At 36.7% G+C, this 144,179-nt stretch overlaps 1 protein-coding gene, 1 non-coding gene and 1 pseudogene across 3 annotated transcripts; 2 read left to right on the top strand and 1 right to left on the bottom strand.

The window, feature by feature from the left end:
• The first annotated feature begins 49,076 nt into the window (after window positions 1-49,076).
• Window positions 49,077-106,192, top strand: FAM83B (family with sequence similarity 83 member B). 2 transcript variants are annotated; one of them, XM_032864507.1, is made up of 4 exons: window positions 49,077-49,572; window positions 95,367-95,531; window positions 96,285-96,409; window positions 103,610-106,192. In XM_032864507.1, exons 1-4 carry the CDS (start codon window positions 49,117-49,119, stop codon window positions 105,909-105,911), a joined length of 3,048 nt encoding a protein of 1,015 aa, XP_032720398.1. In that variant the 5' UTR covers window positions 49,077-49,116; the 3' UTR covers window positions 105,912-106,192. The 2 variants fall into 2 exon arrangements, with proteins under 2 accessions (XP_032720398.1, XP_032720399.1); XM_032864508.1 differs by lacking the exon at window positions 49,077-49,572 and adding an exon at window positions 58,777-58,856.
• Window positions 61,735-61,841, top strand: LOC116871794. The gene has a single exon (XR_004383506.1). It is a non-coding gene; the product is annotated as a U6 spliceosomal RNA (small nuclear RNA).
• A 23,914-nt stretch (window positions 106,193-130,106) lies between the features above and the next one.
• LOC116871732 lies at window positions 130,107-130,299 on the bottom strand (annotated as a pseudogene).
• Between the last annotated feature and the right edge of the window lie 13,880 nt (window positions 130,300-144,179).

Raw genomic sequence — 144,179 nt, 5'->3', positions numbered from 1 at the left:
TCCTTCTGAATGCTTGGTCACGTCAGGATTTCTGTCTGCTGTTTCTTTTTGTTGTTTTGTTTTATTTAACCAATGGACTACATGATTGACCATATATGTTAAGGAAATACTAAAATAATAATATTTCTTATTAGGAGATACTGATTAGCTAGCTTGTTCATTTAAGATCATATAACAAGGGTGCCCGGGGGCTCAGTTGGTTAAGCGACTGCCTTCAGCTCAGGTCATGATCCTGGAGTCCTGGGATCAAGTCCCGCATCAGGTTCTCTGCTCAGCGGGGAGTCTGGTTCTCCCTCTGACCCTACCCTTTCTCATGCTCTCTTTCTCTCTCATTCTCTCTCTCTCAAATAAATAAATAAAATCTTAAAAAAAAAGATTATATTACAAATCAGTAATGGTAATTTGAGTAGTGTTGATACCACTTCGATATTAATACTATTTGGAATAATAATTTTAAATTATTGATAATTTCTAATTAAGGATCCACTATTTATTTCCCATTGAATGCATCATATTAAATCCAATTACATTTAAATTAAGCATTTATGGTTTCAGGCTAGAAAAGCAATATAATATGATGTAATATGAATCATAAGTCCTAGATTCTAGCCTTAATTCCAAGATTTTATTCTAATTAGCTGTGTGATCTTTGGCAAAGTATTATACATTTATTGAGATTTTTGTTTCCTCGTGCATAAAAGATAATATCTCTTTGCTCATTTTTCAGATGTATTACCAATATGATATAAGATCATTAATGCAAAAAATGTGAACTATAGAATGTTCTATAAATGCAAGTTATTTTATTATAACAAGCAATATAAACTATATATAAATATATAGAATATTTTTCACACACATTTTAAAATAACTAGTTATTCCAAGAAAGGTTTTTTAATTTACTATTAAAAAATTAACTAGGAGTTAAACTGTCAAGAATGGCTTTATTTGTTGGGTTAACTAGTTCATTTAGGAAACATAAATGCTTTATATACTGATTAGAAAACCATCTGAAAATGAGAGTCTAATATCACTGATGTTGGAACTTAGGATTTGGTTGTCCTTCTGGACACACAAGATTAGAAATATTTTTGGAAAAACAAGCTTTATTTCCATCTATTCCCCTATGTACCTTTTATATTATCCCAGAATTATATTACCTGTTCTTAAGCAAGTCCTATTCCCCTATGTACCTTTTATATTATCCCAGAATTATATTACCTGTTCTTAAGCAAGTCCCAAGTTTTCCTACATGGACTTCATTCTCTAATATATTTTTTCTTTCTGCTTGTCAAAAGCTATAAATTTAATTACAATGTCATTTAGTAGAGTCAAAGACTAAAAACAACTTGGATGTCAGTCACAGAGAGTTTCAATTATAATCCACCATGTTTTCTCCAATTCTTACTTGATAATGGAACCTCTAGTTTTTAGCTTGGTCTTGGTTATCTGACATGTAGGATACTTTTCTTACAGTTTCTCATAGTAGGTGTGGTCATTTAACTAAGTTCTCCCCTTTGGAAATAAATAAGAGTGATATATGCCAATTGTGAAAATGTTCTTCGCCTCTGCTTAGTTTTACTACATCATCCTAAAACTTGAGAAAAAGGTGTCCTGGGATTAGACATCATGTGGCACCAAACCAGCCCAGAATTTTTGTTTTTTGTTTTGTTTTGTTTTGTTTTTGTTTTTTTGGTTTTTTTGCATGCAAGAAAGAAAATTCTGCCTTATTTAATCTACTCTTGGTCTTGGTTTTCTTTGATTTGCAACCAAACCTAAAACTAACAAATGCAGCTTTCAACTTAGGACAACTGGGTAAAAAAACCTTCAGATATTAAGATGATGTAAAAGAAGGGAAATTCAATCAGAATATATTCAGTGATGCAATCAGATTACACAATAGCATTCATAGTATGATCTGAAAGTGTAGAGAGCACCATATTAACTATTAACAAAATTATCCTACATAAGAAATGAGCCCCAAAACTCAATGGCTTACAAAAATAATGAATTACTTCAGTTGCATGTCTATTGATTGTCTAGGAATTGGCTAATTAGGAAAGGCTCTGGTAGATTTGGCTCCAACTTGTTTGTTGGGTCCAGTGGGTCATCTTTATGAGTTCTTATTCTCTGAGTCAAGCAGTCTAGCTTTTTTTTTTTTTATTTACGTACTTACTTACTTATTTATTTTACATGACAATGGAAGAAGTATAAGAGAGCAGGCACATTTCAAGCCACTGCTTGTGTAACATCTGCTAATATCCAGCAGCCAAAGGAAGTCATATGACTAAGTCCACAATCCAGACCCATAGAAGTATACACAACCTTTAGTGGGAGAAAATGCAAGTCACATAGCAAGTTCAAGGATAGATAGGATAAAAATTATGACCAATAATTAAATCCTCTACAATTACAGAATTAATTTTGACTGATAGGCTTATAGACAATTTTATTTCCTTATATTTGAAAATTATTTTTTCTAATTTAGATTGAATAGAGAGTTGTGATATAGAATAGATTCATAAAATGTAATTTTAAAACATTCTACCCATTCTTTAAGGCTCATTTCAATGCCACTTTCTCTTTAAAGTTTTCTGAGAGAACAGAATAATCTAGTACTTTCCTTCTCTGAACTATGAAATATTTATATTTATGACTTTCATATGGAATTTCTCTTTTTTTTTCTTTTAATTAGCACTATTTGTACTCCTTTCCCATTAGCCATCAGAACAGAGATTATACCTTGCTCAGACATGCATCTACTTAGGCAAGTTTTACACAAGAAGATACTCAGGAAATATTTATCAAATGAGTTTGTGAAACACAGTCAAATAAAAATATAAAGGAAAATGTCACAAAATATTCATGAAACAAATATTGACAGATCATACCCAAAATATTTGAAACCTCTACAAAAATGGTATTCATTAGGACAGCATCCCATTAGAGATGGTATTTACCTCTTCTGGTTTGCACATTCCAAGGACTTGAATCTTGACTCTTGTAAACAGAGAGAACACATCCATTTTTAATGGCCAATTATTTAACATAGAACTTTATAAACATCACAAAAAGATTCAGTGAAAACAATTGAGCAGAATATAAGTAATCCTCAGAGACTACCCTAGGAACTCCCATAAATAACTTGTAGAGACTTAAAAGGTAGAATTCAGACCTTGCTTTCATAAAGATGGAGGCACCATATTTTGAAAGTAATGTTTGTGTGGCTTTATTCATTCCTTCTCATTGGTAAGGAGAAGCTTACATATGTAAAGTAAATTCTACTGACTAAAGAATGGGTTATTTGGGTTATTTTATCAATCTGTAGTGCCTCCTTATAACAGGCCTTCAGAAAAGTCTCACCGGAAGTGATAGTCATATCCGGTTTAATTCCCTTTCCCAAATGTCTCTTATAATTCTTGCTTTATGCCACTTGGTCTTTTCAAAGTATGTCACTTTTTTCCAGACCTGTACATCTATAATTTTAAATGGATTTATTCAAAGTATCAGCGCTTATTAGCAGGTTTCTTCAGAAATCTTTCCATCTCTCCAAAGTGATCTATCATATATTGGGTGTGGCGGTGGGTGCTGCGGTTCTCTGTATCTCTGAGAAGAGGGCTCTTGAGTTGTATTCCACAAAGAAGAGGAAGGGGTAGCAATATTAAAAATAAATAAATAAATAAATAAATAAATAAATAAACAAGTAAAAAGTTTAATCCCTTTGCCTGAGAAATTCACTTCATGATAGAAGTGATATCTGAAAAAAAGTGTGCCGTTATACAATACCAGGAAGCCACACACACGTTATAGGACTATTAGGGTATAGTGATTTATGAAGAATTTTATAGTAAGTTCATGTAATAAACCACCAAAAAAAAGCTTGGTTTTGCTTTTCATTGTTATGGGCCCCTTAAGAAGAATAATAGTTATTCTGGTTTAACTTCTAAAGAAGGCAGCCGGTTTTATTTGTGTAGATACTCCTTCACATGAAAATGTCAGGGGAGAAAAAGAATAAAAAGTCTTTGTGTTTCACAATTGGAAATTGAAATCCTGATGGTAATTCTTTATGACATTTGGAACAAGTATCCAGAAGGAGAAAGTTATGGCAGCTTTGTATTTAGAAATAAGGTATGTATATAAGGACAGGCCTAAGAAGGGACACCCACCTAGGGACAGGAAAGAGTGCCAGGACTAAAAGTTCTGTGAGGGATACAGTGACCAGAGACAATTTATTTTCAGTCTCTTTCTTAGGTATCAAGCGCTCAATAAAAAAGAAAAAAAAAAAAAAAAAAAGCTTTTGGGATATCTGTGAGCCCTGCAGGGGTGGGGGGTGGAGGGAGCTGAAGAAGCAGCCATGGGCTGAAAGCCCAAGTGAGGGGCCCCATGGTAAAGTTTAGACCTGGAGGGTAAGAGTCACAGGTGGAGCTGTCCAACTGAATGGCTTCCACTAGTTTGGGCAGGAAGCTGGAAAAGAACCCACATTAGATGCAACTTCGGCATTGAACAAAGATAACAAACTCACCAAGATATTTTGCACTCACTAGGAACTGAGGTTGCTATGGAAACCATGAAACTCTTTTCTGAACCAAAAAAAAAACCACTTGAAACTGCATGGTTGTACCAACTCAGGGATAAGAAGGAGTTCCTGAAAAAATATTGATAGAGGTAGTGCCTGCTGCATTAAACTTGAATTTGGGCAAACAAAAAACATGTGACACCACTTTTATTGTTATTGTTACTATTAATGTTATTGTTATTGTTATTGTTATTTGTGGTAAGAGAACTTAACATAAGATCTACCCTTTTAACAAACTTCCAAGTGTACAATACAGTATTATTAACTATAGATGCAATTTTGTACAGAAGATCTCTAGAACTTTTTTTGCTCTTTAGTGTTTAGTAGAACTTTTTTTGCTCTTTTAGTTTTTATCCATCAGATTGGCAAGAACAATAAAGACATAATATTTAATACTGATAATTATGAGAAGAAATTAGTATTATTACACACTTATGGTGAAAGTGGTATTTTTTGAAATGTAATTTTAAGTTCTAGGCTGCGAAAGTGGAACTATCACAGTGACTCTAATTAAGGCCCCTCTCATTTTTCACAGCTGGCCTTGGACCTCTCCTATGAATATTTTTAAACCTTGGAAACAGGAATTATTCACATAGATTGTTCCTTGACAGAGACTCAGTGTTTTAGAGGGCATGGTTTCAAAAAATGTATATCACTGGCTCTTTTTCCTCCAGACTCATACTCCTCATGTGTCTGTAAGAAATGTGGTAAGAGCTGGTGGGGATATCAGCTCTATCTTATTTAATGTGGTGCTCTTATAATGTCATTTTTAAATTGTTCTTTACATTTTTCCATTTACCTAAAATTACATTCATAGAAATGAAACTGGATTGACACTGATTTTACCTTCTCTGAATTCAATAGGTTATTTTTTCTATTAATTTGTCTTTATATATTAAGCAAGAGCTAAAGCACGAGAGTCCACATTACCCATGTCCCCGCTGACCCAACAATTAAGGCTCTCTAAGAGTCAATTTCACTTTCCACATTCTTTGAATTTCTACTATTACCAATACATCCATTTACAGTATGGTTTATTAATATTAGAGGAAATATTAACAATCTGATGGTAATATTGAGTGAAATAAATATGAAAAATCAGCATATTCTTGTATGGTTTATAAAATTTAATTTTATCTAAAAATATACCAGGCACAGTGGAAAGTGTTATATAAACATCATAATAAGGTTACCTGGGTTGCTCAGTGGGTTAAAGCCTCTGCCTTCGGCTCAGGTCATGATCCCAGGGTCCTGGGATCCAGCCCTGCATCAGGCTCTCTGCTCAGCAGGGAGCCTGCTTCCTCCTCTCTCTCTGCCTGCCTCTCTGCCTACTTGTGATCTCTGTCTGTCAAATAAATAAATAAAATCTTTAAAAAACAAACAAACAACAACAAAAAACCATCATAATATTCAAACCTCTCTTTATTACTTACTATTTGCATGGAATAGTTTTTTCCTATCCTTTCACTTTCAGCCTATTTGTACCTTTTTGTCTAAGGTTAATCTCTTAGAGGCAGCATAAAAATGAATCATGAGAGTTTTTTGTTTTGTTTGTTTGCATTTTTTTGTAAACCATTCTTCCAATCTGAACCTTTTTATTGAGGTGTTTAATCCATTTATATTTAAAGTAAATATTGATAAAGAAGGATTTACATTTGCAAGAAAATACTTTAGTTGGGCTTTATTTACATATTCATTTTCAATCTTTGAAGTTTGCCTAGTTAATGTCAACATTTTCTGATGAGATGACTTACTCTTCCTTTATTAAAATGTTTTTGTTTGTTTTTGACAAATATAAAAGATTTCTAAATTACCGTATGGAATGGAAACATACTTATTGAATAGCAATTCCCCATTTTCCCCTCTCCTCCATCCTTGGTAACCACTACTTTACTCTCTGTTTCTATTTTTTTTATTATTTTGTATATCTCATAAAAGTGGTATCATGCAGTATTTGTCCTTGTGTGACTGGTTTATTTCACTTAGCATAATGTCCTCAGGGATCAGCCATTTTGTCACATATGGCAGGATTATCTTCCTTTTTAAGGATAGATGATGTTCCATTGTATGTCTTTACCACATTTTCTTTATCCATTCATCTGTTGATGGAAATCTGGATTACTTCCACATTATTGCTATTATAAATAATGCTGCAATGAATATGGAAGTATAAATATCTTTTCAAAATCCTTATTATCTTCTGGATTAATGCCCAGAAGTGGGATTGCTGGATCATATTTTTAATTTTTTTGAGGAACCTCTATGTTGTTTTCCATAGTGACTGTACCATTTTACATTTGCAAAAATAGTATACAAGAAAAAAAAGTATACAAGAGTTCCAATTTCTCCACATCCTCATCAACACTGTTACCTTTTGCTTTTTTGACAATAACTATCCTAACAAATGTGAGGTGATGTCTCATTATAATTTTAACTTGCATTTCCCTGATGATTAGTGATGTTTGGTATGTTTTCATATATGTGCTGGCCATTTGTGTGTGTGTGTATTTTTTTTTTTTTTTGGCAGAAATGTCTATTTAAGTCCTGTGCCTGTGTGTGTGTGTGTGTGTGTGTGTGTGTGTGTGCATGTGCTATTGCATTGAAGACATTTCTTTGGATATTAACCCTTCGTATGGTTAATATACTAAATAATATACCATATATACCCTATTTATGGTTTGCAAATGTTTTCTCCATTCCTTAAGTTGTCTTTTTTACTTTGTTAATTGTTTCCTTTGCTGTAGAGCAGTTTTTAGTTCTATGTAATCCCAATTAACTATCTTTGTTTTTATTTCCTGTTTTTGATGTTAGATCTAATAAATCATTGTCAAGACCAATGTCATGAAGGTTTTCCCATCTGTTTCTCTAGAAATTTTACAATTTCAAGTATTATGTTTAAGTCTTTAATCCACTTCTCAACTCATTGATTTTTTGTGTGCCAGTTAAGATAAAGACTCAATTAATTCTTTTGCATGTGAATATTCACCATTTTTTGAAGAGGTTGTTCTTTCTCCATTGTGTATTATTGGTACCTTTGTCAAAAATTAAGTCTTTCCATATGATGTTAAACAAAGGCTTGGATCTCTAAAACATTTTCCATTAGTTTTACGGCTTATGATATAATAGATTTTATTGAGAATGCCTAGTGGTATAAAATAGATATTAAAATATTGGTAAGCAGATAGAAGCACAACATCTACAGCCCTAACAATCTACTACCACCAGTGGGAATTTATGACATTTTCTGATCTAGTTAATCCTTCTGCCTCTTTTCCCCTCAGATAATTGAAATAAGACTCACTAACACTTATAGACTGTGCTTCGGGATATCCAGATAAAAGATGTTATTAGATGTATAGAATATTTAACAGATATAGTCTAATTAACCATCACTTCACTCCTTGGGTTAAGTGTCTCTACATTTTTGTAAATTTGTAATCTAGAAGTGATAAAATTAAGTGATGTGCTGAAAGGACTATGGTAAATTAGGCACAGTGTTAGAAATACAGCCTAATGGTTGTAAAACTTACTGGTATAAATCTGAATTTTATAATTTATAAAAAATTCCTTGACTGTTTTAGTTAGATTTTTCTACTGGTTTGGGTTGAAAAGAATGCCACTCTAATGTATTAAACAAGAGTATTTTAAGACATTTTTTCTTTTAAGGTTCTTATATTTGATATTTACTGCTTTTGTAGTTGTGCCAAATCTGTAAAAATTCTACAGACTGAATGAGATAGTAATCCAGGAATAGAGTTAAAATGAAAATGCTTATGGGGCACCTAGACATCTCAGTTGGAAGACTACGCAACTCTTGATCTAGGGGTCCTGAGTTCAAACCCCATGGTGGGTGTAGAGATTACATAAATGAATAAGTAAATAAAATGAAAATGCTCGAGATGCTAATTTGAATCATGAGTTTAACATCTAACTTTGATTCCTTTGGTGAAAGACATCATGGATTTTATAAATCTTGAATTTAAACATTTGTTCTTCATCCTTTTTATCTGTTGAACTATTAAACTATTCTGTACATGTTTTGGTATGTCTCTTATATGCTCTATTAGTTTTCTATTGCTTCTGTAACAAATTATCACAAATTTACTCGCTTAAAACAACACAGATTTATCATCTTACAGCTCTGGAGTTCAGGAGTCCAAAAGGGTTTCACTGGACTAAAAGCAACAGGGCTGTGCTCCCTCTGGAGTCTCTAGGGGGAATCTATTTTCTTACCTTTTCCAGCTTCTAGAGGCTGCCCACATTTCTTGGCTTATTCTCTACTTCCATCTTCAAGTCCAACAATGGCTGGTTTAATCTTTTCCATATTGCTATCTTTCTGGTTACCCCCCTTTTGTTTTCCTCTCATTACATATAGTAATCTTTATGATTACATAGCAACCCCCACCCAAATAACCTGCATAATTTCCCCATCTTAAGGCTAAGTGATTAGCAACTTTAATTCTATCTAATACCTTCATACTTCTTTGCCATGTAAAGGGAACATATTCCCACATTTGGGGACTAGAACATAGACATCTTTGGAGGGCCATTATTCTGCCCACCACAAATACAAAAACATAAAGACCCTCAAATGAGTACTAGGTATAGGAAATTGTTACCATAACAAACCTTATTAATCTCAAAAGTTCTATCTTCCTTTTAGTATGCCTAAATATCATTTTCATCACTTAGAAAATATTTCTTAAATATCAAAGCTTTTGTATCTTAAATATTTTTATCATTAAAGAAGATGAAAATATTTCTAGCTGCAAATTACCTAAAAACATGCAACAAATTAAATCATGTAATTATATGTGACTGGTAACAATATCACATAGTCAGCACATATGCATAGAATCTCCATGGTAGTAAGAATAAAATTTTAATCCAGGAGAAAAGTGTTTGGGAATTTTAAAACAGAAAACACAGCCTTATAATAATGGTGAATAGTTTCTTTATTATAAGATTGTGTTTGAAAGTGATCACACACACTTTATATACCTTGAGGACTTTGTTCTTTTTTTTCTAATCAATAAAAATCTTCACTGAAGCTAGGGAGAAATTTTGTTACAGGCAATTATAGAATTATTTTAAATTGTAAATATTACATATCATATGGTCATCAAAAAGTATTGATTGAAATAAATAAATTTCCAAAGAAGTTTGCCAAATTCTCCTTTTAAAAATGTGGGTTCAGGCATCCTGGCCTGGCTCAGTTCATTGAGCTCATGTGATTCTTGATCTGAGGGTTGTGAGTTCAAGCCCAGTACTGGGTATAGAGCTTATTTTAAAAAATAAATAAATAAAATAAAATAACACATGTTAAGCTGTAAAGCATTTGACATTAAAAAAAAAAAAATGTGGGTTCTTTCCAAACTTCGTCATTGTTTGTTGAGGACACCACTCTTCTTCTAGTTACTCAACATCATCATGCACACTTCTGTTTCCTTTATCCAGATATCAAATTGTTATTGTTTTTTTGAAATGATGATGTCACCGGTACCCTCTACAAACCCTAATCAATCTATACCAAGATTTCTGTAAGAACACATCTAATGGATTAGTCTACATTGACTTTTTTATTTGAAGGTTAAGGGGAAAAATCAACTTAAATTGACTGAACATTTTACCATGTCCTAGGCAGCATTCCAAATGCATTAAAATGTAAAACTCATTTAGTTCTCACCTTGGGCCTATGAGTTAAGTATTGTTTTAACCTCGTTTCACAGATGAGAAAACCAAGACATAGGGAAGTTAAATAATTTGCCCAAATTTGGGCAAATATAAGTAGTAAAACGGAAGTTCAAAATCAATTAGTCTGGACTGTTTCCACCAACCTGCTCACTATGCTGTCTGGAAAGTTCTATGAGAGGCAAGTAAACTCTGTCTGTGTCTTGGGGCCTGGGGGGTTTGTGTTCATACTAATTCTAATATGTTCTCACTCCAACAGATTCCACAGGGAACTGGAGGGCATATTTAATACAGACAAGGACCCATTGGTTGAGAGGGCCTCCATTATCAAAGGAGGAAAGAAGAGGAACAAGTCTTACCACCATTAGGCACAAACCAGCAGAGTCCTGTTTTCTTAGTCCCGCCTTATCACCCTTCTTCCAGCCTAGCTAGATAATGCTGCCAAGTGCTCTCATAGCACCTCTTACATCATGTTACTCTCCTACCCAGTAATCCAAACTGACTTTGTAATGCTTACAGGAGCAAGTCCAAACTACTCACCTGGCACTAAAGATTCTTACTATTTGTCTTCATTGTATTTATCTAATCTTCCATTTCTTCCAAACACAGATTTTGTAATTCCAGAACCTGAGTCATCCTTGACTCCTCTCTTTCTCTTATACCTTGTAGCATCTATCAGCAAAACCCACTGACTCTAACTTAAAAACATATCCCAAATCCAATCATTTTTCAACACCCTCACTGCCACCACCCTAGACCATGAAACTATCATATCTTATTTGGACCATTGACATAGCTGCCTAACTGGTCCAGCTGCTTCTGCTCTTACATTTCTACAGAGTTTTCCGAAGACTGCAGTGGAAAGATTGCTTTAAATTACTCCTCTGTTAGATTCCCTCTGGTATTTCCCTATGTCAACCGTATAAAAATCTAAAGGCCTTATCAGAGACTGCAAGGCCTTGCATAATCTGGCCCCAGCAATCTTTCTGACTTGGCCTCTTTCCACTCTTGAGCTTGATCATTTTGTACTAGTCACATTAGTAAATAGTAGTGTTAGTAGATTTGTATTTAGGTGCAATTTCTGAAAATATAGTATAACTCCCTTATACTAGTGTTAAGATAAAATAAGATGGAAACCTTGGGTTTTTATATAAAAATACTGGTTGAAATTTCTGGGGGTAAAAACAATCATCATTATAGCTGAAGATGTAGTTTTTGAGGAAATATGGTCTTTTAAACATTTCTGTGTTTGAAAAAAAATGGACTAAGGTCATCCTTAAATTCTCATCAAATTTTGAAAAAGAATATTTTAGCTAGATATAATGTATTAAGAAAGAATATAACACAAGAAATATTAATAAGTTGACATTTTCTGAAGGGAGAGAAACTTACAAAAAGAAAAACCTTACCTTAACATGTTTTTTTTTTTTTTTAAGATTTTATTTATTTATTTGAGAGAGAGAGAGAGCATGAGTGGGGGAAGGGACTGGGGAGGGGCAGAAGCAGACTCCCCACCAAGCAGGGAACCTGATGAGGGGCTTGATCCGAGGACCCCAAGATCATGACCTGAGGCAAAGGCAGATACTTAACTGACTGAGCTACCCAAGCACTCCAACCTTGAATTATCTTTTAACATGATTATCCACTTTGATTTTTGGTAATACCTAAGTATTAGAAAATAATAGAAAGCGAGCCTTAGGGGTAGCCTCTTCTTTTCCCTTTCTCAAATAAAACCACTATTAAAATTAATAAAAGCTAATTTTGCTTTATCTTCTATTAAAATACACATTTCAGAAAAGTCCCCATAGTGGGTTCTTTTTGAACATTTAAAAAATAAATTCCATTTTAATGCTAAATAAGCTATTATAAAACTGAATAAATAAATGTCATTCTATAAACTTTTCTTCTGTAAATTGGCCTGCTTTATGCAACTGAACAATGGATCCAATATTGAAATCTACAAAATGAAACTGCAGAAAGTATTAAATAACATATTTTTTAAATTTTTTAATTGTGGTAAAATATACATAATATAAATTTTACCTTTTTAATCATTTTAAGTGTATAAGTCAGTGGAATTAAGAGCATTCACATAGTTGTGCAACCAATGCCACTATCCATTTTCAGAACTTTTTAATTTTTTTTTTTTTTTAAGAGAAAGAAAGAGAATCCCAAGCAGGCTTCACACCCAGTGCATGAGCCTGACATGGAGCTTGATCTCAAAATTCTGAGATCATGACCTACGCTGAAATCAAGAGTTGTACACTCAATAGAAGCGAACTTGCTGAATTACATGGTAATTCTCTGCTTAATTTTTTGAGGAACTAACATACTGTTTTCTATAACAGTTGTACCATTTTACATTCCCATGTGTAAATGCACAGTGGTTCCAGTTATTCCATATCCTCTCCAACACTTACTGTCTTCTATTTTTTTTAATAGTCATCTTAAGTGGTGTATGGATAATTCTTTCTTATCCAGTTTTATTAAGAAATAATTGACATATATCACTATATAAGTTTAAGGTGTACAATATTATGGTTTGATTTACATATATTGTGAAATGATTACCACAGTAGGTTCAGCTAACATCCATCTTTTCATAAAGATACAGTAAAAAAACAAACAAAACAGAAAAGGTATTCTTGCTCTGAAAGCTCAAAATTAACTCTCTTAATGCTATGAATCATACAGCAGTGTCACTTGTAAGCATTATGTTGTACTGTACATCTCTACTACTTATTTACCTTATAACTGGAAGTTAATACCTTTTGGACACCTTCTTCCAACTCCCCCTGTCCTTCATCTCTATCTCTATCTCTAGTAACCACAAGTCTGATCTCTTTCTATCAATTTATTCATCCTTCTTTTTCTTTTTTTAGATTCCATATCTAAATGAGAGCAGAAAGAATTTGTCTTTCTCTGTCTCACTTATTTCACTCAGCACTTATTTCATTCAATGTCCTTAAGTTCCAACCATGTTATCACAAATGGTAGGATTTCCTCATTGTTTACTGCTTAAATAATATTCAATTGTGTATATACACAATTGAATACACAAAACATATATATATATATATATATATATATATATATACACAACTTCCTTATCCATTTATGCATTGAGGGACACTTAGGTTGTTTCCTTGTCTTGGCTACTGTAGGTAATGCTACTATGGACATGGGGGCGCAAATATCTTTTTGAGTTAGTGTTCTCATTTCCTTTGGATACATTCCCAGAAGTTGAATTGCTGGATCATATGGTAGTTCTATTTTTAATTTCTTGAGGACACTTCATACTGTTTTCCATAGTGGCTGTAGCAGTTTGTAATCCCACCAGCAGTGCACGGTGTTCTCTTTTTCCACATCCATGCCAGCATTTGTTATCTCCTTTTTGTTTATGGCCATTCTAACAGGTGTGGGGTGATATCTCATTGTAGTTTCAGGGTAATTCTTTTTTAATCTCAGAATGTAGAAGATTTTTCCAAATATAATAGAAAAAAAGCCAGGAAATAACATATTGACGAATTTCATTAATTGAAAATAAAATTTAAGTAATGACTACATGGCTGAAATCTTCATAAGAAAAATCATTATAAAGACAAACTAAAAAAATTGTAACTTTTAGACAAAGAGTTAATTTCCCTAATTTACAAAAATAAATAAATAAAAAATCAACTCCTCCAAACAAGTAAATAATCATCAGCTAATTGAAAAGTGGACAATGTTAGCAACAAAAAGTTAACAGAATAGAAAATTCAAATAGATCTTAAATATATGAAAAGATAGTATGTGTGTAAGGTGACCTAGTTCAAGGTGGGCTAATGATATTATATACATTAGGCTAATATATAGATTCAATGGTAAGACTCAATTAATAAATTTCGTACATTTTAAGTAATAGTCTGGAATCTCCAGCAAACAGAGCAACACAATCTACTTAGGACTAGGACACAAGAAAAAAAAATAGCTCTTAACTTGAAACTCAGCTAAAAAAAAATTTAATTTCTTCAGAAGCAAGGTAAGAGACAACCAACAAACATAAGGTATAAAAATAACAGCCAGAGGTCTGTTGAATTCAGTGAGGTCAAATTAGTTTCAGTATAGTCATTAATTACAGAACAGAAAGACTATAGGGAAACTTTTCAACCAAACATCTATTTCTAGAAAAAATCTTGAACCTTTTTCATATTAACAATATTACATTATTGGAGGAAGAACTACAAAAATTTCATTTAAAATTCTCTTCATCAGAGGTTGAAATACCTAGTCCCATCATTCATATACATGAAGGTCTCTAGAAGTCTTTGATCATGTTAAAATGTGGCTTTAGGGAGTCTTTGACTGTTTAAGTGTAATTCTAAGAGGCCTCATTAGCTTTGAGAATAATTTCACCTTGAGCAAAACTTCTTGGTGAGGAAAATCTATTTAAATTTCATAAACATTTGAAATGGGAGGAGGTATGTGTTTAATTGTCATGTTCCACACCAGGGTATCAGAATGATCAAAAACATTCACATAGCAACACTTCTAATCTCACCCATGAAGCCATTATTAAATGAGTAATTAATATTCTTCTAGATGCATACAGAAAAGCAAAGTTAATGAACTCAAAAATTATTTTCTACAATAGATACTAACTTTTTCCACCTCCCATTAATAAACTTAATTACTACTTCATTATATCCTGAATGCTTTCTATGTGCCAAGTGCTATTCATCACAAATGTGGTGAAATCCCTGCCCTTGAAAAGACTACATGGTAATAGGAAGAGATCATAAAAATCATAAAACAACAAGAAAAAAGTCATATAAGTATAAATTTATAGAGAAAAATAAAGAAGGGTAAAAGGACTAGTAAATGACTGTGGATGGTTCTCTTATGTAGAGTGGTTGGGAAAGACCTCACAAATGAAGTCATCCTTAGGAAGCCATGTGAATATTTGAGGGCAGCATATTCTGCCAGAAGGAATGGTGAGTGCAAAGGCACTGCGGTGAGACTCTGTTGTGGGATATATGAGTAAAACCAAGGAGGACAATGCGTACACAGAAGAGTGAGTATGGAGGTGTGGATGGGGGTAGTTAATGGCAATGAAAGCAGAGAGGTATCCAGAGGAAAATTTGTGTATGACCTTTTAGGCTATTCTGAGAACATTGGCTATTACTCTGAGTGTGAAGAGATGCCATTAGAGAGTCTTATAATGAAGAATTAAATGACCAGATATATTTTTAAAATTTCACTCTGACTGCTCTGTGAGAATATCCCTGATGGGGCAAGAGTAGGGAGATGGGCTAAGAAGCTTTTCCAGTAATTAAGGTGATAGTCTCTTTCCAGTCATATAGTGATGAGGTATCTAGATATTTGTTGTTGCCTAAAATAGCTACAAGCTCTGAAGAATACACTATAGGAAACTGTGGCAGAAAGTGCTAGATGCCTCTCAATATTTACTTTCCCCTTATTATTTGGTAATAGTTCGTTAGCTCAACACACTGACAGGAGGATTCAGATACTCCCCCACATCTCTAATGGTAGGCATGGCCAAGTAAAAAAGTTCTGGCAAATAATAAGTGGAATTTTATGTGAAGGCTCCTTAGCAGTGGGAGTAGCCTTGTTTTTGTGCTTTCCTCCCTCCTGGCTTCTCAGAATACAGACAGGTGCCCAGGCTGGAGCAGACGTCTTAGATTTGGCGGCAATTTTCTTAACACAATAGAACAGTGTAATAGAGGTCCCTGATGACTGTGGCACTCCTGGAAGTTTCTACCTTGTTCATACCACTACTTGTGTACTCCCATTAAATATAGCAGAATCTAAGCTTAACGATCATGGGAGAAAAAGTAAATGCAGGTTGACAAATGTGGAATCTTCTACAATAGCCCAAGTAAGTGACGACCAGAAGTTAAGAGGCAGTGGAATAATAATAAGTGATGAGATTCAAGACACATTTCAAAGAACAATTCAATTTTTGTTGGTGGATTGAATGCAGATTATATTGTAAAAGGAGCAATCATCATGCATCCATATTTTTAGCTGAAATGAAAAGAAATGGGAGTTACTATTTACTGTTTCAGGGAAGATTACAAGTAGGGCCGAAATTTTGTTTTGTTTTATTTTTGAAGTCTTAAAATAAGCAAGACTTTATTTTGGATGTGTTAGTTTTAGGATACTATTATATTTCCAAATTAAAATATGTTAAGGGCATCTGATAAATAATTCCACAGTTCAAGGGAGAACACCGGGCTAGAGATAAAATTATGGACTCATCAGAAATCACTAGGGAATAAGTATAAAGAAATGATCAAAGGATGGGCTGAGAAATATCCATGTATATAAATTCAAAAGATGAAGACGAATTAGAAAAGAAAAATCAGATGGAAGAGCCAGTGAGGTGTCTTAGAGGCCAAAAGGCATGGGGTAAGGGATTGTGTTCAATAGAGTGACCAACTGTGACAAATGCTGTTGATAGTTGGAGTTAAATGTAAACCAAGAATTGACCATTGGAACTGGGAACATGAATGACATGGACATGGATGATTTTGTCAAGAGCTATTTTTATTAAGTTGACTAGGTAGATGGGGGGGTCAGAGGGTGTTCATTGGTATGGATTCCAGAAAGAACACAGACAGTAGAGACTCCTGTATAGACAACTCTTTTTAGAACCTTTGTTGTAAAGAGAAACAAAAGGATGAGAAAGTAACTTTTAAGTTTTTTTCATTATCTTTTAGATGGGAAATACTGTATGTGTTTGTATGTTTACAGAGAAGATTCGGTAGAAAGAATCAGTAGAAAGAATGAAGCAGGAGAGAGAGGAAGCATGTTCTGCCTTTGAGAGGGTGCCAGGAGTTGGAAATCTAATGTACATGTGGTAGAATTGGCCTTTCTCAGGAGTAAAAAGTAGTTCATCCAAAGGTCAGAGCAGGATTTTATTTTCAAGTTTTTATATTTGGTTGCTGGAATGCTGGGATATTTTCTTCCTATATCTTCAGTTTTCTCAGTAAAATAAGAGACAAAGTCATTAACCAAGAGTGGAAAGGTGAAGATATTTGAGATTCAGGGACAGAAGAGAAATTAGGAAATAGGAAGTACAGTGTGGAGTGAATTAAACAAGAGTAACAGGGGGTACAGGAGGGGGAGTTATTCTAAGTGTTGCTGGAAGTTAGTAATCATAATTGTAGACTGGGACCAGTCAGCATGGTGATGATATTTTCTCCAGCTGTTGTCTCTCCTTGGGTGTAGATGGAGGCTTATAGGCACTCAGGATCAGGCTCTTGGCCAGGATAATACAACAGAGGGAAAGAGGAAAAAGGAGTTAAGAGTATGTATAAGGAATGACTGTTATGATGGACTGTGGAATCTAAGCCAAGGAGAAGAAATGTAAGGGATGAGGAGGCAAAAAAAAAAAAAAAAAAAATGAAAGGTGTTTGGAGTTGAGGAACTGAAGGTCTATGAGAGTTAGAGGCTTGGATATCAGAGGTGTAGTGGGAACAAAGAGAAGAATGTAGATAAAGGTCAGAGTATATAATGTTTGACACCAGTATTATGGAGGGGGCACTACTGAGGGTAATGGTAAAGTCCAAGTTATGACCATGAAGATGTTACTTGAGGTAAAGTGAAGGCTAAAATTGTGGGAGAAGAGATTAAAAACTTAAGTCACCAGCATGTATGAGAAAGATGATCTCTGTGGATTCTTATTCACCAAGAATAAGACACTAAACCAGGTTCTAGAGTCTTCAAGGAAGTAGAGAGAGTGATTAAGAAATCTGCAAATGGCAGAGATGGAAACAACAAAAAGAAAGGACAGATAGCCAAACAACTCCTGTACTCCTCAAGTTAAGCTGTCTGAAATATACGAATACGCTGGAACTGTGAGATAATCTTGTGTTTGATATAGTAATAATTCATTTTACCTGTTTTTATCAAGTGTTCACAGTGCACTAGGCACCACAGAAAGAAAGGCAACTAAGGGTGGCACAGTTTGTGATATTAAGGAAATCATTCTATTAGGGGAGATTAATATGAAAATACTATGAAAATACACGATAAGACAGTGAAAATACCACCCAGCAGTCTGTGGAACATTAACAGGATATTGTGATCATGGTGAATTGCTGAAATGAAAGCCTTCTGGCTCATATTCATGGATGCAGTTCAAATTTGGATCTACCTTACATTGATTTTCTCAAAAATATCTAGTGAGTACCACATAAAAGCACACAAAGTGTGGTAGAAGGTACAGTGACATATTAGATTCAAATTATGTCTTTATATTGAATTATTTTATGATGAGTCATGTCATAGTTAAGGCTTCCCATGGTCAACTTTTTTCTAGATAATTTTATTTAGGCAGTCACGTGACTTCTGTTCAACAAGGGCAAAAATTGTCTTTTCATGTTATATCAAATTGTCTGAGTCATGTAAGCATTTGTTTAAAATTTAGAACCAGAACTTCAGCTAAGAAAAATTTCAGGGGAAAACAAAATTGGATACTGAAGACAGAATGCACTAAGAGCTATCTTTCTGAACAGATTCCCAAGATTTTTACTGAGAACTTAAAAGAGTAGAATATCATTTTGTTGTGCTGTGTTTTGCTTTGTTTTGTTTTGTTTTGGGGGATTTTTTTAGCTCAAATAATAGTATCTGTCAAAGTGAATCATAATGCTACCTGACGGCTGATATTTACCTCTTAGTGATTATCATACCATGCCAGCGAATAACAAATACAAAGAAAGAACCTGTTCTCTTCCTGCGATAATTCCTTACATTTTCTGTTGGAAGTTCGTATCATGGTTTATTTAAAGGAATTCAATAGTTATTGATTCTTTAATTTGTAATAATAACTTTCTTGAATAGTTTATCAATTAAACATATAACAATATATGTTACCATTCATTTCATCATTAAATTGGGGATAATAACATCTATCTCATGAGGTTATAGTGAAGAATAAATGTTACATAAATTACATATGTAATTACATAAATGTTATGAAAAATGCTCAATAAATTTTAGTTAGCATTATAATTATCATTACCATCAAAATTATTATTAAAACTCCACAACCATTTTATTTTGAAACATCCAGTTGCAAGTAAAGAGAACCCATCCAGGAGTAGGGCAAGAACACAATGAAGCTGAATGGAATTTGCAGAGATCAAAGAGTGACATAAGGGTGGGACTGGCATGAAGCCTCAGAAGACAATAGGATTAGGCCCAGGAGAGCCATCAAAATTCTCCCTCCATCTCTGCAGCATTTCATCTCTGCATAATGGCTTTCCTGCTTTTCTCTGAAAAAGGAGTTTACATGTTACTACAACATGTGAACTCAGAGGCATTGCCATAGCCTCTGAGTTCAGATGTTGTAGTTCAAATCGCATGCTTGGACTAACTACCTAGCTCTCAAAGCCATTTCTCTCCAAAAATAAGAAATGAGATCAGTCCAACTGGATTCACTAATCTCCTCCTGACTCTGTTAGGATCAAAGAATTGGTATAATTTAAGGATTATTGTTAGCACTGCCAAAAAAAACCTATGTCCTGCTCTTGATTTCTTAGCACATATATATATCTTTCTTTCCATCTATCCAGAAGATATTCTATCCACGCTTCAACTGCTTGAAGCATAACAACAAACACCCTCAACTCAGTATATGGAGGAAACCTGAAGTAAAATCCGTTACTGAATCCATAGACATGTCCAGGGCATGTATCAGGACTTTTTAGGAGAGAAACAACTCAGCTTAACTTAAAACTAAAATAGAAATTTATTAAATAATTTAATTGGAAAGTGCAAAGATTTTTAGATTCAGGCTCAATTGGATTGCAAAGTTCAAACAACTTTCCAATATGTATATCTCTACCTCCACTGCTTTGTTCTGTATCTTATCCCTGCTTCGGAAGGACTTCATCCATGTGTCCGGGGGTGACAGGTCACTATTAGAATCATGATTTGTTGCTGCAGTTTTTTCTCCACTATTAAATATACACTACAGAGGAGGACTCTTGTGATTGATCTAATTTTGGTCCGAGGCCCATCCTGGATCATTGTTCTATTTAAGAAAAATGGAGTTCTTTCTATGGCTAGGACTGCATCATGTGTGTACTTCTGAAGCTGAATATATATATGGGGTGTAGGGATACGCTGTATGAAAGCCCCACAGGACATCGTGATTGGGGAAAGAATTGATCCACGAAGGTAGAAGTACTGATAAAATACGTCCCAGACCATTCATATCTTCCAACCATGGTTGTCCATCACTGGCATTATGACCACTTATTAAATGTCTTTACCTAACATGTTATACTAATTATAAATGTCACCAAATATATACTCACCCTCTCCAAAGAGAAAAAAATCAATATCACCTTTAGATAGCACAGCCACTGATGTGTACTCCTCCTGGATCAGGCCCAGATGTAGGTCTCTGTGAAGTACTTAACCACGCTAACACTTACCATCCAGAATGGGGGTGGATGGGGGAAAAAATAACTCTAGTAAGCCTCCTATTTGTGAAAAAGGGGATAAGAAATAATAGATAGCTGTCACTGAACCTTAGCATAAATTATATTCCATAGGAAGGGAGAGTAAGGAACCGCTGTTTGCCCATGGAGTGAATTTTATGTCTGGAGTAAATTCTGATCTGCCTCCCTTTGTTTTCACTGTTGCGAGCATTGTGAGGGACCATTTTCCTCAGTGGCCATGTCTGAAAGGAGCATATGAAAGGATTCCTTCAGTAGGACTGTAATTGCTTAATCCACCCACTGTCTGTAGACACGGTTATAATGACCTGAGTGTTGAATCAATGGTTGAGCAATAGAATAGATCCCTGTTTTCCAGGCTTGAGGATTCTCTGAAAAATTACATTTTCTGAAATGCCCACTCTTCCACTTGTTCATTTATTTTTGAAATTTCCACAGGATGGTAATTAGCAGTAGAAATCCTGGATAAGGGGCACCTGGGTGGTTCAGTCAGTCAAGCATCTGCCTTCAGCTCAGGTCATGATGCCAGAGTCCTGGGATGGAGCCCTGGCAATGGGCTCCCTGCTCAGAGGGGAGTCTGCTTCTCCCTCTCCTGCTGCCCCCACTCCCCACCCCCCCGTGCTCATGCTATCTCTATAGCTTGCTCTCTCTCTTAAGTAAATAAATAAAATCTTTAAAAAAAAAATCCCGGATCAAGAGCATTGAATCTTCAACCCACAGGTTTTCTCCCAATAATTGTTACTGCAATAAGTGCTGATCTCTCAAAGTCATTGATACAGGACTTCCACCTGGCCCAAGCTAATAGTAAGATGTGGGAGCCCACCTCTGCCCTGTTCTGCTTCATTCCAGAAGATAGTGCTTTACACTATATATCTCCTAGAGAAAAAGTATTGACTGTTAGTTTAGATACAAACATTAGATGTTTGGAAGATGATCTATGACTTAAACCACTCTGAGGACCAATCATGTTTTCTCACCTCACTGCTTTCATTTGTTCTAAGTGGGGGGTGGAGAGGCAAATAATGTGTTTTGTTTTATGATTAACAAGGCACTGGCTTTCTGACTCTTTTTTTTTTTTTTTTGGCTTTTTTTTTTTTTTTTTGGCTTTCTGACTCTTAGCTGTCTCAGATTCCTGTGTTGTGCTATATAAACAAATCTAAATGTTTCTCTTCTCTTTGTGCTTGCAGATTTCTGACTTGGGAATCTAAGTGTGTCCCATTCTTGCCAGATCTCACTAGAGGCTGCTAAAAAAGACCAACATTTGCTAACATTTTCATATATTTGCTAGGTCCCCAAAGGTTCCACCAAAGGAAGGCATGGAGACTGAATTCTAGGATACATCAGAGAAATACCAAATACTTCCAACTTTCTGTGCAGAGACAGAGACCATTTCTGTTCACAATGACATGTGGTCTCAGACAATTTCCTGTTTCAGGCTTTTGTTACCTGCAGTATTCCTTTTCAAGATACCACTTTATATATGAGAATTCTTTGAGTCAAGTGTCAAAACACAACTCAGATTAAATCTGAAATAGAACTGCATTGATAGTTTTATACTTGACTGTATCTAGGACTCAATCATCATGTAAAATTCCTCCCCCCACCCCTCCTGTTTATGGTTTATTTTTCCTTCACAAATTGGCTTACTTTCCTTCTCCAACATTCCTTCATGCACCTAAGAAAGAAGGAAGCCAGTTCTCCAGGCTCCTTCACTTTGGCTTAACAATCTCAGCAGAAAGCTTCTAATTTTCTAATTGCATTGTGATATATTGATATTGTTTTAAATTTTATAGCATAATCCTATATGTCACTTAAGGATGCAAACATATGTGAAGAAAACAAGTGTTAGGATAGAAATCAGAATGATAAACACCAAACTGGGGAGTGTGATTACTTCTGTGAGATCACAGGGGAATGAGTTGTGGTGAGGTATTTTAGGGATTTTAGCTGTCTGTATTGGTTTACACAAGTCCTTGTTACAGTATTCCTTATACATTTTAATATGTCCAAGATATTTTATAATTTAAAAAAGAAAATATTATTAATGTTGGGAGTTTGATTTCAGAGACAAACTCAGATTGGCCCTATCTGGATGATTTGAGCAGCCTGTCCCCTCATTTTTTTTTCTTTTTTCCCCCATAAAATGTGGAAGCCAAGTCGTATGCTGACGTGGTGGCTATGGATAGAATGAAGAGGCACTGAGGTTCTCAACCCATCAGATACAAATGGAATAGGGAAAATATGGTTCCAAGAGAGGGGGTTATTGGTTAGACAAAAGCAATTCAGGGACTTTTTAATGGGTTAGTTTTCCCTAAGTAAAACTCATTCTTTCTGTAGTTCATTTGAAATCTGTCCAGATATGGATTCTTAGCACCTTATATACTAATACCCAAAGTGTAACATTAACTATGGTCTACATACCTGCTAAACAATGATGGGAGGGAAAAAACAAAAACAAAAACAAAAACAAAACAAAACCAAAAAAAAACTAAGATGAGTCTTCAGTGTGGCAAATCTTAATGTTTTCCTTGTGCAGTACCCTTCAGAACCACCCACATGAGGAGCATGAGGAAGGCTCCCCTGGGTGTGGGTGTGTGTGTAAGCGTACACACAAAGGTATGCAAACAGCCCGTACTTCCTGGCAGTGCTGGATTGGGATCTGAGGGTGACCCAAGTGGATAATGCTCCCCACACTATTTGTGGGTCAAACTCTGTTCCTCAGAGTTTTATACTGCCCCGAAACTTCTTGGACAGTCTTTTGACTTCAATTTGGGGAACTGTATCTGTTTAAAAAACATTTCCTCAAGGGGCGCCTGGGTGGCTCAGTGGGTTAAGCCTCTGCCTTCAGCTCGGGTCATGGTCTCAGGGTCCTGGGATCGAGCCCCACATTGGGCTCTCTGCTCAGTGGGGAGCCTGCTTCCTCCTCTCTCTCTCTCTCTGCCTGCCTATCTGCCTACTTGTGATCTCTCTCTGTCAAATAAATAAAATCTTAAAAAAAAAAAAATTCCTCAAGATACTCTTTGTCAGGACGCTCTCCAAACCCTATTTCACCATAAAAGCTCCCTGTCTGTGATCATGAGCTGTCCTCAATGCTCAACCATCCCCATTATCCTCTGCTCAGGGACCTCAGCCACAGACCACAGGTGGGTAACAATGACATAAGCAAGAAGCCTTTCTTACCAGGGCCCCATCCTGGTGCTTTTTCCTAACCACGTAGTGATAGACGGAGCTTTACAATGAAATGCAGACATCTTTACTATCAGGAACAAATGTTGGACGACTGCTTTAAAGACTTAAGAAAGGGAGAGGGTGGTCAGGTTTGATATACGTACACCTAATACTTCGATTCTGGAGTTTCTTAATCCATACTAGTACCTTGAAAATCTACCTATTGCAGTTCATGTGATTCGCAATTTTTGTTTGTTTGTTTGTTTAAAACTCTAATGTTTTAAATAAATAACCCAGGTTTTTGTTATATGTTTGCTACTGAAGGCAGAACTGTAGCATATCTTGGACTAAAACTAAAATTTCAAGGTGCAAACAACATGCTCACACTCGCACATATTGGGTTATTTGCTACTATTTCCCCTAATGTTCATCATTGGTGAGTACTCAGACTAAGTCTCAAGAGCCAACAGTAATAGCACAATCAAATTTTTCATTGTGGTATGGTATGGACTATCAGTTTCTTCCTCTGGGGTGAGAAAACCCTCCCTGGACCTGACCTTTTACTGACTTAGCCAGTTTCACATTCTCTGAAGGTCTATTATACTCAGCCTTTCAGCTCATACTGAAATGAGTCATTAGTTAGAATTTTTAGATCACAAGCAACAGAAACCAGCTTGTATTTACTATACAGGAATGGCAGGTATGTTATGAGGCTGGATGCCTACTCCCCCGAGTCCCAGGGCAGGATTGCATTCGAGCCCACAAAAGAATCTGGATTTAGGAAGTGGAAAACAATTAGGACTCAGTGTTATCTTTTGTCTCTACTTTGCACTATACCTTTGCATGTCCCCATCCTCTTTGCAAACCAGTTTTACTTATTTTTTGTCTATGTGGCTAAATATAGTTACTCCACAGACTGATTTGATAGTTCCAGACACATGCTCAAGTTATTTCTAAATTCCAGGAGGAAATCTGATTGGCTTAATTTAAGACAAATACCTTCCCCTATTCCATAGGTTGTGCAAGATGAAAATTTCATTTTGGAGAGTTGTTTTGAAACATCAGGTAATCTCTTTAGAAAATGATCATTGTGGATAAAGCATCAGAATGGAATTCTATCACATAGAGACTAAGACTGTGTTTCTGTTCTAATTCATCCTAGAGCTCACTTTCGCTTTGATGTTTATAGTTCGTGGGGAATGTCTGTAATGATAACCAAGTAATATTGGACTTTTGTATGATAATTGCAGGTTTTCCAAGCAATGCACTATCAATTTGAGGTATGTCAGTGTTATTATAATTACACCAGATCTGGGGATATGGAGACACAGGAATTTAAGATGACACAGGAATTTAAGATGCCATGTTAAAGAGTCATGACTCAGCCAAGATTTGAATGAAAATCAAGTTGCTCTAAAACTTGGGCTCACTAAATTTAGGTAATGGTATTGGATTTCAATCTCTGGTCCATCTGAATTTCTGTTTTCTTCTAAACCATTTTTTTTTTTCATTCCAGTTGCTCTAAAATCCCATATGCTTTTCACAATAGATTTTTTTTTAAATAAAGAACTATATTCTTCATATAATAACAAATAGCAGTGTAATCTATGACAATAGTATTTTGTTTTATTTTATTTTTTTAAAGATTTTATTTATTTATTTGAGAGAGAGAAGCAGACTCCATGCTGAGCAGAAAGCCCAATGCCTGTGGCTTTGTGTGGCCTCCATCACAGGACTGGGAAATCACGACCTGAGCCAAAAGCTGACTCTTAACTGACTGAGCCATCCAGGCACCACAACCATAGTATTTTATGTTTTGGCAATTTTTTTTTCCTTTGGTTAAACATTGTCTGTCAATTCCTTTTTTCCAACCAGTAATCACAATAATGGTGGATTTTATTTTGCCAATGTGTGTAAACAGAATTCGAGCTGTAGGGAACATCTGGTTAAATGAAGTTTAGTGTATTTAAATTAAATTCTAGTTTAATCTCCACTAGGGAAATATACTTTTGGTTGTCAAATGGGGAGTGGTGAAAGCAGAAAAGGGCACTGTTCAAAAGTGTGTCTGCTTATGTTTACACATGAATAACCTCACTCTAATCCTTATAGCAATGATGAAGAGATTAATTTTTATATTGGAAGTTTGATATTGAAGAATTTGGAAGTCAAATCCCTGAAGCTCATCATCTCTTCCATTTATCCCTTTCACCCCATACCAGTTTTCAATTCTCAGAGGGAAAGAGGAAATATGAGCTACAAGATTTGTTAAGAGATAAAAGGGATAGTATGCCAGCATTATTTGGAAGAGTTAAAGCCAAGCCGTACTGTTATAATACTTTATGAATTCATTTACTTCATTACCCATTCATTCTTCATGTATTTGTTGAGCCCCTACTAAGTACTAGAGGTACAATGATGGACAGAAACAAATGGACACTTGTTCTCTGCAAACTAGCGGGAGTTCTCTGGGAATGAGAAGAATTGGGTTTCGCATAAATAAATGGTTTTGAAGGAAAAGCACATGACATTTTATAAACCTAGAATTCATCTGGTCTGAGAAGCTAGGAAGGCTTTCCTGAGAACAGAAACATTACATTTAACTTTGAAGGAGAAGTTCATAGATTTTTTTTAAAAAAACACAAGGATAATGCAACATTGTAAATAGTAGAAAAATATCACCAACATAGAATTCTAATGAATAGGGGAACGCCACATATATCATAAATTCCCTCACAAAAGATATTATGCACCTATTAAAAATTAACTTAAAAAAAATTAGAGCTTTACTTTTTGAAACAGAAGGATTTCCATGAAGTGATACTACATGAGAAAGGCAACACGTATAGTAGGGCACCTGGGTGGCTCAGTAGGTTAGGCATCTCCCTTCTACTCAGGTCATGATCCCAGGGTCTTGGGATCGAGTCTCACATTGGGCTCCTTACTCAAGTGGGGAGCCTGCTTCTCTCTCTGCCTGCCACTTCTCTGGTTGTGCTCTTTCTCTCCATTAAATAAATAAATAAAGTTTAAAAGACGAGCAAAGGAACATTTATTAAAACAAACAAAACAAACAGGAATAATTCTACAGAGTAGTTTCCTCATGGGAAAAATAGGGGAAGCGGGGTGAAGGCAGCTTTCCAAGCAAAAGGAAGAGCATTTGCAAATGCCCTGATGAAGAAGGGAATCTGCAGAAAGAAGCAGATTAACTGAAAGGGGGATGATAGGGTAGAGCTTAGAAATGATGGGGGCTGTAGGCAGGGAGATGTGAGGGAAAGAGGAGATGCCAGGTGAAGCAGAGAAGCAAGACCATACAAGAATAACCCATATGAAGGACTTCGCTGTTATCATTCAGTGAATGCTTTATACTTTTGAACTATTTATTCTTTCATCACTTAGCAGTGGCCTGCCATCACTGTGCTGGTCCTACAGAGTAGGGACTATATATTAGAATCTAAGGCACTATGCCTGATACAAAAGGACCACTCAAAATATCCTAGTTTTCAACTTTGCTTACGCCTCCTTTCAGTCCTGCTTCTCCCATGAAAGGGTATAGTGTGACTCTGTAGTTCTCACCACTCAGACACAATGGTCTTCTATGTTTCTGAACAAATGAGGTTAATAAGGTTAAAATCCCCATATTATAGTAAAATAAAATGAAATTTCTTGAAAAAATGACCTATTCATATATTTTTAAAAAGTAATGTCACGTCTAACAAGTTTATGCAATTTACAAGGAATGCTATTTGTGTATAAATAATCAACTCTGTAGACCAGAAAACACGAAGTTGTCAGATGCTTGACCTATATATATTTACGGAAGCTCATGAGTTTTATTGGTAACTCTGATGTAGTTCTGTTAGTGCTGTGACTTAAAAATAAGGAATTGGGGTGTCCAGTCAGTTGAATGTCCAGCTCTTAGTTTCTGTTCGGGTCATGATCTCAAGGTTGTGAGATCCAGCCCCACACTGAGCTCTGCAGGGACTCAGTGGGGAGTCTTCTTAAGATTCGCTCTCTCCATCTCCCTCTGCCCTTTCCCTGGTCTCTCTCTCTAAAAGAAAAAAATAAACCTTAAAAAATAAAATAAAAAAAAATGAATAATTCTTAACAGATGTCTAAATTAAAAAAAAAATGTTGTAATTGGATTCCTGGAATTCGGTATATATTGAGACCGTACAAAAACATTCCTCTGTTGTGTGTAAAACAGAGAAATTCTAGACTTAGGTTATTATTAATGACCTTCACCTTCAACAGGCAGAACTGCTGTTACTTGTACAAGACAGGGGGTAATTTTCCATTGTGAAGGACATATTATAGGACATATATCATTCTGGATCCTCGTGCACTAAGTTCCTATAGAGCCCTCAGTCATTATAGCATCTTCCACAAGTCCCCTATGGGTTGGTAGCCCTTGTACTGAGAATTACTGATCTGAATGGAAGATAAGACACCAAGGAGATTAAATTACACCTGAAGACTTCAACCACAGCCCAGGAGAAAAAACAAACAGGCAAAACAAACAAACAAACAAACAAACAAAAAACAAACAAAACCCACACAAATACAAACAATAATGGAGGTGTTATAAAGTCACATATCTTTGGTAGAGAAGTAGAAAGGGTATTATGGCTTATGAATTTTTAAGAATCCCATGCAAGCCAAAGCTAAAATTAGACAATGAAGGAATAGAGATGAGTCTTGAAGGATGGCGAGCCTATGGAGAGGCAGGAAGAAGCAAGAAAGGCATCACAGGCTGGACATCTACTGAGCAGAGATGGGCAAAGGCATGAAGTGTAAATAAACATTCTATGTCTGGGAGACAGTGATACAGAATGGCTGAAATCTGAAAGCCAGATCTTCCAGAAAAGGCCCATGGAGTTGGCATTTAATCAATTTTCCTCTCCTCTCTCTCTCTTGCTGCCTCTTTTTTTCTTTTAAATACAGAACTATAATTTATATTGCAGACCTCAGTTGACCTCTGTGAAATCTGGTCCAGCTAATGATTGCCTCTGAGGGCACCTAGAAAGATCACAACTGATGTATTTCTTCATAATTTATACAACATAGGATAGCAATGGATGTCTGTGATTGTGTTAATAATGTTGGTGATGACGACTGTTACATATTGCCATGATAAAATACCTCGGAAGATGGCATTCATCTTCATCCATAACGATGACAAAGAGCTCACGACTTTTCAGGAGAAGTAATTTAAAAGATATTTAACTTGGACAATTTTCATATCTCTTAGCAAATATTGGCAACAAAAGACTAATAACGAATATTTAAGACATTGAATCATTACAGTAATCAGTACTTTATATCAAATATCTTCTATTAGCATCACTTCATGTTCTGTCTGTCTACTTAATTGCATGATTATTCATCTTACCAGTAAATACTGGCAAGGGTTTAAAAATTATTTATGTGTGTTATGAAAAATGTAAACAATCTTATATTTTCATGTATTTGATCTGATGAAAAGAAACAGAAGAGGGAATGTATTCATGAGAGGGTACGATCTAATGAGTTTAGCTATTTAAAAAGAAAGGACCATGGTTTTCTTCTGTTTTGTCATTTTATTTCTCTAGCTCATTCCCTGAAATAATATTAAAATTATCTAAACTTTTAGATACTTACAGATTAAAAAAAACTTCAGAGTACTACATAATAATTTTGAAAATGAAGCAATCACAAAGTATAATTATTTTTCATTCCTTCTAAAGGAATTTTGTGATGGAAAATAAAATAATTATTAATCTATGTATCTATCTAATTTTATTTAATTATATTTGTTTCTACACCTGTTCTTCACAAATACTCTAACATCTTTGTGGACTTTAAATTGTGTTTAAGTTGTTCCATCTTGACACACATATAAACACACACACAAGCACACACAGACAAGTCAAGAATTCAGATAAACATGGATGATTCCAAGCTGTATCTACTGTGCTTTATTCATCTTTCCATCCTCTGCCCAGTTCCTGGCACAATTCCTCTACTTAGAAAACTCTAAATATCTATGTGTTGAACCAGTGACACTTACATAATATTTTATGTAACAATTTCAATGTGGCATATATATGAAATGATTATGAAGCTTATTTCAATAATTTTCACAGTAGTCTTAACATGAAATGTCTTAAGACTATTACACTAATGTTCTGATTCAGCCAGTAGTAGGTTTTGCCAACACTATGAGTAGTTTTGCATCTTAACTTCCCTCAGCATACTTGGGAAAAATGTTTTAGATAAACATGTCTAGTTTTTTATTGTTACACATGACATTCTTTCTGTATCAATGCGTTTATCTGACTGGAAGCCATTGTCTTAAACTGCATTAAAATATGTATATTTTAGAGCTCTTAAAGGGACACAAACTTAGTCTACTAATGACTTCTGTCATTCAATTCAAATTCCTACAGTTCTGTGATGTTCCATCAGCATCCCTTAATGATTTAAGCAGTTAATCATTTCTTATTCTTACCTTTTAAAGATCTGTGTGCTTTCTATTTCTAGTTCCTCATACTGGCTTGTACTACTAGCTTCCTTTCCTTGTTCACGTGTCCTCTGTCTTCACCTGAGTTATTATATGTGCTGCTGAAGCGAGCAGTGTCTTCACCTGAGTTATAAGCTGCTTAAGGGGTCACATCAGTTTTACATATTTTCCCATTCCACTGAGGACAGAAGGCCTTTATCATAGCACCTTTTTTTTTTTTTTAAGATTTTATTTATTTATTTGACAGAGATCACAAGTAGGCAGAGAGACAGGCAGAGGGAGAGGGAGGGAAGCAGGCTCCTTCCTGAGCAGAGAGCCTGAAGTGGGGCTGGATCCCAGGCTGCAGGGATCATGACCTGAGCTGAAGGCAGAGGCTTTAGCCCACTGAGCCACCTGCGCGCCCATAGCATAGCACCTTTAATGGATTCTCTCTCTCTACCTACATTTTCCTCTCTTTCATTTGCTTTTAATAATTAACACTCTAGTAAATATCCTTCTTTGAAATTTCACTTGAGTTATGTGTAAATGAATATCTTAACAAAATCAGACTTTCTATGGGCCCATTTTAACTTGTTTAGTTTAAACATTCTTGCTATTTTTAAGTAAGTGTATATTTATGACTGCAGTCTGAAATGTTCATAAGAAACATCCAGAATTATTTTTGAACATTGTAAAAGCAAATGAGTAAATGAGGTATCACACAGATAATACAAATTGAGTGAGTCAGATGTCAAAATGAATACCTGGATTGCAAAAATATTAAAAGGTTAGACATGGAAATTACAGGGACAGAAGAAAAAAAGTTATATATATAAAAGAAGATAATTCTCCATATACTGGTGAAGAGAAGAAACTGTAAATCACAGACACCACAATCTGGGAAGCCTACCTTTGTTCTCTCTTGGAACTTGCTTTTACTGACATAGTCCTTTGCTCTGTTTCAGTATCTAGAATATGTAAATCTCATCCTCCTGTCTAAATCTACTCATCAGTCAAGACCTAACTGAAATCCCTATGGCTTAACATTTTCCCCAAGCATTTTATTCAGAGCGAAATATCCATAAAAGTCGTTTTTAAGGTCAATTCCATTTATGATAATTTACATATCGTGCCAAAAGCTTAAAATATGCTTATTATTACCCTAAGTTTCCCTATTTCCTGTAGTAGGCTGCATTTTTAACATTTGCTGCAAGTGGCTATATTTTGAAGACTATATGATTATACAATTATTAGAAACATTCCTAAGAGATTTATTGAGATGTAGACACATTTTTAAAATAAATTTTATTAATTGCTGTAATTATTTTATGTTAAAACCAAATGATAATGCCGCTATTCCTCCTTTAGTTTGTTACACAGTATCCCACCTAGAATGACCTGCTTTTCACGCAGGTATTCCTACTGTGAACAGTATCGTTCATCTCAAGTCAGCAACCAGGGTCATCCAAAGTCGATACCAAATCTTTGATGATGTTTAGAATTTCTCTTTCACATAAAAAGGTACGTGCACAAGCACTGTTTGTACCACCTTTCCACCCCCTGCTCTTTCCCAAGCTTGGAAGCATTCAGGCGGTTGGGTAGGGGTCTGCATTGCTGGCTGCTGAGTGGAATTACCTCCTGCACGCTGAATCCGCCCCACTCTCCCGAGGGTGGTACTACCCCCTCCCCCACGTCCCCCCTATAACCCCGAGGCCCCTTCTTCCCCCCGCCCCGCGCATTCCAGAGCCCAGGAAGGACGCGGGTGAGAGCACAGCCCGGCTTCTCAGAGGTCCACCCCCTTCCCAGGTGTGCGCTGTGGTCCTCCTGGATTTCTGCTCGCCCTGGCCCAGGTGTTGGGACTTGGAATCGCCCCGGAGCCTCGAGGGCGGACGGGGAAGGAAGGCTTTATACTTTGCTGGGAGAGGGCTGGGTTTCTGAGTTCAGACAGGTAGCGAGCGCTTTCTGGTTTGGTGTGGCACCACTTGGGACTTGTTGCAACTCGTCCCCGCACCCGCCCTCACTGGGCTCTGCACCCAGGCCCGGTGAGGCGCGGTCGGGGCAGGAGTCAGCTTCCCTCCGCCGACCTGACGCTCTGCAGGTAACTCCCCTCTCCTTCCTCCGCCTCGCGGCTTCCTGGGCGGCAAACGTTCGGTGGCGGGCGCGGCGGCGCGCGGCTCGGGGGCGCTCCTGGCCGTAAGTGGGGCTCCGGGCTGCCCTCCCCGGCCTCCGTGGGCGGGAGACTGGCGGGCGCGCGAGCGGGGTGCGGTGGGGTCCCGAGGCTGCACCCACCTTGGGTCGGCCGGGTGGCGGGGGGTAGGGGTGGGAATCACCCCTGGGAAGCCGGCGCGGGGTCGGCAGTTCGCCGGGGTGCAGAGGTCGGGTTCCCCTGACTGGTCGACTTTCTTTCATCGTCGCGTGGCTGAGAGCGCGTAGGGAAGTTTTGAAAAGTTAGGTCTCGGGAGGGGTGGGTTCGGGTTCCCCCAGGAACGCGCGCCGCCCAGCCTGGACGTGGGATTTGTTTTCTCTGTCCTCAAGGAGTAGGTCGCGCACCCCTGTGGAGGGAGAGGTGGGAAGGGACTGGGAAGAGCCTTGTGGGAGGAAGTAAAGGCAGCGGGTAGTGTGGTCGGGCAGGGGGTGGGGGCCCGAAGTGGGGCGGGGGGCGGGGCAGGGAGCCTGCAGAAGGGCATATGTGTTCTTTAGATTTTGAGTGGGGTGTGGAACTGGGAAAGGAAGGCAAAGTTATTCTAAACAAAATATCTTCTCCTGTTTGTATCCAATGGGCTTCTGTCCACAGATGAGTTGAAACCTGTGCTTTCAAAACTCCAGTTGGCCTGGGTCTGTGTCCTTGGTTGGGTGGCTTGGTGATTCTGGTACATTTCAGATTTTGAGAACCACTGCTCTAAAGGGACTGTGTGCCTAGAGCAGATAGCTTCTGGAAAGGTACTTGGAGACTTTAGGCCTATTCTTTGTAACACGCTGGGAGACACATTACCTCTAGAAGGTGTGTGAGGAGGCACAGAATGTCCATGTGTTAGTTGCATTCATGACTATGTAAAGAGACAATGGTGCTTTATAGGGAGGAAGCTGTGGGAACATAAGATATTGTCCTGACTGTGCATGCAGTGATGAGATTCTAGGTTCTAGGGTTTCTGACCCAGAAGTGGAGAACTCTGAGAAGGCCAGAACACAAAGAAAAAGCCATGCTGGCAGCAAACAGTCAAGGGTGTAGACCAAGATGGCCCAGCAACTCATTTCCAGGTTCCCACTTGCTACATATTTTGCTCGTTTATTTACTAGCAGGTACCGCCCCTCTTTCCCTTTCTCATCCCCAACCAGCGCAAGAGCCCCAGGGAAATCTATGACTGAGGCTGAATCAGTCCAGACAAGAAATAGGACAAGGGAACAGTGATGAAAGAGGCTTAGAAGAGAAAGCTGGTTTTTTGTTTGTCGGGTTGGTTTTTCAAAATAACTAAAGAATGAGAAGGATGTGAAACAGCATGAAGTGGGGGTTGGGGTCCATCTTTGTTTTGTTTGTTTCTCAGGATGATGGCGGTTCCCAAGATGATGGCAGTCCCCACACCTTCCAGTTTCAAATTCCACCCCCTGGCTTTTGGGTTTAGGGCACATGTGGTTGTACACACCTATTAAAGAGTGCTGGCTTCACCTTGCAGAGCCTGCCTGAGGGGCTGGGTGGATCCTTCTTTTAAAGCTTACACATTCTAGACCACAGATGCTCAGAATTTATTGTGGGAGGCTTTACCTATTGAACAGTTGCTGAAAGGGATTGCATAGACGGAGACAAACCACACCTCTGGTGCTGACTCAGTGATGTCTTTGTGATTACTCTCTGGAGATTATTGCTTTAACTATAACTAACCTCTTTTGGGATGGGTTAATTAATTTTATAATTCTTGCTATTAAATCTTCTGCTACCATATCCCCTTATAGTTTATGGTGGAGGTTCATACATTGAGTATTTTCTTGACTATGACTTATCCCGCAGCCACTCATCTACCTGTTTCCTGTTCTATTACATTATACAATAGTGAGTTTCCAAGATGTAACATTACAGTTTAAGTCTTGAGAATCTTGTGTGTGAAAGTGTGATCCCAGTAAAACAGGCCTCTTCTGTAACATTATCTGGTTGGCGGAGAGCTTTTGAAAAGGTCCCACTTAGCTTAATTTAACTAATTATTTGTAAAATTACAAGCTGTCCTTGTTTAGCTAGTTGGGTAAGTTTGCATATCTGTCCTTCTGTAACTTGTAAAATATGAGTGTTCTAAGGATGTTTCACAATTCAGAGTCTGTTAAACACAATGTTACTGGTAATTTTGAAATATATTTTTGTTTAATTATTTCTAATCTGGAAGTGGAATGTATTTTAGAGTTTTGTTGGTGAGTTTATCATTTAAAAGTCAGAATACACCTCCCCAAAAATGGTGCTTGGACTGATGACTATAGATTTTAATATACTGTGGACTAAAGTTTATGTACATAGCGCCTAAGCTCCACCAAAAATTAAATCCATCAACATTTCTCTGAGAAAAAGTGCTGGAGCCTTCAGCTGGAGTTTCCTTCTTACTGAGGCAGGCCGTTGGGCATTAGCATTGTTTTGTGGTATCTATCCAAGCCCCCAAGGGTGAAGAAGGGTTCAGGGGGTGGGGGGGTTAGTACTACTAATCCTTGGAAACTGAGTACTGTGGGCTGCTGACACAGGAACTGGGGAAGTGGTGGGTTCCAGACGAAAGGGCTCATGTGGAGGTGAAATGGAGTGGGAGCAAGTTGGCTCCAGAATTGGGAAGGAGGGTTTATTCAGGAGTCGGGAGGCTAACATGTATAGGAGGTCAGGGTGGAGCCTCAGGGAGACAGATGATGTTTTCAGCAGCTATGGTGCTGTGAGGAAGATGAGACTGGGTTGGAGAGATGATCCAAGCACAAGGATTATTCACCCATTGGGGACATCTGTGTTGGGAAGTGTTTGAATCATGTGATCATAGCTGATAGGAGGAACCTTTTCCTCTGGGGACATCTAATTACTCCTCAGTTTGTAATTTTGTTTTATTTTCATACTATCCTTAGGAGTTAGGCCAGATGTCCCCTAAAGGCACATGACTTTTATCTTTTGGGCTTTGTAGCAAGTAGTTTGCAGACTGCATCCATCTCTGAGGAAGGTAAGGTAGTGATGGTCAGCCTCTTGAGAACTGGCATGGACCAGGTATAATCTCCATGATGCTGGCAGTGGCCGATTTTGAAGAGTTTACACAGAAGTTATGCAGTACTGAGATCTAAAAGTTATGACTTTTTGCTCTTACACTCTATCCATTCATTAAACATGCATGTGTTGACTGTTTTGTGCTGAGCAATGTGTTCCACTCTTTGTAGGAAGATAGCAAGCAAGATACTGTTCCTGGATCTCAGGAAGCCTACAGTTGGGGACCTAATAACATTTCTAAGTGCAAACAGAAATTAATGAATCTGGTCCACTTACTTAATATTTCCTTCGTATTCTCTGGAAGTCCTAGCAGATATTATATATGTCCTTTAATCATTTGTGAAGTTGAACATGAGCAGACCTGACTCAGTCGGGATTTTGGACAAAGTACCTAAACTCTGCTGGCCTCTCTGGTTTTTCAGTGGCATATCCCATCCTTCTCTGAGATTCTCTGTGATCACTTTGTATGGAGAGTACGGTAAAATAATGTTAACTGATGTCTCCCGTAGTATCACTGGGCAGTTCGTTATTTTCACTTGTTTTGTTAAAGTTTCATTTCAAAGGGTTTTACTTCTCTATTGATTGTCAAGTTGTCTCTCTGATTGTATAAACATGACTCACTTGGGGAAGAAAAGGCAGGTTCCAGAGCACTAAAAAGTGGCATCTTCCACCTCAGTGGCTGCGGTTAGAGTCACCCAGCGGAGCGTTTGTCCGGACGGTCCTTTTTCCCACACGCAGGCAGCGATGGCTTCATTCTTAACAGTACATTGCTCCAACTGCTTAGTCTCCTCTGACTCATTCAGCAGCTGTTTCCTGATGTTTTAAAAGAATTGTCTTTTTCTCGAGTAAATGTGATTTCTGATTATTTGTTAGAGAAGGGCAAAATCAAGCCGAGTTGTTCTTGAGTAAGGAACTGGTGACCACGGTCCCCGGTGACTCCCTGCTTGCTGCAGGTTCATGCCTGCCTTTCCTCATCTCTTCCTTCTGTCATCTCTTCCGTCCCTCTGATCTTTTGTAGTATCTTATGGTTTCTGGCTTCTTTGTTCGTGCTTCTCTTCCTTTTCTTTCTTTTCCTCTGTTTTCCCTTCCCTCCTTTCCTTGTCCCTTTTCCTCCTTAGGCTCATCTTCATTTTCTGGCTCACCTCTCATCTTTTTTTTTTTTTCCCTTTTTGCCCGTTCCCTACTTCTTTCTGTTTATTTGGCTATTTCTCCATCTGTTCACCTATTTGCTTTTATTTCGGTCTGTCATCTCTCAATATCAGTGCAGTTTTCTATTTGGGTACATTTTAGGTTCCTAAAAGTCTATAAAATTCAGGTAATATGAAAATCAAATAACATATTGCAGAGGTAATTTTGTTCTGTAAGAGTTAAAATATAAATAAAATTGCCAGTTACACTTTAAATATTAGAGACACTATTCAACAATACACTTCTGATATTTTATATGTTTTAAAAAATGTTCTTTAGGGTGTCTGAGTGGCACAGGGTTAAGCGTCTGCTTTCAGCTCATGTCATGGTCCTGGGGTCCTGGGATGGAGCCCTATGTTGGTCTCCCTGCTCAGTGGGGAGCCTGCTTCTCTCTCTCTCTCCCTCTGCTGCCCCCCTGCTTGTGCTCTCGCTCTTTCTCTCTCTCCATCTCTCTGTCAAATAAGTAAATAAAATCTTTTACAAAACATGTTCTTTACCTTCACAATAGAACATGTGTACAGTGATCATCTGATTAAAACTCAAGATTTGCCTTCTTTGGCATGTTCAATAATTTCTATCTTTACCTCTATTATACTCAACTTATTAGATAAACATTTTACTAACATCAAGACTTTCATTTTTCCGTTTTCCTAAAACTTATAAAATAGATTGAAGTTTCAAGAAGATATTCAAATAAGGGTACAAATAAGATAGTAAAAAAGAAGGATAATGGTGTTTTTCATACTGGATATTGACATGGCCACATCCTCTGTTCAGTAAGTTAAAATATTTGTTAATTGATGGGTTGAAAACTGGATTCATCACAGGAAAGGTACTTTTTAGTTCAGTGTCTAATGTAGAAAAGTTCAAAGGTCAAAAAAACTAAGTAGGGTACTACTAATACATATAATTGAAATTTTGTTTAAAAAAAAATCTCAGTAAGAAAATGAAACTAAAGAAAATTAAAATCTTTCTAAGACCATTGGACCCAAAACACAGTTATGCAAAAGTTGGGACAGGAGCCTATGAACATTGTAATTAAGTGTGTGTTCACATATTATACATAGAATAAATGATTTGATAAAATCATGAATTACTTGAGTTAAAGAAACTAATTATTATGTTTAATTTTCATATCTCAGCATAGTGGTATCCTTATTTGGGGTATCATCTCCCTTCTCTGTCACAGTTATACTGATGTGGGCCTTACAGACAAATGGGGGTGAAATGGAAGAGCTGCCAGGTGCAGTTTCTGGCCCAGGTCTGGTTTAGAGAACCATGACTAAAACTTTAGAAGCCTGAGCCTTCACTCAAGTCATTACAGTTTCCCAGGGTAGAACCACTGTCACAGAAATGTAGCACAGGAGTGGGAACACTGTTCACGCAGGATCCACAAGACCTAGAAATCCATTTTTACAAATTAACAGCATTTTACACATTAAAAAACATGTACTTATATCTTTTTGGTTAACTTCTGTGGGTGCACGTGTTCTATAACTAAGTGAGAGGAGCCAATGAAGAAAACCATACGAGGTCTAAACTAGGACGGGCTAGATTTCCAATTAGATTTTTTGGGGGAATTCCTGAGGGAAAATAAAAAAGAAGCACTTCATTTCATCTGTGATAGAGCTATCTAAGCAGGCGTAATTAAAAGTGAATCTTGAGAGAAATAGACTTTGGAATTGCTTTACATGTTCTGTTTACTTATATGGCTCTTTATACAAATCAAATTATACAAATTAAAATCTTTCTGGTCTAGGTATATTATTAATACTTAATATTTTTTGGCACATTAACTAAATAAACTTGTGTCTCCTTGCACAGTTTCTACAATATTATTTGTTTTAAATCTCTATTTTTTTTTTTTTTTAAGATTTTTGTTTATTTTAGAGAGAGAGCTCGCACACAAGCGGGAGTGAGGGGAGGATCAGAGGGAAAGGGTCGGGCAGAATTGGAGCACTGCACAGGGCTCCATCTCAGGACCCTGAGATCATGATCTGAGCTAAAATCAAGAGTCGGATGCTTAACTTAGCCACCCAGATGCCCCACTTCTCTACTTTTTAATAGTCCCAAGATTTTTTTATTGCCTCTAAATACTTACAACACTGACTTTTGATTGACATTTCCAAGGTGCATAAGGAAAACACATTTTCTTCAGACCTTTTGTTTGTAAACTTTCACTTTTTCATAGATGAAGCACACTGTTTTTGTTACCAGTATTTGGAAAGCCACTTTCATTGTTCATCTGGAGCACATATTTATGATGTTTTCCTACAGCACCTGTTCTGTAAATGTCAGTGTGCCCAGATTGGCTTTCTGTTGTCTTAAGTAGACTCAGAAGCTGGGACAAGAGGGCATATGAGACACATTCAACATTTTGCTCAGTGGGGCCCTTGTGCTCTCATCTAAATATATCAAGTCCTTGTTTTATATTCTACAGAGGTTTAGAAGCTGAGGTTGAAAGATCCTGAACCCACTTCCTGTGGTAATCAGGGAATCATGGATAGGTGTTATGACTTGGAGAGGGTTGGTCAGGCAAACAAGTAAGGAAATAGGGAAAACCCTAGTTATTTCCCCTTTGTGATGACAAGTGAGGAAGAGTGGAACGTAGATCCCAGCATACTTAAGATGTAAGACAATAGGCCTTATCTAAGACAGCAGTGATACTCAAGGAATACCCGATATGACAGTGGCACAGATAAATTAGAATAAACAGCTTGGTGGCCTTTGATCAACTTCCATTTTAGTGAGGAGGACACAGCCAATGGCAAATAAATGTCTTGATTATTTTTACATAATTATAAGTGCTAGAAGTTAAATAAAACCAGGTAGTAGAATTAGGCATAGCAGAGAGGGTAGGTTCTTTACCTCCCTAAGGAGGTGCCACATGAGTAAGATAGGAATGAAAGAAAGATAATTCCAGGCTGTTGGAATAACTAGTGCCAAGATCCTAAAATGGGAATTAACTCGGCATGTTCAGTGTAAAGAAAGTAAACCAGGGAAGGTGTTCAGAAACCAGGCGGATAGATGAGTCTGGAGCCAAGGGGAGCAGTCACATCTGAACATCTGAAGATGTTCAAATCATCTGCAGATATAGAGTATTTCCTGTTGTAAGACTGGATGACGTTATCCTGGGAGGAATACTGACAGAGAAGAGTGAAAGTACAGCTGAGTCAAGTTCCCAAGTCCAAGCCCAGATGGCAGAAAAATAAGTAGCTTTGATGGCATTTCAAGGAAATTCTTAGCCTTTTGACCTACAACCCAGTATCCCAAGCAATGATATTCAGATACCATTGGCAGTAACAGTAGTCTGTCTTCAAAATCATTTCTTCTAGGACTGTAGGACTCTCAAGGGGAGGGGGAAAAAAAAAAGATTCTGATCTTGTTGCAAGTTTTCCTACCTTTAGGGTAGAGAGATCTCCATACTTCTTGAAACTAGAATCTGTCTGGATTTGCATCTGGATGACGTGATAGATAAACTTCACACTGCTCAGTTTTACCACATTGGAAAATATAGACTTTGAAACTTCTCAGTACTCCTCTGGAATATATAGTTTACTCTAATTTCACCTTAATGGCATACTAAATACCTATAATTATAATCCATTTAAACACCAGTGAATCCTTTCTTCCTGGTGAAATGAATTAATATAATGACAGAACAAATATCAAAAACAGAGGAAAACTAAGTCCTACTTTACAGCTAATTTGTATCAGTGTGTTAAAAAATAAGACTTAGAACTTTGTTTCATGAAGATTAATTTAAATACACAGAAATGATTTTCAGGCTGATTTGAACATAATTAAACATTTCAAAATACAGTTTTAGGGAAAATTCCCAAAGGACACTTGATAACAAGTCTATCCTTTTCACAAAGTGCACATTTGAAATTGGTATTTATGTTTTTTTTGATAGAGATCTGTGGATTTATCTAATTACTTTTGCAGTGCTCAGTGGTTTTGTAATTAGTCTTATAAAAGCCCTTTTCAATGGGTAATAGTTCGTATTATCATAAAACTCACCTCCATTTAATAGAAACAGCTATGTGCTTCAGTCTTAAAAAGTTCTGCATGGATATTACCATTTAAAAAAATTTATACTTTAGGATTTGTTGGGCCTATCATATTTAATCAGCTCTCATTCTATTACGCTGTCATTAAAACAGTGTATTATTAGCTTGTTATGTAACAATTATGTACTAAGCATTAATAATTGTGCTAAACAAAGATAATCTCCACCATCACAGAGTTTATAGTGAAGAAGGTGGGGAATAATGCATTTAAATAGTACATGGAAAGTGATAATATGTGCAGAAATTGCTATGGGTGCTCCTTGCGATGCCTTTGTTCCTAGCCCCGGGGAGTTAGGGAAGGCACTGCACCATCAGTGAACTACTTACTCAGTCCTCATTAAGTGTATGCAGTTACTTTTATTTTACTTTTTTCCTTCTTGGTCCCTGAATCCATATAGCTTTAGTTTCTCATATTCTGCATTTGTTCATATGTTGCTCTGTTAGAATTATTAAACTCTTCTATATGCAGCATTTAAAATTACCTTTGAGCGTCAACTTAGCACATGAATGGAAGAAGAAGAGGATATTCGAAAGTAAAAAATAACTATTGGAATAATTCTCTTAAAAATTCCTTTTTTCCCAAAGCAAAATAGTACATGTGTATTGGTAAACATTTGGTAAACACAGAAAAGTGTAAAGTAGTTTTAAGAAATCACCCATAAAACCACCTCTCCAAGGCAGCCACTTTCATTTTTATGTATATGTTTTTACTTTTGTTTTTGGATGAATTTTCTTTAATTATAATTCTGCTGTTATATAGTTTGGTAGCCTGCTTGCTATCCATAGAGTATCATAATATATGCATTTTTGGGGTGCCTGGGTGGCTTAGTGGGATAAAGCCTCTGCCTTCCGCTCAGGTCATGATCCCAGGGTCTTGGGATGGAGCCCCGCATGGGGCTTTCTGCTCAGTGGGGATCCTCCTTCCCCCTCTCTCTCTGCCTGCCTCTCTGCCTACTTGTGACCTCTCTCTGTCAAATGAATAAATAAAATCTTTAAAAAAAAAAAGAAGCATTTTTGCATGCTATCAAAACTACTGGAGGCGGCTTTTGGCTTCTTGGCTTTTTGTTTGTTTTGCATTTGAGAATGAGTGTATAGAATATTCTTTATGTCACCTCAAAACAATGAAGCTGAGGGGCTGGGTCTGAGTGGCTCAGTTGACTGGTTGAGTTTCTGACTCTTAATTTCAGCTCAGGTCATGATCTCAGAGTGGTGAGATCCATGCAGCCTGCTTAAGGTTCTCTCTCCCTTTCCCTCTGCACCCCCAACTTTAGCTATGCCTGCTTGTGTGCATTCAATCTCTCTCTCTCTCTCAAAAAAAAAAAAAAAGAAAGAAAGAAAAGAAACTGACCATAGGGGAAGGGAGGGAAAACTGATGGGGGTGGGAATCAGAGAAGCAGAGGAACCATGAGACCATGGACTCTGGGAGACAAACTGAGGGTTTGAGAGGGGAGGGGCGTGGGATGGGGTAATCTGGTGGTGGGTATTAAGGAGGCCGGTATTGTGTGGAGCACTGGGTGTTACACGTAAACAATGAACCCTACATCAAAAACTAATGATGTACTATATAGTGGCTAACTGAACATAATAAAGAAAAAATGAAGCTGAATTGTGAAGGCTGACTTAGAAACTGAGAAGGATATGAGGCAGTTCCTTGTCATTTGATAAACACTTTTTTTTAACCACCTCCCTCCCTCCAGACAATGTTAGCAGGTTTCTGAGCATCACAGATCTTTTCAGCAGGCAAAATGAATATCATTAGAATTTTGGCAAGGGTGCCCTGGAGCCCAGCTTATTACACATTATAAGATTCTTTCAGAAATATGCCCTCTGCTTGATTACATACAGAAAGAGGATACTCATTAAGAAAGTAAGAGAAAAATAGAACCATATTATTATCACTATCGTTATTTTTAAAGATTTTACTTATTTATTTGACAGAGACAGAGAGAGGGAGGGAACAAAAGCAGGGGGAGAGGGAGACAGAGAAGCAGGCTTCCTGCTGAGCAGGGAGCCCAATGCAGGGCTCAGTTCCAGAACCCTGGGATCATGACCTGAGCTGAAGCCAGACGCTTAAGGACTGAGCCCCCTGGTGCTCCAACCATATTATTAAGTAAAATTCTCCTCTATATTACTATAACCAGGGTGTGGGGTGCAAGAGTGCCTGGCTCCAGGGTCCCAAACAGACCAGGTTCAGCCACTTGCTGCTGACAAAATCCAAAGGCAGAGACAGTAGTGGTAGGGAAAAGAGAAAGGAGTTTATTTCAGTGAGGCCACCACCAGGGAGACAGTGGACTAGCTCCTCAAAGGCTGTCTCCAAAGTGCTGAAAATACCTCCAGGTTTATATAAGGAAAATGTGGGACAAAGGTCAGTGGGTAGGAAAGGTCAGGCCCATAATTGTCTTGGGGTCAGTCATGAGGGGTGTCACTGGCTCAGGGCAGTCCTCATTGCTTGAAGGGTAATTTCAGTTACCATCACAGGATGCTTTGCCTGAAGGGTCTTTTGCTTGAGTTAAAAGATAAGCTGGGAAGAAGAATTTAATCAATTACAAAGTACACACTGAGGTCAAAATGGAAGTATTTGAAGTCATCTTTCATTACTACCTATTTTAGCAGTCTTTATGGCTGATACAGAGTTGAGGGCTTTTATCTCATTTAGTCCCTTTGCAGTCAGTACCGTTATTTTACCCATTTTCGTAGTGAGGGACATACAGCTTAGAGCCCTGAAATTTTGTGACCAAAATCTGAACATTAGTATGTGGCAGAGCAAAAGGTATAACTTGAGCCATCTCACCCCCTGTGTGTCCCTGAGCTAACCAGCGATTTGTCACTCAACCCTACTTTCCCCCTTCATGCAGTTAAAAGACTGCTTTTCTGGGGCACCTGGGTGGCTCAATGGGTTAAACCTCTGCCTTCGGCTCAGGTCATGATCTCAGGGTGCTGGGATCAAGCCCTGCATCAGCCTCTCTGCTCAGCAGGGAGCCTGCTTTCCTCTCTCTCTCTGCCTGCCTCTCTGCCTACTTGTGATCTTTCTCTGTCAAATAAATAAATAAAATCTTTAAAAAAAAAAAAAAAAGACTGCTCTCCTGTGTCTCTGTTAGTGTTCCCTTTGGATTAAACCCTCTAATTTTTCAGCTCTTCTTTGTGACATAATCTACCTCAAACTCTGCTCAATCCTGTACTTGTATGGTTAATTTTTAAATATTTATTTATTTATTTATTTATGAGAGAGAGAGAGAGAGAGAATATGAGAGCAAGCACAGGCAGGTCGAAGAGCAGAGGGAGAGGGAGAAGCAGGCTCCCCGCTGAGCAGAGAGCCCGATGCGGGGCTCGACCCCAGGACCCTGCAATCATGACCTAAGCTGAAGGCAAACTCTTAACCAACTGAACCACCCGGGTATCCCTGTATGTTTAGTTTTTAATGTAAATTAAAACTTTTACATTTATTGTATTGGATTTAATCTCATTCATGTTGATATATTGTTTCACCAGTTTAAGATCATGTTGTGTATTAATTCTGGCACCTAATGCATATGCTGTTTATTTCTGCCAACTCTATCAATGTGTTTCTATTGATTCATCCGGATGATTGTTACATATATTGATCAGGATCAGGATAAGATGAAACCGAATACAGCACAAGATTCAACCCCATTAGGATGACCTTATCTCATCCATTGGAGTTTCTGGAATGCTTGTGTCATGATAGAATGCAATTCAGGAGTAGTTTAGGTGTTGGTAAAACAGTAATTTGTTTTAATTCCACTTGCATTTTAAGCCATGCATAGAGTAGTCCTCTAAAGTTTGACTATCCAGTATATGCTCTCCAAGGAAAGGGTTTATTGGTTTTTTTTTTCCCTATGAATTTCTCTGCAGAATTACTCCATGATTCCAAATGACAGTGAATGGGTATGTTTTAATATTGTTAATATATATTGGGGGCCTTGTTATTCTTATGTCTAGACTATAATTTACACTGAGGATGGAAAATATATTGAGTAACAGGTAATACAAACAAACCCTGGAATTAAGTACTTTGATAATATGAAATCAGTAATGTCATACCATTGCCCGATTAAAAGAAATTAAAGGATTAAAAAATGTTTAGATATTGAGCAAGTGGAAATTTCATTTGGGATTTATAAAGTGACTTGGAGGCATTTAGTTTCCTTTTCATGACTTGGGTGAGATGGGTGATTCCATCTGTGATCTACAAATGGAGATATTTGCTTTCAGAACCCTGAGACTGTGTGTGCCGTGTGTTCATGTATTCCTGGGCCTGTAGAAAATCAGAACCTGTGGAAGACTATAATTGGTCCTGTTGGGCTGTCTTGTTGTAAGTATTATTATAAAGCCAATTGAGAATTTTTTTTTAAAAGTTTGGATGCCAAAATTTGATATCAAATTGCACTTGGCAGCTTGACAATTATAGTAAAATTTGTAATGTAATAACATCTTTAATGTTTTAATTGCCATCTTAAATTTTTGGCAATCAAATTCTAAGTCAAACACAATCTTGGTGGCTAAAATTTCAAGGGAAAACGAGATACATAATTTTCAACTGTTGTGGACCACGGATTAAATATGACCTCATCCTAACTGGATTACCTGTTAAGACCCTGTTTCCAAATGAGATCACATTCACAGGTACGGAGGGCTTGTACTTGAACATACCTTGTTAGAAGACATTATTTAACCCATAAGAGCATTTAGGAGTAGAATAGAAACAGCCTAAGACAGAGGCTGGAAAAGGTACCTCAGAGATACCAGCAGCTGTGATCCTTTTTGTGTTTCTTTCAGAATCTTGACCTTGGGTCATCTACTTGTACATTTAAGGAAGTTGTAATTTCTCTTTGGAGCATTTTTTTCTGTTGACCTGTTCTTTCAGGAGTCTTTTCAATGAAGCTTCTCAGATCAGAAACCATAAATAAGCATGTCATTTGCATATTTTATTTTATAATGAAACTGCCAAAATGTTTTCCAGAGTAGCCCATGAGTTGAAATCTAATGTTTAATACCTTTGGAATTTATACTTCCCACAAATGGCACCAAAGATTCAATATCAAATAAATTTGTAATGCTTTTGAGGCATGGATTTGAATCCCATATTTTATAAGCCTATTTTCTTGGAATGAGTCACTTTACAGGCAGATGAGGCCAGTGGTCAGTTTAGCTTTTATATCCTAGTGAAATTTTATTTTTCTCTACTCATTAACTCTGTTATGTATGCTTATATACTTTTTAGGAGTTTTTAATTGTTATTAATAAAATAATACACCTTTACATGTTTAAAGGCATACCCAATTAATTTTGTCCTCAAATTAAGCCCTTCCAATGTTCAGGGATTGAACTCCTGAGAGTGCTATATTAAATCTGTAACTAAATACAGGTGCTGTTTTATTGTAATACCCACTTATGCAAGTGCCATTACCTTACTGGTCTCCCTTAAAATTTGTTTATAAATGGTTCTTTCACATTTATCCCTTATAAACAGCTCTTGTGATAAATGCATATCTTCAGACAGTGGTTAGAGGGTGTAGCTTCTCTAGCAGGACAGCATCAAGCTTGTTTATTTTTTGGCTTAGCTCTTTTACATAATATCTCAACTTCCATGCTCATAGCTGTTGCATTTTTTTCCATGACGTGATTTTCTGCTTGTATCTGGCATTGCCATTTGATGAGTCCTGTAGTGTTTTACTTTTTTTCATCTTCATTTCTTTTTTTTTTCCCCTTCGTAATTAACTGTGTGTCTTTGTCTTCATGGCTTTATTTTACGTTCATGGTCCTTTTTGATGTCTCTGGTTTTGCAGTTTACGCATAGCTTGAGTGATTTTTTTTTTTTTTTTATAGTTGCAGTGTACATATTTACCTAGATAAAGCTTGGGAATCAATACAGTTTTTTAAAGCACTTCATGCATTTTAGCTTCTACATAGATAATAGGTGTTTAACTTCACATGTTACAGGAGTTCAAAGTTACATTTTAAAATTTAGGAAATAACTGCTAAGAAAATTAAAGATTTTTGTAAACAACCAGTAATTAACTACTGTCTTAAGTAATTACAAATAATAGATGTGATTTTCATGGGATCACTGGATGCTGTCCCTACATGAACTGGAATTATCAAATGAACACTCCACCTCAGTAAACCTTAGGGAACTATACTATAATCCAATGGATTGATTCTGTCAAGTAAATAAAAACCGTATTTCTTTGTTAAAAATGAGTCCAGTGTAGGTACAAAAAAGAACTTAAATGTACATTCAAAATGCCATTAATTAGTAGTATGATACCATGCATATTAAGTGAACAACTTGATGAAGATTTCTCAACCATGGTACCATAGACATTTTAGGTCAGATAATTTCTTAATGCAGGTGGCTGTCCTGTGTATGGAAGTAGGTTTAACAACAACCCTGGCTTCTACCCAGTACATGCCAATAACATAAACATGTGTTGTTTTGTTTTCTTGTATCAATTTAATCCTTAGGCTCTCTGTACTTTTGGACTTTGTTGGTAAAAATTTTGAGCCTAGGGATGGGGACAGGACTGTCTCCACTAAAAGAGCTAAGTGGATCCTTTTATCTTCCTTGTTAGCTCTGCCTTAGTATGTGTGCTGAACCTTTTCTGCTCTCCCCACCCTTTCAACAAAACTTGTGGCCCTGTTTCCCATTTCCTGACAACGTCTCTGTATGATTAGTGACTGGTTACATCTTTTGAGCTGAGGAGTTAATACTGGATAATGGTTTTGTGGGTTACCCTCTCAAATCAGGTTTGAGTTTCGATAGTCCTGAGTCTGAAAAAGCTGGGTTAAGTGGAAAATTTTAAATTAGGGCAGAGCCCTTGACAAAGATGTTTTTGGTCAAATTAGTCTTTTAGTGCTTGTAGCACATCATGGAGCTGAATTTTGTTTGAATCTATACAACGGAGAACATGACTTCAAAAGATTGGAAAGTCCCTTATTTGATCGAGATAAAGTCTGGTGTGGCATCTTACACAGTGAAGGATTGAATGAATGACAGTTTGTGGGCATTGTGAGGGTTGGGGTATGAGCTTGGTTAGGCAGATTTGAATTCCTAAGAGAAATCCCTGAATTATCTTGGCTATGATAAATTTCTTTATCACCTAAATGCTGTCAAACCATCAAATCTCAGGAGTTCTTACTTTGAATCAGCTCTTGAATATTCTTGTCACTACTTGACTGGGTGTTTGAACACTGAAAGATTTAGCTACTTGTCTCCCCTCCATTCCCCTGATAGTGCCAGACTAATTGTTTTAAAAACTGGTTTTGTTGAATCACAAAAGTCTCCTGTGTCCCTCCACACCTGGCTCCATTGTGTCTGTTCAAATTTGTCCCGTTTGTTCCTAGTGAAAGGAGCCTGCTTTCCAGCAGTTTGGTTTTTGTTTTTAACTAATTCATGAATATATCAAGCTCATACCTGTTCCGTGCTTTTGCTATGTTTTTCACTCTTGTGTGGGTTTAAAACATTCCTTGCTGCCTGATCGCATTCTTACTTATTACCCTAGGTTCAGCTGAAGCCTATGTCCTGCACAGGGATATACGTAAATAGTTTATTCTGTATTGATTTCTACTTGCTTTAATCTGAAAGCATTGACTATAGGCAGTACTCATTTTGGCCCTTAGCAATATATGGCTTTGTTCAAAGTGGTAACAGTTTTGTGTGTATGTTTCGGCTCTTCAGCTAATTAATACATTTCTGGAAGGCAAGTATTTCTGGTTTCTATATTCCATTAGTATGTGAGTATATGCATAACAGGTACCTAGTAAAAACTTACATTCATGGATGGCCAGGTACTGATTGCATTCTATTTTAAAATATTGTAAAACCCAAATGAAGAAAATGTATAGAAACTGATAGGACCATGTATAGTCCCAGATTAAAATGAAGAAAGGTGACCTTTCTGGATGTCAGAGAAAGGAAGGTGTTTTTTCTTAAGTGAGAAACAGTAAGTAGAGGTACCTTGGAAAAGGAAAACCAACTAGTGGCTTGTAAAAGGAAATCTGTTTAGCTTATTTGTAACATGTATGTGAATTATGGTGCAATTAATGACACTTTGGATGTGAAGTGTATGTCATATCGAGTTACTGTCAGTCGTGGAAATGAATAATGCAAAACTGTTGGTTGATGTGGATCTCAAAAAAATACCATTACAGAATTCTAACTGATCTTCATGTCCTTCCTTTCAGATACCCAGAAACCTCTCATCACTGCACCAATGGACATTTGAAAGTGCTGTTGTCAGATGCTTGGAATCATGGAAACCTCATCGATGCTGTCCTCATTGAATGATGAGTGTAAATCAGACAATTACATTGAGCCTCACTACAAGGAATGGTATCGAGTAGCCATTGATGCACTCATTGAACATGGGTTAGAAGCATACCAAGAATTTCTTGCCAAGGAACGAGTATCAGACTTTCTAGCTGAGGAAGAAATTAATTATATTCTGAAAAATGTCCAGAAAGTTGCACAAACTACGGCTCACGGTACTGATAACTCCTACGACGATACCTCATCTTCAGGGACTTACTGGCCCATTGAGTCCGATGTGGAAGCTCCAAATCTTGACTTGGGCTGGCCGTATGTGATGCCAGGACTCTTGGGGGGCACCCATATAGACCTCCTCTTTCATCCACCGAGAGCACAATTACTTACAATTAAGGAAACTATTCGGAAGATGATCAAAGAAGCAAGAAAGGTAATATTTTCATTTCTAAATGAAATTTTTCTTTTAAGTGAATTTTTTTTCATCGAAGTAGAGTTGACACACAATGTGACACTAGTTTCAATGTGTATAACGTATTGATTCAACAAGTCTGCCTTATCTGGTGCTCACCACAAGTGTACTAACTCTACCACCATACAACACTATTATGATACCATTGACTATATTCCCTATGTTGTACTTTTCATCCCTGTAACTTATTCACTCCACTCTAAACGAAAAATATGAAATATGTGGAAAATGCACCAGAGTAATATAGCAGGTATGTTTAAAGAATCTCTGTATGTGTGGACCATGCCTATTATTCTCAGAAGATACACATATGAGTACATAGGAGGGTTGTACTTCCCATATCTTGTGTATATTTAACAGAGTGGTTAGGTCCCTGCTACAGGAGATTTCTGTCTTTTAATGTACCTTCTTCTGCCTATGAAGGCGAGGGTATATGAACTGGCAACAAGCTGATGTGATACATTCATTGAATTAAAAGCACTCACGTTTTCCTTAATCTGTGAAAGGAAATATGTTATTGGGAAATCTGGTGAAATTTTTTTTGTCCTCAAAAGGACTGAACCCTGATTTTTGCTCTGGACATAGTTTGCGCTATTAAATAAACCATAGATTTATTTATTAATTTCCTCAGTTGTGTGGAAACAGTATAAAATCAGGCATGACAATGTAAAATTCTGAGGTAAGGTCCTGAAGTACTTAGCATTTTAGGCCTCTGTGCTCTTTATAAATATTTATATTGCTTTATAAATCTCAGAAATTCTTTTTTAGGGCTTGAATAAAACTGTAGAAATTTTCTTTAAATCAATCAAGTAAAAGTTATTGAGTGTTTGCTAGGTAATCAGTACCATGATAGACAATTTTGAGATGACAACAAAATTACCTAAGCTGTTTATTGAACCCAACCTAGAGTTTTAAAATGAATCGTTAAGGAGTTATGATTTTACACTATAAAGTTTGTTTTTTTCTCTCTTTTTTTCTTTTTTAAAAGATTTTATTTATTTGACAGCAAGAGAGGGAACACAAGCAGGGGGAGTTGGGGTGGGGAGGGGAAGCAGGCTTCCCGCTGAGCAGGGAGCTGAGACCAAAACAGGGTTAGTCCCAGGACCCTGGGTCATGGCCTGGGCAAACACTCAAAAACTGAGCCACCCAGGCATCCCTAAGGTATCTGTTTCTTACAGATGCCATGCAATATAGAAATGTAGATCTAAAAGGGACCTGAGGATCCACACATACATGGCATTGCTTTGTTTCATGTCACTAAGACCTGGAAATGCTCCAAAAGCTTGCTTTTATGAAGTACAGAAGTATAAGACTCTTGAAATTCTCAGTGACATTATTGTTTGCAAGATAGGCAACTAAAAGCCTCCCAATCATGTTAGGGAAACGCAGTGTTCTGGGGCTAATGTCAACTGTGGACTTTGCAAAAGTAAGGTGACTTCCCCCACCCCCATGCCTTTTGAACTCAAATAACCTGGCTTTTAGCCATAAACTTAGCGGTATTACATGAAAGAAAGTACTAATCTAGTCTATTTGTTAAAAATTACCTATAAAAGCAGGCACATGGTAGGTGTCCAAACTTACTGAATGAATTAAACTGTTAGTTCAATTTTCTGAATTGAACCATGAGTATTTTTATCTTTTTTTTTTTAATTTTATTTATTTAATTTTATTTATTTACTTAACAGAGAGAGTGAGAGAGAGCACAAGCAGGGGGAGCAGCAGAGGGAGAGAGAAACAGCAGGGAGCCCAATGTGGGACTCAATCCCAGGACTCTGGGATCATGACTTGAGCCGAAGGCAGACACTTAACCATTTGAGCCACTGAGGCACACCGAGTATTTTTAACACTACCATCCTATGCTCTGTGGACACATTATATAATTGTATTTTGTAAAACAATAGAACAAAAGCCAAGAATATATATGAATCCTTGTAAAGGTAGAATAACAGATATCAAGTACTATAACATTTGCTCATTTCTGTTTCAAGAGACAGTATGTTTTTGGACTATAATAAAAACTGAAAATTTGAAACATCACTGAAGACTAAGATTATTATTATGGTAAACTTAGTTATGAATTCATGAGCCTACATCACAGCTAGTTTTCTTTGGAGCATTGTATTTCTGTGGTAGAAAATGAAATTCAGGAGATATCCTAAGTTCGTGGGCTAGCACTCACTGGAAACTGAACATCCGTCATGACCGTTTGATGTGTTTTTTTCTTTCTTTCTAATGTGATGGCTATTTACTTAGTGAGCCTCTAAAAGTAATATCCTTTGCCTGGTCATTGTCTGCTGGGAGCTCCCACTTGCATTGGCAAGATGAGAAACGTGAAGTCCATACTGTAAAACAGTGATCTAATGTTCTACTTCTCTTCCACAAAATCGAAGAGCATGAAATTAGGAGAATTTTACCTTTATTGGATTTTATGTGTATATATTCCAAGAAAGAATTATTTGAACCTTGTGCATTTGAATATAAATCGTACTAGATAACATAGTGTTTTGTTTTGTTTTCCAAAAGTGTTGGGGAACATTTTGATTTCTGCGAAGATGCATTAAATATTGAGGTCAAGTGGTCTATATATGTATGTTACATGTATTTCTCCAGTCTTTTGGAAATATCTTTGTGTGTCACTATGTCTATTTAATGATTTTTGAAGGATCCAATACTCCAGAAAAGAAAAAGTTATTGAACTAATTTTTACACAATGTTACACTATTTAGCCTGTAACTGGACAAAGTCTTGTGAAAAAAAATCTAAAATAAGAAGAGCTAATATTATTTTGAAGTAAAATTTCATCAGTGTGGTTTTCATGACTGTTATTTACTTAGCAGATAAGTCAGGTTCTTATAATCTTTGGAATCAAAGGAAGCTTATTATCAGGGTCAACTTTCTGTTTTCAAATTATTTTCAGAAGGCAAATTCTCTTTATTGGATAACTCAGTGAATTGTCATGGCATTATGAAGAAGATGGTATTTTTTCCATAAAGTGTTTGAGTAATATATATTTTAATGAATAGAACAAATTTTCTTGGCTTTAGATTTCTTAGGGAGATTCTTTAATCAACATTATGAAACTATTGAGATATGAAGCCAAACAAGTAGGTCAAGGAACCGGCAAAGCAGAACCCAAGGAAAGTGATCTCAGAGAATAATTTAAGTGCATTTTCACTGTCCTGTTTGCAATTGACAGTACTTACAAAAAAATTTTTTTTAAATAAATAAATAAATCATGGAAAAATTTTAAAATAATGAAAAGAATCCAAAAAACACTTCTCTTAGAGGTCCAAGCATTGGAAGTCTGACTACCAAATTAACCTTCTAGTCCCTTGAAAAAGGAAATAAAAATGAAACTATATCATATCTATCTTTATTGGCAATACTTTGTTTTTAAATTTCACTGATTTATATGCTCTTGTTTCTATCTCAAGTGAGACAGTCTCTGAATCATTCTATTTTACAAGCAAAATATAATCTTTATAGTATTTCAAAGATCCATAGATTTTCTTTTAATTTACTCATTTTATTTTTGCCAGTTGTCACTCAGAAATTTTATAAAGGTGGGCACTTGGGTGGTTCAGTCAGTTAAGGGTCTGCCTTCAGCTCAGGTTATGGTCCCTGAGTCCTGGGATTGAGTCCCACATTGGGCTCCTTACTCAGTGGGGAGTCTGCTTCTCTCTATCCCTCTGCTGCTCTTTCTCTCTGTGTCAAATTAAAAAAAAAAAAAAAAACTTGAAAAAAAGTTGTATAGAGGTTTTTTGTTTTATTTTCTTGCTTTTTCCTTTTGTATGTTTTTTTCTTTATATGTCTGCTTACTTTGTCATTAGAGAATTTTCCTTTGGGAAAATCCAATTAGGAATAACTTCTTTCCATACCAGAAAATAGCTCAGAATCCTATTGAGACAATATGCATCCACTGGAGATGGAGATGCTAAGTCTGTTTTCCATACCAGAAAATAGCTCAGAATCCTGTTGAGGAATAACTTCTTACTTGTGCCCTAAATGCTCCATATTTTTATTGACTGGCTCTTTTTTCTAACTCCTTCCTATTTTTCTCTATGTGGTTGCCATAATTATATTCAGGTCAATTCTATATCATCTGATAGCATCTAGCAAGACTTTTCCCAGGTAATTACTTGTCTCTAAAGAGGTGTTCCCAAGATGATACATGCATGTATTCCTAATTACTGTGAACACCTCTTATGAAAGTATCCTCTCTAATTACTTTTAAAAAGTAATCTTTCATTAAAGTAATTTTTATTCTAGTCTCTCTGCGGATATCCCAAAAATTATGATTTCTGATAGTCTTCAATATGGGAATGCTTAATCAGAATGCTCTTTTCATCTGGTTCCTTATTCTAGGCTAGCTATCTTCTGTGAGGTATGAATCTTAATCTTGTGAAACAGGGACTCAAGAAGACACGTAAGCATGAATCTAGTGAGAATTAGGACAGAGTAGTTCCTGAGGTGTTCAGTACTCTATCCTGAGTCACTGCTGTTGGGTGTGGCTGTTATGGCCTGGGGAGCTATTAGTAATACAGAGAAACATTAACCAACAATTGGCCCATGGCCACAAATGGGAAGGTGAACAGTCCATGGGGCTTTTCCTGGGATTTGCCTGGCATTGTAAAGGTAGTGCTAGACTAGAAGCTCTGTTATCAGGGGTCTACCACTAACTAGTCAGAGACTGAACAGGTCATGGTACCTCCCCAGGTATCTTCATTTATGTAGGGAAAGATAGGAAGCAAAGCCTTTCGGTGTTTTTTAAAATCTAGTGTTTCTGTCCAGATCTCTAACAGTGCTTACCAATTCACGGTTATTTCAATGTTATACTCCTTGCTGAATTAGTCTATTATATGAATAATTTTTTGTGTCCTAGTGTGTCACTTCCATCTGCATGACTTTGTGGTCATATCCTGCCCACTAAGTGATATTAATATATTTATCAGGGCTTTTATTAGGTTAGGATCATCACTGCCCTGATGCTCCTGATTTTTATTAAGATTATCCTCTCTGCCCTCCCTATTGCAGCTCTCACTGTGAATCTTTTCATTCTTTGAACTTGAGTCAAAATTTGTATTTTTGTGTTTTTTTTTCCCCCCAGGAAGTGTTTGTGTAGTCAGATTTAATGACATTTTTTATCCTCTGACATTTGTGTGTATGATTGGGAGAGGGCAAGATCTTGTTAAAAATGCACTGGCTTTGCTGTGTGAACTGTTGCTGTATCTGTTTCGGAGTCTGCTCTCTGCACTGAGCTCCTGTGCCATACAGGGAGAGAACACTTTCCACATTCTCCCCAGTTCATTTACCTGCTCCCTTCCTATACTATTAACAGTAAGTCTGATGATACAGTATACAGTTTTTAACACAATTGCTTCAGGGAGGGGAGAGGAGAGAAGATAGCATGTAGGGACTCTGACCTTATTGCAAGATCAAGTTTTGGGCTTTCTTTGTTGACTTGAAAACTTACATGGACAAAATACTGTAGCTTCTTTGCTCTTTCTCTTTCTTTTTAAATTACCCAAATTTCGAATAATGCTTTTTTTTTTTTTTTTAAGAGGCTTCAGGGTATGAAGGCTCTGAATCTTGGGGTCAGTTAGAGCTGGGTTAATCCCAGCTCAAACAGCTGTTTGTATTATCTATTATACTACAAACTCTCTGAGCTTTATTTTTCCCACCTGTAAAATGGAGTTGCTAATACTCCATAGGCTCCCTGTGAGGATGGAGTTGAGGTAGTTGACATGTCATACATGACACATAACACACATTCATCCATTCGTTCATTCATTCATTCATTGTAAAGATTTTATTTATTAGAGCACAAGGAGGGGGAGCAGCAGGCAGAGGGAGAAGCAGGCTCCCCCGCTGAGCCAGAGGCCAGATGTAAGACTCCATCCCAGGACTCTGGGATTGTGACCAGAACGGAAGACAGACATTTAACAGACTGAGCCACCCAGGTGCCCAAACTCAGATTCGTTTAGGGCCAAGCTAGAAAAATAACTGCAGAGGAGAAGAAGGCATGTGGTATTCCATTCCAGCAGGGGGTGAAAAGAACATGGGCAGAGGGAAGATAACTTGACTTTGTAGGCATTCTTGTTTAAAATGTAATAAATGAAACATACCTTGAGGCTAAATGAGATAAGGTTAAGACCTCAAGTGCACATTGAGGCCTCTTATCAAAAGTTCACTTTCATGAGAATAAGAGTATATTACCGTCTTTTACTTATCTGTCCCTCTAATGACATGTAAAATGTAATGGCGGTTTGCTGTGGGAGCCTTTTTGAGATGAGGGCTGTAACACCAGATTGACATTTTGTATTTAAAGGATTTAAAGGCAGGCAGCCCTTTCATAGTTGCCACAGATTCATTCTGTGGTGTATACTTTTATATTAATTATTCTTTTTTTTTAAAGATTTTATTTATTTATTTGACAGACAGAGATGACAAGCAGGCAGAGAGGCAGGCAGAGAGAGAGGAAGGAAGCAGGCTCCCTGCTGAGCAGAGAGCCCAATGTGGGGCTCAATCCCAGGACCTTGGGGTCATGACCTGAGCCGAAGGCAGAGGCTTTAACCCACTGAGCCACCCAGGCACCCCTATATTAATTATTCTTTTTTAAACTATTCACTCTTGAAATTATCTTGAAAAAAATCGTTGGTTTTTATCATCAGGACTAAAAATGGGATCTGGTTTTGAGTAATGGATTTCTGTTATGTAATCTAGTAATCTGGTAATATATACCAAGCATCTATGTGTTAGGCACTGTGCTAAGCACTTTACCTGCATTACCTTAAAGTGACCTTCACAACTATACTGTCAATTACATACTTTTATCATCCATATTTTACTGATGGATAATCTGCTTTTTTATGATAGGTATGACTCCAAAATGACCATAATTAGAAAGCAGTGATGACATCCTATTCCTAAATGGAGGTATTAGAAGATATGGTGGAGAGGCCCTAGGATTAACACTAGATGGTGGAGATGTAGAAGCACTGGTTTCTAAGTGAACCAAATGCAAAGCCGTTATGGGCTTGCTATTAGAAGTCACAGTAATGTGGGATGCTTGTGTGGCTCGGCTGGTTAAGCATCTGCCTTCAGCTCAGGTCATGATCCCAGGGTCCTGGGATCGAGTCCTGCATTGGGCTCATTGCACAACAGGGAGCCTACTTCTCCGTCTGCCTGTTCTTCCTGCAGCTCTCCATGCTTCTGCTCTCTCTTTCTCTGACAAATAAATAAAAAATCTTAAAAAAAAAAAAAAAAAAAGTCACAGTAATGTGCCAGCCACTGACAGAAGGTTATGATTAAGTTGATGAGATGTAGGATTTGGATGCAGACTACATCAGAAGGCACTAAAAAGAAATGGGTTCTCTTGAGTTTAAATGCAGGGGAAATTTGAAGAAGTAAGAGAAGGGACAGTCACATAATGATGTTGTCCTTTGGCCTCTTCAGGCTTCAGCTGTGAGGGGGATCAGTCAGTCTTTGCCCAACCTTATAGGTAAAAAAAATATGACAGTGTGTTCATTAATTCAAGCAAATATTTAATGCCTACTGTATGTCAAGTACTGTTCTAAATTCTATGGATACAGAAGAGCATAAAGTATATAAGAAACCTTGCCTATGAATGGAGTTTATGTACAAATGAGGTAGATAATAAGCATAATAAATGCTTATGGAGAAAAAGAAAAACTGAGCACAAATATGGTTGGGTCAGGAGGACTGAGAGTGGTAATGGTGTTAGTCTGCATTTTAAATAGCATGCTCAGAGGGTACTTCACCAAGAAAGCAACAGTTGAAGAAAGAGGAAATGAGCCATGCATATCTCTGCAGCAGAGCTGGCTAGACATAGGGTAGGCTATAGGGCAGGGACAGGGCTTCCTGTTTGTTAAAGGATGCCATTAAGGATGCCAGTTGGTGGACTCAGGAAAACGGGGACATGAGCAGGTGGGTTCAGAGAAGTAACCCGGAGGCCCGCATAAACTGTTACGCTCTATGTAAAATTGGGAGCCACTGGAGAATTTTGAGCAGCAAAAGAAAGATATAATCAATTTCAAATATGCTATATTAAAGGGTTCATCTGGCTTCAACATTGAAAATAACTGTTGGGCTCAAGAATAAGCACATCAGAGGCTCTGAAAATAATTCAAGTGTGAGATGATGATGTGTTAGATGGTCAGGATGGCAGCAGTGTTGGTTAGTTTTTGGATATATTTTGAAGACAGTAAATGTAGGTGTGAAATAAGTTACAGAATATCAAATTACTCCAGAATTTTTGGCCTGAGCAATCGGAATGATGGCATTGTCGTTTGAAGGTGGCGTCAGTCATCAGAGATTTGGAATCAGGAAGTACAGAGACCAGGTTACAGAGGCCTGGAAGTTCCTATTTTCACCACTTCCCCAGGATGGTTGATCAGTAACCTAGCCACCAACACCTACAGACATGTCTGAAAAGCTATTCAGGAATCACATCTGAATCCAAACACAGAGAGACTGGATTTGGAGATCAGTCCTGATCCTGAAGACAGTGTAGGTGAGGGATGAAAAGTAACTTACATAAGATTCAGATACAAAGTAATGGGCAGATACAGAGTGAGAGATAAGAAGACTGGCTGGCTGGATGCTGACACAGGACCTGATAAAGCAGGAGTTTACATAACCTGCTGAGACGTGGAGGCTCCCAAAGGCAATTATTTTGCAACTCTCATATGCTGGGTCAGATGAGTGAAAGACAGAATAAGATACTGGAAAGTTGTCACTTGGGAGGTTACTTTTTTCACAGGTCATTTGGGTGGATAAATTTGGCATTTTCAGATAGGGAATGTGGTGTGGTTTTGAAAAAAAGGCATGGGTTGGTGGGAGGGGTAGATTGGGATCAAATTGTAGAGGTCTTTCAAAACAAGTTCAGTGGTTGTGGCCAGTAGGAAGTCATGAGACAGGGAAAAACACGGGACAGAGAAAAGGAAATAAAATCTAGATGTTTTCTTCCTTGTAAGAGAAGCGGATGGATCGGGAAGTATATGCACATAAGTGTGTGTATACATTGTAACACCTTCTGTAGATCTCTGAAATTGAATGTTGATATACTTGATATACTTGAGATCATACTTGAAATTATGTATAAAAATTTGCCTCCCACTTTTTTCACTTAGGATTTTTCCCATAATAAAATAATTGATTTCCTGTACTGATAATCAGTGGCATCACAAAGCAGGAACAGTGAGAGCTGCCTGGCCTGGATGCAGGTAATAAGGAAGTTCATTATCTCTAGGGAATTTAAAAATAGCAAGAAGATTCACTAAAAGGCAGTCTGCTTTTTAGTACACCATATGCTGGCAATTGTAAATAATGTCAGTGATGATATGCTGCTCCTCACCAGGGCAGATCCCTGCTCCCCCCACCCATTCTTACCCCTCCTGTCATATCAGCAGCGCTGATATGATGAGAGTCTCATGGTAATATTCCTTTAGATAGGTACAAAGCTTCATAACTGTTTTTGTGTAATCATCAGCCACTCCATAATTAGTTGACTCGCAAAGCTTTAAAAGCAGAAAAATAGTAGTCAGTACACATTTTTTTCCCCACAAGCTAACATTTTCCTTTGGGCTGTATTTTCTTATTAATAATCACCTTTCAATTTCCCCCTTAAGAATTCAAACAGATATTATAAACAAGTAAATAAATGTGAAAAGCAGAAACATTGCCATTTGGCTAAATATCAATCCAATAGGTGCTACTGGAAAATCCATAATCATGAACAAAAATCAGTATCTGTTTCATAGTAATCATATTGAAGCCTGCTGAAATCCTGGAGCAGTGACTGGAAAAAAAAATAAAAAAAATAAAGAGTCGTGAACCATGTAGTCTTTTTACAAATGGGCAGTTGGAAATTGAGAAAATCCAAAAGTCTGAAGTCACCCAACTGATTAATAGCTATTAGGGCAGATAGTATGCAGGCTTCTCAATTTCCATTACCAGACTTTTTTTTTTTTTTTTTTTTAAGATTTTATTTATTTATTTATTAGAGAGCATGTGCACATGAAGCGGGGAGCAGAGGGAGAGGGTCAGATAGACTCAGCACTGAACAAGGAGCCTAATGTGGAGCTCTGTCCCAGGATCCTGAGATCATGACCTGAACCAAAATCGAGAGTCAGACACTCAACCGACAGAGCCACCCAGGCAACCCTCCATTAATCAGGCTTTATATTATGTTACTTCTCTACTGGGAAGGAGAACTAAATTTCTCAACAACATTAATAATATCTAATGTTCATTGTCATGTGCCAGGCAGTGTTTTAGGCTCTTTATTTGTATTAACATATTCATAACCACTCTAGAAGATAGATGGCTCTATTGCTTCCTCTCAGAGGTGAGAACAAAGAGATCAAAGAACTTATACTAGGATTTAGAAGTAGGAAATGGCAGTGCTGGTATTTGAGCCCCAGCAGGGAGTCCAAACAGAACACATAACCATCAGTATTACCTCTGATAGGTCATTCCATGCTGGTACCATGTAGACCAGCTGAGTTCTCTTCTCACCAGGCTTTTGGGCAGGTCCTGTCACACTTGATTCCTGCTTGTCTACCAGATAAAGTCCCTCTCAGTAAGCATGGTGTATATAAGGCTCTTGATGCGTTCTTACCTTTGCGCTTTATCTTCTTTCCTCCTCCCATCAATCACCTTAAACTCCAGATTTATTGAACTGCCATTTTCTGGGCATGCCATGGTAGCTTATTCCTTCTTAATTTTGTAATGGTTATTCCCCCACTTGCAGCTTCTTTTCCTGTATTGTCTCCTGTACAGTTTTTAAAAATCCATGTTAATGATTAGTCATCTCCTAGGATATTGCCACCTTTGTACTTGTCCTTTGATTTTAATTCTAATTCTAATTCGAGGCATGGTATACATCATTGTTTCTTTATTTAAAACATCCCATATAACTTTCATGTTTATTTTTGTATTTTTCATAGTTTTTGCTCTACTTAATTTTTGGATATTTTCTATATAGTTATCTTTAAGTCACTAATCCTTCATTTGAGTACTATTTATTATTAAACTCATCCATTGAGTTCTTAATTTTGGTATTGATATTTTTTAATCATGTAATTCTTGACTGCCTAAAAAACAGTTAAAGTCTGTTTATGAAAATACCAATATTTGGATTACCTATAGGTCTGTTTCTATTTTTTGTTTTTTCTCTTGGTGTTTGCTCATTTGGTCTGTCTTTGCATTTACTTGGGACTTTTTGATTGAATGCTGAATATTTAGTATAAAAAAATGTAGAGGTGGTCTCCATTAGATAGGAATTAGTTTTCTTTGATTTGACAGCTAAAGTAAGATTAGATACCCCCCAGATAGGGATTGGGATATAATGAGGCTGAGATTTAGTCTTTCAGAATAGTGATTTATCTCCAGTTTTCCCTTACCCTTAGGGTAACACTTCTGGGATCTCCTTTAAACACTGAAGTTGTTTACAGGGGCCTCTTCTCTTAGAAGAACCTGAAATCCAGTGTGATTCTCAAAATCATTCTTAAGCATTTTCCCCTCTTACCAACTTCCTTCTGTTTGGTTTCTTATCCTTTTACTCAGGCAGAAATTTTGGATTTGGCAAGTGTCTCAAGGGCATCAATACAAGGAATCTTGAGTTCACTTTATTATGATTCCCTTTGCTCTGTGATTACAGATTATCAAGTTCTTTTCCCTTTGTGGTACTGGCCTCCAGTTTTGTTTGTTTGTTTTCTCTATCCCCCTGAGATTGCTAAAAGGTTTTCACCATAACTTACTGTTTAGTATCAGTGCCTTGCTCTGAATTGGCAAGCATGTAAAAGTGTTAGGTGAAAAAGTGGCAAGAAAAATTTGTCTTACCTTGTTATTTCTCTTCTATCTATGATCTTGGCTCCATAAACACTGGCTGCATCTATTATTTTTTTTTTCTGAACCTTGTTATTTCCCGTAGGAGAGTTGGTCTCATAAAATTATCATTGTCTTGTATTAGAGAAGTCCCTTTTAGTTTATTTTGAATGCGTTAGTATGATTAAGTATCACAAAATCTGTAGGTGAATTTAAGAAAAAAAAACAGATATCAGATATATATTAAGGAGTTTAAAATAAAAACCAATGATAGTTTTCATTTCAGCAGCACATATACTAAAATAGGAACAATACAGAGAAGATTAGCATGGCCCTTATGTAAGAATGACATGTAAATTCGTGAAGCATTCCATAATTTTGCTGGATGGGGGGTGGGTCTTAAGGAGGACATTTGTTGTGATGAGCACTGGGTATTGTATGTAAGTGATGAATCACTGATTTCTACTCCTGAAACCAATATTGCACTGTATGTTAACTAATTAAAATTTAAATAAAAATTTAGAAAAATGATAACTATCACTATTTAAATGTTTAGAAAAAATTATTTGAAATTTTCTGTCTTGTATAAAAATAAGTGTATTTCTTCTCATTCAGTGAATCAGTTAATGGCTAGTTTTATTTTATTCTTATTTGAGTATTTCCAACATGTTTATGAGTGGAAACCATTCTGTATATTATTTTAACTTCTCATGCCTTTGTCAACATTTCTCTGTATAATGCATGTCGTGAAACACATTATTTTAACCATCATTCCAATGAAATTTTGTCTGCATAAATTAAAAATGATAAATTCTTGTGTTTAGAATATTAGTCAAATAGTATACATGTGAGAATATGTTTAGGTATAGATATGCTACCTATGTAAGGATGGACATTAATGTATATATATCAGAGTATAGGTATAGACTTTTAGTTCTACATGTTTAAAATACTAGAGAGAGAACTGCAAGTCCTTGAAAAATGCAAATATTTAACTGGGAAATTTAATAGAGCTTAAGTGCTCTCAAGTTTAGGGTCTTAAAAAATTAACTCTTTGTGTCAAAAATATCATATACAGCCATATTTAATTTAATAATAGTTTATTTATAAACTTTATATAACTTTTGTATTTTTTGTATTTTTGTACTTTTGTATTTTTGTATTTTTTAAAGATTTTATTTATTTATTTGACAGAGCTCACAAGTAGGCCAAGAGGCAGGCAGAGAGAGAGAGAGGGGAAGCAGGCTCCCTGCTGAGCAGAGAGCCTGATGCCGGCCTCCATCCCAGGACCCTGGGATCATGACCCCAGCTGAAGGCAGAGGCTTTAACCCACTGAGCCACCCAGGTGCCCCGTAACTTTTGTATTTTAACACTTTCAGGTAAATTTATTTTTTAAAACAAAAGTATATATGCCATAATCTATTCAAAACACGAAGATGAAAACAACCCTGAATGAAACCAAGAGCAAGAATTTTATAGCTTTATGTTCTTCACAGTTGTGCTCTATAAAACGCAAGTTTGGGAAAGTGTAATATTAATTTTTTTCAAGTGTCTGTTTACCTTATCTTTTTCAGAAACATTTGCCACATTCAAACAGTAAATGTATCCATTGAGCCAAATACACTAACCTTTTTCTCTTTGTAAATTACATTCCAAATAGTGTATTTCAGTTAACAGTCCAATGTGAAAAAACCATGCGCTCATTCCTAAAATAAAAGATTGCTCTGTCAGCTGCCATTTTATGTTTTGTTATGTTTAGACCAATTCTGATTCAATCAACATACCTTTTAGGATTTATTTACATAGTTTCACAGTAGCAAAATCCCTAGAGCTCAAAGCCACAGATTTCCCAGAGCTTAGTTTCACATAAATATGTGTATCCACACTGTTTTATTTTTAAGGGTGATATCAAAGAAATTGAGAGGCCAAACAGTTATTTTAAAATAATACTTAAGGAAATGTGACCCAAAGAATGCACTTATTTGTTAATTCTCCTCTCTTCCAGAAATAAAAAAGTCTATTTTCTGTTTTTCCTGGTTACTGCTGAAGAAACTGGTGCAGATTGCTATAACCTATGTAACAATATATTCAACTCCTGTGGTCATATTAACTGAGAAGAAACAGTGATAAGAACAATTTTTTTTTTAATTACACACTTAACATGGGGCTTAACATTTAAAACTGGGCTGAACATTTTTGTTTTGCCAAGGGCTGCTTTCATAAAATCCCTAAAGCTTCCTTTCCAACTGGGCACTGTCCAAGCAAATACCTTGAAGTTTTCAGCTTTTCCACCTCAAATGCTACCCTCTCTTCTAATCAGTTTTCTTCAGAGGAAAAAACATCTGTGAGCTTGACCCACACCCCTGTGATTCTATTACTTTGATTTTTGTTTTTGTTTTTGTTTTTTACTGTAGTTGACACATGATGTTAAATTAGTTTCAGGTGTATAGGTGTATAGCCTAGTGATTCAAGGACTGTATGTGTCATGCCATGTTCACCACAAGTGTGGCTACCACCTGTCACAATACAGATTACAACATCACTGTCTTTTATTTCCATGACCCTTATTCATTCCATAACTGGAAACCTGTATCTCCCACTCATCTTCACCCATTTCGCACCCCCCCACACCAACTACCAGTTTGTTCTCTGTATTTATAGGTCTGATTCTGCTTTGTGTTTGTTTATTCATTCGTCTTACTTTTTAGATTCCACATATAGGTAACATCATATGGTATTTATCCTTCTCTGATTTATTTTACTTTGCATAATATCCTGTAGATCCATCCATGTTGTCACAAATGGCAACATCTCATCCTTCTTTATGGCTGAATGATATTTTGTTGTGTGTGTATATATATATATATATATATACCACATCTTCTTTATCAATTTATCTAATTGACAGACATTTGAGCTGATTCTCTGTCTTGGCAATTGTAAATAATGGAACAACAAATATGGGGATGCATGTATCTTTTCAAATTAGCATTTTCATTTTCTTTGGGTAAATACCCAGTAGTGGAATGATTGGGTCATGTGGTAGTTCTATTTTTAATTTTTTGAAGAACCTCCTTACTGTTTTCCACAGTGGTTATACTAATTTTCATCCCTACCAAGAGCGTAGAAAGGTTTCTTTTTCTCCACATCCTTGCCAACACTTGCTATTTCTTCTTTTTGATTCTAGCCATTCTGACAGATGTGAAGTGATCTCATTGTGGTTTTGATTTGCATTTCCGTGATGATGAGTGATGTTGAGCATCTCCTTGGATAGTATTTATATGCAAAGACATATAAAAGGAATCTTAAAGAGGACTTTATAATGGACATTTATATGTGTGATGGGTATTAACTGTTGTTTCTTAATGTTTCCTGAAAGTGAATGTTTAAAAGATTTTTCTCCTTGGGTCTGTTCTCTTTGTGCATTTTATTCCTTAGTGCTGCTTTCCACTCCACACCTTCAGCTACCATGCTACGCATAACTGTGGGGTCACCTGGCTTCTGAACATTGGCCTTGGATTCTAGCTGACCATCCGGTGGCATCTTTACTTGTTTGGCCCACAAGACGTTTAATGCAGTGTGTCCCAAGTAACAGCTACAAGTTTATGAACTTCACAGTACCTCCACTCCTGTCATCTCTCTGTGAAAGGCATCACCACTTTCTTAGCTACTGAGGCCATCATACTTTGGAATCACATATGATTCATCTCTCATCTTATACCTCCAGTTCTGTGTGGACTGGACTTAGTGACTCTCTTCTAATGAAAACAACATGGCTGAAGTGATGGTGTGACCAGGTTACAAAAGATATGATGCCTATTCCTTGCTCCCTTTCAACTACTTTCTGTGGGGAAGCCAGCTTCTGTGACTTGAGGTCACTCAGCAGTTTACAGGGAAGCCTGTGGGCTGAGGAAATAAGACCTCTTACCGACAGACATGAAAGTGAAGCATCTTGGAAGCAGATAGGCCCTCCCGGCCAATTCCAGATGACTGCAACCTTGACTCTGAGTCAGAACCACTCAGTTAAGCTGCTCTCAAATTTTTCACCCACATAAACTGTGAGATAATAAACGTATGCTACTTTAAGCTGCAAAATTTGGGGAGTGATTTGCTATGCGATGATAGATCACCAACACAGGAGGCCTGATATCTGTGAGTGAGATGAGATTCCTCCTTAGAATTCTCTTCATTTAAACCACTGACCTGTTCCCGGACACTGTCTATTTGTATTGTAGTTACTCATCAATAAATTTTATACTTTGGTGAATTCAGGCAAATTTATACAAGTCTGAACTGTTTAATAACTATGTAAATATATCAGAGCTTAAAATATGAACCAATTCAATTCAGTATCAATTCAGTAACAATGTATCAATTCAGTAACCACACTATGTCTTAGGAGATTCTAGATGTGATCATTTACCATCACCTCATGGTTCTTAAAAGTCATTCTCAGCATCTTACGTTTCATATTTCCAATTATGTTATATGTCAACATCCATGAACCAATTAAAATATTGTAATTCTACTAAATCAGGTTACAAGTTGCAGCCGATTCCTAAATTGAATCTATGGTTGAAGACTTGAACAAAGTGATATAGATGGGAAGTGATTCTTTTTTATAAAAACCTAAAGTTTAGCACCAAGGATTCTCCTTTGGTAACATTTATATGCAAAGAAATATAAAAAGGAATCTTAAAGAGTATCTTATAATAGCCATTTATATGTGTGAGGCCTCAATATTTATGACTACAGCCATCCTACTTCTCCATTTTGGGAGTGATTTGACAATCTAATCACTTTAAGTGTTACAAGTGCTAAAAGATAATTGGCTTTTTTGTCATCTTATTTTAACCTGAATCAGTATGTTTTATGGTGGTCAGAGAACAGTCCTCTTTAATTATGCCACAAGGAAACTCTTCTTTTCCATTTGGACATTTATATTTGTAGAGGGTTAGTTTAAGGGTGAGAGAGAAGAGTTCTTTCTAGGCTCATATTTAACAGTGTGTGATTTGCTCTTTAATCACGTTAATTCTGTAGTATATGCAGCCAGTGGCCTTCGATGATTGTGGTATCCACTGTGCTCAGTGGCTCTCCCAGGTGTTCCATATCTAAATTCAGGAAGCAATGGATCTACCAAGAATTTATAACTCTCAAGGCCTAGAAGCATTTTTTTCTTTAATTTCCTGATAAATAGTGGTCAGATGGTATAAGTAGTCTGTTGGATTCTGATGAATGTCTTGATTTTAAGATGATAGTCTCATCGTTAAATTAGGGGACTATAACCTACTTTCTATAACTTAACATATGTGTTTGATGTCTGCCAATAAAAAACACATATGCCAAAAAAAATGGATAGATATAATCTGTTTTATGCAGGTGTCTAATATTTGAGAGAACATACTTGAAGAGATTTTAATTAAGAATATATGTCATCTTAGGGAACCTAAGAAACAACTCTACAGGGGTTTGTCCTCAACCATCTGGTGTTTGAATTAACATTTTTATTTTTGACTGGAATAGAATGCAAAGCTCTTCCTTAAGGTTTCAGTAGATGACATGCTAGAAATGTAGAGGCCCTTGGAATTTAGGCTTCTAGTGGAGAATGGCTTTGTTTGGTGAGAAAAGTATTAGAAATGAGCAAGGACAAATCTGACATTATACCTTTCAGAGAGAAATTTCAGAATATATAAGGGTACGTGGCAAGCTTGGGGCTGTGGTTTTGAGTGTGGACTCTGGATCCAGACTGGCTTTGAATCCCAGCTCTACCAACTTAGTTTTCTATTATGTGCTAGGTATGGTGCCCTGTGCCTAAAAGAATATTTCATTTGATCCTTGAAAACACTGTAGGTATGTTTTATTTTTCCGTTTTTTCAGGTAAATTGAGATTTCAAGAAAGTAATTTGACCAAGATTATCAGCTGATATACATGGTAGATGGAAGATTGGAACCCGTGTCTGACTTACTGCCAAGGGTTTACAAATACTTTATTGTTTGTAGACTTTGTAACTCAGAAGAGATGTGGGAAAACAGTAACAACAATAACTTCCAAATACTGGAGGGAGGGGTGAAAATGAGCATGACAAAGAGCTATTGAAACAATGGTCATTCTTGAGCTGGGAGAGAACAAGTTTTGGTTTGACTGGAGCAAGCATATTCTTGGGAAGGTGAAAGGGAGGGTAAAAGGCCCCCTCTTCAGTCCTTATCATTTTAGCCTTGCATTAAGTTCTATTATATGTCTTTTTATTTCCTTGAGATTTCCTTTATGATATGTGGGTACCTTTTCTGTTCTCAGGTAGATGTGCGAGTTTGTGGTTCTTTTACTTTGACAAGCTGACAAGCAGGATGTGTTCAAACATGGTTGTTTCATCAGAGAATGTTAATACACACTCACATAACCAAGGTGATGCCTGTTCTTTTTTTTTTTTTTTTTTTTAAGATTTTATTTATTTGACAAAGATAGATAGCAAGAGAAGGAGAACATAAGCAGGGGAAGTGGGAGAGGGAGAAGCAGGTTCCCCACTGAGTGGGGAGCCCTATGCAGGGCTCGATCCCAGGACCCTGGGATCATGACTTGAGCCAAAGGCAGATACTTAATGGCTGAGCCACCCAGGCACCCCGAGGTGATGCTTGTTCTACCATTGAGCATGTGAAGTTCACATTCATAGTTTTAACTTTGTATGAGTTGTATGTATTATGTATAATGGTTGTTTCTGTTGAGAGACACTTAAACAAAATTAAGGAAAATGGGTTTCAAAGCCAGTAACCAATAACATGGCATAGTTTTTTTTGTTTGTTTGTTTGTTTTTAATCATTGGTTAAAATACTTTATCAACTGCTTAAAACAAAAGTATATGCCTAACGTGTTACCTTTCAAGATTCGGTTGCCGGTTTATAACATCTCTCTAGAATGATGGAAAGAACCAAGAAATTGATGAATCAGGCCTAAAACAGCCAATATAGACATGACCAGAAACTACAGCTTTTTGGTGAGGCATGCTGTCTGGTCCTCCTCCAGAGCCTATTTACCTTTACTTTACACACAATTAAAATAAACTCCCTAATCTTTCCCAACCCAGATCAGATTACAACTATTACATTAGAATACAGGGAGCCATACTGACAAGAGGAAAGATCAGTTTGATATCTTGATAACAAGAGAAAAACTGGGAAGCCGACAAAAGAATACTCTGAGCTTTAGCAGTTACAACTTAGAATGTAGTGATTGGCACTGTCAGCAACCTTCTAAATTGCCATTGTCAGTAAATATGCATTTTCACTATTTTTTTCATCCTGTACCATTGCTGAGTTCATTTATTAGCACTAATAGTATTTTTGATTGCTTTAAGATTATACATATATATCCTCATGTATATTTATTGACATTAAAAATATTTATACTATGTTCTGATAGGTAAACAATGAATCCCTTCACATGGATTCTGCAAGTTCCCTATAACGCATCCAAAAGACAGAAGATTAAAAAAAAAGAGGGAAGGAAAATAGGAAGGAAGGGAGGGAGGGGTGGAGGCAAGCAGGCAGACAGGCAGGCAGTCCTGAGACTTCTACCCAGTTGTTTTTGGCTCAAGAACATTTATTATCTCCCTGTGAAAAGAGACTAGTGATCCAAACTAAATTGTTTTTTCTGCAATATTCTTATGATTATGTTACATTTAACTGTTTATTAAATCAAAAGCATTTTATACATTGAAAAAATTAAATAATTTGCCATTGTCTTAGAAACCTTTAAATAATTCCAGATTTAAATTATATTCGGTATACTATGCTTGAAAAGTCAAGGAAGATTGTTCTTTACGTAAGAATGTTTTCCATTTAAAATCAATTGGACAAAACAAAAATATTTTGGTACTTAAAACATTCAACTATCAGGAAAACTCACTGTGTATGTTAGCCAGAACAAGAACAAGGACCTTCTTTAATAAAAATCAAGCATATTTTTAAAAAATTAAACGTAATTGAATATTACAGTCAAGCCTAGATTCTTAGTGGTCAGTTGGAAAAGAATAGGAATGAAAAATAACATAAAAATAGATTTGACGCATCTTGACTGTTAGTATTTAGTTAAAAGTTGTATCTGTATTTTTTTCACTTGAGGTCTTCTCTGTTATTAATATCTCATTTAATTTTTTATTCAACACTGCATCATTCCTTCCCATGTCCTCTCCCTGAGACCCTTTGGACAACTTACTACCTTCTAACAGGGCGGGGACAACTTTACCTGCTAATTCTGCTGCTACACTGTTGTGCATGTGACCTAGTGAAAAACCACAACAATGACATCTGGATAGTAGGGAAATCTCAGATGGGACACAGCTATGGGTACCATCATTAATCTAAAATAATGTTTATAATCTTGCTGATAAGGAAGCCTTGATTGCATTATTATGTATTCTGGGTAGTTTAAATCTTATAAATAGAAGGCTCCTAAATAAAGTCAAAATTTCTGGCATTTACTTACATAATATTGTGGTCTCTATGAATAGAATAGAGGGGCAGAGGGTTAAGGAAATTGTCTTAGAACTTTTGACAGAAATCGTAATAATTTCCATCTAAAAAATTTGGCAGATTTCTAGAAAAATACAAAAGAACATAAAAAGCTAACTGTTAAGTTAGCTGTCAAATTCAGGTCAAAGAGTTTAAGCTTTTGTTTGGTAGATTTATATTCTGGGACTTCTTAGTAACTTTTTTGTTCTGGACGAGTAGGATAATATGACAGTAATAAAGACATGGAAGCAACACTGAGATATCTCACCGAGGAAGAACTGAGTAACTCAGTTCACAGTCCATAATGCTTTGGCAAGCAGGGAGGGATTAGGCATGTACCAAAGAAAAATAATGCCTGTCCTGTTTTCCTAATCAGCCACCTTACAGTTTAAAGAATTTGAGTGTTCTAGCTCAATCAAGTCAAACAATCAATTATTTGTGCCAAAGAGAACACCTGAATAAGGAAAATATCTGAATTAGTATACATTTTTACCAGCATTTTCAGGCATGCTCAAAATCATGGTATCACTTACATACTTTGCTTTTTCTATTCAGGTTGGCCTTTCTTAGAGTCTTAGAGTGGCTAATGTTACCTTCTCCCTATCTCTTTGGATGTTTAGCTACTTTACCTTTTTCTTTTCTTTTCTTTTTTCTTTTCTTTGCTTAAGTAGCGTTTCCAAGGAACCAACATAGCTTTCTTTATATGTCCCCTGGGAATTAATGCTGGAGATGAACAAGAAGGTTCTGGCATACTCAAACTGGCCTTTTGCTGTCAGTTGCTGTTCTCCTCCTAAGCTGCTTATAGCTCAGAAAAGAATTTTCAGCCAACCCCAGGACACTGCAGGAATAATACGATTCCTTGGGAGACTTATCACTAGCTGTTTTCAGGTGGGAAGCAGGCCCGGGTATTCACTATACTTTGTGCAGAGACTCAGACCTGGAGATGGCTGGGCTTGTAGGTCATTTGTTACTTGTTGAGAATTGGGACAAAAGCAGAAAGAATGAATTGCTGCACATCATTAGTTCACAATCACTGTCTTCTGGACATCTCCATCCGAATGCCTCCTCTACCCCAAACTTAGTACTTGCCCAACTGAACTCTTTATCTCTACCCTTCTTACAAATTGGATATTACATTTATATTTTCTCACTAGGATAATGGTATCACCATCTTACCATGCATTGAAAATAGTAACCTTGAAATAAGATTTTTTTAACTTTCCTTCTCCCATATACCTTCTTTTACCCCCATTTAATTTTTTTCCTTTTTTTTTTTTTTTTTTTTTTTTTTATCAAGACCTGTTGATTGTCTCACCAACATATGCGAAACTGGCTTTATCTGTCTGTCCCCAGTGCCATCTGCTCTACTTCAGGCTTGCATGATCTCTTGCCCATACTGTTGTGGGAAACTCTTATCTGTCTGTTCTCCTGCAGTGTTCCTTCCTGTTAATTTCTTCTTAACCTTCAAGTTTTAATTAACACATTGTCTTTGCTAAATGTTTCCTGAACTTCCCACGTTAGTTCAGTATGGCCTTCCGTGCTCCCATGCACTTTGTTGTAGCACTTACTCGTGCTGTGATCCACATCTTTGTTTATGCCCCTGTTTCTCCAGCTAGACTTGGAAGCCCTCGAGAAAGGACCTTTGTCTGGTATACTTTGAAATTCTGAGCACCGAGTAAATACCCAGCTCTTTCTTAAATCAAAATGATGAATAGAAAATGTTCTGATGGGTTATGAAATCCAAAATTAGTGGTATAAATGGATAAAGTAGAATCAGGAAGGTCTTATTATTATATTTTAAACACACATTATGTATAGCATTTATGTGAATAGGAGAATAGGTTCCAGGTTTACCCAAACATTTCTGTCTTAAGCATTTTAAGAATCACAAGCAAATATGATTTTACACTGTGAATTGAGGATGCAGTAGTAAATGTGGCAAATTTGTGCCTGAATCAAAATGCACAATATTCCAGCACTCTACCTGGTTCTGTCAGTATTCTTTTCAAAAGCTAGTGGAAATTACCAAATTGAATGCTTTTCAGGGGTTCATTGGTGACTGAAGGTAAGTTGAGCTCCAGGGGCCAGATGACCCAGAGCACAGTTTTTAAAATGAAATGATTCATAATGAAATGATTCAGGTAAAAACAGACAAAAATAAAACCGATACATGAAAGAGGTTAAAATAGATTATTCCACGATATATAGTTTATGAATGGTTACAAAATGAGGTATCACATTTGAAATTGACTAGGATTTTGTGAAAATGTGCATTTATGTGCAAATGTAATTATGTACATGAAGTTATTAATGTAATAATTATTATAGCATACTTCAGCTTAATGGTGGGGTTTTGCAGCTTTTAGTATCCTCATGTAAATTACAAGGCACAACTTGAAAGCAAGAACATAGAACTTATTTATCTTTAGATCATTGCCTTTCAGTGGGGTGGGGTGATTGGAAGAGAGTGAGGCACTCCCAGCCTCATCCCACCATGACAGCATATCAGAATCTCTGGGGGCCTTTTCAGACTGCTCACTGTTCTTGGACACAGTAGGAATCACCATGTAAAGCTAGCTTTTTCTTGATGAGAGTGTGGTATTCTTGAAGAATATTAAGGCAGAAAAAAACGAGAGTACTACTGAAAAAGGAGTCAGTGGTTGAGAACACTTTTGTTTCATATTTCAAATATACCAAAAATAAAATGTCATTTATATTTTCACATACTCGAAAAGAAGCATTTACAAAATAATAATTTTGGTTTTACAGTTTCTGTCTTTTCTCTTAATCAAGTAAATATTGATGACTGAAGGGAGGAAAAGGGATATATCAGTGACAATATATGCATAGATACCTACGACACATATACATTGTAAATAAAATGCATGACATAGGAAGGCTGAGCCAACTATTAAATGGTGGTAAGCCTCAAATACGTCCCTTTAACAAGAAAGTGAGAGATGCCAAAACCAAAGGGCATGATAGACGGCCCATTCTACTTAATAAGAATGGCTGGGAAATATGGATGCAAGACCACAAGAAATCTTTTTAGGTGTGTAACTGCTAAGTAACAGCAGGCACTGGTATACTCACCATTCAAAGCAATGTTAATTGTGTATTCAGACATTAAAGGGCAGTCATAGGTCAGAATTTAAATTTCTTCAATAGAACATGACTGTTCTTTGACACAAGTCAACTTTGCTGAGTTGCTGGCAACAAAAGCTATTATTGACACATATGTAGAAGAACTGGGAATCTGTCTATCTAGCCAAATCAGGATTCTTGAGTAGTCTAAAAAGAACAAGCCTGAAGGTTAAAAATATAAATGCCTCAGAATATAATTTATATTGATCCTGATTTTTTTTTTTTTTTAAGGTTATTATCCTTGAAATCTGTTGCCCTCCTCTTAATACATTAGCCGTGTTTTCCTAGACTGGAAACACCACAGGGACTAGGGAATTTGGTAAACACCGAGCTCAACATAGTATCTCAGTAGGCAAAATTGCATCAGATGTACAATGTGACTCACTTTTATAAAAAATTGTATATTATTATCCACTTGAAACAAACATGGTAAAAGCCCGTTATAATAAGGCCAACAGGTGATGGTCTTATCCCCTGAAACCGTTATGTTAAAGACTTTTCTGTCCTATGAAAGAATATGTAACACATCACATACTCACTGAAAGAAGCTTTTAAAAGTTCTGTGGTGACACAGTGTTGCCATGATAGAGGTAGTTAATAAAATGACATGTAGGTTCTTATAAAAATAGCCATGCTCTTTTTATCCATTCCTTTAATATTGAAACAAAAGAACAGTTGCTGGCTGAAGTTGTGCTGTTGAGGTAATACTAAGTTCTACCTTGGAATGACTTTGAAGAGAAGTCAGTATTTTACATGCAGATCATTTTTATTAACCAGCTTGATAAAGAAGTAATTTAAGATAATTAAGCACTTTAACTCTGACAGGTCGATGTTGTTTAGTGACAGGTGTGTCATTTGTATGGCAAGTAGCTAATTTGACAGATTGAATCTTCTTTCAGGAGCCCCTCTCCTGCCTCCTTTTCCAGTCTTTAGATGTTAGCTGTTTTCCCATCATTGGGTCTGTCTTATTTAGGGAGACTAAGACTGACTTTATTGGGGTGCCTGGGTGGCTCAGTCATTAAGCGTCTGCCTTCAGCTCAGGTCATGATCCTAGGGTCCTGGGATCAAGTCCCCAGTGGGGCTCCTTGCTCTCCCGGAAGCCTGCTTCTCCATCTCCCACTCCCCCTGCTTGTGTTCCCTCTCTCGCTTCTCTCTCTCTCTGTCAAATAAATGAATAAAATCTTAAAAAAAAGAAGAAGAAGAAGAAGACTGTCTTTATTTGCATTCATCATATGTGATTGTGCCACCGTTTGCCTGAATCACTTTCAGGACAGTTGTTTATTTCATCTAACTCATGGTAAAAGGATTGCCTTTTGGGATTGAACATTGTTTCCTATATCTCTGTGTTTTGCTTCTGACACTGAAATCAAACAGCGTGTTGTGAGATAGCAGAGTAATTGTGTTTTGTGATGTTGACTCTGAAATTGGAAGACTGTGTCCCCAAATGCCTCTACGTTTCTATTTCAGAGGCCTATGTGAGTCTATAAATCGTGAATTCACTTTTAGTAATTTTGGATCCTATTTCCATTTTTTTGACTCTACCAACTACCAGAAGTAGAAATTTTGGAAGTCTGATCCCTAGATAGAATTTTGTCTTACCTAGGGACACATTAGTAGGGATTGTCCTGGCTTCTCATGAGAGTCTCCAACTCTCTTGTGATAATCGTCTTTCTGAGAATTATAATCAGTTTGTCTTGGTTATCAGAGAGGCTACACATGGCCTTCTTAATTACAATCATCTTGTTTTTGACAATGTCCAATACTTTTGTCTTAAGATAAAAGGACTGTAGAATTCTAGGCAGACCTCCCTCATATTGTATAAGAGTAAGATTTAAGAGTGTTCTCTTCATTTTACTTCTATTACTCTACTAGTGATGTCTAAAATCTTTTATACGCATAACCCATCATGCACTTGGGCAGAAATAAGTCTCATGAAGACAGAATTTTTTAGAGTGCTGGTTACTGTATTTTCTCTCTCTATGCACAAGAATCTTGAGGGGCTCTTTAACTTCAGCTTTTAGGATAAACCAAAATGATTTGTTCAGAATGACTGACTCCCAATTATGTAAGGTAAAATCTTTATAATTTAATTTCATAAATATTTAAATACATTTTGATAATCCAAAAAATGGAACTATCTCTACTTATCATAACTGTAATACAGCACAAGAGGTACATAGAAGAAAATAAAAATAACCTGAAATAATTTGGTGAGTATAGTGGTAGATTTTTTCTATGTATATTTCTCTATATTTCAATAAATGGGTTTCTATCCTACATACTCTTTGAATCTGGCATATCTTCATCACTTTTTTACTGCTATGTGGATGTACCATAACTAATGCCCTTTTATTTCCCAGACATTTAGGTTGCTTTTAAAATTTTAGAGAATGGCGTATTGAACATGCATGTACTTACACCTCTACATTTGAGTAATGATCCCCCTTAGGATAAGTCCAGAGAATTGGTCTGGTGTAGTAAAAGGTATAGTCACCTTTTAACTGTAAAGAACATTGCCAGATTGTCATCTAGGAAATTATTTCAATTTGTACTCCCTCTGAGATTGCATATGAGTACTTGTTTTCTCTCATTACCTGACAACACTGACTGTTGCTAATCATTTTGGTTTTTTGACATGGTGATTGGTAAAACCTGATAACCAGTTTAATTTGCAATCCTGTCTGTTATTGAGGTCATGTACATCTTCTCGTACATTTATTGGATATGTATATTGGTTTTAATCATTTTTCTATAGAAGTATTAGTCTTTATTTTCTTACTTCCTAAGTCCATTTATGTAATACATTGTTTTTTCTCAACTGTTCTAAAATCATCTGTATCAAAAAGCATCTTGAATATATTTTTTACTCATTCTTCTTTCCTTTGTTATTTTTTTTCTATTCCTTTCAGCTGGCCTATTTTTTATGTGTTAGTACCATACTATTTAACTCTAGCAAAATATTACAGTTTTTACTTACTCAGATTTTTATGAATTTTTCTATATATTCATGTGTTATTTTCCAGGAAAATATTAGAATCACAACTCCATATATTTACACATCATGCACATATAGAGTAGGTTCTGCTAGCACTGCCCAGCTCTTCCTCATTAAGGAATCAGTTTCAACCCTTATCCAGTAGGACTAAAGGAAGAGTTCTTCGTTAGAGTGAAAATTATGTCATGCACCCTCAATTGTTACTGCCCCACCCCATTTGGCCAAGATATTTGCTTTTTATTTTAAGTCTCCTGTGACTAATCAAAAATAGTTTAAAGTCTTTGTTTACATATTGTTCAATGTTTAATTAAGTATTGAGTCAATGTTTTAAAAAATTATAAATGAAAGACTATTTCTCTTTATTCTAAAATGCAAAGTAGTTCTCAGATATATATTTAACAGGGTTAGGGAGTAATGATAAGTAATTATGTTGATATGTAGGCAGTTAACAAGTTCACCTAAGCAAAATTTATTTAAAAGTAGTGAGTAGCATTATCTTCCAAAAGTCCTAAGGCACCCTGTCAAGTGAAGTACTATTGCCTATAGATTGAATATTGTTGTAACCTAGATACTGCCTCCCACACTTTTCTAAGGTAATTTAAGATAAACAGTCATCTACAGTACCCTGACCCCTTTCCATCTGACCACAATTTAGTACCTCTCACAGTGTCTGGCAGAGAATGAGAGCTCAGTATACTGTTCATTTGTCTGTTTTAAATAAAAAAATATACAGATGGACATGACTCTCCTCTCCCCATTTCATTTGTTAGTGTTTGTTTCATGGATGGGCTTAAGAGGTTCTGAGCATTAAGATACCAGACTAAGAGATTCAAAACCTGAGACTGTAGATGACATTAGCACTAGAGCTGTGAGGCCAGCAATAGACCCAGAGCTTAGCTCAGGCTACGTGAACCTCACACACACCAAAGTTGGCCAAGTGGCCTCGGGAGGCAAAAACTAACTCTGGAGAAGCCAAGGGGTCAAGAGAAGCAAAGCAAAGAGAAATACATCTAGAGGGACAGAGAAACGGGGGAAAAGAGAGAGAAATAAAGTGAGAGAAGAGAAAGTGCTGAGAGGAGAAAGTCGGGGATGGGAGGGAGGACTGATTACCTGTAAGGAAAAGGGATGTTCTGGCAGGGAGTGGAAAGGAATCCCAGAGGCAGTAGTCAGGTGGAAGTAGGAATGCAGGAGGCAGAGATGAGGAGGAGCTGCAGGCCACTTGCTAATGTCATGCCGCTTCCTCAGTGTAAAGTCTTCTCTGTTTCCACTCAAGGTAAGAGGAAGAGGGTGAGGAAAGCAAAGGGGAAGCGGAACTGCTGCAGAGAAAATGTCAGGCTTTGGAGCAGTTGGAAGTCACTGTGAGCTTCATCCGTGCCTGTCGGAGCTGCTCTCATACCGACCATGCGGCCAGGTGTCCACTCCTTAGGAAACGGGTCTCCCATTGTTCCGATGTAAAGGCATCCGTGTGTGTGTGCTGATGGAACTAAATGTAGAATCCGATCTTGCTTCAGCCGCCCACCCTATTCCATCACTGCGGAGAACCTGAACTCCATTTAAGTGGCACTTTCAAAGGCCACAGCTTACAGAATGTCTGGCTCAGTTTAGAAATAAACTAGGTCATTTATGCTATCAAGAACAGATAAAAGCAACCGAACCTGTGACAATGATTCTGTATAGGTGACACATGGACTGAATGGAGCTGCTACTTTATTTTATCTGATCATCTAAATTGAAATTTTAAAAAAACCCTTATTTTACTAGACTCAGAACTCAATCTAAGTCACTACCCTAGAGTATACTGTCAAAGCAGAAGTTGTTATTTACTATTCCTACAGTTGCTATTGGTGATTTTAAAAACATGGAGATTTGATACAGTGTTGCTAAGAATTATCTTTAAGTCCTGGTAAAATGCTCTGACTAAATAACAACATGGTGAAATATCCATCCACAGGTCCAGCAGGATGTTGCAGTCTCTTTCATTCAATATGTATTCATGAACACTTTTGGTTAGACATTCCTGTGTGATTGTATTAAAATTCATTGTTCTATGAAGTGCCCATTTCCATTTTATGTTATTATTGCAGTGTATTTAGAGTAAACAGTACCATCAAATATAAATCCCATTACAGTTATATGGAGAAAGCCTACTTTTTAATATGTGCTTTGCATCCATTTTTACTCTGTGCCCTTTCTTGAATGCTCATTAACTGTTAAAAAAAAAAAAAAGTTAGAAATGTATTCCAGCCTCTTTTGTTGTTGATGTTGTTTCTGTAATGTACAGCTATTATTGAGATAAGTCTTAGTATATTTTTAATTAAACTAAAGAAGATTGTTCCTATCATTATTTTATTCAATCAAATAGTATTTAAGAATGCATTATTTTTCTTAGACAGTATAATTGTATTTACTGATCTCAGTTGTTTAGAAACGTTACAGTGGAAAACCATCAAACTCCGAAGCATTGTTACAATGTTGCTAAAATATAAAAGTAAAATGTTTCATTCTGTGGCTAACACTTTTGAGTACTGTTAGCCATTCTCATAAAAGGAGTTCTGTGTCTCTTCAGTTCCCTATTTTCTTTGCTCTCATGTGATCTTTACTTTCAACTTCTATACCTAACATCTCTTTAGCTTATAACATAAGGAGCCTCTTGATGGCATGAGACCAAGAAAATAGAAATCTTGGTAACATTTTCATAGGGGATGTGTTTTATGAAGGTATTGTTTGTGTTTGTTTTAGTTTTTGTTTTTTTAAAAAGAGCATGGAATCTCAGAGTTTAAAAGAATTTTAGAGGTCAGAATTGACCTAATTTATGCCTTTGATTAATGAATGAATTTCTTTATTCTCTGCAGGGTTCCAGTTAAACATTGTAGTTTAAAAATTTCAGAGAATATAAAAAATGGAAGGAATCTCAGTTTCTAAAGCTAAGATTTTTTTTATTATGGCTTGGAAAGGGACCAAATATCGTAAATGTTATGGTAACACATTTAACTTGAGTTACCATATGATTTTTATCAAAAGAATGGCATTAAACAGATGTGATATAGAACTCATTATGAAAGAAAATCCACTCAAGGGATTAAAAAAATTACCACTATTTATTTAAGGGTTTCCTTTACCAGAATTTAGAGGGAAAAAAAAAAGTGAACTTGATATTTGTGTAATAAAAGGCAGCTGTTGCTACCTCATTTGTTGACCAAATGGAGAGCATTGCTTTCTTGGGATTCCCTGGAGGGAAAAAAATGCCTAGCAAATGCTGGCAAGGATGCTGGGAAGATATTCCACTAATAGAAGTTGTAGTCAGTAATTTCATTCACTCTCAAATTCCTTATTCTCTCATTCCACTTTTTTCCCCTTTGTTTCTTTATTAGAAACTAAGTAGTTTCTTTCATGAGCCATTCTATTTATACTTTTACAGTTTCGATTCCTTTAAGGTTCTTCCATTCTGAAAAATATTTCTAAGATATAGTTCTACCACCAAAGAGAGGAGCTCCTTTAAACATTCTGAAACCTGTCTTATATAATATTCTATGAACTTTAGCATAGATGAACATGATTCACTTTGATTACTTGATTTTTAATTTTTAAATTAATGAGATAGATTTTTCAACCAACCACTTTTCAGCTATACTTTTTAGGAAAAAAATCTAGTAATTTTCATGTCTCATATAACTTACGCATATGTTAGAAATCACCCATAAAGAGTTTATATACATTTGGAACGGACTCTTCAGACTAAGGCTCTGTCCATAATGGTTTTAGATAATGGCTCTACATAGACTAAATAGAGAGAAAGTAGAATTCAATACTAGTTTAATCCAAAGACAATAATATGCAGAGTGTCAGAATTTTTTAGATAACATTCAGAACGTAGCATATAGCTTTATTTCAAGAATGCAACTCTGCATCAGACTATTCTTTGCCTCTTATTATCAGTGAAGCATTAACCATACATCTGGGATCAAGTTGAACTCTATCACAAGACATGGCCACCATGTTCTGGAATCTCCTCCAGTAAACACATTTTTTACTGATACAGATGGGCTCATATGACATCATCTTAGACTGCTGAACTAGAAGAAAATTAGTTCTAGTCATAACTTCATCGCTTACTGTGTGGTATAAAATAAATATCTTAGTTTCTGTGATCAATAGCTTTTTGTCATGGATGTCATTGGTGTGTAATACTCCTTGTCCAGCCCAACTCATAGGGCTGTTTTGAGAAATAGGACTCTTGTTAATACCTTCCACAGTACAAATGTTTGTATTCCCAATTTACTGAGACCCACATTTTTAATATATATTATCTGTGGCAATCACAGTGCATTTCAGCACCTACTTTATTTGAATAGCAGGCAAATAACCTCTTGGAATCTTCTGGCTTTTTCATACAGGTGCACATACATAAAATATTGCCTATAAACACAAGACGGTAAACATAGCAATAACAGTCCATGTGCTTCCTTCTACCTCCTTCCTGGAACTCTGTCAGATTGATTGATTGATTTAAATTCTGTCAGTTTTAAATGGCAACCACCATGAGAGGTTTCTGAGACAGTGCTTTATTTAGAAAATCACAAGAATCTTGAGGAGTTCAAAAGAAGAAATGTAAATATTCCTTTAAAATATTTGCTTGTTTACTATTTGAAAATAACTACACTTGATGCTTTGGAGAAATATCAGTAATATTATTGTTTTATGGTAAATTGATAGGAACACAAAAATGACTGGTATACCTCCCACCCTCTGGTAGCTTATTTCTTCCTTGAATAAGTAAGCAGTGGAGCTGAGTGAAATAAATGGCTACGCTAAAAGTATAAATAACCTACAGATGGACTATAAATAAAATCCAATATAAATTAATATAAACTGAATATGAATAAAATATGAATACAAGTTAAAATGCAGTTAATTTAGGGTCAGGGAATTGGCAAAGGCTTTGTGAAAGGGACCTACAGGTAAGCAAGGGACTGAAAGGTAAAGTTGGATTTTCATAGAGGAAGGGGAAGATGGGGATTTTAAACAAAAGGAACTGCAAAAGTACAATATGAAAGATAGTGAAAGAATATGGCCATCAGAATGGGATGCATGGAATACGCAGTGATGTGTGAAACTAAGAAGAAAAGTTGGATTGGTGAATCCCATTATAAAAAATCCGCAGTTGAAAAAAAAATTCCTGTTTGATTCCATAAATGTTTTTGAATAGTCTGAAATATAGAATGGAATATGTGAAATTGGAAGCCAGAAGCATTCTTCTGAGCCCCGGCCCCAGAGGCCAGCAGCCAGTATACGTTTCCACATACTGTGTCACATAGATGGCTGAAACTCAACAGACCCAAAGCCAAGTTCATTCTTTCCAACCTCCCATCTGCCTGTACCTGTCATTGATGATATCAACTTATCAGTCACACAATCTAGAAATCTGGACATTTTCCAGAAGTACACTCTCCTCGTGTACCCCACCATCCAGTTGACTGTCACATGTTTTTGTTATCTACATCCTAAATATTGTTGAAATCTGGCTTGTGTTCTACATCTGTGAGTGTTTTATCCTCCTGCCCCATGTTTGTCAGATCTGTGTTCCACCTTTCTCTGCCCTTTGGATTTCGGAGGCTGTTACAGTAGCCTGCATCACCTGGGTCCCCCCTGCCTGCTTTCCTCTTGGGGAGTAAGATGCCCAATGGGAGGCATCAGCAAGAGAGTGAAGACAGGACAGAGAATAGTTCATTTTCTTTTTGGTTCTTTTCCAGGCACACTCCCTGCTTGAGTGCCAGGCTTCCATCTCCCTTCTTGGTACCCATAACTATGCCCACATTTCTGAAATTGTCTTTTCACAAATTTGTCAACATTAAAACCCTGCAGGAAATTTGTTTTTCTACCAGAACTCTGCAAGATAGAATCCCCTTTTCCAGTTAGGGCTCTGGGCTTTTGTAGCAGAATTCTAACTGGTCTTTCTCTTTCCAGACTGCATTCTTCACACTGCTTTGGAGAACTCTGTTTTTTGAACATGTGATGTTATGACAGTTTGAATAATAGGTGAATATTCTGTAATGACCAATGTATGGCATTACTTAAATAATATAATCTCAGTTTTGTTAAAAAAACAAAACAAAAACAAAATGCATACTCTAGTATGAAAGGGAGATGCCATTGTTCCTGGCATAACTATGAAAATATTGCTGTTTTTCTTTACTTAGTGTGAGTTTTTTTTGTAATTTTTACTCTGGGGGTGGAGAGAATTAGACAAACTCTGTATTTGTATAATAGACAAATGTTTTATAACTTTTTTGTTACAAGAATTTTGCTAACTGCTGATTTGTTTACTTTCTGACCCAGATGCTAGAATTGAAAGAAATGCCCCTAAATTTTACTTAGAAAATTTGAGTTCAATATAGAAAAGGGCAAATCTAATATTAAGTCTAAAAAAAAAGTGAGATAATCTTTTAAGTGGTAATATGAAGTAGGGATGGGAGTCTTTTCTAGATGCTCATGAATTATAATTTAACTTAAAACTAAATATGTTATTTAAAATGCTACATTCTATCAGTTATTTAAATTCCCAAGAGTATTTTGCATAGCCCTTTTCTACATCCTCTCAGAGGACAAATTACTTTGGACCCCTTACCAGTTGGCAGGCTTACTGCTGCATATGACTAGCTCACTAATAAAAGCTATGCTTGGATTTCTTATTGAGTTGCTCCACATTTTAATCATTAGGATAATTTTATTCTTCTGCCGTGATTATCTTAATGTTTTAATGCCTATCTGGTATAAGTTTCTTTTGCCATTTGATCTGTTTCCAAAAATTGAGTCTCAAGAAACCTAAATTATAGGCATATTTAGTTTTAAAAAAAAAAAATCTTACTTGCCCAAATTGAAACTCCAGTCTGAATTTTGTTAGAATGGAAGTACAAATTTAATGTATTATTCCAAGAGAATTTTTATATAGTTTTTCTTCTTTTTGTCCTCATCTCATTCTGTTCCTCTTTAATCATTAACTTCCATTTTACCTGTATTTACAGCTTGACTGGATGCTTGAGGATATATTATATGGAACACATTTTATTTTCTAAATGACATATTTATGTAGAATTAATCAAGGGTTATATAAGAGGACATGGGACTTTCTTAATTTTATAGATGAAACAGTTGGGTTTAATGAAATGGAAATGGTTAGAATAAATGTGATTATTTCAGCTCTTGATGGCAGTCTCATTTTGATAAAACCTCAGCTTTCAGATACAAAATATGTAAGAAACAGAAACAGACTTTAAGTAGACATCTGACCCATCCCTTGCTATGAACCTGCCTTGGGAAAACAAATAAATTATACTTCATCATTTTCTCAGTAGAGAAAATGAATATTTTCACAATGGGATTATAATAATATTACTGAAAACTTGAAAATAAAATAGCTGCTAATAATACAAAAAAATCTGTGTCTTCTTATTAGAGCCCCACTGAAAAATATTTACTGTTTTGTGTCTGTATATTGTTTATTTGTCTAGAATGACTGCTATTAGGTGTTCAAAATGCTTAAGAAACCTGAAGTGCGTGGGAGAGGGATTATTCAGGAAATAGTCTATGTAATGTGGCCAAAGTTTTCCAATTTAGCTTGATGATCTCCTGAAAATTAATGCCCGTATCTCCTAGCTGTTAGAAACATTGCTCCCTATACCAAAAGAGTGCTGTCTTGCAACTTTCAAGCACCAAAGTGAAAAATAATACACAGTTCACAGAAGTTAGTAGTGTAAAAATTACCCAAGAGAGAAAAGAGGAGTATCGAGTTAAATGAGCAAGGGATTAAGTACATACGATTTGACTGTAAGGAGGACATGGCAATGTGTTGAATTAAATACAAAAGCCACTGCAATTATTTCATGACTTTAACTCCTTGATATTTAAGTTCCTTATTCAAATAAAAATTACTAGAATAAATAGGATTTGTGGTATTTTTGTCATGCAGTATGTTTGTTTTTTTTAAATGTCATGTTAATTATTTATGGTTGTCATTAAAGTAAAACAATTATTGCCCAAGTAAAGAATGCAGCCTCTTAAAGCAGGAATAGAAAGTTTTGTTCTATTTTGTAGTAGTTGTTGTTTTAATGATTCAAGAATATTTCTTTTAGATCAGCATTATAAAAGAAGAGGATAATGAAGTGAGAAATGTGAAATACTTCACTCGTCTTCTCGTTAAATTAGGGACTATAAAGTTCTGCTCAATATAACAAAAATGGCTATTCTTAATGTATGTTATCACCAACATTTTTTTTAATAATAGCAACTATTTAATGATCCTTTGCCATGTGCTTATAATACTTATTATTCTTTATCATGGGCCACTTACCAGCAACGTGATACACGTGATCTTAATTTCTCTAACAATTCTACAGGATAGGAGTTACTTACTTGATTTTATAGATGAGAAATTTGAGGCTTAAAGAGATTAATTTTCCTTTCTCGATTTCACCCAATTAGAAAGTGGCTGATCCCAGATTCAAATAGATATGTAAGGACAGACATTTGTAGAAGAAAAGGAAACCTCGAAAAGTGACGTAGGAAGAATGAGTACAAAAATAAATGGAAAATTTAGCATGGATGGCATGAGTTAAAAAGATAAAAATAGGAAAAGAAAAAAGAATAAGATAGGTTGAGTCAAAGTCTAGTTTCTTGAGTAATTCTCTTGTTAGGGAAGTTTTCAAACATATGTAAAAGAGCAAATAATATAATGAAACCTCATGCACCCACCACTCATTTCAGTAATGACCAACTTGTGGTCAGTTTTGTTTCCTCCATACTCCCCATTGCTGCTGAATTAAATCAAAGAAAATTATATATATATATCAGATCATTTCATTTCATCTGTAATTGTTTCAGTTTCATTCTCTAAAAAATAAGGGCTTTAAAAAAAAATCAAACCTAAAAAAATCATTAATATTATTAAATATCTAGTCAGTATTAAGATTTTCCTATTTGCTACATAAATGTCTTTGATAGCTCTTGAACATTGCCAGAAAATTTCTCAAAAACTTGCTTAAAAGTCAACGACAAGTTCACATTTTTTATCCCAATTGGTCCTACTTTACACCACAAACTCTTTTAATTTCCGCCTAACTTTTTACTGTATTTCTGAAAGCAGCTCTTTTTTATTCCCGTGCAAGCCCACAATCTGAACTCTTACTGACCACACACCCAGAGGACCACTTTAACTCCAGCCATGAATTCTATGGTATTTCTGTCACTTACCACTGGTTCTCTTCTTCCCTGTGGTCTTAACACTTTTGTGTAACCTAATTTGAAGACAAACTCTTCTTCCTGTGCTCACTCCATCCCCTTTTAACACCACTGAGATCTTATGCCATCAACCTAATTACACTCTTTCCCATTTTATTCTTTTGGTTCACCTAGCTTTTCCCTTATACCTAAAAATGCTGAAGTTTCAGTGGTTAAAAAAAGAAGAAGAATGCATCGATGGGTGGGTGGATAGATGATTGGGTGGGTGGATAGATGGATGGATAGGTAGGCAGATAGAAAAATCAAAGAATGCAACTTTTTTAGGACATTGTTCATCACATTGTTTTGGCTTTCCTACATAAAAAAGTGAAATGCTACTTTTGAATTTTAAGTTTTCTTATAATGGTGCTGTAATTATCCATTTAATTTGGGTCTCTGATCCCTAATAATCCCAGACTAGCTGCTCTGTGTTGTGTTCCTCAAGCACTCAGCCATTGAGTGTTGTCAAAACATCCTTTGCGAATTTACCTCCACCCCTTCTTTTTCTTTCTGCTACCACTATCCGCATTGGAATCCTGTACATTTACTCTGCATTCGGATTGAAACCAGCTAACTCCTCTACTGCTGATAGATCTTCCAATTTCTAACTCATCCCATATTACCAACATATTAATCTTCTCAAGTACTATTTTTGATCACATCGTTCTTTGACCATAAAGCTTTAACTCTTTCCCCATTGTGCCTTATGGAATCTGATTATACCGGCATTCAAGGACTTCTCCCTCCAATCAGGGCCAAATTGACCATCCTAGGCTTTCTAGCCTTATTGCTAACTCCTCCTCGGCAGATTTCCATGTTGCAACAAAAATGGATCACTAGCTGTTCCTACTCTAGTGCTTCCATGCTTCTGAGCCTGCCTTATGATTCAGCTCCTGTTACCCAAACCGCTCCTCAGGCAGTATTCTGCAATATTCCTAACACACCAGGGTTTCCACTCTTCTCTTTCTGACTCCAGTACCTTTCACTCCTCTTTTCATGACAGACCCCCTTTATATTGCAGAAAGTCACATAACAAGGTATTTCAAGCCCATGGATGATTATGTTTCAGAATAAAAAGATCTCCCAGGAGTCTCAGGAGGAACAAAAAAAAGGTTAGTCAGCTTATTAAGACCTAAATCTTAGACCTTGGACTTCAAAGCCTCATCCATTTCTTTAAAATAAACTTATTTTGACTAAGTTTTGAACACTGATGTATGACATCAGAATGCCATTTTAACAATGCCCATTGTAAGGGCTCACAGTCCTGACAGACCTCAGTTACCTAGTTGCCTCGTTCTCTCCCTGTTGGCAATACGCATAGTAAGCCCCAGTATACTTAAAGGCCACAAAATTAGAATAAGAGGAACTTGTTACATGAGGTTTAAAATGTGTCTGGCTCAGATGCTGTTTCTAAACCAAGTCTACTTGGCCAATATTACGGAAGCGTCAAATTCATGCCTTTGGTCCCCCATCTGTCCCTCTGGACACTACTTAGATGAAAGTGGGCAGTATTTGTCTCTGTGACTCTATTTCCACAGTTAACCTACTGCCCTATTCTTCTGCTGAAGCCTCTACCTTTATTTATGCTGCTGTCACTCATGTGGACTCAGTTGGCTGTCCTCATATTGTGCAGACCTCTCTTTCTCTGCTAAGGGACTCTCTGTACCAGTGCTTTGATTCGCTCTTCAATGGCATTTAATTCTTAGAAGGTAGTCTCCTTCCCTTATTTCACAAGATCTAAGGACACACTTCACTCAGCTAGGCTCCCCGTACTGATGGCGTACAGGTTTTAGTTAGAAGAAATGTTTCCCTTACAGTAGTTTGGTTATAGTTTTATTATGGCAAGTATCGCATTGATTTATAGTTCTACAAGTGAATCTCTCAGAAAACTATGTGCTCCTTGAGACCAGGCGCCATGTAGCCACTGGCCAACAACAAAAATTAAACACCTGATCTATTTCAGGTATACTTGTCCATGGAGGCTGGGTAACAATGTAAATATATTCAAGTTTTGTGGAGTTAATTACAGAAAGGTTTAACTAACCCAATAATTATAGCACACTTACTCAGAACAACTAAATATGTTTTAGTCTAAACAGGTTTTACTTAAAATTATAGTTTTTATAAGACTATAAAATGATTTTTAAAGAATTTTCCACTCCTAATTATTTCTTGCCCAGTGGCTTCTTCTTAAATTCAAAATATTTTTAAAAAATTGTTTCTCATTTTAATGCCATGCTAATACTCATGGTTGGTAAAAAGTAAAAAGGAAAAAAAAAAATATAATGACGTACCCTTTGCCATAGTTTTACCTTTTTGGTCAGAATTTTGAGTAGTTTTGTTTAAATTAATGATTTAAAATGATAAATACTCTAATAAAGTCATTTTCCCCATAATGCTTTCTTTTAAACATCATCAGTGAAAATAACCAATTACACATACAATTTTAGTGCAAAATTGAAAGGTTAATAGCAAGTTTTTAAGAAACTAAGTAGAGAAATGTTTATTACTATTAATGAATGGCTGTTGGTCTCAAGTGAATCTTCTGTTCTAGTCAAGAGACTTATGTTTTATCCCAAACCATCTCCCACACCCTGGGTAAAAATTACAGCCATAATCAAATTTCTCTCTATTTTTATTCTGAATTTTGATCCAGAGTCTCTAATACATTTACACAGAATTAAACATAACAGCATTTTAACACTTCTTAAATATTGGTGTCTGTCTTTCAACTTTTCTATATGTTTGACAATTTTGATAATCAAAGTTAAGACTGAAGTTTTTTTAAAAAGTCACATATAAATATTGCATTTTAATTCATTCCTAAGGAGGTAATACTACTATATTTCTATACTGCCATATATACCTTAGAGTATTAGGGTACTATATAGCATGTACTGTGTCTTTTAGAAATTACGAATGTGTCATAGTTTCCTAGTAATTAGGAATTTTTACTATTAAATAACTATATAAATTTAACTTGCACCTACTATTTCTTTTACAAATGTTGCCAGAATTTGACTAAAATGTGACTGATTTTTCTATAGCAGCAGAATAAACCAGCATTTCTAGTGCTATGACATAGCAGAGGTCTTTATTTTAAAGAGCATCCTTTTGACCTACTGACTTGGGCTTTGCACAAAGTCAGTGGGATGGCAGCTGTTGCCAGTTGAACAGAATTGGCTTCAGAGCTGCCTGCTGTTGTTCAGGCTCTCCCTGTCATTCCTGGGCTAGCTCCTGCTTTGGCTGTCAGATGGATGGTTGCTGTGATCACAGAGGCTGGGAAGTCCTGAGCTCATTTTTCCCACCGCTGACTGCTCTGACACGTCAGCTTTGGGGCTCGTGCAAGAAGACCCTTGCCAGGCCACATTTCGGGAAAAGTCACTTTAGGGAAAATGCTGAACTATGAAATCAGTGAAAGGAGTAGGGCTCTTCTTTGCAGTTGTTTTCAGGCTTTTAGGCCTGCTCCCAATTCATTCTTCCCTTCCCCTCCCCTATCTGACTTGCACAGAGCTGATAAAAGGCTTTGATTAAATTATAAAGATAAAAACATAATGCATTTTCATAGTTGTCTTAGTCCATTTGGGCAACTGTAACAAAAATATCACAGACTGGGTAGCTCGGTAGCTTAAATAGCAAACATTTATTTCTCACAGTTCTGGAGTCCAAGATCAAGATGCTGGCAGATTCAGTGTCTGGCTGGGGACTCCCTTCCTGCTTTATACATAACCATCTTCTCACTGTCCTGACATGGGGGAAGGTACAGGACAATTCTCTGGGTTTTTTTTTATGAAGTCACTAGTCCTCTTCATGAGTGCTCTGTCCTCAGGACCTAATTACTTCCCAGAGTCTTCACCCCCAAACACCATCACACTGGGTGTTAGGATTTCTTTCTTTCTTTCTTTCTTTCTTTTAATTTAATTTATTTATTTGACAGAGATCGAGATCACAAGCAGGCAGAGAGGCAGGCAGAGAGAGAGGGGAAGCAGGCTCCCTGCTGAGCAGAGAGCCCGATTCGGGGCTCGATCCCAGGACCCTGAGATCATGACATGAGCTGAAGGCAGAGGCTTTAACCCACTGAGCCACCCAGTCGCCCCGGGTGTTAGGATTTCAACAAATGAATTTTGAAAGGACATAAACATGCAGTCCGTAACAGTGATGTATAAGTACCTTCTATCATATAGTACAATGTAAAAGATGCAGGAAATAATTTATGCAGTTTCTCTTCTGAGTTGTCAGACATACATACGAGTTCGACAAATCTATGTCGCAGCCATAATAGAGCCCAAACACTTCCCCAGAGGTTGGGTAATTGGGAGTAAATCAACAGTTCTTGAAACACAGAATTTTAGAACTTGGAAAAATGCAAGATCTTCTCTGGTTTATTTAATGTAGAACAGAGATCAGTGAGACTCAGAATTGTTTCAGCGGCTTCCCCGAGGTCACTTGTGATAGACCAAGCAAATGATATATTGGTAACAACTATTAGTACAGATTGCTAAATGTCTGCAAAAATTAAGGTATTCATAATATAAAGCTGTCATACTAAATAATATAGTATACACAATATAGTGTATGTTACATTTTACACAAAATGAACACTTTTCCTTAGGCTGCAAAAGGATAAGGACCAAAAAACACTTATTCTTAACATCGCCTTTTTTTTGAAATCCACTTAGCTCATTGCTTTTGACAGATTTTACAGACTAAAAAATATGTATTCCCTAAGGAATCATTTCCCTTGATTTCCATTATTCAATTTGAAGTTTTCTAGCTATGTTGAATTTTATTAAAAATATAGTTATTATAGAACTCCATTTGTTTACTTTTTTTAAAATTTGAACTCCTTATTAGCTTTTCTTCTGTTGGAAAAAATAAATCCTCCTGTATCTACACAGGCAATTACGAAGGAAGTCTGAACCCTTTCAAATGGTGCTTAGTATTTTGAAGCATAAAAGGTATAATATTCAATTTTTCAATTTTGAGGATGATAATGACAGTTCTGTGACTACAGAACATTAACCCAAGGTATACTTACATTTCATGAAGTATCTAGGTCATATAAAAGCATATTGCTAATGGCTTTCTTTCCTAATGGATGACAATGAGAAAAATAAGATAGGGCTCAAAATTAAAAATTCTGAAGATTGTGAAGCGTGTTTCTAAGGCAATGCAGGTATTGAATATTAACATTGTAATAAAAATTTTATATCAAATCTATCTTCAATTTTCAGTTCTTTTCATCTTATCACTGGTTTCTACCTCACCTTTATTTTTAAAATTTTAGTGCATTTATAAATATGAACATTACAGTAAGGATAATGAGGCTTCATAATCTTCAGTCAGCATCACTCAGCAGAATTTAGATATTTTCAGTATGAATATTGCTATCAGACTCATTTTCTCAGGATACTGTTTTGTCCAGATACTTAATTTTTCAGGCTTTATATTGCACTTCCAAATCAAAACTAAACATGTCAGATTTTCAAGATCTTTCATAACCTGTGTAAATCCTGTCTATTCCATATTCATAAGGAATGACCTTTGTGTTTAACTTGAGGTTAATTCAGTAAACATTTTTTATAAAAATATTACTGTCTTTATTCTAGTCTTTGCTTCCTTATCTTTTCAATGCTGATCCTCCCGCTTGGATAACTGAAAGTAATCTTTACTCATTATTTAAGGCTTATCCATGAAGCTCTGTTAGTCTGTTCCCTTCTGCTGTAGACCCATCCCTAATAACCATACACATACAGAGCATTTTTTTCTTTCTCTGAATTACGATTATATTATATTACTTAACAACTGATTATACAATCTCCGGAATGGCCTTAGACTGTGTCATGATCATGAATTTATGAGAAATTTATTGTCAGTATTCATATTATTTTAATTTAGTGTGACCTGCAGTGTCTGGGTCACTTTGGGAGAATTTGCCTGCTCTAAGTAGGATAAGAGAAAACCAATGACCTTGAGTCAGGTTCTCTGAAACTACTAAAAGATGTGAAGTTTCACTCAAATCTTAAAAATGACCCAGAATATCTTCTAAAAGTTTTCTAAGTCTCATGTTGCTGATGAATGCATTTATTTGTTTACTTTTTCAATTTACAAAAGCAAGAATAAAACAGGAATTAATGAAGAAGCAAAATAAGAATTTAAACCATATATAACATCATAGTAGTTTAATGAATACCATTTCATGTGACTGGTTTCTTTATTGACTTATAAAAACCAATTGATGTGCCTTTTGAAAAGCCTTGTGCTAATTAGGTATATAATTTTTCTTTCATTGTAGATAGTCATTGTGGTGATTTCTACAGCACAGTGTGATTTAGTTAACTACTTGAGATTATAATACTTTCAGATCAGGTTGGCATACCTCCTTAGTAATTATTATTCCTTTCCAGGAATATAACCCACCATAAAAAAAAAAAAAAGCTGCATTTTATTTTGCCATTCTTGGCACAGCTGAAATTTTCTGTAGACCTTATTTAATTTTCCATCTCACGAGAATGCAAGAAACCAGAAGTCCTGATAAGCTCGGTTTGACATCAGATAAGCTTGTCAAAGATGTGTAATCTAGTCTTTTGGATCCTGATCCAGTATATTATCTGTCATGCAAGAGAGACTGTAATTTGTTCTACATTTAGTATGCTAGAATCATCCAATGGCTGACTAACTTCAATTACGTTTTTACAAACAGAAACTTTTATTTATCCTGGTAATGTATTTTGTTTATTTCCAAAGTCTTAATTAATTTATTACATGAGATTCTAGCAAATAAAAGAAATTTTTCTAGATGTGCTAATTTCCTAAACAATACAAATTTACTAAACAGTACAATGTTTCCTTATTTTACTTTATTTTTTTTTAAAGATTTGATTTATTTGACAGAGAGAGATCACAAGTAGGCAGATAGGCAGGCAGAGAAAGAGAGAGGAGAAAGCAGGCTCCCCGCCAAGCAGAGAGCCCGATGCGGGACTTGATCCTAGGACCCTGAGATCATGACCTGAGCCGAAGGCAGAGGCTTAACCCACTGAGCCCAGGCACCCAATGTTTCCTTATTTTAAAAAACAATTTCCTCTCTAGTTATTCTGTAAAATAGGTTTATAATATGGACATTTTCTTTTCCTTATCTCAATGTTCTACCTCATCATACCACTTGTTATTTCAGTGTAAATTCATTAATTAATAATTTTGCTGTGACTTGAAGGTTTTTTCCTCATATTTAGTTTTATAAAGAATATGCACAAGACATGGATGAGGTTGTTACCACTGTCTTTTTCCTTCTTCTGGCACCTCATATAATTCATAAGTAAGAAAAGGGTCATTCAATCACTACTAGAGTGATTGAAATTGTTCTTCCTGGAACAAATCTGATTCAAGTATGTTTCATAGGTAGTTTGAAGAATGTCATCAACTTGTATAATTTGGGTGTTATTATGGTCCAGCATTTTCCTATAATATCCCAATAGAATAAATACAAAGAAGTGTACATATCATCCATGAATTTCTTTCATCTTCTAACATATTCATAATATGCCCCTTACATTTTCCTGGTTATTGTTGCCATGTCTATTCCATCCCCTCTCATTTCTTGACAGTTTTGTTCCTTGGTCTCCATCGCTCTTCCCAGGGCTCCTCCTATCTCAGCTATCCATTAAGAGATGCTTCTAAAGATTAGTTCCTTGCCATAATCTCGTCCTATATAGACCTCAGCCATTGACTCCTGGTCGTATCCTTGGTAACAGCATAGCCTATAACTGTGGATCCTCTAGAGCCTAATTCAGCCTATCCTCATCTGACTATCCAGTATTTGTCTTCCTCATTGCCCCTTAAATGTCTTACAGTAAGGCTTTTGTGCTTATCATTCCACTGAAACTATAGTGTCCTTTGCTGGTACCTTCTCTTGTCCCAGGGTACAGTCCTTGGTCTCCTTTTCTTTATCCAGTCTCCCTTGGTGAGTTGGATTTAATTGTCATCTCCGCACAACTGATGCCCAGTTGGCATGTCTGGCCTAGACTTCTCTACTTAGCATTCCACCTAGCCCCTCAAACTTAACTAGTCTTTTTAATCTTCTACCTAAAATTTAACATAATAGTTGAATCCTTCACATTGATGAGGCTAAGAATTTTAGAGTCAGTCTCTTTCCCCCCTTTTCCTCTCACATCCTATGTTCAATCCATTCAGAAACCCTTGGCTCAAAAGTATCTGACATTTGGCCATTTGTCTTCATCATTGATGGTGACTAGGACCAGCAGCCATCACCCCTCACTTAAATTGCTCCAGTAGTTCTAACTGGCCTGCCTGTTTCCACCCTGGTTTCCACCCTTAGAATCAACACAGTAACCAGAACAAATCCTTTTCAAAAACATAAATCATATCGTATTATTGCCTCAACTGAAAAGCTTCTCATAGTTTATAATCTTATTCAGGACAGAAGGCTGAAGGCTTTATAATACCTTCAAGGCCTTGTGATTTCATGTCATTTCTGCTGTCTCCTTGATGCTTCTTGAATATGCCGGGCAAACTCCTGATGTTGGGCCTTTGCACTGCTGGTATCCCCTGCCTGGAACACAATTTGTCAGGATAAAATGTTGATGACTAACTCCATTCCTTTTGTCTTTGCTCAAAGGGTGCTTTCTCAAAGAGACTTATCTAGAAAGTCCCAAACCCTACCTTCTCAATTTGGGGGGTGGGGGTTATAATCCTCTTATTCTTTTATATTTTTTCCCCAGTAAGCTTCTCATTTTACAGAGGTGCTTGGTGGCTCAGTCGGTTAAGCATCCAGCTAGCCCTGCATCAGGGCTTAGTAAGGAGTCCGTTTATCCCTCTCCCCATGCCCTTCCCCCACTCATGCATGCACACAGGCACTCTTTCTCTGTCCCTCTCTTTCTCTCTAAAATAAATAAGTAAGTCTTAAAAAAATAACACCTTATAACTTATTACCGAATTTATCTATTTATTGTATTTATTGCTTATGGTTTCTTCCCTGACCTAATATGTAATCTTCACCAAGAGCAGGGATTTTGTGTTCTTCTCCAACAAATAGGAGGTGGACAGTCGAGTCATTTTGCCCTTCTTTCAGCCTTATTTCCCTCCACTGCTTCTCAGAGTCAATAATGTTTCTGTTGCCGAGAGTTAACATGCACTCTCTCCATTTTAGGGGTCTGTTCTTTAGGAAATTTCTGTGTTTATCTTCTTAATCATACTGCCGTTTTGCTTATTCTGCTTATTTTGTCTGCTAAGCACATTTTAGGCATATATATTTAATTTTCTGGTCTTTTAAGTCCTATGCCCTTTCTCAGCTTTGGCTGCTCCCTACCTATATTTCTATTTCTTTAAGATTTATTTCTCTTGGCGCACCTGGGTGGATCAGTGGGTTAAAGCCTCTGCCTTCCACTCAGGTCATGATACCAGAGTCCTGGGATTGAGCCCCGCATGGGTCTCTCTGCTCAGCGGGGAGCCTGCTTCCCCTCCTTCTCTCTCTGCCTGCCTCTCCGCCTACTTGTGATCTCTGTCTGTCAAATAAATAAATAAAAATCTAAAAAAAAAAAAAAATTCTCTTTCCCAGTATCCCAAAACATTTATTACTAACAGCTAGTTTCAGAGAGGTTGCTTTTCCCCAGAAATATTTCCCACAAAAAAATTTAACAGTGGTTTCCATCTTCCATCTACCTATCCCCTCCCATTACCCTATTCTGATTTGGGTTTGTCCTTTGCTCAGCAAACTTACTGAAATGCAGATTCCCTTTGACTTAAAACCAATATAAAATTACTTAGTTCTGCAAATCTGTATGTTGTCACTTGTTTATTTTCAGTATACTTTTGCATCTTCTACTTTAGGAAACGCACACACATTGTGTATACATTTATAAGTATTATGTATTTGAATATTTTCTGTTGTATTCAATTATTGAAAGCAAGCAATTTCTAAACCTTTACCTATTGAGTATCTAAAATTGTTTTACATTTTTATCTTTAATAGGTCATTGCTTTAGTGATGGATATATTTACAGATGTGGACATTTTCAAAGAAATAGTGGAGGCATCAACTCGAGGGATATCTATATACATTTTGCTTGATGAGTCCAACTTTAATCATTTCCTAAATATGACTGAAAAACAGGGCTGTCAAGTTCAACGACTCAGGGTAAGAATTCCATGTTTGTTTGTTTGTTTTTCCTTCACATATTTTGTGTATCATTTTTATCTTAGTTGAATTTAACACAAGTTAAGCTATATCACTCCCAAAATAAATATATATACATATATGCATAAATATATTTAAGGTGGTATAATGATTTATCACAGAAGGGTACCTTTGTATTTTTTTGGAATGTGACTGAGAACACACATCTTCATGATGGTTTTAGAAGATGCTTTTCTTGATGGGGCACTTAAGCCTCTGAGTTAACTTTGCTCAGACATAATAAATGCTTTAGTTTCTCCATGAATAACCTTGAAACCACTGACTTGAGTAATTCTTTCATTCAGCAGATGTTGCTTATCACAATCATTAGGCATAGTGTTTTCAGTTACATTTGACTTCTTAAAAAGGAGAATGGAATTTAATTCTAGTTATTGTGGAATCATGCTACTGTAACCTGAACGGCTCTCTTGCAATAGGACCCTAGGTGATTTATGAAGTCCTTCTGTATAAATGTAGAATAATGCCTCCTATTTATGTTATGTTAAAATACATATTTTAAGTGTTTTTCTTGAGCCTTTTTTCTTTCTTTGTGATGTCTTAAAATTTGCTTTTACCATTTTTTTGTTGTTGCTGATTTAAAAGATTATTTCAAGTATACTTTTTGGTACTAAGATTTTATATTGAAATATATTTCACTTTCAAAATATCTCTTTTCTGGTTATAATTTTACTTTCTGTTTACATGTAATTCTAGAATATTCGAGTGCGGACAGTAAAAGGCCAAGATTATCTTTCCAAAACAGGAGCAAAATTTCATGGAAAATTGGAACAGAAATTTTTGTTAATTGACTGCCAGAAAGTTATGTATGGTTCCTACAGGTAAGATCACTGTGTTTATCTCCAGCATTATCAGTCATTTACAGAATTTATATTAGTTTCAAATTTTAACATAATCTGTTTAGCTATTTCTTAGAGATAAAAAAAGAGCCTTTGCATGGAAGTTTGGAGGCTTCGGTTTCAGTTCTGGTTGAGCTGCTAAAGAACATTAAGACATTGGGCAAGTCGTATAACTTCCTTGGGCTCCAAGTTCTCCATCCCCAAAATTAGGGGTGGGGTGTTGAGTTATATTTCAGGTTCCCTAAAATTCTGTAATTCTAGGAGTGATTTTGCTCCTTATGAAAACAGTCTTAGTATGGGCTTAATAATAACAGTTGTTCATAAAAATAGAAGCCCTGGAACACCTGGGTGGCTCAGTCAGTTAAATGTGTGCCTTTGGCTCAGGTCATGATCCCAGGGTCCTGGGATCGAGCCCCAAATCAGGCTCCCCCAGTGGGGAGCCTGCTTCTCCCTCTCCCTCTGCTGCTTCCCCTGCTTGTGCTCTCTCACTCTCTCTCCGTCAAATAAATAAATAAAATCTTAAAAAAAAAATAGAGGCACTTTATCACTTTGAGCAGCCTGATCTCTGGATCGTTCTTATTTTAGTATTATTAAGAATCTGATAGTTATCATCATGTAGTCACTATATATAGTACTACCCAAAAAAGCATCAGAGTCAGGCTATTAAAAATGCCATGGTAGACACTAGACAGGGTTTACTTGGGTTACTGTTATCTGACCTCTTTCGAGAGACCACTGGTGGAATGCCTACTCTGTTCCATCTTGGCTCTGCCACATATGTCATCTCCAGTCCTTACCACTTTTTGGATACATTTGTTCTCATCTACATTTATAAATGATGAAACTGAAGTTCCAGGAGGCTAAGTGACTTGTCTGAAAACTCCCCAGCCAAAGGTCAGAAGCAGTCCCAGACGGACAGCCCAGTCCAAGTTCTGCTGGCTCCAGAGTACAAGTGCTACCCTAATACTCTCTGATATATTCCGGGCATTGGTCTTGAATGGGCTACACAATAAGGTCAGATCAACAGGCAGATAAAAATACCAACCAGCACATGGGAACTGCTGGGTCATCAGGCAGCACAGACTCATTCCTAAAGACTGTGGAAACGAGCCAGGAGAGCTGTGGATGTAAACAGGACAGTGAAGGAAAACTTCCCTCTTCTCTTGGAACTTAGGATGTCCACAAGAAGGAGACAACATGTTGAAGTGATTGGCCATGAGCAAGTTACTCAACTTGGTTGCACTCAAGTTTATTCCTCTATAAAGTTAACAATAATCCTAGAGCCTACCTTGTGTCCTTGTGAGAGTTAAAAGAGTCAGTGCAACATGGCCCCTAAAGTCAGCTATTATTTTAGGCGTGTTTTAGCTGTTACTATCTGCTAACTTTCCCTTTAGGCTCAGGGACCTTTTCTTGAAAGTGCCTTTTGGAGTTCTAAAGGAAAACCTTTTTAAGAGCAGAAATTACAACCAGTGCTTGAAATTAATTAGTCCTTTAAAGACTCATTATGCATGTATGTATTTGGTCAGACCCACTTGGTTTTACAGGGTTTTTAAGTGAAATTTTAATTAAAATTAGGCACTCACTTGACTTTCAGAATGGTATTTATTAGTTAATTTCATCCTAATGAATGTTTTCTGTTTTTATTATTTAAATTGACTTTTAAGATTACCGTGAACAATAATTTCATCTTAACTTTGTTTTGCTAGTGCTAGGCATTAATAGGAGCTGTATGTTGAGATGACTGTGGCTAAACTACTTTAAAGTGATGTTGGGAAAAACAAACAACTGCAACAGAAGCTCGTTATCTTTCTATGTATATCATAAGCCAAGGCAGAATTTAAGTTACTATTTATGGAAGTGAATATATAGAATACCTAGGACCACAGATGATAAAAATTAACCAAAACTCTTACATAACAACTCTATTTTCCTTATTATTCCATGTTAATTTTAAATATACTTCTTTTAAAAAATGACTGTCCCAACCCTCGTTTCCCACTACTCCTGCATTATCATGGACCTTTCCTGTAACAGTATTGTAACAGGATCTGGTGGAACAGTTATGAACTCGTCTTCATGGAAACTGGCTAAAAATTGACTTATTTTTGGTTAAAAACAGCCTTTGTCTCTAATTCCAGTGTTGCCATCATCTTCATCATAGCCCAAATCAAAATGCCACCTTCTTTAACTCAAAATTCTTTGCCGTAAAATGTCTCCATATTCTATTTCTTTAAAGGTATTATTTATTTATATGTCAGAGAGAGAGAGAAAGTGCACAAGCAGGGAGAGCAGCAGGCAGAGGGAGAAGCAGGCTCCCCGAGGAGCAGGGAACCCGATGTGGGACTCGATCCCAGGACACTGGGGTCATAGCCTGAGCCGAAGGCAGATGCTTAACTGACTGAGCCACACAGGTGTACCAAAATGTCTTCATATTCTAAACTCCAAGCATTTCCAGAGAGGCCTGATGTCTAGTCATACATTGTGTGACAATTCACTCATCGTGATGACAGTTTTATCAGAATGCAACAGATGCTTTGTCCTATGAGATAAAACAAATATACTTTTGTTGATGAGATAAAACAAATATACTTTTTATCAATGTGTACAAATCAGATTGTTAATTGGATGCCCTCTTTGAAATTGTATAAAATCTAGAATATATTATTAGTAAAATATTGTCCACAAATGTGACTGGGAGAGAATTTTATAAACTACTTTTTTTTTTTTTTATATCTCATGGTCTCTATAAAAGCCACTTTCAAAAGACATGTTTCACTGAAGTTGTTGGCTTCCAGGTGCCATTTTTGATCAGACTTGAAGACTGTCACATTTAGAGACCCATGATACAACTGGTGTACTGTCACTACTTTCTCTGTGGATTTCACTCTCGATACCTCCAACCAGAAAGTCAGAGTTTCCCTTTTGTGCTTGCTTTCCCAGATTTTCCCAATGTCATGAATATGACAGTGTGTCTGGAGGGAGTGGGAGTAGTGTTTATTTTTTATCCAGGAAAATACGTACATTTTTTTTAAATTATTTTTTAAAATTATTTATTTATTTATTTATTTGACAGATCACAAGTAGGCAGAGAGGCAGGCAGAGAGAGGTGGAAGCAGGCTGCCTGCCCAGCAGAGAACCCAGGACCCTGGGATCATGACCTGAGAGGAAAGCAGAGGCTTTAACCCACTGAGCCACCCAGGTGCCCCTGCACATTTTTAAAAATAGCAAATATTACCAAGAGATAAGAATACAGAGGCACCTGGGTGTCTCACTCGGTTAAGCTTCTGACTCTTGATCTCAGCTCAGGCCTTGATCTTGGGGTTGTAAATTCAAACACTGCAGTGGAGCTCAAGCCCTGCCTGGCATGGAGCCTACTAGAAAAGGAGGGAGGGAGGATATGCATGCAATACAGGCCAGTTTTTGTTCTCCATCTGTATCCACTCCTGGATCCTGATCTCCAGATGCAGTATTTACTTCTTTCAGCTGGTTCTTCTGATGATTATTACATTCTCTTACATAACATGATTATACTGTGAATGCTCAGTTTATCACTTTTAGATATTATCTCTTCATTCTATAGTATAGTAATTGAAGGGTTACATTTGCTATTCACCCAAATTCACTTGCCCTCCTGGTTGCCATTCACCCAGTACAGTTTTATCACAATTGTTTCTTAAGTAAGAAGTCTCCGTTTACATTTCTTAAATTGTGTCAGAATTGGTCATTGATGAGCCTTGGAGTCATTTGTGATATGCTTCCTTTCTTATAACAAAGTTAGTAATGACCATTTGGTTTTTGGTTTTATTTGCTGTCTTTTTTTTTTTTTTTTCTGTTTATTACTATTTTTTTTTCCAGTTGATTCTACAGAATTTTTAGCACATGAACAACTTTTCCAAATGCTAAGTTACTACCAACAACTTGTCATGTCCCATCTGGCTTAACAGGTCTTTAACCTGGAGTGCTGCTGGGGTCCTGTGATAGCCCATATTCCTGGGTAGTTTAAGCCACAATTTCTTAAACCCCATGTTAATCCCATTTTTACATCTTTTTTTGTTTCCAAATAATTGTTTTTCTCTCATGTTTGCTTAAGAACAATTTCCACCAGGATAGAACTTTTTTAAAGTCAAATTCGGGGCACCTGGGTGGCTCAGTGGGTTAAAACCTCTGCCTTCGGCTCAGGTCATGATCCCAGAGTCCTCGGATCAAGCCCTGCATTGGGCTGTCTGCTCAGCAGGGAGCCTGCTTCCTCCTCTCTCTCTCTGCCTGCCTCTCTGCCTACTTGTGATCTCTGTCTGTCAAATAAATAAATAAAATCTTTTAAAAAATAAAGTCCAGAAATTCATAATTTTAAGTGATTGATGGATTAACTGGGGATGGTACTCTAAGCCAAATCATTTTTCCTCCAAATTTGAAAGACGCTGCCTGGCAATCAAAGTTACTGTTGAGAAGTCTCAAACAATTGTTATTCCCATCCTTCTTATGTAACTTTTTTTTTTTTTTTCTGGAAACGTCTAAGGTTTCTTTTCTATCCCCTGCTGTTCTCAAATTTATTATGTTTCTAGGTATAGGCTTTTTTTAATTTATTGTTCTAGGCAATCCAAAATAGTCCTATCCTCCGATTCTGGGACATTTTCTTACTTATTCTTTGATCATTTCTTCTCCTCGGTTGTCTCTATTTCTCTTTCTTTCTCTCTCTGGAATTCTTATTAACTAGATTTCTGCTCCCATTGTATTTCCCCCCCTCTGATTTTCTGTCTTGGGGTGGATACTGCCTGAGGAATTTTCTCGGTTGTTTATTCTAACACATCTATTACAACTTTCTTTTAAAATTTTGCTATCAGATATTTTTAATATCTCCTGCTTGGACCATTTTCAAAGCATCCTGTTTGTGTTTTATAGATGCATCATTTTCTCTATTTCTTCGAGGATATTAATTGTAGTTTTTTGTAGCTCTGTTTTTATATATATTCTTATCCATGCAATTTCTGTTTCCTCCAGGTGCCTGTTTAATGTTGTTTTGGTCTCTGTTTTGCATCTAAACTTTTAAGCTTTATAAACCATCTTCTAAACATTCTTCAAATGTCTGCTGATCTTTTGCTGTGTATTGATGTTAAAGAATGAGGGACTCTAAGCTTATTGGAAATTGTGTGGGAAATATTTATCAACAGCAGAGTTTACATGAGAGCGATTGGCTGGAATCTTGACAGTTTTATTGTAAGTTGCCTGGATGTCAGTAAACTAGCTCTTTCATTTGAGGCTCTTTAGTGTTTCCAGAGAATAATCTCTACACTGAATATATACAGTGGAATGTCTTTCTTTTAGCTGAAGTGATACCACAATATCATTTTTTGATTTACTAAAGTAGGGAAACTTCTCCAGTTGCAACATACTCACCAGTACCATTATCTTCTCAGTTTCCTGAGCTCAACACCTGGAGGCTATTTTTATTTCATAACCTATACATGTCCTTTATGACGTGCCGGTATTCTGGTTCTCTCTTCTTGTTACTGGCTCAGTATTTTTAGTCTTTATTCCAATTTCCACTCTCGTTTGGGCTCTTATCACCTAACTTCAGTTATTTCAGTCATCACAGTAAATTCAGTCCCTCATCTTTCAAATCTGTATTATAAATACCTACTGGGAAAAAAAAATCATTCCTCAAACATCTTTTTATGATAATTTATCCGAATTTGGGGGGGGGAATTCTATACAGTCAAACTTTCTGCTTTGCTTTTAAGATTTTCCCCACCCATTCATCAGTCTGTTATATAACTTTCTTTACTTCAGGTAAATGTAATTTGTTTTCTGTGTTCAACCAAAACATGGCCATTCTTTCCTTCTTATTCCCCTATGTCTCTCCTCCCACACAAACTGTTCCACACCTTCTGTGTTTGAACTTCTGGGTTGTCTAATCTCTGTCAAAATATAGCTAAACTTCCACTTGTCTCTGGAGATTTCCTCAGATGTCATAGCTGACTATTCATTCCTCTACTTGCTCCTTCTCACAGATTTTTTATTTGTATCTTCAGTGGGGTTGAAAATTCCTGTAGTGATTCACTTTGTATCATTTATTTTAAGTCAGCCTGGTGGCCCACACGTGGTCTGTACAAAAGGAGCACCTACTGAGTTATTCTTCTCATACATGCATCCAGTAAGCATACTAGATAAAATTCAGTATATCAGATAGGCAGTGTTGTTTGTGTATTTAAAATATATTCTGGATATTCTTTTAGTATTCATATGCCTTTGTTACTGTATCCCTTCTATAAAAACAAGCTCCTCTGTCTCCTTTTTCCTTTATTAACCCCTATCATGTTATGTAACAGTATCTAATATATAGCATATTAGCAATTCCTTTTTCTGCTCAGTGACTCTGTATGTTACATTATCTAAATTTTTACAAATCAGATTTAAAATTTATATGACATTTCAACTGTCACCTCTAAACTGCAGAAGTCCCACATAGTACTATAAAGTAGTTACAAACCTTAATTTCCTAGAAATTGTATTTTATATTAAAAGATCTTAATTGTCATTTTGACTGGCATGGCTTTTGAGGCTAAATTTACCAGTTCTCTGTCCACTGCGTGCATAAAGTAAGTAGTTAAGTGTCTTTTATGGACTGAGACTGCAGCCCACAAATCCTCTCTCTGTGCACAAGCCCTGGCATTCCAAAGTACGCTTCCTGAGTAAGCCACAGAGATAAAATGTATGTATTAGCAAAAACCTATCTTGTATTATAACATGCTAGAATTCTAAAGAATGTAGGCTTATGCTAGCATTTTGGAAACTGAGGTCCAAGCTCATGTGCGTAGATAGCTCAGTAAAAGCCAGATCTCTCAACTTTTCCACTGATACTGACCTGTTTGCCCTCTGCCAAGATGCTTTATATGAAATATAACATTTCTACACCATAAAATCTTAGTAGGCAGAGATACAAAATGCACAGCAGGCTTTTTTTGGACTTCTAGAAAGTAATGTAAGAAGTTAGGGGTGGATTCAAAGCCAGGATTTGAGTTGCTTTGTTATTTAAGATACGAATATGGTAGTAGGGGAGAAAAGGCAGGTACTGCAATCATTTAATGACTGAAGATTAAACGACACATTTTTTCTTAGTAGAGTTATATATTGTCATTAATCTAACAGAAAAATTTAAATTTCCCAATTTTGATTCTTTTTCAGCTACATGTGGTCATTTGAAAAAGCTCACCTCAGCATGGTTCAGATAATCACAGGACAGCTTGTTGAGTCCTTTGATGAAGAATTTCGAACTCTCTATGCCAGATCCTGTGTCCCCAGTTCATTTGCTCAGGAAGAATCAGCCAGGGTGAAGCATGGCAAAGCACTCTGGGAGAATGGCACCTACCAGCGTTCACTTTCTTCATTAGCTTCTGTTTCCAGCCAAAGAAACCTTTTTGGCAGACAAGACAAGATTCATAAACTAGAATCCAGTTACTTCAAAAACAGAGGGATATATACTCTAAATGAACATGACAAATATAGCATAAGAAATCATGGATACAAGCCTCATTTTATTCCAAACTTTAATGGTCCAAATACAGTTCGTCAGTATCAATCCAGTCAGATAAATGAAAATTGGAAGAGGCATAGTTATGCTGGAGAACAGCCGGAAACAGCACCATACCTGCTTCTTAACAGGGCTCTGAATCGAAACATTAATCCGCCAGGTAACTGGAAAAAGCCTTCAGATAGTCTCAGTGTGGCTTCCTCAGCGCGAGGAGGCTATGTGAGCCGCCAAAACACACCTGCCCAGAGTTTTGCGGATCGGCTCGCCCAGAGAAAAACAACAAATCTTGCAGAGAGGAACTCAAACGTACGGAGGTCTTTTAACGGGACAGATAATCATATTCGCTTTTTGCAACAACGAATGCCAACCCTTGAACATACCACAAAGTCCTTCTTGCGTAACTGGAGAATTGAATCCTACTTAAATGATCACTCAGAAGCTGCACCTGATTCAAACGGGTCAGCTCTAGGTGACCGGTTTGAGGGCTATGATAGTTCTGAAAATTTGAAAGCCAGTGCTCATTATACTCATTCTCGGCTTCGTTCCTCTTTTGTGTTTAAACCAACATTACCTGAACAGCAGGAGGTGAACAGTTGCACGACTGGCTCCTCAAATTCAACTGTCATCGGTTCCCAGGGAAGTGACACACCTAAGGAGGTCCCGGATACCCCCACGAGCGGACAACACGGGGCAGACAAACCCGTGCCAGAATCAAGCCCCAAGCTCCCACTGCAGTCAGAGGCACCACAAATGCACACTTTGCAGGTTCCCGAAAACCACTCCCCAGTCTTAAATCAAGCTACAAATGGCCACACGGAGGCCAACAACTATTTATATACATCCTTGTGTGTAAATAAGCAGACAGAAAATCTAAAGAATCAACAAAATGAAAATGTGCTCAAACGGCGCAGTTTCCCATTCTTCGACCACTCAAAAGCCAACTTAGATCATGGACATAGTAAGCATTACGTATATAGCACACTTACCAGGAATCGAGTTAGACAACCAGAAAAACCCAAAGAAGATTTGCTGAAAAGTTCTAAAAGCATGCACAACGTGACTCAGAGCACAGAAGAGGACAGGGAGGTCATTAAGAGACAGCCTCCCAGCGGCCCCACGACCAAATCAATTTCCGTCGCTGCTTTGCTTGATATGAATAAAGATGAACCTAGCAAAGAACTCACTTCGAAGAAGGAAGTTAAGGGCTCTCCAAGTTTTTTGAAAAAGGGATCTCAGAAGTTAAGGTCATTACTTAGTCTTACCCCAGAGAAGAGAGAAAATCTCTCCAAAAATAAAGCACCTGCCTTCTACAGAATGTGTAGTAGTTCTGACACTTTAGTTTCTGAGGCTGAAGAGAATCAGAAACCAAAAAAATCAGAACCAAAATTTGATTCATCTCCTAGAAGAAAGCGTTCTTCCTCATCAAACTCTCAAGGCAGTGTTCACAAGAGTAAGGAAGATGTAACCGTTAGCTCATCTCAGGGGATAAGTTCTTCATCAGATGAAGGTAGCAAACTCATACCTGCTCCAGGTCCAGTTGAAAACAAGTTCTTGGAAAGAGCAGGAGATGCCTCTGCCCCAAGATTTAACACTGAACAGATCCAATATCGAGATTCAAAGGAGATTAATGCAGCTCTTGCTCCTGAAAGAAAACCAGCTGCTTCTCCAAGGCCAAAGCCCAATGAGCTTCTAAGATCTCATTCAACTGACAGGCGCATTTACAGTCGTTTTGAGCCATTTTATAAGATTGAAAGCTCTATTCAGCCAGCAAGCAACGTACCAAATACTGGTGTGCACCGCCCAGAAATAAAATCCACAACTGTGGGCAAGAGTTATGGCAGGTCCAGCCCAATGCTTAATTACAACGCTGGTGTGTATCATTCATACCAGCCAAATGAAAATAAGTTCCGAGGATTTATGCAGAAGTTTGGAAACTTTATACACAAAAATAAATGAAATACTGTAATTTCAAATAGTTTTTAAAACACAAATGACTACAGCTATAAACATTTGTCCAAAGAACTTTGTGGGCAGTTTTTGTAATGTGCCAATAGATTTCTGTAGGGAGAGAGTTTGGGGTATGATGTGTATGTTTACCAGTATACTAATATATGGTAAAGTTCTTCTGTGTGATAGAGTTAGTTGTGCTTAATTACAGTGTAGATGGAATGTCTCTATACACACGACTTTTAAATGGTAATGGTAAATAGAATGTAATTAAATTGTTTTCTGCAGACTGAAGATCTTAAGTCTCAAATAGAAGCTTTAGTAGAGAGAGATGGTGTATGGATTTGAAGCATTTGGTCCAAAGTCTTCCCTTTTAAGAAAGGATCCTAATACTATCAGGGGCCCTTTATAATATATCTTTATGGGTTTTCTTATCTCCAAATTATGAGAAGAATAGGACAGAGCCTTTTTGAGTTTTAATTACCTTTAAACTCTACAGGACAACTTGCTGTATTTTCTTAATTTCCCTGTGGAGCATATACAACCGTACAGTTTAAACTCTGTAGCTCAGCATATCTTTCATTTTGACTGAGGTCTTTGCAAAATATCAACCTCATGTGGTACATGGTAGAAAGTTCTTTTCCTCATTTTGTGAAAACCATCCAGGTTGTGCTGCTTTCCACTCTGAACCAGAAGAGCCCACGCTGCTCTCACCAGTCAGATGCTGAACTTTTATAGTCATTCCTTGCTTCATACTTAGATCAAGTAGCAGATATTTGGGAAACCTGAATTATACCTCTCCTCTAAGAGAAAAAACCATTGAGAAATGTAAACTTTTGCATAAATTTTATCTTAGATCAGTATGACAGCTCTTAGGTGTTTTGCTTGCAAAAATCTTTGCTCTTTTTTATGCTTTGCCAAATAATAGTGGGAGCGCATAGTGTTTTCACGAAAGTACCGTGATAGACATAAGAAGTGGCATCTGGCCTAATTCTTTCATGACCAGAGAACCTGGTTGAAAGTTTTAAATCTTTCCCTTCCTTAACTGGATCATCATCAATCAGTTAGATCATATGAAACCATTTGCCTTTCTTAGAATACTGAAATTAAAGCCCCACATCCATTAAAGAGACTTTAACTTGACTTCACTTCATCCACAAAGGACAGAATTCAAGAAACAATGTATCATTTGAGACATGTGAGATATTTCTGTAACACTTTAAATATATCAACACCTTTTAAGTTGTAATGTGGGGCAGTATGTTGTTTTATAAATTCAAGATTCAGTCAAATAATATCTGTCGTTAAAACAAGGGGCATCGAAGTATCACTCATTAAGATAGCTTTCCACAGTATTTAAAAACCACAGTGAGAACATGACAAGAGAAAACATGAGAGTAGAGAAAAAGAAAACCTAACATTTAGTGAGCACTTTTTTGGACCAGGTATTGAGCTAGAACTTGTAGTTCCCACAACAATTATTTTGGGGTCACTCTTGTTCTCATTATTTGTGGATGATGACTGAGGTGATAAATGAGACTTTGAGACTCAGAGAAGTAATGCTCCATGTCAGACAACTAATAAGTCACGGTACTAAAAGTGCCTATGACATTCTCTCATATCCTGTTATCTCCCAAATGTGTTCAATATCTGCCTCGCCCAAAATGTTGAGAATTAAATGAGAGAATGTTTATATTTTCTGACTCAATGGCAAGCAGCCAAGAAAGCTTTAGTTGAATTCCACCAGACAACGGGACACATAGGACTCAAAATAATGAAATTGACATTAATTTCTGATTGTAATTTAGCAAGCCAGTTTTAATTGGCAGGCCACCATTTTGAGCTTGGGCTGGTTGACCTGTGACAATGAAAAGGGAAAGAGAACTACAAGTTGAACTTGTGTTTGTGCTAGGCAAAGTAGTCCTTTAGGAAGCTAGGCAGGGAATGGAACTCAATGTTAAATATATTATCTTGTGAAGTATTCACAATAGCACTGTAAGTTAAATACTTCCTTTTTACAAATGAGAAAACTAATCCTTCGTGAAGTTACATAACTTTCCAAGAGTCACACAGCTCTGTATGGGTAGAACTGGGTTTGAACACAGAATTTGGTTTGAATGCAAAAGCCTGTATTTTTAATACTATACCACACCATACCTTGCTGACTTCTACTCCATTATGATTGAGGCAACTTTTCTGAATGGTGTCTTTCTCTCTCTTTTGCTCTGTCTCTATACATTGCAGGAATATATCAGAAATACTGCGGTAACATAACCCATTTACAGCATTTTGTAAACACAAATCCAGAATATAAACTCCGTTTAACATTATTCATAAAAGCAGGTTTCATGAATCCCATTATAACCTAGGGAATTCCCAACTACTGCAACATGGGATTTTATTGTTTTGGAAAGCTGCATGTAATCGATTAGAAAATTTGCAGACTTTCTAATAAGGTAATAGCATACAAATAAAACTGAGAGAGAAAAGTTTATTTTTCATAGGCATAGTAGCCACTTGATCTACAAAAGTTTTGCAATTAAAAATAACTGTTGGAAGGTGCATTTGCTTATAATCTGATACAGATTTCAGCTGCAGTGAAACAATCTAATTGTTAGTGGGTTCGTTTTTAGAGTTCTGGAAATTGTATAATCTTTATGTTAGTATCAAATTATTAAAAAGCATTAGAATTGGAGTTGAGTGAATGAAAAAAATTTTTCATTTTGCTCTTGGAAAAATTCACTTTTGTAATTCTGGGCCATAGTCCTTTACCCACTTACCAAAGACAGAATGCACAATTACCCAAACCATACTGACTTTAATATTACCCATTCATTGTTAGATGGGACATTTTTCAGGCCTATGGGGAAAATGGGCTAATTGTCATTAGGCAGCTCTGAAATTGGAAGTCCAAAAATGTAGAGCAAGATAACTTTGAAACTGAAATTACATAGACTAGTTTTAATCCTTTTTAATTACAAGCAAAAGCCTGTTGCCTTTTTGTGCAGCAACCACCACCATTTCTGGAAACAGATAGCTTGTAAATAGTTCCTGAATTCCTCCTCTCCCTTGTGGCATTGCGAAGTGCAGGAGGCTTTGTTTCATCTCCCTGTGACCTGTAGCTTCCGCTTTTGTACAGATTTATTCTCCTCTGCCATTTGTCTTTATTTTCCTTTTATTTATTTTTCCCTCCAGAAACATCTATATGTCAGAATCTATGTGTAGTAACTTCCCAAAGTGTCTGTGGCTGAGAAATTCCTCAGAGTGAAGGCTGAGCAAACACATAATACTTCAAATAATTTGCTCAGAGTTTAAGTTCTCAGCAGACACTCCCAAACTTCATGTCAAGCAAAATACTTTCTTTTTCTCCCCATATTAATATTGGTGGGAAGATAATGGTACATAGAGGTACTTTCATAGTAAAGATTGGTAAGGTGGTTTTACTCTCTACATAGTACATTAGTTTGTAAGCAGAAACTCAAGAAAAACAGGTGTGGATTCAAAGCAGTTCTTGGCAGATACCTTCAGAATAGTTTAAGTGCCTGTATCCTGAAAACACTAGTGTTTCTCTATCATGATTGGTATTAGCCATAATTCTAACGTGGCATATTGAGTAATGGGTATATGTTGGCAGTCTACTCTTAGGGAAGAAAATATCTTGTTTAATTAAGATGACATCTAGTGGGATCCAGTAAGCAAGGAAGAAGTTGAACTCTGGCTACATTCAACTTTAACTTTACTCAAGATTATCCAGTTATTCATCTATTATTCCAAAGATATTTGTCACGAAAGACAAATATGACTCAATGTGACTACAGCTGAGGAATATAAAGTAGAATCATTGTTTCACATTAACCATGTGTGATATTGTTTTTAAAAAGTTTTCTTAATACTTAGTTTGGTTCTAGAATATTTAAAATGAAAAGGATGAAATTATAAACCAAAGAGTCCATTTTTATATACATAAATGTTATCAAAGAAATATTCTTCCTAAGTAGCTTGTTTTTAGATCTAATAAATGGATATTAAATAATTTTGTACAAACATCAATATATTGTAAGTTGTTTTTTATCTTCATATCCAACATTTCTCCACTTAAACATATGCTTTTACTTAGTGTTATATCATTTATATTTGTGCACATTTTTAAATATTTATGAATTTGAAATTTCTTAAACATTTCATTTTATTTTGGTTTAGCAGTTATATTTCATTCAAAAATTTATCCATATTTGATACCCAGTGACAATACTCTTCCTTTAAACAACTCTCTTTATTTCTAACTCAATTTAGTTATTTATCACTAACTCTTATTTCTATTGCTATTGTAATATATAGTTGTTTTAAATAACTTGAGACTTTGAAAAATGAGGCAATTTTGCTTAGAAATTGATAGCTGACTTTTGTATAACATTGTAGCATTTAGTTTGAATAAAATATTCTTAAGGTGCAATTGTAGTATGTTAATTAGTGACATTAAATAACCTTGAGTCTGAAAGTTATTTAAATTCAAAATGCATTTTTCTTAGGGCAGAAAAAACAACAAAAACAAAAACTGTCCCTTATATCACAGATTAGGATGCAGTTGAAATACTGGGTATTGAGAATTAAATAGTGTCATTTTAAAGGCAAATGTGATTTTTAAGTAGGTGAGTATAATGTTGGTAAGAACCTTTTTTTTTTTTTTCCCATTTACTGTAAATACAGATGCTTAAGAAAACCCTGGTTCAATGAACTGTTAAGGAAAATAGGTAAGGTTTTGCTTTTGTGACCATCCTAAAGGAAACCCATAACTAGGCTCTGCTCTTTTTAGGAATCAAAGACCAACCCGAGGTACCTGGGTTTAAGGTGAGAGGGGATTGAAAAGAGTAAGCATGTGGGAAAGAATTACATGAGATCCCTGATGAATATGGATGCTAAGATTCTCAACAAGATCCTAATAGGATCCAACAGTACATTAAAAAGATTATCCACATGACCAGGTGGGATTTATCCATGGGATGCAAGGGTTATTCAATATTTGCAAATCAATAAATGTGAAAGAACAAATCAATAAAAGAAGAGAGAAGAACCACATGGTCCTCTCAATTGATGCAGAAAAAGCATTTGATTAAAACAATTCAAAGTATATATATAAAATCTATCTACAAAATACCCACAGTGAATATCATCCTCAATAGGGAAAAGCTGACAGCCTTCCCTTTGAGAACAGGAAGACAAGGGTGCCCACTCTCACCACTCTTGTACAACATAGTATTTAAAGTCCTAGCAACAGCAATCAGACAACAAAGAGAAATAAAAGGTATTCAAATTGGCAAAGAAGAAGTCAAACTCTCTCTTTGCAGATGACATGATACTTTAATGGAAAACCCAAAAGACTCCACCCCCAAACTACTAGAACTCATACAGCAATTCAGTAATGTGGCAGGATACAAAATCAATGTACAGAAATCAGTTGCTTTCTTATACACAAACAAAATACAGGAAGGAAAATGAGAGAATTGATTCCATTTACTGTAGCACCAAGAACCACAAGATACCTGGGAATAAACTTAACCAAAGAGGTAAAAGATCTGTACTCGAGGAACTACAGAACACTAATGAAAGAAATTGAAGAAGACACAAAAAGATGGAAGACAATTCCATGTTCATGGATCAGAAAAATAAATGTTAAAATGTCTATACTGCCTAGAGCAATCTAGACTTTCAATGCCATTCTGATCAAAATTCCATTGGCATTTTTCAAAGAGCTGGAATAAACAATCCTAAAATTTGTATGGAACCAGAAAAGACCTGAATTGCTAAGGAAATGTTGAAAAAGAAAAAACTGGAGGCATTACGTTACCTGATTTTAAGCTTTACTACAAAGCTGTGATCACCAAGACAGCATGGTACTGGCACAAAAACAGACACATAGACCAGTGGAACAGAATAGAGGGCCCAATATGGACTCTCAACTTTATGGTCAAATAATCTTCAACAAAGCAGGAGAAAATATACAGTGAAAAAAAGATAGTCTCTTCAATAAATGGTGCTAGTAAAATCGGACAGCTATGTGTAGAAGAATGAAACTCGACCATTCTCTTACACCATACACAAAGATAAACTTGAAATGGATAAAAGACCTCAATGTGAGGCAGGAATCTATCAAAATCCTAGAGAAGAACATAGGCAGTAACCTCTTCAACATCGGCCACAGCAAATTCTTTCAAACATGTCTCCCAAGACAAAGGAAACGAGTGAAAATGAACTTTTGGGACTTCATCAAGATCAAAAGCTTCTGCACAGCAAAGGAAACAGTCAACAAAACAAAGAGGCAACCACAGGATGGGAGAAGATATTCACAAATGACAGTATAGACAAAGGGCTAATATCCAAGATCTATAAAGAACTCCTCAAACTCAACACACACAAAACAGAGAATCACGTCAAAAAATGGGCAGAAGACATGAACAGACATTTCTCCAAAGAAGACATAAAAATGGCTAACAGACACATGAAAAAGTGTTCATCATCATTAGCCATCAGGGAGATTCAAATCAAAACCACACCGAGATACCACCTTACACTAGTTAGAATGGCCAAAGTTAACAAGACAGTAAACAACATATGTTGGAGAGGATTTGGAGAAAGGGGAACCCTCTTACACTGTTGGGAATGCAAGTTGGTGCAGCCACTTTTGAAAACAGTGTGGAGATTCCTTAAGATTAAAAATAGAGCTTCCGTATGACCCTGCAATTGCACTATTGGGTATTTACCCCAAAGATATAGATGTGGTGAAAAGAAGGGCCATCTGTACCTTGATATTCATAGCAGCAATGGCCACAGTTGCCAAACAGTGGAAAGAACCAAGATGCCCTTCAACGGATGAATGGATAAAGAAGATGTGGTCTACATATATTGAGTATTATGCCTCCATCAGAAAGGATGAATATCCAACTTTTATATCAACATGGACAGGCCTGGAAGAGATTTTGCTGAATGAAATAAGTCAACCATTTTCATATGGTTTTGCTTATTTATGGAGCATAAGGAATAACACGAGGACATGGGGAAATGGAGAGGAGAAGTGAGTTGGGGGAAATTGGAGGGGGAGATGAACGATGAGAGACTGTGGACTCTGAAAAAAAAAAACAGGGATTTGGAGGGGAGGGGGGGTTGGGTGATCCTGGTGGTGGGTATTAAGGAGGGCACAGATTGCATGGAATACTGGGTGTGGTGCATAAGAAATGAACTCTGGAACACTGAAAATTAAAAAAAAAAAAAATGAATTACATGAGGTAAAATTACCTGAGCTGAGAGCAGTAAAAAACTGAAGCAAGAGGCATATAGGTGAAAAATATGTCAAACCGGACATGGTCACACATCTGCCTTTATTGTGAGCAGCAGGTAGGACACTCCCAACAACGGCAAAACAATTAATTCACAGTGAATTAATGATTCAGTGAAACCACCTGGTTGAACCCTTGGGAACTCATACATAGATACCAACCCAGAGAAACAAGAGGAGGATTCCAAAGCCCATGAAGAGTGAGGCCACCAAGGAGATGAGGACCTCTTCGTAGATACCCTGAGTGCACTTGGTGGAGGGAACCTCATGAACAAAGAACTAGGCAGTGAAGAACATGCCAGTGATTAACAGCACCACAGTCTGATTGGGGAAGACAGCCAGTTTCACTGGGTCATCCACAGTGAAACTGTGGGGTCATCCACAGCTCTGCCACTGGAATCCAATTTGATTCATTTTTTATCTAACACGCATACTGGGACTGGGAACCTATTTTGTTCCAAGTATGTAAGTTATAGTAGACTTTTGGTGTAAGAAGAAAAAGAGAATGTCTGGATAATCAGAAGCTGCAGCAAGTTTTCATGAGTGATTTAAGAATAGCCCAAACTAACAGCAAAAATGTGTATGCTACTGCAGACTGTCCAAATTTGTGCTTTGGACCAAAGTGTGCAGAAGAAATGACTGATAAATATTCTGTGTGTGAATCCAGTCATTTTCTTAACTCTAGTGAGATAAATATATATTTCACTAATATCAATACATTAAAATGGATGAGTTAATGCAGCAAGGGTCTCAGTATAAATTTCGTCCACATTTACCAAGAATCTTGGCATCTATAGCTCCAAAGGGCTAGTCTTTGAGACCATATGTTTATTGAAGGAAAGAAAATTCCTGATGAAGAATTCATTCTAAAGAATTCATTCTAAATTCATCTAAAGACTGAGGTCATTCTTGATGTCATTTGGATACAGACGGCAGCTGAGCAATCATCTTTCTTCCACTCTGTGTAAGTGACCACCCTTTGGCCCGTGTCTTCTCTGAGCATGCTTTTCCTATATATATATCTGTTGCTGCACAAAAAATAATCTTCTGAAACCGTTTCCCCTTAGAATTCAAAATGAATTCTAAATTCACTTAATGGAGTAGAGCTGTTCAAAGTCAATTAAAAGACAGCTGGCACGTAAAGGAAGGAAGCGGTGACTGTGCGTAAGGTCATTCAGATCATCAATCAAGGTAGGTTGACTATGTAGGACTGTAGCAGAAGAATGGCTTCTCTAAACTCTCACATCGAGAGTTGGTACCAAGGGTCACCACCATGGGTGTCTGCCCCATGATCCTCAGCATGGCCTCCTGAGTTCAACAGCAGCCTCTGCTAATATTAAATGTTACAGTAAAAATTGCAGACTCTGCTGAGCACAAGCAGGTACATCTACCACTTTGGGGGTGAGCGGTCCTTGGCAGCATTACCACAGAAGGCCAGAGCAGTGAAGACTAGGTGCCGTGAGGAAGCCAAACTAGCAAATGCCTCTGGGGACTCCTAGAACATATGTGGTAGGAAATGAGGAGAAGTGGACACCCCATCAGAACAGGTTTAGATAGGAACTTGCTGTTTCCTTATTCTTGCTAAATTCCATTGGCTTGGGAAGTACAAGTCACATCTGTAACAGAGCCACAAGGAAACACAAAATGTGACAAAATTCACAAAATCAGTTTGACAGAATGGTCCCCACTATTTAGCTTGAATTAGAAAGAGATAATTGGGATGAGAAACCAACAACCCCCAAAACAAAACAAAAACAAGAACCTTTAATCAGGGACTTATTTTAGAGAACAACTTTCAGGGTATACCTTAACATTAACACATTGTGTCTCTAAACTTCGTTTTTCTAGCTATAGCTTATTCATAGTCTCTCTCTGTGTCTCAGTTATCAGGCACATTCAATTAGATTTCGTAGACTACATTTCTTAAAGAAGGTTCTTTTGGGGTTTAGGAGGGGGGGCATATTTTTGGGCTGTTTGGGTGTTTTACAAACTACCTAAGTTTTATTTTAGTTCACTACTAAGGCTAAATAAGTTGGATATTCATTAAATCAAAATAAGTATTCTGGGTGCCTGGGTGGCTCAGTTGTTAAGTGTCTGTCTTTGGCTTAGGTCATGATCCCAGGGTCCTGGGGTCAAGCCCCGTGTTGGGTTCCCTGCTTGGCAGGGAGCCTGCTTCTCCCTCTCCCACTCACCCTGCTTATGTTCTCTCTCTCTGTCAAATAAAATCTTGAAAGAATTTTTAAAAAAAGAGCATGCTAACTAATAAGAGTCTACCAGAAAGCTCAGATTTAGATGTGTTTTTATAATTGGGGTGTTGACTGAAAGAAAGCTAACCTCAAAATGGTAAGTTAGTAAATGCCTTATTAGTTGTCTTACTGAGGACAAACACCTAGCAAACAGTCTTTCAAACTGTTTTGAAGAACTGTTGCAAAGCTTATTAGCTACAGGTTATATATGCAAAAAGAGGGGAGGGGTTGCATATTCTCCAAATACATGCGTGTCACAAGGTATAATTTGTAATAGTTGTAAAAATTAGGGTTTTCTGATTTCCACACAGGCAGGAGAAAGACCCTTAGGTCATCTTAATACCTCGTGTTTTAATCATAGCTGATCATTCAAAAGTACTGCCTGCATGCCTCTGCTTTGCTGGTTTTCTGGTTCTTCCTGTTTTTGAGATCTCCTTGAGGTCACTTGAGACATTCCCAGAAGGCTGACATCAGTCGCCTGCTGCAGTTTTCATGCACAGTCCCCCTTTTTGGCAAATTGCAACCTGTGGGAGACAATGGTGACCAAGTATCTCCTTGTCCCAGGGCACTAGGAAGGTTCATTCCTAGTTATTCTGATAGATGAGGCAAACATGTCCTAAAAATAATAACTATCTGTAAACTTATAAATTTGCTACAGTTCAGGAATTTTATAGCCTGAGGAATTTTGTTGTGTCTGGGTATAAACTGTCAAACTGTCAAACTTTATACAGAACTGTATATATAATTTATAGTATCCAGACATTTGACCATCATTAGCTTAGTACAAGTCTGAGTACACTAATTCACACAAGAAGTTCATTTGTAGAGTACATCTATTAACAGTAAAAAGGCTAATATCTTAGCTAGAAACATTAGAATCAATTTAAACCAAGAATTTCAGTACCCAAGCCATTGAGCTAACATCTCCCTGAGACTGGGCGTTGGGTCACTTACGGCTGATATTTGGTTTGATTAGCTTGTTCCAGCAGAGTGGAGTTACCCCAACTGAGAGTCATCTTCACGAATCCATCCCATATCTGGAATAAATTTCCACCCAAAGTCCTTGTGGTATGGTTACAAAGTAACATTCTCCTCTTTTGACAAGGTTTTTCCCCCCTTAGAATACCATCACCTGTTAACGCTGTTCCCTCTTAGATGGAGTTTAACTGTTCTGTTATGGACCTTAGGTAAGAAGTCTGTTTCCTATCTCATGAACCTTTCCTGGTATTGAGAACAGGTCAGGTCGGTTAAATACAGTTGTCTCATTTCAGGAGCGGTCCTGCAGGCTGTCTCTCAGAGTTAGGCCTACATTGCACAAGCAATGTGAGTAATGAAGAGAGACATTTCTTATGGAAAGAAAAGAAAAACACAGGTTAATGGAGCAAATTATCAACCCAGTGTCTGGGTCCTGACTGTTATCAGTGAGATGATTTCTAGATGTCGGGCTCAAAGCATCTTCAGATAGAGAGGACGGGCAGTGCCGTCTGACAGATTTTCCTAGTTCAGTTTGAATGTCTCCAGCGATCTTTCTGAGCAGCCCATTTAGCAACAAGCATGAAGATTGTCTAAATATGGCCATCGTGGCAATTTCTCTGAAGTTTACCTCAAGTTGTCTAGCTTCAGTCTGCAGGCCTTCAGGGAAAAGGGCAGTTTAAGTTCTCAATGATTCTAAGTCAAAAGAACAGAAGAAAATTGGAAATCTTAGTTTGGAGAGTCATAGCCAGATGTTTGAGGAAACCAGAGGAATTCAGGATCCAGCCCAATTTTATAGGCAAACAACAAGCATTCAAAGACAAGTAATCAGAACTATAATCTAGCATCCACAAAGTTGTGTTACTGAAATAGTTTTTCTCTCTGAAATCACCCTCTTTTCTCCCAAAGAGAGACAAATTAAGATTAATTTGTTTGTAAAACAAGTCCAGTTTTAACAACTTTGTCCTAATTATTTACACAATGCCGGCGAGAATAGAGATTGGCCATTTAGGTCCTTTCAAATCTGCTTTGCTGAAACTTTCTATCAGGAATTTTAAATTGAACTTTTAACAGCACTTCGAGGCTAAGAAACCAAGCCCAATACTTGCCATCAGACTCACCTGTAGAGCTATAGATTTGGGCTACTTCCCTTCTTCCTAAGGTCCACAAAATATTCTGAGGTTTCAAAGCCTGCCAAGAAGTGACCTTCCTTACTCACCTGGTAAAGTACCCAGGAACCCTGTAAGCAGTAACAGGCTCATTTTCCAATGGCCTTCATTGGCTGCATAAAATCAACCTCGTTGCTTAAAGCTGTCAGGTCATCTCCGAGTCTATGCATGTCTCTCTCAAATATGACATTCCAATCAAAGTCTTGGTAATAGGAGTGTTGTTTCCAATGATGTCCTGTTATAAGGAGAACAGATTCTTACTGAACATATGAAAACAACTACAACTGCCCTGGAAGTAAGAATACTTACTGAGAGTTTCCAAATTCTAGAGAGATCAGGTAGGGAGAAAGAGAAAGCTTTCCTGTTTGTTTGCAAAGGAATATTTTACCAAATGTCTCTTAGTCAAAGATTACTTAAGAGAAAAAGTTTCCTTAAATCTGGAAGAGCAAACATTATAAAACCAGTATGTGTTTCAAACCAAAAGTCATAAAAAATATAATCATTTTCCTCAGTCCATTCACTACCATGCTACTAATTCCTGTTCTGTTTGAATCCAGTATTCCCATTAGTTCTGGCAATCTTTTATCCAGTTTAGTTTTATGACCTTAAGGGTATCAGATACCTATATTTGTCGTTAAGTCCTTTCCATGAATTTTCTTAAAGCTGAAACACGTTTGTGAGAACATCAGAGTAAAAACAATAATGGTAAATGAAAAAAGTTTCAAAAATGTCCATGGTTAAAGATCTGATGAGAGTTTATTATAAGGCAATTGACAAGGAAATCTGGTTATTTCTGAAACACACACCATTTCAATAATTAGATTTACAAGTGATAATGTTATGCCAAAACAAACCAAAGCTTGAGAAATTTCATACCATAAGAGACTCTTAATCTCAAGAAACAAACTGAAGGTTGCTAAGGAGTGGGGAGGGGGAGGGATAGGGTGGCTGGGTTATGGACATTGGGGAGGATATGTGCTATGGTGAGTGCCATGAATTGTGTAAGACTAACGGTTCGCAGACCTGTACCCCTGAAGCAAATAATACATTGTATGTTAATTTAAAATTTCTAGAGCAATTATATTAATAGCATTCACCCACACAATAAAATCTAAAAATGTTTATCATCATTTTTCTGCCAATGCTTCCCATGTAATTTAATATACCAAATAAACAAGATCAATCAGTCAAAAAGACTTCATTCAAAATTTGAATTTTGTGAAGGTTGTCAAAAATATAAAAGTATTAAAGGATGTGCCTAAACAGAATTATAGATCAAAACTTAATACTTAATAATACTTAATTATTTAAGCAAGGTAGCAATAAAAGATTCTAAAGGCAAATAAAGAAATTACATAGTTGTCAGCAAAATTTAGCTCTTTTAATACTAGGGAGATTCAGTTATCTTAAATGATCAAATATTTCATAAAGACTAAACAGAGAAACTTTTTCTCAGTGATTACATTAAAGATAAATAAACTTTGTTTACAATTTCATATTAAGGTTAGACCAATAATCTAAGAAAACTTTGTTGTTTTAACAGAGAAAACCAAATTCTAATCTTATACCAGTGTACTTTTGACATTAAAACTCATTTTCTGGGGCTCCTGGGTGGCTCAGTGGGTTAAAGCCTCTGCCTTCAGCTGTGGGATCCAGCCCGGCATCAGGCTGTCTGCTCAGCAGGGAGCCTGCTTCCCATCCTCTCTCTCTGGCTGCCTCTCTGCCTACCTGTGATCTCTGTCTGTCAAATAAATAAATCTTTAAAAAAAAAAACTCATTTTCTATAAATTTATTCTAATCTTAGCCACTACTAACCATACATAAAATTCTTCTCCGAAGATTTCCTTTTTGCAAATTTTTTACATTTTTTTCTTTTTCTTTTCTTTCTTTCTTTCTTTCTTTTTTTTTTTTTTTTTGGTCTTCTTCTTTTTTTTACATTTGATTTTGTCCTGTTTTCCCTCTTTAAATAATCTCACTTTAGGATAAAATAATTTGTTTTCCCTCAACAAAAATCCATTTCCCCTTTCCCATGCCTTTTTAAAAATACCATAAACATATATCTCACTGTCTTTGCATAGAGTTGTTTCCCTTATTATGTCCATTAATCTTAATTACATTTATTAGAGTTCTGAAATCTTAGAAACCTTAGTTTCTAGTAAAAACTAAAGTAGTAAGCAATTGTGAACTGTTAGTTATACCAATATTTTTTAGTTGGGAAAATTTACAAATACATTTAGTAATTTTTAGAAACATATGCTTTCTCTCTGTTTCAACATGGCACAAAATATATTTATGAATGGACCCAAATACCTTTAGTTTCTCTGTAATAGAAAGTCAAAATAGATAAACCTGTGTTAGTAATTAATGTTTCAGTATTTTATCTTATTTGAAAATGATTTAGCTATTTAATGACTATCCATTATGTAACTTAGCAAAACTCTAACATGTTAACTTACAAAAAAATTAGAGGAAAATACTTTAAGTACACACAAATATTGTTGACAAATTTATAAACTTTTATAACTATTTTAATCACCTTGATCTTAATAAAAACTTTAAGATGCTTATCAGCTATCATCTTAAAATGATCTTTCTTGTTAACAAATTCTATAACCAAGATTACATGCGCTTGTTTGACTTTTAGTAAACCTAGGTAGAATACGAATATATTTAATGTTGACAATTCCAAAAACAAAAAGAAAGGAAAACAACAACAACAAAAACCTAAAACCTGTTTTAAGTAAAACAACAAACTTTGATTAGTGTTTGTTTTTTTAAGATTTTATTTATTTATTTATTTATTTGACAGAGAGAGAGAGCACAAGCAGGCAGAGCAGCAGGCAGAGGCAAAGGGAGAAGCAGACTCCCCAGTGAGCAGGGAACTCAATGCAGAACTCCATCCCAGGACCCTGGGATCACCACCTGAGCCAAAGCAGATGCTTAATTGGCACCAGTGTTTCTTTCAGAAGCTTCTAAATACCAGTCAAAATATGCTTCCCACCCTGGTTGTTTAACGGCTGGCTTTCTTGAGTAAATTTAGGATATTTCAAAGGATCCCCATTAGGCCCTTTGAATTCAAAATCATTGTTAGAATTATCTTTAGTATAATTTTCTCATTTATTTAGAAGCTTGCAAGTACATGATCCATGTATCTTAAACATGAATCCCCCTGTAGTGTTGGAAGTGTTACCCACCCTGTTTTTCCAGTGATGGTTTATCTCAGTTCTAGTGGGTATAAATGCCTGTCACTACCTAAGGGGGTTTAGTTGTGGACCAATGCGTTGATCAGAGTGAGCTTGCACCTCCAGGTCTCCCCCTGGGGGTGGTTGATGGTGTTTGTGTCTCAGTGTCTCTCTCTATTAAGCCTGGCAAAAACGAAAGTGCTCAGAATGCTGAGCATAAGATTTACATGCATCCCTTGGAAAAGCAACTAGATTATCTGTATTGTACATGGGAATCTCTATGAGACCCGTGTAGGGTGTAATGTTAACCCCTGCATTCTTCAATGAGAGGAGCTCCTGGCCCTTGTCTTCAGATTTCTTCAGAATCTCATTTATGTCATTGTAGCATCAAGTATTCAAAGTGGCAAAGTTCTGAAGGATTTTTAATTTCTGGGATGAAAATTTATCCCTCCAAGAGACCTGAAACCTGTGCTCTATACAGTATGGTGCTCTTTCTGACTTATGCAGGAGGAACGAGACAACACATAAGACCTAAAACCTGTGTTAAGCATAAAAATGGCACTCTTTCCTGACTGCAAGAGAAAGAAAGAAAGAAAGGTTAAGAAGTGAAACCTGGGTCATACACAGAATGGCACCTTTTCCTGACTTTGGAGAAGAAAAATAACAATGATTAAAGCTCTGGACCATCTACCAAAAGGGAAGGTCCCAATCCCAGGAAGAACCCACCAAGTCTTTTGTTCTCCAAGGACAATGTACTTTGTACTCCAAGTACAACTTGGCACAAGAGCCAGTGGCAAGGCTCCATCTCCTGGTGGAGTCCAAAGGAGAGAGTGTTGTCTCTTCTGGGGTCCTTTCGTGGTCACCAAATTGTCAACTGGAAGAAAGCCAACCTCAAAATAGGTTAGTAAATGTTTTATTAATTGTCTTACTGAGGATGATCCTCTAGGAAGCAGTTTTTCAGATTGCTTTGAGGAATCGTTCCAAAGCTTGTTAGCTACGGGGGGTTAAATATACAAAAGCGGGATGTGGGGATACATGCTTGCAAGCGATTCTCCAAATACCTGTGTGCCATAAGGTATAATTTGTTTCAGTTATAAAACTTAGGGTTTTCTGATTTCCACATAGGAGAAAAATCTTAATACATTATGTTTTTGTCATACCTGATTATTCAAAAATATTGCCTACATGCCTCTACTTTGCTGGTTTTCTGGTTCTTCCTGTTTTTGAGATCTCCTTGAGGTCACTTGAGACATTCACAGAAGGCTGACATCAGTCACCTGCTACAGTTTTCATGCACAGGGGAGTCTAAACTTGGCTTGATGTTTTATGGTTCTCCCCCAAGCAGAATATAATGCTACTTTTTTAAAGAGAAAAAAAAATTATGTTATGTATTTTGCTAATTCAAATATGAAACAATATGTATTGCACTTTGTAAAGAATTTTTTAAAAAATGTGTTTTATATGATTCAGAGTTAAACAACATTTGTTCTATCAAGTGCTTTCACAGTGCTTGGCACAGGGAAGGGACTTTAAGTGCTGATCTCATTTGATTTCCAGAGGAAAAACTTGAAAATATTTTGCATTCTGATCGTGATAAGATGAAAGACATTGCTTTAAAATAAAATTAGATAAAAATAGAATGGAGGACAGAGGGAAAGTGAAAAGCTCCATGTACTATCTTCTGACAAACCACTTACTGGCAGTGAACTTTGTGCTTGATTCCCTTTATAATACATGAAAATAATAATATTTGGTACTTAACAGAAATATTTGAATAATTAAGAAATTTACCTTGTGATTTGAATCCCCTTGAAAAAAGGGCACAAGGTAAATATTAACAAAGTAAGACCAGCATTTCTTAATGTGTTTTCTTGGATAAAGGCAGTAATAACTTTTAAACTCTTAGCAGTTTTCTCCAGTGAACTCAAAGTTAGACAAAGTTTGATTTCCAGATGTTGGGAATTAAAACTTTAAACATGTGAAGATGAAGTATATATTTAAATGCCATCCAACCTTTAAAATGTTTCTGAGTGCATTGGGAGAAATAGAAAGCCAGAGGTTACAGATGGCTAGAGCTGAATGACTGGGAGGCAGAGAAGGCTGGTGGGTGGCAGGTGCTTTTCCAATGTCATCTTGCTGCACAGCATTCCAGCCCAACCTTTCCATGACTTGCATGGAGTAACAGCTGTTCCAGTTGTCAAGGTGACAGAAGCCCACTTACTTTTATTGGATTCCTAAATGCAATGGTTTGAGAGGTTGTGAGATTTCTTAATGTTATAGTGTATAGTGAACATGAGAAGTCAGTTTCAAGCTATCTTTATCTCATGTCAGGGAATCCTAAGAATGTTTGGGATTCTCACAGACCATCTACTACAACAGCAATGCACCTTAGTTTTGTAAGTGACAAAATGTGTGTTTAAAATGCAGTGTTCAGGAGCCCCCTAGGGTGGCTCCGTGGGTTAAGCAGCTGCCTTCAGCTCAGATGGTGATCCCAGGGTCCTGAGATTGAACCCCACATCAGGGAGTCTGATTCTCTCTCTCTCTCTCTCTCTCTCTCTCCCTCTGCCCCTCCCCACCACTCATTCCCTCTCTCTCAAATAAGTAAAGTCTTTAAAAAAATAAAAATAAATCAAGTGTGGTGAATGGCCATAATCCTTATCCACACTAAAGTTACAGATTTGAGATTAGTTACATACTTTACTACATCAGGCTCCATATTGACTTATCCAAATTCAAGGTTTTGTTTTCTTTTTCCTTTCAAATCCTTTTTTTTATTTTATTCTCTTTTATTAACACATAATGTATTATTTGCTTCAGGGGTAAAGGTCTGTGAATCATCAGTCTTACACAATTCACAGCACTCACCATAGCAATACCCTCCCCAATGTCCATAATGCTGCCACCCTATCCTCCCCTCAATGCCCCAGCAACCCTCAGTTTGTTTCCTGAGATTAAGAGTCTCCTATGGTTTGTCTCCCTCCTGGGTCCCATCTTGTTCATTTTCTCCCTCCCTACCTCTACAAACCCCTGCACTACCTTTCAAATTCCTCATATCAAAGATATCATATGATTCTTGTCTTTTTCTGGTTGACTTATTTCACTTAGCATAACACCCTCTAGTTCCAGCCACATCATTGCAAATGGCAGGATTTTGTGGGGTTTTTGATGGCTGCATAGTATTCCATTTATATATATACCACTTCTTCTTTAACCATTCATCTATTGATGGACATCCAGGTTCTCTCCATAGTTTGGCTATTGTGGACATTGCTGCTGCTATAAACATTCAGGTGCATGTGCCCCTTCGATCACTACCTTTGTATTTTTAGGGCAAATACCCAATAGTGTGATTGCTGGGTCATAGGGTAGCTCTATGTTCAACTTTTTGAGGAGCCTCCATGCTGTTCTCCAGAGTGGCTGCACCAGCTTGCATTCCCATCAACAGTGTAGGAGGGTTCCCCTTTCTCCACCACCCTTGCAAACATCTGTCATTTCCTGACTTGTTAATTTTAGCCATTCTGACTGGTGTGAGGTGCTGTGAGGTTTGGAATTTTTCCTTCCATTTCTATTTTTTTGGAACAGTTTCAGGACAATAGGTGTCAATTCTTCTTTAAATGTTTGGTAGAATTGCCTGGGAAGCTGTTTGGCCCTAAGCTCTTATTCGTTGTGAGATTTTGGATGACTGCTTCAATCTCCTTACTGGTTATAGGTCTGTTCAGGTTTTCTGTTTCTTTCTGGTTCAGTTTTGATAGTTTATATGTGTCTGGGAATGCATCCATTTCTTCCAGATTGTCAAATTGGCTGGTGTGTAGTTGCTCAGAATATGTTCATATAATTGTACTTCTTTGCTGGTTGGGACCTCTCCTCTTTCATTCATGATTTTCTAATTTGAGTCCTTTCTCTTTTCTTTTTGATAACTCTGGCCAGGGGTTTATCAATCTTATTAATTTTTTCAAAGCACCAGCTCCTAGTTTAGTCGATTTGTTCTACTGTTCTTATGGTTTCTATTTCATTGATTTCTGCTTTGATATTTATTATTTATCTTCTCCTGCTGGAGAAGGAGCTGGAGAAAGAAGAGAAAAGAAAGCTCCTTTAAATGTAGGGTTAGGTTGTATACTTGAGACCTTTCTTGTTTCTTGAGAAAGTCTTGTGTTGCTATATACTTTTCTCTCAGGACTGAACCTTTCATTCTTTAGTAGGATGCTCTTTAGTCTCCATGTATTTGAGTTCTTTCCAACTTTCCTCTTGTGGTTGAGTTCTAGTTTCAAAGCATTGTGGTCTGAAAATATGCAGGGAATGATCCCAATCTTTTGGTACCAGTTGAGACCTGATTTGTGACCCAGGATATGATCTATTCTGGAGAATGTACCTTGTGCACTAGAGAAGAATGTGTATTCTGTTGCCTTGGGATGGAATGTTCTAAATATATCTGTGATGTCCATCTAGCCCAGTGTGTCATTTAAAGCCTTTATTTCCTTGTTGATCTTTTGCTTAGATGATCTGTCAGTTTTAGTGAGGGCAGTGTTAATATCCCCTGCTATTACTGTATTACTGTCAATGTGTTTCTTTGATTTTATTAATTGGCTGCACCCATGTTAGGGGCATAGATATTTAAAATTTTTAGATCTTCTTCTTGGACAGACTCTTTAAGTATTGTATGATATAGTCTCCTTCCTCATCTCCTATTATATTCTTTGGCTCAAAATCTAATTTATCTGATATAAGGATTGCCACCCCAGCTTCTTTTTAATGTCCATTAACATGGTAAATTGTTTTCCATCCCCTCACTTTAAATCTGGAGGTGTCTTTGGGTCTAAAATGAATTTCTCGCAGACAGAATACTGATAGTTTTTTTTTTTAATCCATTCTGATACTCTTTGTCTTTTGTTTGGGACATTGAGCACATTTTCATTCAGGATAACTATTGAAAGATATGAATTTAGTGCCATTGCATTGCCTGGAAAGTGACTGTTACTGTGTATTGTCCTGTTCCTTTCTGGTCTGTTACTTTTAGGCTCTCTCTTTGCTTAGAAGACCCCTTTCAATATTTCCTGTAGGGCTGGTTTGGTGTTTGCAATTCTTTTAATTTTTGTTTGTCCGGGAAGCTTTTTATCTCTCCTTCTATTTTCAATGATAGCCTAGTTTGATATAGTATTCTTGGCTGCATATTTTTCTCATTTAGCACTCTGAATATATCATCCCAGTCCTTTCTTGCCTGCCAGGTCTCTGTGGATAGGTCTGCTGCCAATCTAATACTTCTATCTTGTATGTTACAGACCTCTTGTCCTGAGCTGCTTTCAGAATTTTCTCTTTGTCGCTGAGACTTGTAAGATTTATTCTTAGATGACACAGTGTAGACCTATTTTTATTGATTCTGAAGGGGTTCTCTGCGCCTCCTGGATTTTGATGGTTGTTCCCTTTGCCAAAATAGGGAAATTCTCTACTACAATTTGCTCCAATATACCTTCTGCCCCCCCCTTTCTTCTTCTTCCGGGATCCCAGTTATTCTAATATTGTTTTGTCTTATGGTATCACTTATGTCTCAAATCTCTCCTCATGGTCCAGTAGTTGTTTATCTCTCTTTTGCTCAGCTTCTTTATTCTCCATCATTTGGTCTTCTATATTACTAATTCTCTCTTCTGCCTTGTTTATCCTAGCAGTGAGAGCCTCCATTTTTTATTGCACCTCATTAATAGCTTTTTAAATTTCAACTTGGTTAGATTTTAGTTCCTTTATTTCTCCATAAAGGGCTTTTATTTCTCCAGAAATGGATTCTCTTATATCTTCCATGCTTTTTTTGAGCCCAGCTAGCATCTTGATAATCATCGTTCTGAACACTTGTTCTGACATATTACCAATGTCCTTATTGATTAGGTCCCTAGCCATCAGTACTGCCTCTTGTTTTTTTGGTTTGTTTGTTTGTTTGTTTGTTTTAAGTGAGTTTTTCTGCTTTGTCATTTTATCTAGATAAGAATAGATGAATGAGAGAACAAAATACTAAAAAGGTAGCAATGACCCAGAAAAATATACACTAACCAAATCAGTAGAGACCTGAAACTGTGGGGAAAAGAAAGAAAGAAAGAACGAAAAAAAGAAAGAAAGAAAGAAAGAAAGAAAGAAAGAGAAAATGGAAGAAAGAAAGAAAGAAGATAAATATATATATTAGACTGGTGAAAAGAACAGAGCCACATACTTGATTTTTTATTTTAGGTGTATTTTGGTTAGAGAAAACTGCCTCTCAAAATTTTAAAAAATGAAAAACTTATGTGTGTGTGTGTATATATATATATATATATATATATATATATATATATGTAAACACAATGAAGGGAATATAACTGTAAAGATGTAAATTAAAAGAAGATTCTAAAAAAGGAATTGATTATATAAGAAGTTGGTTGGAAACAGAAAAAAAAAAAAGAGAAAAGAATGTGATCAGGCTAGAGACTAGAACAAAGCCATTCACTAGAGTTAGGGTATATTTTGATCTATTATAAGAAACTATATCCCCACTTTGTTTCATCTCTTCTCCCTCATATCAGGGAGATCATATGATAGTTGTCTTTCTCTGATTGACTTATTTCGCTAAGCATGATACCCTCTAGTTCCATCCACGTTGTCGCAAATGGCAAGATTTCATTTCTTTTGATGGCTGCATAGTATTCCATTGTGTATATATACCACATCTTCTTTATCCATTCGTCTGTTGATGGACATCTAGGTTCTTTCCATAGTTTGGCTATTGTAGACATTGCTGCTATAAACGTTCGGGTGCACGTGCCCCTTCGGATCACTACGTTTGTATCTTTAGGGTAAATACCCAGCAGTGCAATTGCTGGGTCATAGGGTAGTTCTATTTTCAACATTTTGAGGAACCTCCATGCTGTTTTCCAGAGTGGTTGCACCAGCTTGCATTCCCACCAACAGTGTAGGAGGGTTCCCCTTTCTCCGCATCCTCGCCAGCATCTGTCATTTCCGGACTTGTTAATTTTAGCCATTCTGACTGGTGTGAGGTGGTATCTCATTGTGGTTTTGATTTGTATTTCCCTGATGCCGAGTGATATGGAGCACTTTTTCATGTGTCTGTTGGCCATCTGGATGTCTTCTTTGCAGAAATGTCTGTTCATGTCTTCTGCCCATTTCTTGATGGGATTATTTGTTCTTTGGTTGTTGAGTTTGCTAAGTTCTTTATAGATTCTGGACACTAGCCCTTTATCTGATATGTCATTTGCAAATATCTTCTCCCATTCTGTCAGTTGTCTTTTGGTTTTGTTAACTGTTTCCTTTGCTGTGCAAAAGCTTTTGATCTTGATAAAATCCCAATAGTTCATTTTTGCCCTTGCTTCCCTTGCCTTTGGCGATGTTCCTAGGAAGATGTTGCTGCGGCTGAGGTCGAAGAGGCTGCTGCCTGTGTTCTCCTCAAGGATGTTGATGGATTCCTTTCTCACATTGAGGTCCTTCATCCATTTTGAGTCTATTTTCGTGTGTGGTGTAAGGAAATGATCCAATTTCATTTTTCTGCAAGTTGGGATTGGGAGGGAGACAAACCATAAGTGACTCTTAATCTCACAAAACAAACTGAGGGTTGCTGGGCAGAGGGGGGTTGGGGGGGCCGGTTATGGACATTGGGTAGGGTATGTGCTATGGTGAGTGCTGTGAAGTTTGTAAACGTGGAGATTCACAGACCTGTACCCCTGGGGGAAAAAATATATATATATATGTTTATAAAAAATAAAATTATATAAAAAAAAAAGAAACTGTATCCCCAAAATTAAAGAAAGAAAAATCGATATGTACACAAAAAATAAGGTCAAGTAAGATGAGGGGAGAGAATATGACTATAACAGTGAAAATTTAAAAAGATTTTTTTAAAAGGTATTGATAAAATAGTTTAAAAACATTAAAATAGGAAAAAGGAAAAATTATAAAAAATTAAAAAATAGAATAAGAAAAAAATAAAATTTAAAAAATTTAACTTTGAAAGACTAATGAATCATAGAAAAAAACAAAACAAAACAAACAAACAAAAAACATGAATTCCCATAGCTCTGGGAGTTCTGCAGTTCTCACTGATTGATGACCTTGGTCTTGGCTGGATGTTCTTGTTGATCTTCTAGGAGAGGGGCCTGTTGTACTAATTCTCAAATGTCTTTGCCTGAGGCACAATTGCACCACCCTTGTCAGTGACCAGGCTATGTAATCTGCTATGTTTTGATCTCATCAGCTTTTGTTCCCTGAATGCTTTCCATAGAGGTTTGGAGGCAGAGAATGAAAATGGCAGCCTCCCAATCTCCAGCCTGGAGGAGCCAAAAGCTCAAGCCCCATTCCTCAGTGCACCCTCAGAGAGAAGCAATAAATCCCTCCCATCTCCCTGGTCTCCAGCCTCACTCCGAGCTCACCTGGTCTGTGACTGAGCATTTGTATCTCTGGCATGTGGCCCCATTTGGAGTCTCCAAACCCAGCAGATTCCTGTTGCACACTCCTGTGCCACTCCTCCCAGAAAAGGAAGGAGGGGGTCTCTCCATATCTGCCACTTGTGGGGTCCCTGTTCAAAGAACAGTGGTTTGAGTGTGCCTCACATCACAGCCTAATGTAACCCTGAGCTGGCAGCATAATCCTTGGTTCCATATCTATAGTCCGCTTTCCCACTCCAATACCTGGGAGCTCTGTCATACTCAGGCACCCCTCGGCTTTCTGTGACCCTGCAGGTCCTGAGACCACACTGTCCCCACAAGGGCTCCCCACTTAGCCTCTGGGGTGATGTCCCTAAGTGGAGCCATCTTCTAAAGTTCCGATTTTGTGCTCCACTGCTCTATGACTGCCAGGAGCTGGCCCCTCCCCCCCGCAGTCTATCTTCCCATTTTTCACCTCAGATTCACTTCTCCACAGGTCTTACCTTCTAGAAAGTGGTTGCTTTTCTGTTCCTAGAATTGCTGCTCTTCTTCTCTTCAATCTCCTGTTGAGTTTGTAGGTGTTTAGAATGGTTTGGTAACTATCCAGTGGAACTCCTGGGACCCAGTGATATTTAAGTTTCCTACTCCTCTGCCATCTTGCTCTGGTTCTACCTTTCAGATCCTTTTAGTAACCTCAAAGTGGTTTAAAATATGAAAAGAAGATTAAAACTGGCTCCTTAAGGGGGATGCAACCATGATTGCCTCACACAAGTGTGATCAAAGGTGACAATTAAACAGGATTCCAAAGAGCAAGGGTGGTAACAAGGCTTCAGGGCACAGACTGAAGAGCTTGGTTTGGAAAAGTCTCTGAGGGGAGAAGGCTGTAGAAGAGACATGAAATTTAAGGGACCCTCAAAGGACAAGTCTTGGTTGCTGAGTCATGAGCACCTCAAAGTGTATCTTGACAGTGATTCAGTGCCAAGAGTATTTGTCATCTGGGGGATACCAGCAGGATGAGCAGAGGAGGTCTCTTGTCCCATAGGGTCAGGCTTCTTTGGTGTACAGATCTGGTCTGCCTGCTGTTGAGATAATACTGCAGAAACATGATCATGCCGAAACCAGATGTTGTAATTTCATCTGCAACTCCTTCTGACTCAAATTTTCCCTCCCACCAAGTTTTTTTTTTCCCCATAATGTTATTCAATATATAATCACCAAAATCTATTTGTAGGTATGTTTCTTTAAGTACTTAACAAATTATGTTTTCTATGCCTGGATATTATTTGTCTTTATATCTTCCTATGTCAGAGTAATAATGAAATAGGAAAAGTTGGACTTTAATTCAATATGCTGAATATTAAATTACCTAGCACCCATCAAAGACCATCTTTCACATTATGGAGTACAGATATTGAAGATTATAATATACATTTGTAGAAAGTATGAAAACACATAAGAACAATTGTAGAAGGCTAGAGACTATAACACAATGCATAAGTTTATATATTCATTTTATCTACTCTTATGGTTCTTCAATATAGTGCTATAAATGAATATCTACTAAATCATCTCTAAACTGTTATGTTTGTCACTTTTTAGATAATCTATATAGCCTATTATCAAGAACTTAGTGATACTCAGTTGTTCCTTATTTATTATGTTTATTTCATCAGTTATAGTAGGCTTGAGGCTTGAAGTAAAGTGTTACTGTGTTGAGGTCACAGTAAAAAAGATGGTTCAGTGGGACTGAATAGTATTCAACTTTATCATTCAGCCAAATGCTGCTATATAAAAAGTATTTATTCATTTATTTATTAAATATTTATTAAACATTTATTTATTTATTTATTTATTTATTTATTTATTTATTTATTTTTGTGGATGGCACCATCCCAGGAGGCCTAGCTTGTGCCACAGAAAATAAGATTGAAAATCACCTTGGTAAATGGAAAAGTATTTAAAACCACAGAATGACATTCAGCTTTTAAAAATCTGAAAAATAGGCTGGACAAACATAAGCTAAGGAATAACTTGGATGCCTGGAGAGTCTATGAATCTGGACATTTATTTGTGGTTGCAAAGCTAAAGAATAATCAGATCCTAATGCTAGAAGGACCAGTAAAATGAGAGTACAGAGGCTTATGTACAGAGTGGAACATAGAGAAGAGTATATAAAGGGAGGACTCTCATTTTATACGAGGGTCAAATTTGAATGAAGGATACAATTTCATCACTTGGAACAACACTGTTTTAGTCAAAGTAATGTTTCTGTTTGAATATATAGTCAGGAACATAATTTTAATAGGTCACTTTTTTTTTTAAGATGCCACACTATGCCATGTGACAAAATTAGAGCAACATCAGGGGTATGAGATGCTTAAAGTTTGTGAACCTTATGAGAAGGTTGATATTTAATATGAAATGTGGAAAACTCATAGAGTGTGCATTGGACAGGGGGGAAAATGAACATATGAAGGATTATTCCATTGTATAAAACAGTGTTTTCCATGGCTCAGTAGCAAAAACAAATAAATTTAGGGGTCATCATTATTTTTTTTTAATAAAATAGAAGGGAAAGAATAAAATAGAAAATACCAGAGTGCCTCAGAAGTAACAATAACAAGTATTTGATGTCACTTTATTTGTTCACAACTATGTAGCCTTGGTCATGATGGAAAATGTTTTTTTTAAATACATTGAATTTCAAGCACATCCAAAAGTGGACAGATACTTTAATGAATTCCCATTATCCATCACCTGTCCTAAACACCCATCAACACTTGGTAAAGTTGCTATATCCACGCTCTTACTGTCTCACCATTTCATATTATGTTTGAAGCCATCGTTGATGTCACACCAGTGTTTTTACTATATGCCACTAAAATTTAAGGATAATTTTCTAATTTAAGTACAATACAGTTATCAATTATTCCTTAATATCATCAAAGATCTGAAAATGTTTTTGTGTCATTCATGGTCCTTATCTCTGCTTCACATAGAAGAAGTGTGCCTGACATTACAGGTGGGTGTTTGAGTAGATGTTATATGTTAGAAATTTGTGACATAATTTCTGAATTAGTCTTTGATGGGAATGTAAAGTAGCATTCTTTGGACTGCTTTTGATGTAGAATCAAGTTTTTCCTTGTTCTGCAAGTAACAAAGAAGAAAAACATGGTATCTTTCTGGATTTTTCATCCTTTCTTATATGAGTATCTCTTGAACAATATACTACTCACTGATTTATCAACTTTATTCTAACATCACAGAGATCCTTATTTATAGATGTAATTACTATGCATGTTGCCTTTGGTTCATTTATTATTCAGTAACTGAAATTAAATGTCCATTGTTTGCTTGATACCTCTATGGTTGACTTATATTCCCTTCCCTCCAGGAGCACAGTCTAGTGAGCCAAGAGTCACAAATAAACAGTATTGCATGTGAGATGCCGTAGTGGAAATTCTGAAAGTCAGTAAAATAGAGGATATACTCTAGACAGTGGGAAGCATATACAAAGAAAGAAATGTATAAAAGGCTTGCCATTTTTCTAAAACAATGAAGAGGTTTGATCCTAGTGTTTATGGGGGGGTGTGCAAAGAAGGAACAGTAAATGTCAGAAAAGAAAGTGTAGAGCTGAATTATATATTATATGTGTCAAGCTAAAATTTTGACAGCATTTTGGAAGCAGTGAGAAATCTTTGCAGTCTCTTAAGTATGGAACAACTGTTATTATTACTGTTGTTGTGATAATGGGGGTGATGATAATGATTTTGTAAACCTATCTTCAAAGGTGAAGCATTTTCACCAAGTATCTCTTTGTCCTGACATTATTTGCCAGGTAAAGTTACCATATTTCAAAATATGATCAGACAGGGACCAAGTAACCACAGCACAATTGTAAAGAAAAATCTAAAGCCTAGAGCTAGAACTACAACAGTTTCTAATAAGGCATGGGGATAGTTTGACTACTTCAGTTGGGAGGATGAGAGGAAGGAAAACTTAGAATGTTGGAAATAGAACAAGATATCAGAACAGGTAGTCTGAAGCTGAATCCAACATTTGGAAGTACTAACAAGGAGTAAGATGAGGCCCCAAAGGTAGGTAAGTGGAGCATATAAACTGCAAGTTTATCTGAGAGTAGTTGGCATGAGGAGTTATGGCTGGCCACAGGAACCTGCTCCTGACAGGGTTTCTAGCATATATTCTAGTTAATTTGGGGACTTGTCAGAGAACTAAATTCCTCTGAGACTGGAAATCTTTGGTAATCCAGGCAGAAATCTGGACTGAGAGAACAAAACATGGATACAGAGACTAGATCTGAGAAATTACTTTCATGGAGTGGAATGTTAGTTTCAATTCTGTACCTTATTCTTTTTGCCTTCTCTAATAAGGAAGCACCTGATACCCCAGCAGTCAGTGTTCACCACACTCAGGATTTGGCTGAAAAGTAGTGCTAAGGCTTAGATCTAGGAATATGCTGATTCTTCCTGCAATACTTCTACTCCTTTCCACCTATCTTTCCTGCCAACCCCCTTGTTTCATCCTCATATAAACATACACACTGTTTTTGCATGCTAGTGAAAAGTGGCCTACTCAATGACTTCCTTTCTGATTAATCTTATGAGTCAATCCATCCTCTCAGAGGAGCTAGTAAAGGTGGTGGACAGAAGTACATGCTTGTCTGGACATTCTATCCTCTGTGGGAAGGGGTGGAAATATGAGAAGAACATCAGTATTTTACTCTTTTTCTAGAAATAAGGACTTGATCTGATAACTAGACAGAGTAGAAGTAGCCCATCTATGCAAGTCAGATTGGTAATGAGGTTCAGAGGCTGAACCTCAAATTGTTATTCTAGAGTTTACTTGAATATCCCTGACTATAATCAAGATCCATCTTCTACACCAAATGAGGTTGATCTTGAGCCTGTTACACAAAATGGAGAAGATATGGCACTGTGTCAATTGTTCTTTAATTCAGTCAAAGAAGTAAAATAGCCAGACAGGACCTGAAAGGATCTGGAAAGTTATCCATGGCAAACATGCGACTTAAGTTAATTATTTCACGTTTGGTCCTAGACTTCTTGGCACATGTATAGAGTTTTCTCCTTTCTGTGAGGAATTAAATTAGACCAGAGGTCCTCAAATTTTAGTGTGCATCTAAATCTCTTTAAAGCTCAGGAAGATACAGGTTTCTGGATCTTACTCCAACAGATTCTGAGTCACTAGTTCTGGGTTGGGGACTACAAATTTGGATTTTTAACTTCTCAGGTGAAACGCATGCTGCTAGTTTAGAGGTCATATTTGAGAGTCACTGAATGCTTCATTTCTTAGTGCTTCTAAGAAAATTCCTAAGCCTTAATAATTTCAGGAAAGATGACACTACCGAAATTCAGTGTTGAAATCACAATGTTTAACTGTAATACTATAATATATTCTACCAAAATAAAATATTAAAACTTATTTCTTTCGGAATGATTTATCTCCTTCATTATCTCCTACTGAACCCCCCCACATGTACATGTACTTCCTAAGATCAATATTTAATAAATGACATTATATTAGAAAGAAATCATGCTTCCTCCATCTTCAAGCTTAGAATAGTTTCCCACTAAAAGGGTTCACTCTTCAACTTGTGCAAAGGTTGTTAATTTGTCCACCCAACCCAGATCTGTAAATTTGCTTACTCAGCTGTGAAAGATGTGTATATCACAAGTAGAAAGAGGTCAAATGTACATGAGTTTGCCTTATTAGGACAAATGTTATTTGCTTCTGGGCTAACGTATTTTATTTTTAATAAATGAAATGTGAAATTGGATTGAAATTATATATTCTATATCATTTATAGATCATCAAAATATAATTTGATTTGCCATATGGGAATGGAGTCTCTCTCTTTCTTTTTTTTTTCTAAATGTTTTGCTATATTCATGACAAGGGAGCTCATTTGCTGTTGCTCCAGATTTCTGTGTTTGCAATCATTTTGATCTGGCTAATGTGCAGCACGAAGGACATTGTTAAGTAACCTGGACATCAAATATGAATTCTGAACTTTTTTTAGATACTCCAAAAAATGAAAATTTTAATAAACGTGAATAGAAGCCAATAAGGTATGCCTCAAAAAAATTTCATTTCCAGAAATAGTAGTAAAATTAACTATTTTAGCCAATTAAACTAGCCCACCCCTCATTTCTTGAATCAGTGTCCTATATTCACAGTAAAAGCATATTGAGTAACTGCGTTGACATCCTTATCAGACTTGACTCACTAGAACTAGATGTTTCAAAAAACATATTGTTAGCCTATATATTCTATTCAGATTAAATAACTAATGAACTATAAGATATACTTGACTACATCATACTATTTAAAGCTAGCTAAAAAATTAAAATAAAAATGGACAGATCATCAAGATGGTGATCCTGTGCTTTGTTAAGTATGGAGAGAAAATACCAAGGACCCGGGGCTTGAGACAATTAGTTCTGTTTATATAAAGCATTCTGAATGGACAAATAACAGATCATTAAAGTCCAGTTATTGAATTCAAGCTTTATCAGCATTAACTATCCACTCAAAAATGTCTGTCCTAGAAATCAAGAGATCCATAACAGGGACAGCTATAGAATAGATGAACACTAATTATAATATTATTAATATTTGTCAGCATTTATTGAGTACCAATAATGTACAGAGTATTTTTAATGCATTATTTCAATTGATCTTCACAGAAATGTTATTGGCTAAACTCTGCTAACACCCCCATATTTCCAACAAGGAAACCGAACACTTACAGAACTTCCTTAATGATCTCAAAGTACAAAGAGCTAGTAAACGGTAAAATCAGAATTTGAACTGAGACAATTAGCTTTCAAAGCCTATTAAAGAAAAAATATTATGTTTTAGAATTGACTCATCTTTCACTGAATTGACTATGGTTCAAAACACATGGCTTGACCGCTAGTGTCTTAACCACAAAGTCTGTTCAGATCAGATTTATTATCATAAATAAGAATAACCGATCGTATTTACCTACCCACCTCAGCAAAATTAGCTTGAGGTACTTAGAATACAAAAATATTAAGGCTCCTAAAGCAGTTTTGTGCATATACTAAATGTTTAATAAATAATAGAAACAGGGAGAAAAGGCAAACATGCTTGGACGCTATGCTTGTACCTGGAAGGAAGATCCTACTGAAAACTAGGTTTGGACTGGGCAGTCCAGTGCTTCCAATATGACACCTTGTGCCTTCTTTACCCTCTGGATGGCATGTTCTTTTCAGGTCTAACCCTCTAACTTCTGTCTGAAGTTCTCCTTTCCCTTCTCTACTTACTCCCAAAAAATAAGTTCTCCTCTCCACTTCATATTTATCTATTCTTTCTCTTTGCAAAAGATCAAAGCAAACGGACAGGTATTTATTTGCTTAACACAAGAAACTGGGTAGCACATAATCGTTTCCCTGTGCCTGTCCAACAAAACCACACATCTTTCCTTATCATGTACGTTTCCACAATTAAATGTGTCATCTAATTGAAGTTAATGATTTTTCATTAATCCCCTATGTCTGGAGATGAAAATAATTTTTTAAGATTCAGTACCTGTCCTCAAAATGTTTACAGTATATGCAACCTGGCATAATGACTCAAAGAAATAAACAGCAATAATAAGAAACAAAACTGCAACAAGAGGCATGCAAACTCCTTAGAGGACTGGGGGGAAGGAAGAAATATAACCAGGCAAAGATTCACATGTATGAAGTAGCTTAAATTTGAAACAGGTTTTGTCCAGAAAATTAGAAAAAGACACTACAAGTCAGAAGACAGTTTAGGTCTATTTCATTTGCTTTGGTTTTTCTTATTTAAAAACTTTAAGAGCAGTTGTAGGTTTATGACAAAATGGAGTGGAGAGTACAGAGTACAGGAAAGTACAGAGATTTATCATATATTCCTCCCCCTCACATGTCCGTCCCCCACTATTAGCAACAGCCCTGCTCAGGAAGGTGCATTTCTTACCAAGGATGAATCTACATTGACACTTCACAGTCACCCTATCCGCAGTTTACCTGAGGGCTCACTCTCTGTGTCTTACACTCTATGAGTTTGGAGAAAAGTATAATGATGTATATCAACCATTATAATAGCATATGGAGTATTTCACCGCCATAAATATCCTCTGTGTCCTGCCTATTCATCTCTACTCCTCCATGCCCACCCTCTGCAAACACAGATCTTTTTACTGTTTCCATAGTTTTACCTTTCCCAAAATGCCAGATAGTTGGGATCATATAGTATGGAACATTTTCAGACTGGTTTCTTTCATATAATAATAAGCATTTAAGTTTCCTCTATATATTTTAAAGAATATATTTATTTATTTGGGGCAGGGGGAGCACAAGCAGTGGGGAGAGGGACAAGCAGGCTCTCTGCTAAGCCAGGAGCCCAATACGGGGCCTGACGAGGGGACCCATCCCAGGATCGTGGGATCATGACCAGAGCTGGAGCCAGATGCTTAAATGATGAGCCACCCAGGTGACCCTCCTCTATATCTTTTAATGACTTGGTAACTCATTTCTTTTTAGTGCTAAATAATATTCCATTGTTTGGATGTACCACAATTTATTTATCCATTCACCTACTAAAGGACATCTTGGTTGCCTCCAAGTTTTGGTGATTATGAATAAAGCTGTTGGGAATATTCATGTGCATGTTTTTCTATGAATGTAAGTTTTCAGCTCCTTTCAGTAAATACCAAGAAGTGCAAAGGGTGGATTGTATGGAAAGAATGTGTTTAGTTTTGTAAGAAAATGACAAACTGTCTTCCAAATGACTGTGCCATTTAGCATTTTATCCAACAATGAATGAGGGCTCCTGTTGCCCTAATCTTCCCCTGTATTTGCTTTATCAGTGTTCTAGATTCTGCCCATTGTAGTAGGAGTGTAGTGGTATCTCATTGTTGTTTTAATTTCCTTATCAATTTATTGGTCTTTTCAAAGACCTGGCTTTTGCTTTTGTTGATTTTCTCTATCAATTTCTTATTTTCTCTACTGATTTTCCTATTGATTTCTTCTCTAATTTTTACTATTTCTTGTCTTCTACTTACTTGGAGCTAATTTGTTCTTCCTTTCCTAGTTTTCTAAGGTGAAAAATTAGATGATTGATTTGGGATCTTTCTCCTTTTCTAATGTGTGCATTTCAATGCTGTAACCTTCCCTCTAAGCACTGCTTTCTCTGCATCTTAGAAATTTTGATAAGTTGTGATTTCATGTTCATTTCATTCCAAATATTTTTGAATGTTTGAATTTCTCTTGAGATTTCCCATGTGTTATTAAGAACTGTGTTGTTTAATATTGAACTATTTGGGGATTTTCTAGTTATCTTTCTGTTAATGACTTCTAGTTTAGATCCACTGTGGTCTGAGAGCAGACATTGTATTGTTTCTGCTCCTTAAATTTGTAAAGGGGTGTCTTATGGACCAGAATGTGGTCTCTTGATGAATATTCCATGTTTGCTTCAGAAAAAATTGTATTGTTGCTGGATGAAATGGCTTATAGCTGTTCATCATATCCAGTTGGTAGATGATATTGTTGAGTTTACCTATGTCCTTACTGATTTTCTGCTTGCTGGATCTATCTCTGAGAGAAGGGTGGTGAAGTCTCAAACTATGGTAGTGGATTTGTCTATTTTTCCTTGAAGTTCCATAGTTTTTGCCTCATGGTTTATGATGCTCTCTTGTTAGGCACATGCATATTAAGAAAATGTTGTGGTTTTGGAGAATTGATCCCTTTATCACTGTGTAATGCCCTTCTTTATCTCTGATGGCTTTCCTTACTTTGACATCTGTTCTGTCTAAAATTAACATAACTACTCCTGCTATCTTTGAGTTAGTGTTAGCATGATGTATTTTTTCCATGGATTTATGTTTAATCTATGTGTGTCCTTATATTTAAAGGAGATTTCATATAGGTAACATAAAATTATGTCATGTTTTTGGTCCACTCTGACAATCTGTCTTTAATTGGTGCATTTAGACTATTTATATTTCTAGTGATTATAGATATAATTGGATTAAGATCTACTATATTACTGTTTTTTGCTTGTTCCCCTTATTCTTTGTTTCTGCTTTTGTCTTCCACTCTTTTTCTCACTTTTGTGAATTTAATTTAGCATTTTTATGTGATTCCATTTTCTCATTTCTTAGCATATCAGTTATGCTTTTTGTGGTCCTAAAGTTTGCAAAATATTTACGACTTCTCCAAGTCTGCTTTCAAACAACACTATACTACTGCACGTGTAGTGTGAATACCTTATAATAAGATAACTCTAATTCCTTCCTCCTGTCCTTTGTACCATTGCTGTAATTCATTTAACTTATATATAAAAGTATATATGCATATGTAATTGAATATATAGTTGCTCTTTTTATTTTGAACAAATTATTATGTGTTAAATCAATTAAGAAAAAAATAAAAGTTTCTATTGTACCTTTACTTATTCCTTCTTCAATGTTCTTCCTTTATTTATATAGATTCACATTTTTAACTATATTATATTCTTTCTCTGTAAAGAACTTCTTTTAAGACTTCTTTCAAGTCAGGGAATAGGTCTCCTGGCAACAAATTCCCTCCAGTTTTGTTTGTCTGATAAAGTATTTATCCTTCACTTTTGAAGAATAATTTCACAGGCTATAGAATTCTAAGTTCATAGGTGGTTTTCTCTCCACTTTCTTGTTGTTTGCATAGTTTCTGAGTGGAAATCAGATATAATTCTTATCTCTGTTCCTCTATAGATTTTTTTTTTCCCCTTTCTGACGCTTCCCCCCTCCCCCAACCAGGCCAGGATTTGTTTTTTCTTTATCTTTGACTTTCTCTAATTTGAAGATGTTATTCTGAGGTATAGTTTTCTTTTTTTTTTTTTAATTTAAACTCAATTAGCCAACATATAGTGCGTCATTAGTTTCAGATGAAAATGAGCACTGGGTATTCTATGCAACTGAAGAATTACTGAACTCTACATCTGAGGTATAGTTCTGTTGATGTTTATCTTGCTTGGTCTTTTTCTGAGCTTCCTTGATCTATGGTGTAGTTTCTGATGTTAATTTGGGCAAATTTCCAGTGATTATTGTTTCAAATATTTTTTCTCTTCCTTTCTCTTTCTTCTCCTTCTTGTAGTCCCATGAGGCATATATAATACCTTTTATAACTGTCCCACAGCCGTCAGATATTCTGTTCTGGTATTCTTCCTTGTTTTCTTCAATTTACAGTTTTCTGGGATTCTATTGCTATACCTTCTAATAGCCGAGATTCCATCCTCAGCTGTACCCAGTGTGCTAACCAACCCATCCACCAAAGGCATCCGTCACTTCCATTGCAGTGGCTTGTACCTACAGCATTTCTTTTTGGTTCTTTCTTAGGATTTCCATCTCCTGTTTATACCACCCATCTGTTCTTGCATGCCGTGTACTTTATCCATTAAAGCCCTTAACATATTTATTAGAGTTGTTTTAAATGCTCAGTCTGTTAATTCCAACATCCCTGCCATGTCTGGTTATGATGTCTGCTCAGTCCTTTCAAACTCTGTCCTTTGCCTTTTGCTGTGTCTGGCAAACTTTGGCCTTGGAAAATAATAACAGCAACGGGCTGGGTAAAAGGAACTGTTACAAACTGGCTTTTAGTTATGTGGTACTGAGGTGTGGGGGGAGAGAAACCATTCTTAGCATTCTAATCATAGTGCAATGATTAGGTGTCAGTCTTTTAGTGAGCTGCTTCTTCTGGGCTGTGAACTACACGAATATGTCTAAGTGTTTTCCTTACCTCTCAGGTAGGATAGGATGGCTACAAAGGGCTGGATTTGGGCATTTCTTTTACCCAAGTTTTTTAGGCTCTGATAATATCCCAGTGGGTTAGACTCTGGTTAACCAGTTTCACCAGAGGGCTGGCCCTATTAAAAACAAAGTGTTATAGAGTATTCAAAAATACTTATTTTTCCACTCTCCCCATGGGAATCTGCTAGGTAAATCTCCTAATACTGTGGGGGCCCCACTATGACTGGGCCCCCCTTGAGTTTTTAACTCTCAGAGATGTTCACACCAAAACCTCAGAAATTCTTCAATTTCAGTTCAGGATCTCACGTGCTGGCCCTGGATCCCATGACAATTTCTGATCCTAAGTCTCTGCTCTTGTGAGCCATGATCTGTGTGTCTTTTCAGTTTGAGGGGAATGGTTTTCCCAGTGTCTTCCCCTCTCTTATGGATCCAAGAGAGTTGTTGATTTTTCAGTACTTATAGTTTTTAAGTTGTTGTTAGGATAAAATGGCAACTTCTAAGCACCTCATGAATGGAGCTGGAGATAGGAAGTCCAACTTTAATTTTTAGCAAGTTACTTTATACTTTACAATGTTCTAATACGTATGTCCTCTCTTCTTACCTGTAGTTTTGTTGTTTTTTGTTTTATTTTATTTATTTATTTAAAGATTTTATTTATTTATTTGATAGATCACAAGTAGGCAGAGAGGCAGACAGAGAGAGAGGAGGAAGCAGGCTCCCCACCGAACAGAGAACCCGATGTGGGGCTCCATCCCAGAACCCTGGGACCACGACCTGAGCTGAAGGCAGAGGCTTTAACCTACTGAGCCACCCAGGCGCCCCTATTTATTTAGTTTTTTAAGACCTATGTCTTTTACTCATTTGCTGAAGGTAAACACTGGTCTAGCAAAACCAGGGCTCATCCAAGATTTACCTTTATTTACCTTTATTTACCTTTATTGCCAAGTCACAAAAACAAATATCCTAAGGTCCAACATAGCAATAATTGAGGCAATAGTTGGAAGGACGAAGCCTTTCAGAGTGGGCGGCCATGACACAAAAAAAGTAGATTGTTTTTCAGCCCAAAGATTTTAATGCTATTGGCAATGAGGATAGCATGTGATACCAACTATGAATTTGTTAACTCATCAGGCAGTGTATCATCAAAATGCTAATTATTAGTTTGTCGTTGGGCCGAGTCTCTGCAGAGTTGTAGTCTACAGTGTCCCTTAATCCTTCATGTCCCTGGTTGTGTGCTCTAACGTATGCAAATTGGATTCTTGAAAATCAGCATGATGTGCCACTATGGTAAAAAAGAACATAAGCAGACTGTACAGTTATTTTCAATCATTATCTCTAAAATTGAACAGTTGTTAAGGTGCAAATGAAATATTATAAATGTATTTAAAAGTTAATCTTAAGATGAATATTGGATATTAAGATGTTGCTCTGAGATAATCATTATGACAATATCACTTTTTTCACTTATTTAATGGATCAAATCCTTTGCCACTATTTCTGGCTTCTGAAATGAGGAAGGGATTACTTTTTCCTCTTTACTGGCAATTAACTGAATGTATAATTTTGAGTAATCATTTGTAATTATTTCTTGGGCCTAGTCCCATACCTTTCATCCAATTCCAAAAGCCCAACATATGTGCTGAGCTTTTGAAGTTAGCTGAGAAGTAAAAGGGTTATAATATGGGGGCTGGCAATCATTCCACTTGAAATAGGACCAAAACATCACTGTGCCATGCAGATGTCAGCAAAGCAAAATGCTGTCCTTATAAATTCACCAGCACACAATTTTATAGAAGTGGTAGCAGTCACCTTCTGCCAAACCTATCTGCCATGGTCAAAATAGAAAACATGACTACAGAGCAGTTAAATGTGATTTGCTTTCTATGTGTGAAATTCACTAAATTTTATAACCACCAGAACTATCATAACAGTATATAGTTGTTAAGGTATGATCTCTTGGGTCAGGGGGATCTAGATTTTATCTTAGTTTCTTATTTTTTAGGGTAGGCTTGAGTACGTTACTGGATTCTCTGGTCTTAGCTTCATTATCTGTAAATGGGGTCAGCAAAGATTTCTATAAAGGATCAGATAGGAATATTTTAGGCCTTGCTAGATATCAGGTCTCTTTTGCAATTACTTAGCTCTGCCTGGTAGAGCAAAAGCACCCATAGACACTCTGTAAACAAATGGATATGGCTGTGTTATATTCCAATGAAATTTTGTTTATAGGTATAGAATTTGAATTTCAGATAATTTTCACATGTCACAAAATATTCTTCTTTTGATTATATTTCAACCACTTAAAAAGTGAAAAAGCATCCTTGGCTTATTGGGCTACCCCAAAACAGATAGCAGGCCAGTCACAAAGGTCATATTTTGTCGAATTCTGATCTATAAAATGGGCATAATTTTAGTAGCTCCCTTACGGAGTTCTGATGAAGCATAAGAGAGATAATGAAGGTAGAGTTCTTAGCATTACTTTGGCCTTTATAATTTTTATTCAAGTATGTGTGGTTTTTATAGACTAGTCATCCTGGGAGTTAATATATATTTTCAACCATGTTATTTGGCATGGTTTTGTGTACCTCTTTGGGAAGTAGTTTAAAAGACTGCATTAGACCATCCTACTTGCTGAGTACTTGGCAGCATAAGCGAGCAGGGAAGAGAAGCATGAATGTACCAGATGAAATCAAATGACTTATTTTTGTAGCCAGCTCCTCAGTGCCACAGGGCTTGAGTAATTCCAAGTTCCAAACAAGCCAGCAATGATGCTGAAGGAAATGCAATTTAGTGGGTTGAACAGGGAGGCAGGAGTCACTCACATCAAGAAGAGTTGAAGTCAGTAAGCCATTAATACAAAGTATCCTCATTAGGAATACCTTCAGAATTAGTCAAGTGAGCAGAGATTTATGACAAGAATGGAGACATGACATGCTAAACTCAAAAATGTGATATTAGAAAAAGAGTACAGAGATTGACATCTACTGTGACTTGATGCATATTTGAGTCATCAGTGCTCAGCAAGGCTCCCTGCCTGCCAAGTTTACAGCAGTAAAACTTATTTCACTGGTGAAGCATATTGGTCTTGATTGGCTCAGGGGAGATGGTTGGGATTTAAATGTAAACACATATAAACACATATAACCAAGCAGTGAACTGTCCTTCACACT

Source organism: Lontra canadensis, unplaced genomic scaffold (genome assembly GCF_010015895.1).
Source record: "Lontra canadensis isolate GAN:19392208 unplaced genomic scaffold, GSC_riverotter_1.0 scaffold27, whole genome shotgun sequence".
Lineage (NCBI taxonomy): Eukaryota > Metazoa > Chordata > Mammalia > Carnivora > Mustelidae > Lontra > Lontra canadensis.
The sequence above is the reverse complement of the archived record's forward strand: the minus strand, read 5'-3'. Positions and strand labels throughout refer to the sequence as shown.

Bases quoted from the DNA above. Each gene is read 5' to 3' on its own strand.
- FAM83B (XM_032864507.1), top strand. From the start codon at position 49,117: ATGCTTGGAATCATGGAAACCTCATCGATGCTGTCCTCATTGAATGAT. The intron at 49,573-95,366 runs GTAATATTTTCA...TATCTTTAATAG, and splicing joins TGATCAAAGAAGCAAGAAAG to GTCATTGCTTTAGTGATGGA. The intron at 95,532-96,284 runs GTAAGAATTCCA...ATGTAATTCTAG, and splicing joins GTCAAGTTCAACGACTCAGG to AATATTCGAGTGCGGACAGT.